Source organism: Arachis ipaensis, chromosome B3 (assembly GCF_059453495.1).
Source record: "Arachis ipaensis isolate K30076 ecotype BB chromosome B3, ASM5945349v1, whole genome shotgun sequence".
NCBI classification, from domain to species: Eukaryota; Viridiplantae; Streptophyta; class Magnoliopsida; order Fabales; family Fabaceae; genus Arachis; species Arachis ipaensis.
Window position 1 is genome coordinate 30,450,041 of NC_142438.1, and position 144,179 is coordinate 30,594,219.

Below are 144,179 nucleotides of genomic sequence, written 5' to 3' on the forward strand. Positions count from 1 at the left end.
TATGTTGGCCAAAGAAGAAATGAACGGCATCATCAAAATTCTGTTGACAAATTCATCTGGAAAGATTTACAGCCTAAGAATCAGAATCCAGGGGAACTTTTAATTCTCTCTATTTTCTTTCAGTCAATAAGTCAAACATTTAATTCAGACTTTGCTAAAATACAGGGAACACTGAAAGTACAAGACAAAATGAATTTATAAGAACATCAAGCTCTGCATTTCTTGTTTCACAAACAACCCACATGCCAAAAATATTTCCAGGTAGATAGCAAAAAGGACACATCACTTCAGCCACTGAATTATACACCCCGTCGATACTCCAGTTGCTTTGTGTTCTCTAATAGAATCTGCTAAGCAGGACAGAGATCAGGAATTAAGCTAAGAAATCAATAGGCCATGATTTGATTCCTTTGAAGGTGATCACAAAATTGAGGTACAGCACTTACTTCACGGATGTAATTTGCAACTGCTTTGCAGCCTTCAGTTGCCAGTTGCATAACATTTTCCAAAATGTCAATCGGTAGTTTAGAATCCATCTACAGCCAGCAACAAAAGAAAGAATGCATATTGGGGTAACAAAAAAAAAGGTCTAAAACTAACTTTACACTGTTGACTATAAGAAATCCGAAAAACAAAATGATGCAATGAAAATTAACCTGAAGAAGTGTCACTTTATTCAACTTTGGCAGAATTCCAACAGTTACATCAGGACCTCCAGCACTGTCTTCTACGTAGTTCAAATCTGTCCATATTCATACAACAAGTTTCAATAATTACAAAGTTGCAAAGCTAAAACAAAAGATGAGCAGTTTAAAAGAAAACACAAACTTGCATTTAGCCATTTGAAAAGTCAAGTAAAATAGGTGCATACCAAGCAAAGGGGTGCTATTAAGGTATCCAGCACTACATGAAGTTACAAGATCACACATGGGGATCCCAGCATCAGAAAGGGCCAAAGTTGCAGCATTGATACATGCAGATCTAGTTCCTACACAAGGAATATTGGGGAAAAGAGTTAGTTAATGGTCAATAATGAAGGGCTTCAAAGAAACTAAAGAATCATTTGTTAATACTAGAAAGATTTAACAGAAGATAAATTATTAGAAGAGCACAAGATAAACAAATATTTATCATGAGGAAAAATGGTGATAACAAGATCCCATTATAAGGTTTTAACTTACCACCATCTGCTTGGAGAACTTGGACATAAATATCTATCTGCAAATGACATATATGAATCATACAAACAATAAATATACAATTTACATTAATGAAAAAGAGATTCCAGAAGCTGTGTAAAATGGAACCTGGGAACGAGGCATTAAATGTGTCATTATGCATGCTTCCATAGTCTGTCGAATAACCATAGAAATTTCAGTTGATCTCCTGTAGCAAGAGAAAAATCCCGTCAGAAAAAGAAGAGCAAGAGGTCATTCTCCTAGTGTTAAAGAACCTGGCAATTTGGCCATAAGAACCAGTTTAACACAATCAAAAAGAAAAAGTTAAAGTGTCATAAGATGTATATTGGTGGGGAATGGTATGCCCTAAGTTTCTCCTTCCTTTCCAAATTCTCTTCTGTACTGTCAACTCTTCTCAGACCGAGATATCTTAAAGACCCTTCACTTGGACACATCAGTGATTAGTTGCTCATGTTGGCTACTTACATATCTCAGTGACTCCTTCGTTTGGTTGCTAAATTTAACTGTGGGACAAAGATTCTAGTGTTCTCCAAATTCATCATTGCACTGTTCTAATTGACACATTACATATTCTACTGCTACAGATTGAAATTAGAATGTTATGTACTGCTGACATATTGTTCAGTGTTCTGTTTCATAATATTAGCATTATTTGCATCATCCAATTCAGTCTTGAGCTACTATTTCAACATTATAAATAACTAAAAACAGTGCCCAAACAAAAAAGAACTAGGAATTAAATTTAAGCAAGAGCATATGAGAAAACCTGTCACCCTTTGGTTTCCTCTTGCGATCTCCAGTGCTAAAGTTAGCCATGCTGTACTCACATCGAATCTACAGAGATGATGAGAAGCATGTAGATAGAGAGACAGCAATTAGGTATCCAGCAAAATACACTACCTAGACACAAAATGCATAATAACTTGATAAGAAAAAAATTGTTTTTCACCAAAGCCTGGTCACTCATTTGCTGGCTCCTATTTTGGACCTGAAAGGCATACAAGTTAATACAGCAATCATATCAAATAATGCTGAAATGCAAATTGAAAAGTTATTTACCTCTCTGGGGCCATATACAGCAGCAACCACTTTGGTGTTACCCATCTCAAAAATAGCAGAACTGGTTCCAAAAACAAAAACCACGCATTAGCCAAACCCTAATTTGGAAATTAAGAGGTTTGAAAAGCACGAAAAGAATTACCCATCAGCTCTGGAAACAGCACCAATCTCGGCTCGAATTTGCCGCATCTCCATGGGGCGGCGACCGTCCAAGCGAAGTCCTTCAGGGCTCACATACTCCATCTTCCTTCAATTTCCTTAATCAGGAGAAGAACCAAGTGAGTAGCAAGAGGTGGTGGCGCGGGAAACTGAGCTGGTGCAGCGATTCTAAGCTGCTGGAGTAACACTGTCACAGGAATTAGAGAAGGGCAAATTAATCAAACCGGTCATCGAACTGGTTAAATGAACCGTTGTGTTTTTTTTTTTTTTTTTACCAAAGATAGGAGACTTTAATTGAGTATCGGGAGACTATGCCATTTGAGCTATTACTTATTGGCAATGAACCGTTGTGTTATCTATTTTTTAAAAATTTTTAATTATATTACGTATATATTAGAATTAGTTATCACTCTAAAATATATAATAAAATTAAATAAATATATAGTAATTAATTTTCGTATATAAATAATATTTTTATTTTTTTAATATAACTATTTAAGTTGGTTTTTTATGTATATGATAAATAATTTGATGATAGAAATTTACTAAAAATGTATCTTTTTAAAAAAAAAATCAATTAAGATAATAAAATATAATTTTTAATATTTTAATATTTTTTTATATTTTTTCTTGTTCTTATTAATAAAATATATGTTAAGAGATTACATTTTATTTTTTTAAATAAAAAAATTGAAAGGATCTAATTTTTAAAATTGACGTGTATTGTTTTTATTTAATTTAACATATTTAATTAAATTATTTAATATAATATATATCCATATTTTATTATTATTATTTTTCAAAATTTAGTTAAAGTATTTTTTAAAATAAAAAACTTTTATTATATGTACAATTTAATTTGGAGTTGTGGAACAAGTATGCATATAGTCTGGATGATGTAAAATGTATATGCATAATTACTTTGTTTGAAAAATAATAATAATAAAAAATAAATAGAATAAATAAAATGCACGTCAGAAATAAGTGGTTGGGGATTTGGATCCTCTAAAGTTTAAATTTCACTTTAGATAGTAAAGTGTGATTTCTCACCATTTATTTCATAGGTAAGACCAAGAATAAATATAAAAGAGAAACTATTCAAAGGTAGAAGATCACACCTTACTCTCTAAAATGAAATTTAAACTTTAGAGAATCTAAATCCATTGATTGGTCACTCCCCTACAGCAATAAATAAGCAGGTCAGATTTCTGTTGTGATAAGGTGATGATATGGATGCCCATTCATTATGTGCAGTTCACATTCTCTAAAGTGAATGACATTAAAGAAGTATTGAAAAAGCAAGTATGTTACCTCTATAAATAGTGGAATGTCACCCAAAAAAATATAGAGTAAAGTATCATTTTTGTTCCCAATGTTTGGGGTAAGTCCCAAAGTTATCCCTAACGTTTCAATCGTCCTATTTAAGTCTTTAACGTTTCAAAATTGACAATGTTGTCCTGCTGTTAGGATCCGTTAACAAAATTGACGGCAGGACAAAATTGAGACGATTATAAAACGTTAGGGACTTAAATAGGACGAAAACGTTAGGGACAAAAACGATATATAAAAATAAATTTTAATTCAATTTTATCTTTCAATAACATTAATTTTTTACTGTACATAATATTCAATTATTTTTTAATTACATCTAAATAAATTACACTTAATCACATTACTTTCATTTTAAATAAATTTATTTTTTTTATAATTTTAAAGAATTTTGATACATTAGAGACAAAAGGTATAATTTATATTTTATCGTATATATATTATTTTTTTCTGCAAGTTTATATACTAGTCATTCTACAAACATTTCATGATAACTAAAATTCTTTAAGAGTAAAATTATAAAAAAAATAATTTATTTAAAATAAAAGTAATATGATTAAGTATAATTTACTTAGATGTGATTAAAAAATAATTGAATACTATGTATAGTAAAAAATTCATTATTGAAGAATAAAATTAAAATTTATTTCTATGTATCATTTTTGTCCCCAACGTTTTTGTCTTATTTAAGTCTCTAACATTTCAAAATTGTCTCAATTTTGTCCCGCCGTCAATTCTGTTAACGGATCCCTAACGGCAGGACAACATTGAGTCAGTTTTGAAACGTTAGGGACTTAAATAGGACGATTGAAACGTTAAGAACAATTTTGGAATTTACCCTAAACGTTGGGGACAAAAATGATACTTTACTCAAAAATATAAATAGTGGAATGTAATTTCAGTTTGGTACACACAATCAATAACAAAATCTTCTCTCTTTTAGACTTTAATACTTAATACTCTCTTTTCTCTCTCTTTTATATACGATACTATATATATTAGTGATATATATATAAATCACTTCTATTAATATATTGAGATATTATATGGGTAAATATTAATATGGGTAAATATTAACACTATAGTATTTTATTTATACTTCTTATTTTATATTTATTATATCTTCCTTAATTATTTATTTTACAACACGTTATCAGCACGAGACTCTAATCAAATTTTAGGAAGACTCAGGTAATAAATTTTCATTATGTCAAAACTCTCTCATATTGAATTCAATGCTCTTGATATATTTGGAAACAATTATTTATCATGGATATTAGATGCTGAAATCCATCTTGATTCAATGGATCTTGGAGATACCATTAAGGCTGAAAATAATGCATCCCAAAAGGATAAAGCCAAAGCCATGATTTTCCTTCGTTGTCATCTTGACGAAGGATTGAAAAATGAATACCTCACATTAAAAGATCCTGCAGATATGTGGAAAGACCTTGAAGAAAGGTACAATCATCAAAAGACGGTGATACTTCCTCTAGTCCGATATGAATGGACGCACTTGCGTCTACAGGATTTTAAATCCATAAATGAATATAATTCTACAATGTTTCGAATCACCTCATGAATGAAATTATGTGGGGAAAAGATAACTGATAATGATATGTTAGAGAAAATTTTCTCAACCTTCTATGCCTCGAATGTGCTCCTGCAGCAGCAGTATCGAGAAAAAGGATTTAAAAAATATTCTGAGTTAATTTTTTGCCTTCTTGTTGCTGAACGCAACAATGAATTGCTTTTAAGAAATCATGAAGCATGCCCAGCTGGCGCCGTCCCATTTCCTGAAATAAATGCGGCAAATCATTACCCTAGAAGAGGTAAATTGCAAGGTTTTAGTAGCAAGAAAAATTATGGAAGGAAAAGGAATTATGTTCACAAAGGATCTCACCAGAAGTGGGATAAAGAAAGGAATAATGGACAAAATAAATCAACAGAGGATAAATGTTTCCGTTGTGGTGAAAAGGGTCATTGGTCACATACCTGTCGTACCCCAAGGCACCTAGTCGATCTTTATCAAGCATCTTTGAAAAATGATGATAAAGGAAAGGAAACAAATTTCGTTTCAAATGATGCTGAAAATTCTACTACTCATTATGATGTATCTGATTTCTTTGAGGATCCTAAAGGAAATATTGGCCATTTGATCAATGATGGAATAGTTTAATATGTGAAATTGTTAAGTATTCATGTAAATAAATAATGTAAAGAACTTCTTGTTAAGTTTTATTTTCTATGCATCTGAATAATATATATAAATAATGTTTAATAAAATATTTATGAATTTTAAAATTATTGAATGTGCTATACTTCTTAGAAAAATATTTTCAATCAAGAAAATAATTTTATGCGCATATACTTCTACTCATTTTATTATTATTTGTCTTTGAAGAGAATGGCAAGGACATACAGTGAAGATATTTGCCTTGCGGATAGTGCAAGTTCGCACACCATTCTCAAAAGTAATATATATTTTACCCATTTTGTGCCAAAAGAAGAATATATTAATATTATTATTGGCTCAGGCAATGTGATAAAAGGCTCTGGAAGAGCTATAATTTTGTTTCCTAGAGAAATAAAATTCATAATAAATAATGCACTATTATCTACCAAGTCTCTAAGAAACTTGTTGAGCTTTAAAGATATTAGCCGAAATGGATATCATATTGAGACTATGAATGAGAGAAATCATGAGTACTTATGTATCATAACTCATGATTTAAATAAAAAGGTTATATTAGAAAAGTTACCCTCACTTTCATTTGGGTTATATTATACCAAGATTAGTGCGATTGAATCACATGCCATTGTAAACCAGAAGTTTACTAGTCCAAATGAATTCATAACTTGGCACGACCGATTGGGTCATTTGGGAACAACCATGATGCGGAGAATTATTGAAAATTCTGATGGACATTCATTAAAGAACCAGAAGATTCTTAAATCTAGTGAATTTTGTTGTGCTGCATGTTCTCAGGGAAAGTTAATTTTAAGGCCATCACCAGTAAAGATTGGATTTGAGTCCCCTAAATTTCTATAAAGGATTCAAGATGATATATGTGGACCTATTCATCCACCATGTAGATCTTTTAGATATTTTATGATCCTGATAGATGCATCTTCAAGATGGTCACATGTGTGCTTATTGTCTTCTCGCAACCTGGCGTTTGCGAGATTACTGGCTCAAATTATTCGATTAAAAGCACAATTTTCAGGAAATCCAATCAAAGCAATTCGTCTTGATAATGCTGATGAATTTACTTCCCAAGCTTTTGATGCTTATTGTATGGCTAATGGAATAAGTGTTGAACATCCAGTAGCTTATGTTCACACGCAAAATGGGTTAGCAGAATCACTTATTAAACACCTCCAATTAATTGCTAGACCCTTACTTATGAGAACAAATCTTCCAACCTCGGTTTGGGGGCATGTTATTTTACATGCCGCAGCACTTATTCGTTTGAGGCCAACGAGTTACCACCAGTTCTTTCCTATGCAATTAGCTTTTGGCCAGCCAAATGTTTCCCATTTAAGAATATTCGGATGTGCGATATATGTTCCCATTGCACCACCTAATCGCACCAAAATGGAACATCAAAGAAAATTGGGGATATATGTTGGATATGATTTTCTCTCTATAGTGAGGTATCATGAGATACAAACTGGAGATGTATTTAAAGCCCGGTTTGTGAATTGTCATTTTGATGAATCAAAATTTCCAACATTAGGGAGAGAGAATAAGCTTCCTGAAAAGGAACTTAATTGGAATGTATCCTTGATGCATTTAGATCCTCAATCAGGGCAATGTGAACTAGAAGTTCAAAAGATTATACATTTGCAAAGAATAGCAAATGAATTGCCTGATGCATTTTTCGATACAAAGAGGATAACCAAATCTTATATACCAGCAAAAAATACCCCAATTCAAATTGAGGTCCTAGTCGGACAAATTACCACCGAAGCAAATACACACTAGAAACGTGGCAGACCTATCGATTCCAAAGACAAAAATCCTCGAAAGAGAAAAGATGTAAATACTATTCCTGTTGAAAAAGACATAGTAAAGACACCTGCAGTTGTTCAAAATTCTGATATAGTTTTAACGCCAGAAGACATTCAGGTACCTGAAAATTGTGAAAATAACGAGATCTCGATAAATTATGTCTTTACAGGAAAGAAATGGGACCGAAATAAGACAATTGTCAACGAAATATTTGCATATAATGTGGCATTAAATATCATGCATGAAAGTAAGGATCTTGAGCCAAGATTAGTTGAAGAATGTCGACAAAGAAATGATTGGCAAAAATGGGAAGAAGCCATGAAGGCTAAGTTAGACTCACTTACAAAACGTGAAGTCTTTGGACCTGTAGTCCGTACACCAAAAGATGTAAAACTTGTTGGATACCGCTAGGTATTTGTGAGAAAAATGAAGTTGTATGCTACAAAGCTCGACTTGTAGCACAAGATTTTTCACAAATGCCCGGTATAGATTATGAAAAAACATATTCCCCTATAGTGGATGCGATAATATTGTGTTGTTTGGTCAGTTTATCTGCATATCATAAATTACATATGCATTTAATGGATGTGGTAACAGCCTACTTATACGGCTCATTAGATCGTGATATCTATATGAAAGTCCCTGAAGGACTAAAGATATCTAAACCATCCAATGAATATTCACAGGGATTATACTCAGTCAAATTGCAAAGATCTTTATATGGTCTAAAAGCAATCTGGACGAATGTGGTATAATCGTCTTACTGAGTATCTGGCCAAAAACAGATTCAAGAATGATGATATCTGCCCATGTGTTTTCATAAAGAAATCTACATCTGGATTCATTATAATTGTTGTGTACGTTGATGATTTAAATATCATTGGAACTCCTGAAGAGATTCCAACAATTATAAAAATTATAAAAGAAAAGTTTGCTATGAAAGATCTTGGAAAGACTAAATTTTGTCTCGGCCTGCAGATTGAGCATACAAAAAATGGGATCTTTATTCATCAAACAACATACACAGAAAGGATCTTGAAGAGATTTTATATGGATAAGTCACATCCATTAAGTACCCTAATGATCGTAAGATCTTTGAATGTGGAAAATGATCAATTCCGTCCTAATGAAGAAATCCTTGGTCCTAAAGTACCATATCTCAGTGCCATTGGAGCGCTAATGTACCTTGCTAATAATACAAGACCCGATATATCATTTGCTGTGAATTTACTAGCAAGATTTAGTTCCTCTCCAATCAGAAGACATTGGAATGGAATCAAACAAATCTTTCGATATCATCATGGAACGGTTGATATGGGATTGTTTTATCCCTATAGATCCAAGTCACAACTAGTTGGCTATGCAGATGCTGGATACTTGTCTGATCCACATAAAGGGAGATCTCAAACAGGATACCTGTTTACATATGGTGGAACAGCTATATCATGGAGGTCCACGAAACAGACGATTGCTGCAACATCCTCTAATCATGCCAAAATACTAGCGATTCATGAAGCAAGTCGCGAGTGTTTTTGGCTCAGGAGTTTGATCCAATATATTCTGTCATCATGTGGACTGATTGATCATAAGATAACTCCAACTGTCCTGTTTGAAGATAATACAGCATGCATTGCTCAACTTAAAGGCGGATACATCAAAGGTGATAGAACAAAGTATATTTCTCCCAAATTCCTCTTCACTCATGATCTTCAAAATCAAGGGATAATTGATATCCAACAGATCCGCTCAAGTGATAATCTGGCAGATTTTTTTTTACAAAGTCACTCCCAAAATCCTCCTTTGAAAGATTAGTACATGAGATTGGGATACGCCGATTTCGAGACACTAAATGATGTCGACAAGAGGGGGAGACTGTGCTCTTTTTTTCTTGGTCAGGTTTTTTTTCATTGAGTTTTTCTTGACAAGATTTTTAATGAGGCAGTCCCTATCACAAAGGATATTGTACTCTTTTTCCTTCACTAAGATTTTTTCCCACTGGACTTTTCTTTAGTAAGGTTTTAAGGAGGCATAATCCTGAATGGTCATCCAAGGGGGAGTGTTGTGATAAGGTGATGATGTGGATGCCCATTCATTATGGGCAGTTCACATTCTCTAAAGTGAATGACAATAAAGAGGTATTGAAAAAGCAAGCATGTTACCTCTATAAATAGTGGAATGTAGTTTCACTTTCATACACACAATCAATAACAAAATCTTATCTCTTTTATACTGTTAATACTTAAACTCTCTTTTCTCTCTCTTTTATATACGATACTATATTCATATATATATATATATATATATATATATATATATATATATATATATATATATATATATATGAATCACTTCTATTAATATATTGAGATATTATCATATAGTGAAATTCACTTAAAGAAATTATTACGAGAACCAACCATTCTATAAAATTTAAACATAAGCACAATCAATACTAATATTATCTAATAACACCAAATAGTTAAATCACATACAAATAACACAAAATATTATGCATTAGAAAAAAACACATAAATTTCCAGCTTCAATTTCTATTGTTTTGTTCTTTTTGATGATTGGTGGAGAAACACAATTATCTCCTCCTCCCATTGTTCGTATCCTAAACAAACAACATCAAGAATAAATTCAGCAATAATCAGCAACACATCAAAAGTTCAGCAATAATTAGAACAAAACACTTAAACAGGAAAAACAAAGTTGCACCTAATCAGAAGTTTCAATAATCAAGAGTCAGAATAATAATTAAAATTCTGATTAGAACAATAAACACCTAATCAGAACAATAATCAAATACTGAAAAAGGAAGAATAATAAACACTTAATCAGAACAATAATCGAAATTCCTAATCACAAAATCCAATAATTAAATTCCTAATCAGACATTTTAATAATAAAAATCCCTAATAAAAAATTCCAATAATCAAAACCAATAATCAAAACCCTAATAAAAAATTCTAATAATCAAATTTCTAATCAGAAATTCCAATAATCAAATCCTTAATTAGAAATTCAAAACATTAATTATTTACCTGGGCTTGAGCAGGGGCAGAGAAGAGAAGAAGACACCAGCGGCAAAAGCAATCGTCGTCATCGTTCAGGTCTTGATGGTCAGAGAAGCTCCGTCGCCGTTTGCAGTCGTCGTCGTCATCGAGGGACGTTGTCACAGGGAGGCGAGAAGCAGTGCACCACCGTCGTGACTTCGAGGCTGTGGAGCAGTGATGGGCGATGTCATGGTGGCTGGTGAGAGACAGAGAGAGGGCTGAGAGGGAAAGAGTGCGACGGTTGGTGAGAGGCACAGAGGGGCTGCGACGGGAAGACTGGCGGTGGCGCCGTGAGGGCCTGAGGGGAAAGGCTGAGAGGGGACTGTGGCAGGGTGTGTGACTGCGTGGAAGAGGGCTTGTGAGGTGTGACTGCGTGAGGTTTAGGCATGACTCGTGGCTAAATGAAACTATGAATGTGGCGGCGTGCCCTAGTTCACTTGGATTTGGGAATTATGATTCTCTACCGGGCCAGGTCCAGGTGACCCGAGTTATGGCTCGGTTCCAATTTCATCCCTCTCTTTGGTTTCATTTCTTTTTTTTCGGGTTAGTCCCGGGCTACTTCAGGTCCGGACCATCATGCCCCAAAATTCTTCGGGCTCGGGTCGGGTCTTCGGGCAGGACCGGGTCATGTACACCCCTATGCCATACTATGATGGACACGTGAGTTGCAGCCGACGATGTCTATCGTATCATGAGGTGCTGCATGGCACAAGAAATGATACGTCCATGCAAGCACAGCGAACCCCCATGAAAGACCGTTGTACCTCCCAAAGTCCGCCAACAATGGCAACCACCTGATGTGCACCTGATTGTTGGACTTGTCGGTCATCAGGTATCCACCGATCAGCAGCATGATATAGCACCTGAGGGTGTCCGAATTGTCGGAGGCTGGCATCTGTTGGACTCGGTCCCTGAGCCATCTCATCTTAATGTGGAAAGTGTGGGTCTCCGGACGCCACCGCTCCACAAATGCAGTGATCAAGGAGTTGTCAAAGACAAAGTTCTTGAGCTGCACCGTGTTGCCAAACCCGGCTTCCCTCAGGTAAGGGACGATAGCATCCAGAGGTGCAAGTGTGTGACTAACCCGCCTAGGTAATAAAAGGCGAGGCCTCTGTTTAAAGGTAAAAAAGTTACAAATACAAGACTTCAAACTAATTTATCTAGCATGTTCATATCTATTCTTAAAAAAATATAATATGCAACTTAGATAACCATTAGATAAACATCAGAAAAAATAGTACTTATAATTCTTATTTGCCAACTAACATACTTATCAAATTTTCACTATGAATAAACTTAACTTCTGCTAATTAAGTTGTCAACAAGTCTTCCCTATCAATAAAAAGTTCACTATAAATTAACTTAACTATTTATAAATGTTTTGATCCATATTTTCCAACTAACATACTCTGTGTTACCTAAATATCATTCCATCTATCCGGTCTATTCACTAATTAAAAGACAATCAATTATTAATTTGAACCACAAAAGATAGCACCAACCTCGAAGTCGATGGTTCCCGCAATATGTCAGGTTGCGTTCATCCGATTTATGTCAGGGTTACGTGCCATAACATTTTGGGAACTCAAAACTCTCAATAAACTGGCCTAAGGATGGAGAGAAATGTGAGAAATGTGGGTCAGGAGTGGGGTCAGGCGGTCTGCAAACGAGTTGCTTTTATAGACACCAAGTAACCTTATCTCGTTTAGGGTTTATATCTCGTTTACACTGTGAACAAGATAAAGTTAAATACGAAAAATGATAAATACTCTGAAAACTACGTATATCAGTAATATTAATATTTATTTTATTTATTTAAAAAAATTCTAATGTTTAGTAGGACTGACTCAATGAAATATAAGGAGTAAAAACTAAAAAGTAAAAATCCTTCCAATTCCAACCTAAAGTTTGGCTTAAGGCACATGTTAAAAATGTAGTGACGATAACAAGAATTTTTTTTAACCAAAAAAAAATTTAACTAAATTGGATTGGTCTAATAGTTAGCTCACTAGCAAGGTTGCGAGAACCAGACCGGTCAATGAACTGGTGAGGCGACTGGTTCACTGGTTCAGTAGTTCGACCGGGGTTCAACCGAAGTTCAACCGGTTTAATTAAATATTAAATAAAATTATTAAAAATTTAATATATAATTTTATATATTTAAATTCATGAATTTTTAAGTAAAAAAATTTTAATAGAATTTAAGATATAAAAAAAATTGAAGATGAAAAGTTCATTGATAATATTCAGATTGAGTTAAATTTATTGATAACTTTAAAACAACTAACTGAGGCAGAATTTCCACTCAAGCTGCAAAAAATTAAAGATCTTGCAGGCGACATTGTCAAGTCAAGGCTAATTATTCAACATCAATTCTCTTATACAATTCAATTATCCCTTTTTGGGCTGCCAATATACAATTCAATTGAATAACACATTGATGAAATTTCTTATTGTGCAACAAGCCTCTTATAACTAACCAAACCCTAACTAGATTCAACAAATTCAATGCTTTTCAACAACAAAAACTCAGAATACAGAGTTACAGATAATTCAACCTCCAAATCCAGAAACAGAAAAATTAAGTGAAACAATTCAAATTAAATTCAGACTCACATTAAGGAACAACCCAACTCAGAACACAATCCCAATTCAGAATCTAGTACAAAAAATCAACTCAGAAGCCAGAATCTTAGAAATCAAAACTAAAGAAGCAGCGGCTTACTGGAGACACGGCGAGGGAGGAATGACGGTGGTGAAAGTGAGCTCAGAAGAGGATCATCAGTTTCTTTTTTTTATTTTAATTAAAGTTTCAAAACCAGATCAATTTCAGTACTGCACCATTCAAACAAAACAAATCAAATTCAAAACAACACAATTTACACAAAAATGTATACATATATACACAAAATTGAATCAGAGGAAACAGATCTAGAGAAAAAAATAAATTGTTCATAATATATGTAATTTGTTCATGCAGCTTGACAGTCACAGAAATCAACTGATTCAGGTAAAATAAAAATTTCAAACTATTTCCATTCAGAAGCAACAAAAATATTCATGAAGCAGCAAACCGAAGCAGCAAACAGAACAGGCAGCATAGAAAATCAAAAACAAAAATCAAGATCAGAACATATTCAGAAGCAACAAACAGATTGAAAGGGTAATAAAAGTGTTCGAGACTCAACACGACTTGAAAAACTGAACCTGAAGCATATTTAACTGGATTCATATGTTTTTTTTTTTTAAACTCAGATGCCCTGTTATTTTTTTTTTTTTTCAAACAGAACAGGCGGGCTCGACCGGTGGTGGTCGCGGTTGCTGTGGTTGGTTGTGGGTGGCAATGGTGGCCTTGGTGGGTGAAAGGAGGCTGGCGCCGAATGCTCAGATTAGGTTAGGGAAAAGGGGAAGAAAGGGGAAGAAAGGGTAGCTCAGATTAGGGTTAGTTAGTGGCATAGTGGGTTACAGCTTACAGGGTTAGGTTCGCGTACGCCTTTGTCTTTTTTTTTTTTTTTTTAAGCCAAAACGACGTCGTTTGGCATTGAAGTTGCAAACCACTAAACCGCCAAAAAACCGGACAGTTCTTCCGATTCGTCGGTTAACTGCCGGTTCGACCGATTTTTCTACCGGTTTTTTGCCAGGCGGTTTTCTACATTACCCGGATCGGTTAGGTAATCGGTTCCCGGTTTTCCGGTTAAACCGGCCGGTCCGATCCGATTTTCAAAACCATGCTCACTAGTCCGCTTAAGTAAGTGTCAAGAATTTGAATTTCGCGTAACTTGATCTGTGGATAAAAAACAAGAATTCCCGTAGTGTGTGGATAACATTTTGCTCATGACTCAGCCAACTTCTCTAATACTAACAGAAATCATTGGGTCATCTATGAAAATTTTTCCATAAGAATTACTGTTAGATTTAATAATAGTACCGAGAGATAAATTCATCTAGAATGTCTGCAAAATAATTATTAACGTGTATCTTTTCTCATCTTAAAATTTGTCAATAACTACTTGCTCAAATATATAACTTATCTAAAATAATATGCTGCCTAACGAGTCAACAAAAACATTACTCAGTTAAGTAGTTAACTAACTTGGATTGATTGAGGGTTTAAATCTCGCATTCTACATACAACAATTCATTAAATAACGACAAACCCTTAAATGCTTCTTTCTACAGCTTTTATAATTGATTGTTCCTGAGGTGAGGAAGAAGGGATCCACAACTTTATTCTGCTCCTTTCTAAAATAAGAGCATCATGTTATAAAATAGAGGCACAAATCTTATCATTATAAGAGCTATTGTTATTTATGCTGATAATTCAATATTGTGTTTCTCTTGTTCTGTGACATTTTCAAGTGAATATATGACACACAAAAGATCCTCATCCTAGAAAGAACTAACAAATTGAATAATCTCAAAATATAAGAATTAGACAAACAAAAGAAGAAAAAGGTCTGATTCCTACTAAAAATATAACTACATAAATAAAATCTCCTTCAAATTCAAAAAAGAAATATCACAACATTATAATTATGTAATGATGATGATGATAGCCAAACTGAAAGGAGGCACTAAATTGAAAGCGTATTTTCCTTGCTACAAAAATGGATGGACATGGTAGCAATGTTCATCAGAGGCATTTAAGTCTTGCAAATGTCAAAAAACCTGTGTGACCTCTAGCTTCGCCACAAGGTCTAGCCATAACCGAAGAAACAGTACTGTCTGGCGCATAGCTTCCGCCAGAACGTTGCCTCCTCTTGCAAGGCAGAGAAGAACCATTAGACCCATTGTTGTCTCCATTAAGGTTTTCCATTTTCCCTTCTCTAACTTCGTATGTGCGCAACAGCACCTCAAATGTTCTTATATCTTTAACATAAAAACAAAATTTATTTAGGAATTATAACTTGAAAGACATAGAAAAGGCACCAAAAGTTGTAAAATATAGAGAGAGTGAACCTGTGAAGCAGTTTTGAAGTGTTTCGCATGATCGCTGTACTTGCTCAACACATGGAGAGAATGAGCACAATGTACCATCTTGTTTTAACATTTTTGCGGCTGAGGGAATAGCAAGCCATGGTTGGGGTAGATCCAAGAATACGGCATCAGCCAAGCCAGCAAATTCATTCGGAAATCCCTCGCCCTGAATATCCCTAACTCGCACACTAATTATGCTGCTTAGACCTGTCCTCTCAAAATCATCCCTATGAAGAAGAAAATCAATCAAGTAAACATATCAAACCGGAATGGTGGAATGGTTTCTATATTCCGCATAACTCTATGTCAAGAAAATAGTAGTAACCTACATAGAATCTAACTATCAATAGCTTTCAAATCGACATTTTCAGCCCTTCAAGAATGCTAAATCCTGTTAAGTAGAGTCCTAACTAATCCAACTAAACATCAACTTATGCATACAAAATACGAAGAGATTGAACATTGGAATATTTTTTCACAAATATGTAACTTCAAATGCATTCGAATTAAGTTTCCCAGGCAATGGTCACAAAATTGCAATCATGAGGTAAGTGGAAATTAAGAATATCACTATCATCTTCCTTGTTCGTTACCTAGCCGATCCAGCTCGTTGCTCATGGAAGTCGAACGTATGGACATGTCCCGTAGGAGCAACAGCCCTTGCAAGCGAAGTAGTTAAAGATCCACTTCCAGTGCCAGATTCAAGAACCAAGCAACCAGGAACAACCTCCAAGTACATGATAACAAAGCTAATATCTGCAATATAGAGAATCTGAGTCCTGTGGCTTAACACTAGAGTCCATAACTCTGGTGTTGGAGCCAACAAATATACAAAACCACCCTTATTGCTGAATACTTTAGACCCAAATGGCTTTCCTATCCATTCGGAATGCTTAAAAACACCGAATCGATTCTGCAGTACCGAATTTTCAGCCACTGTTACTGCCTTCATGTTGTCATGCCTTTCATAAACTATAACCAAATCACCATTGCTAATCAATCTATTGAAAGATAATTTCTTTCCAGGATCAATTGCCAACATCTTAAAAGGTCCTCAAGAATCTTTCAGCAAAATCACAAGGAACAATTCCTGTCATTCATAAAAGGGAAAAACCAACAATGCAAATTGAATTATTTGAATGTACTAGTGTTTAATCTTACTGCATTTAACTCTCAGTCCCAAAATTCTGAGCATAAAACACTAATGAAAGTAGTTACCAACTTGAAATTAAATAAACTCGTGAACTTTTCTCTTTGATGAAAAACCAAGTAAAGTAACATAAAAATCAAAACATGGATTGAAACAAGAGAATCAAAGAAGAAAAGAGAAGGAATGACGAAACTAACCGGGGATTGAGCAAGCACTAATCTTTACTCGTCAAGTTGAAAACTTTATGGACCCAATTGATGGGTTCGCAAGTTGGGTATCAGAGTCTGAAGATGACTAACTTTTGCGAATGGGAATGAAGCATCAAACAACAGCGGCACTGGTTTAAGTTTAACATAAACAAAAACTGATTTAGGGGTTTAACTTAATCTAAGACTATGTTTGGATCGGTGATTTGGGAAGAGGAAAAACGAACTGAAGTCTAAAGAGATTAATAACAAAAACTTGAGTTAAATCCCAAAATGGTCCTTGTGCATTAAAATCATCCATGAGATTCTAACTACATCAATTACGTGAGATTGAAAAAAGTGTACCTTATCAGGGTTTAGGGTTTAGGGTTCATTAACGACATAATGACGTGTACTGTAAGTAACACGTGTCACTTCATGATTTGACCACGTATAATGGTATGATGATATGATGACCAGTGATACGTAGCATGCTGACGTGGATGGTTATACCACGTGTCACAATATTATTTGGCCACGTGTCCATTTGTGCCACGTATTGCAATTGTATTCGCCCACGTGTCATTCATTATGTTATCGTTGTAGATGCACCAAATTAGTCCCTCACTTTGCATTAAGTGACTCATTTTAGTTCTTGAAATTGAATGTCGTACACCAAATTAGTCCCTTCACAAGTTTTTCTCATTTTTTTTTGAAATTTAAAATTCTCAATATTTTTTAATGTATTAATTTCAATTCTATTTTTTCACATATTCTTCAAATAAAAGTGCTTTTATAAAATATTTTTTCTCTTGCGGAATACCCTAACTGCTAACTTGGAGTTGACGTGAAGGCATTTCAAGCACCTTCACTACCATCTCTGACCTCTTTCAGTGCTTTTATAAAATATTTTTTTTTCTTGCGTATACCCTCTAACCGCCATCTTGAAATTGACGTGAAGGCATTTCAAGCTTCTCACGTTACCATCTCCGACCTCTTTCGTCTATACTACAGAGGTCGGAGATGGTAGTGAGGGTGCTTGAAGCGCCTTCAATCTAGCTCATTTACACATAACGAAAATGTGTATTTCATAAGAAAAAAATGTTTATTTTAATTATTAATTTCTTGTTAAAAACACATATTTTTTTATGAGAAAAGATGTGTCTAATCAATCATATAATTATTTTTTTTTATAATAACATACTTATATATTACAAAATTTATTAATGTTAAATTATTAAAAAGAATTATATAATTAAAACTAAAATTTTAAAAAATTTTATGAAAGCACTTGTATTTAAATGATATATGAAAAAATAGAATTGGAATTAATGTATCCAAGATATTAAAAATTTTAAATTTAAAAAAAATAGAAAAAACTAGTGAAGGGACTAGTTTGGGGCACGATATTCAATTTCAAGGACTAAAATGAGTCACTTAATACAAAGTGAGGGACTAATTTGGTGCATCTACAACGATGACATAATGGATGACACGTGAACGAATACTGTTGCGACACGTGGTACAAACGGACACGTGGCCAAATAACACTGTGACACGTGGCACAACCATCTACGTCAGCATGCTATGTGTCACTGGTCACCACATCATCATACCATTACACATGGCCAAATCATGAAGTGACATGTGTTACTTACAATCCACGTCATCATGTCATGTCATCACGTCGTTAATGGAAAATGAGTCAGGGACGGATGTGGTGCACTTTTTTCAATCTTAGGGACGTAATTGGTGCAATTGGAATCTCAGGAACGATTTTAGTGCACGACGTCAATCTCAGGGACCATTTTGGAGTTTAACTCCAAAACCTTCATATCAAATGCAAATGACACCACTTTTGTGTGTGTTTGGATTACAGTTTGCAAAGAAGAATTTGCATAAAATTGATTTTGTAAACTTAATTTTAATGAAAAGTAAGTTTGTGTTAATATGATATATGTTTGGCAATATTTATATCAAAATGGATTATAATAAAATAAATATTATTTGAATTATATTACTCAAAATCATTTTTAGATAAAAAATTATTAGAAGAGACATTAATTTAAATAAATTTTTATATTGTCCTATCATTTTACTTTAGATATTTGAATAAATCTTATTAAGAGACATCATTTTATAATAAAATTAATATTTACTTACTAAATTCAAGTAACATATAAAAATTGAGAAAATATATTTTAATACATAAAAACACTAATAAATATTAAATTAAAAGATACAACACTAATAAAATACATAAAAAATATCACAAAAAAATTCACATGAACTAAAAAACAATAAGAAATAATAATATACATGAAAAGACAGAAAACTAAAAAAATAATATAAAAAATATTTATCATATAAATAAAATAAATATAATAAAAAATAAAAATATAAAAGAGAATATTATATATTTTATAATGTCAAATAAAAAGAAAATGTTCTATAATTTTTTTAATACTGTTAATATTTTTTAATTTAGTATTATTTTAGACTATAAATTTTTATTATTTATAACTTTTTTATTACTTATAATTAGTATATAATAAAAAAAATAAAGTACAGTGAAAAGTACAATAAAAAATAAAAAAAAAAGAAAAAATTTTCATACAAATATAATATATAATAACTACAATCAACAACATATATCATATGAACAAAAAATTACAATAAGAAGTAAATAAATTTATATGAATAAAACTAAATAAAAAAATAAAAAATTTTATACACAACATAAATATAGTACAATAAAAAATAAAAAAAATTATATAAATAAAAATTAATAAAAATATCATAAAAATTAATAAAAATAAAAATTTATATCTATAATAATTGTCATATAAATAAAAAAATAATAAAAATATAATATCAGAATACTAAAAAAAATATAAAAGTATTTATCATATAAATAAAAAAATATAATAAAAAACATATAAATCAAAATACAAAAAAAAATATTAAAAATAATAAAAAAAATTAAAATATTGAAACAAATTTGAGATGGAAAAAAAATTAGAACGAATACAAAAAATTATTGTAAAAATTATATGATTACTTATATATTTTTATGAAAGAAATGAAGGATAAAATTGATAGAAAAAAAAAATTTTTTACTTAATTTTTCAACGGTAATGAGTCTTTTCCAAGCGTGAACACAGAAATTAAAATTTTTTATTTCCCAAGTTTAGCATTGGCTGTGCCAACTGTAAGCTCCCTTTCCTTTTGGAAATCCGTTTTCTACTTCATACTTTGCCTACAATCTGTTTTGTCCAACATATAGTTACATGCTAATGCCCTTATATTTTCGTTGTCCAACAGGTTGGGATTTATATGCCTTGTTATGACATCTTTCGCAACTTCATGGAGGAGTTTACTACTCAGAATGCTCCAAACTTAACACCTTATGTTCCATTAGTTGCTGGATCAGTTGCACGTTCATTGGCTTGTGTTTCGTGTTATCCTGTAGAGCTTGCAAGGACACGCATGCAGGTAGTTGATTTGAAATCCTAAAATGTGGATTCATTGCATGATTTTGCTACAGATTTAAGACATTGATTGGAGCCATCAACCCAATCAGGGGTACAGAGAGACTTCAAAGTTGTAAGTGCTCTTCTGGCATTTTTCTCTCTTTTCATTCTGAGTTAATACGTTTTATGGTAGATCTCTTCAAAGTCGTAATAGTATGCTATTACTGTTGCACATGATTATATCTGTTATAATTTTTGTTACCTCGATTAATAATTATTGTGGTTTTGATTATGTTTTTCTAACAGTACATAGATACTGTTATTGGTGGACTGGCCTTGGTGCTCAACTTTCTCGCGATGTTCCTTACTCTGGAATTTGCTGGTTAACCCTTGAGCCAGTAGGATTTCTATATTCAATGAATAAAATGTATTGCTTATTTGATTTATTTTATTTTGACCATACAGCTTCTTTACAGATAAGGAAAAAACTTCTTGGCCTTAGGGGTGATGAAGCAACAGCAGCCACTATCCTTGGGGCAAATTTTACTGCTGGTTTTGTTGCAGGAACTGTCGCAGCTGCTGCCACATGTCCACTTGATGTGGCAAAAACTCCACGACAAATAGAGGTGGTTTCTTAAAACTAAGCTTTTAGATGATAACTAAGCCAGGACAGGACGCTGCCTGGGTCAGGCAGGGCCGACTGGCCCTACTGTTTTGCCGGCCAAGGCAGGCTTTTGGCTGAATAAGGTCAGGCAGACTGGCCCTAGTGTCTGGCTGGCCAGGAGACGCCCTTGGTCGGGTCTGACCAGGCAGAGTAGCCCTAGAGCCTGGGTGGCCAGGACAAGCCTCTAGCAAAGTCAGGCTGGGCAGACTGGCCCTAGTGTCTTGCCAGCCAGGACAGACCTCTAGTCAGGTCTGCCAGGCAGACTAGCACTAGTGTTTACCTGTTTGACCAGCCAAGACAGGCTCCTCACCGGGTTGGGTAGCTCATCAATAGAAGTAGCTAACTAGCTGAAATTAGATACAGCACAAATTGCTGGCTAAAATCAAACTTGCAGCATCATTATGCTGATTTGGCTATTAACTCCAGTTAGCTAAGCCGTAGACACAATTAGATATGCCATGTATACACGTAATATGGATTTATTCAATGATTATTTTTGGGTCTTTGGGGACACTTTTCAAATGTCCACCTTTATATGCATTATTATGTTCATTGGATTTATAAAATGATGAAAATTTGAATGCAAGTGCAATGCAGCTGGAATATTTATGCATTAGTAAGCTGTTGAGGTTTGGTTTGTCTGTGACAAACCTGTATAGTTGCATAATTGACCCTCTTTAATGCATGATGATTAAAAATTATTCTTTGCATTAACTTTTTGTAATGGTTTGTGTAATTCTTTTTCCCCGTCCCGATTACTAATTTTTATTTTAGAACGTATGCATTTAATTACTGCACATTAATAATGAACACATAGTTTGAGCCTTTGAGTATTCCATGTTGTCTAACATGATCCCTTTTGCATTTTCACAGAAGGATCGTGAAAGGGCATTAAAGATGACAGCAAGAACAACACTGAGAGAGATTTGGAGGTAGCTGCATTTTTATAAGCTGATGACTGGTCCCCCATATCATTACATTTAGCACATAAGCTTTGGACTGACGTTGGAACATTTCTTCTTGGGACAGGGATGGAGGGTTGAGAGGGCTATTCACAGGTGTTGGTCCCCGTGTAGGCCGCGCCGGTCCATCAGTTGGTATAGTTGTCTCCTTCTGTGAAGTTCTCAAGCATGCCTTGCATCGTAGACAGAAGACTCCATCGTAACATATACTTGCATTCATCATTGAGTCTTATTTGCTGGAGTGGTTCAAAACTTGGAATTCTATTTGAAGTTATAGCGTAATAGTGTAGAATACATCAAAGACACCAAACTAGATCCCAGAAGACCAAGGATGTTTCTGACATATCAATAAGTCAGGGTCAACTGGCAAAACAGAACATGCTGCAGTTGGCACCTCCTAATAAGTGACGATGGAATGATCCATTAATTGTCCTCCACATGCATAGGACTTTCTTTTGGATACACGGTTTTTACATTTTTTTTAGTTATTGCATCTGCAACGTTTTTTAAAGGAAAGTCAATAAGTGCCTTTGTACAATTTGAGACCATGAGTCGGCTTCTAACTGGAAAGTGAGAAGCTTACAGTGAAAAATAGTTGGTTCTCTTTTCTTTTTATAGAATAAATACTACGAATTCACAAAATTCTTGTGATAGTACATCTTTGTTACATTGTCATAAATCCAATTCATTTACTCGCCGAAAGTTTAAGATCTGTAAATCTGTTTGTGAATGTTGTAGAAGATACAATTTTTCATAGAATTTGTTCTTTTTTTTTTTGTTGGAAATTTCGGTGCAGTTGTCTTCATGTGAAGTTGATAGTTAAACATCATTAGATGATAATTTATTCGAACATGTTAAATTATCAAACAATTCTTAACTAAATTTCACATGAAATCAGTTGTATTTGAGTTTCCAACTTGTTTTTTGTCAATGAAAAAGTTCGTTCTAAATGAAGACACATATGAACGATTTTAAAGTGGCAACATATGCTTGAACTTGAAAGTAGTAACATTTAAAATTTGAAGCTGGTTATTTTTTAAATGTGAAATATTTCAAAGAGCAAAAAATGTACGGAAGGCCATAACTTTTTAACTATATTATTTTAGATTTTACTCTCTTAGATTATGCTGATGGATTTTTAATTATTTTAAATTATAAACATTGAAACGGTATGAACGGTATTAGCAACTAAAAAAGAATAAAATTGTATTAGCAACTAAAAAAGAGCATCAACAATTGAGCATAAGAGCATGGGAAATTAAAAACCATCGATCCCTACTATGTTCACTTTCTATGAGGGTAAAAATACAAGAGAGTAGGGAAACGGATAATTCACAAATTGTAGAAAGAGGTATTCAGAGGGTGGACGAGGTATGTGAGAACCAATGCCACAAGCATAAGCACGTAGGCAATTCCTTGGTCTATTGAAGTACCTGTTTAATAGCAAACGCATAAATTAATTAAAACATTTTTCTAACACAATTCCAAATGCAATGCCTTTGAAGGCAATCTTACACTCTATGATATGACTAAGTTGAGAAATCAAATGAAAAAGGAGATAAGAAAAGGGATAGTCACCATCGCTGGTGGGAGCAGGTGCAGGTGCAGGAGAAAGGGATTGGGCTTCAATAATAGCTGGTTGAAAGATGGCAAGAAGAAGAGTATATAAGGCCAAAACACCTGACGAAGAAGCAAGAGCTATGAGAAATGTCATTTTCTTTTCTTCTCTTCTTGGGTGCTTTCACAACCAATACTGTCAAGAGATGTGGAAACTTGAGAACCCCAAAACCAAGTATCAATTTGATACTATGTGATCAGCATACACTGATATGATATCACATTTATATAGAAACTCAATTGTAGTGAGTGAACTGATTTGGTAAATACTTGAGTGTCTTTCTTCCTTCTAATATGGGGACCAGTTACAACTACGGCCGCTAACAAGGGCCATGTGGTAGTTACCTCTTCTGTTTTCCCTATCAGTCAAATTTATATTAGAATATTCACCGAGTTTATTTATATTTCCTAAATTGACTGATTTTGATGTAGTCTTTATGTGCCTGTTTAAGAAATGCTTTGGATTTCCTGTTTCCTCCGCTTTCTAGCGTTTTGGCAGTTTTGACCCATTTTTCTCTTCTCTTAAATTGGTGGTCGGTTTATTAATCTTTAGGATGGATCAGGGTCGGCAATTAATGTTGGAGTGGTATCCCGAGAGATCTCTGTTCTTACGTGTTCTTCAGCATGTAAGCAAAAGGAAAGACTCTTTTATATTCTCCATTCTGGTTTATTGCAAAATATGTTTTTGAACTGAACAGTGAACATGCAAGGAGAAACATGCCATGTGCCCATAACTCACGATATGACTTTTCGGGAATGAATCACGCTACCCAATCCAAGCATTCAATATTCTTGCACTACATTTTGAGAACTATATTTTTGTACATATAATGGTTAGGTTTGTAAATAAAAATACATAAGGTATTATTGGTTCACCATAATAAAATGGACTTCTTTTTCCTTTTTTACCTGAAAGTTGGAATTGAAGTCCCTTTCGAAATTTAATTATTTAAGAGACAAACACCACCAATCACGGTGTTCATAATCGAGGAACTCAAGACCAGTTCAAGAGGACAGTATAACATGCAAATCTGAATCAAGTAAATCTATGCACCACATCAATTTAAATATTTCAACATTCATTCGAAAGTAGCACCGAGATTAGCTTACAAATACCTAAGATCCATATAATAAAATGTGATTCCTAATTTCCTAAGCATCAGTGATCAATCAATCATATAATACATTCCTAAAACGAATTAATACAGTGAGAATCTGTACTAATTCTCGCTTGGTTGGATGTCCAAATGATTATCAACAGACCGTACAAACCAAAATTATCACACTGCAAACCATAGAATCCCCAAAACAGTTGAAAATGCTCATCAGAAACCTCTCCCAGCTTACATAAAGTCTTCAGTTCCCTCCCTTATAGTAGTGCCTGCAATAATTTGGTTCAGGATTGTGACAAGTATCTTAGACATTTGTTGGTCTCTCATTTTGCACTACAAGGAAGTGTATGCGAGGGCACACGTGTTTATAAATTATCATTGACATTGTATTCTTCTCCCCAAGTGTAAATTGTTGAATGATTTTACGACGAGTCAAATCCTAAAAAATTAACTTACCTTGGATTGCGTGGAGTCTTCACACTAATAATATTGGATCTAGGGATCATGTAGCACTGCCTTCTGCTGTTAGCATATTGTTCATGTCCTATATAAGAAAAATAAATAAATAAATAAAACCATTTGCAATATGCTACATGAACTTAAAATTGGAAGTTCGCTAGTAGAGAATCTACCTCCATTCCCCATTTGACATAATCTGGGGACTCACAGGCCTTATATTCATCAACCAAAGCCTCAACTTCATCCCTTGATTCATCAAATTCTGAGAGGTCATTATCCTGTACATTTTTCACTGATATTAGATTTGAATAACAAGAATCTACAAGAAGGTGGTACAAACCAAAAGCATATTTAACAGTCGCAGCAGTGGAGTTCAAAAGACTGATCAGATTGTACACATGAAATTGGCACTTACAGCAAACATTGGGAACTTCCGGTAGTTATCTAGAAAGGCTTGTTTCTTTCTCAACTTCTCGTACTGGCTCAAACACCTACTGAAAAGATGTCGGATGCTAGTATGGTTTGCCAACATAAGACCACTGACCTATAAAATGGATGATATTATGTTATTTCCTAACTGATTTCTTGTTATCTAACTTCAGACTAATAAGCATTTTCAAAAGGTATGTTGGTTTTTCTCCAACATTGAAAGCAGATTTTGCAGAAACAACAACAATAACGAGAGAGAGAGACTTGAAATTAAAGAGGTCATACCCGGTGTGCAGTCTGAATATATGGTGACTTTCTAGATAGAGCAACCTATCAGATGTTCAGGAAACAACATGAGATCACGTGTAATATAAAGGAGACAAATTGATGCAGCTGCTAAAAGCCTAAAACTTCAATTTGCACTGCCACAACACAAGAGAGAGAGAGAGAGAGAGAGAGAGAGAGAGAGAGAGAGACCTGAATACTTGCAGGACCCCACTCAATAAAGTTCACTAGCTTTCTTTCACGAATCCTCTGTAAACTTTCATGAACCTAAATCCAGAGAAATAAACTGTTAAAATACTTGTATATTAGAACCATATTTTTAGCTATGAACAAGTCAATCAAAGCAGGCTGCACCTACAAATTTCATTTATCAGGGGAAAAAAATCAGAAAGAAATGTCATTTTAAGTTTCAAATAAGCTCATTTTAAATTCTCAAGGATAAGGATGTTTAGACAAAACTGACTTTCACAAAATCGCTCTCACTACTTTTTTAAGAAAATTTGATCTTGGAAAGCAAAATTTTATCACAAGGCCAAACAGCTAGATGACTAGCAATTCTTATTTTTGTTTTTCTATTGTTTTAATAACAATTTCACTTTGCAAACCGTACAACATCCAGGAAATGCTATTAATGCTGCTTATCATACCTGAGTTGGGTCAACTTCTCCTTGAATGATATTCAGAATTGATATATATTTTGCTTGGCTGGCATCTTTTGTCCGAGCATATGAAGACACCATAATATTCTTTGCCTGTCAATTGAATTGATGTTTCAGTAGGTAGAACACACAGGAATTTTGTTTGACGCTTTGTTCATGTAGCAATTATACCTGCAAAAGTCTTCTCATAACATCGAGTACAGTGGTTTTACGAATTACATTAGCCTGCAAGTAGATATCATCAAACTTTTAAATGTTTCATTGAAGTGTAATGGGAAATCACAATTAGGCAGCAACTTATCTATATCCTAATTAAATTACAAAAGGAGGGTAAAATGGGAGGAAAGAGGAGAGATAGAGTGTGTAAGATAGTGAGATTAGTTCAATGATTCTCTGTAAGATTCTTCAAGTCCAACAAGTTAACAACAGAAAAATTTAGAAGACATTAACTAGACTAATATTTTATTCTTCAAAGATAACTTATATAAGAAAAACAGATACAATGGTCTCACCTGACGCTCCACTGTCAAAGGGGTATATCCTGTCATTAGGAAATGGCATCTTGGCGTGGGAATCAATGAGGCAAGAAGACCAACCAAATCATTATTCATGTATCCTGGATACCGAAGAGTGGTTGTGCTGGCAGACATCACTGTAGAAACTAAGGAATTAGTTTGAGCAAATGTTGGGTTCGACAAATGAAGCCGTTCAACAGCAATCCTATTCAATGCAGTATTGTCAAGAACTACAACACAGTCTGCATTAAGCTTTAGTCGCTTGAGTGTTAACAGCGAATTGTATGGTTGCACCACCACATCACTTGTCTCCATTTGGTTAGGAAACACACTGTATGTCTGAACCAATTTTTTGCTGTAGCGATCATTCAGGGTCTCCAACAAGTATGAGCCCATACCTGCATTCAAGTAAGATAAGCAACTAGTACAAAAGCAAGGATATTTTAAGAAATAATAATTGAAAAAAAGGTACACCACTGAGAAGTACTTGAAAAATATCCAGTCTTCTCTGGTATGAAGTAAGTTCAAGGATCATCAGGGAACCCAAACATTATGTTGTACAGGCAATTTTTTCACAATAAGCTAAAAGGTGCAGACTTGTTCAATTTCTTTTCTTAAGGGTTAGATTAGTTTAACTTTTGTTTGAATGTAAACTATCATCAAGGGAAAAATTAAGTCAAACATTTCACAAATCTTTAGCTTTTCAGATGAACCAACTACACAAATGCTCAATAACAAAAAGGAATATAAGATGGATCCTATGGGATTTTTTAAGATAGAGAAGAGATGGAAAGAAACCTGAGCCTGTTCCTCCAGCAATTGAATGACACAGAACAAAACCCTCGAGACTGTCACTGCCATCTGCTTCTCTGTCAATCATGTCCATTATGTCCTCTTCAACATTCTTTCCCTGATCAAATGCAACAATAACAATAGCTAAGCATTCTTTCACCCCACAAAAGTAATACTTGCTATAAACTACTCATAAACAACGAAACGAAAACCAGTCGCAGGAAGCAATAATCCTCAGTTCTAGGATGATATGCGTGCAAATCATGATTGTGGGACAATATTATGACTAGTAGTGGCAAACCTGATGGTATCCACTAGCCCAATTGTTTCCCGCACCGCCTCCGTGGTCCGAGACAAAGATGTTCTCATGGTTGTAGAGATTACGGTAGTCACTATTTTGAATGCCATTAATAACTCGAGGCTCCAAGTCAATGAGCAGAGCTCGTGGTATGTAATGCTGATCATCAGCCTGATAGAAGAACACATCTTTCCTGTCACCACCCTGCAGCAATTTCACCAAAACAAGTCAACGTAGAACCACACTGCACCAATCACAATAACACACTCCACACTACACAAGTAAGTAGTACCATAACCTAACCTAAACTAAGTAACAGTTCAACACATAAAGCAATTATTAGTCACTGAGATGAGATTCTAGTGTGAATTGGAAGTTGTGTGCTATTGATAGTGAAACAAACAACCCGCAGTTCGAATTGATAAGAAAAAATGATAGCTTGATAGTAAGGTTTTGTAAGAGGGAAGTGAAAAGGGGAATTGGTATGAAGTGAGACCTGAGTGGCGAAGTCTTCGAGGATGCCATCTTTGCTGATGCCATGCTCGAGGCAGAGCTGCTTCCAGAACTCCATGCCGATCTGGTTGCCGCATTGCCCTACCTGAAGCGTTATGATCTCCCGAGGCATTTCTTCCTTTTCTTTTTTTCTCTCCAAAACGCAACCAACGCTAGAGTTTAGAATTTAGATCGCTCTGGTGGCTTAACGGAGCGGGTGACACCCTTTTTCAAAAAAGAATAGGGAGAAGAAGAAAAGAGTCAGTAAAATAAGAGTGGAAAAAATAGAAAATGGAAACGGATGAAGTATTACACAGACATAAGTAAAAGTCAAGGTTCTCAAAACCGAACCGGTCATCGAACCGCTCTAATTACTGATTTACTGATTCAACCGGTTTAACTAATTCAACCGTGGTTTAATAGAAAAAACCGTTTTATAATAAACACCTGATTCTATAAAAATCCAATGAATAAAGCAACTGGTTCTAAACACTCTTCTACCGCATTTTTTTACTTCAAAAGGGAATCATAAACAACTAGTTCTATGAATAAACAAACTACAATGATATGCAATGCCAAAAATAGGCCAATGATGAAATAATAAAGGGTTTCTCTCTTCAATTCTATGTTCAAGCTTGTAGCTGACCAGAATCAACAGAGTAATACCGTTGAAATAGTCTTCCTTCTTAATTCTTATATACCTCAAAGAATTTCCTACAAAATGAAAATTGAACACAATACACAGTCTTAAAACAAAAACAAAACAAGAGTCAGAAATCAATTACCTCTTCCAAACACAGCCTTAAAACAAAATAGAACAACATTCAGAGTATGAGCATTGATCACAAAAAATTGATTTCTAAAACAAAACAAAACAAAAACAGCAGAACAACATAATAAAACAGAATTTTTTTCCTTCAGAAGAAGAAAACAATGAAAACATGACGCATATAATAAATCAATGATCACCAATATCCAGCAATAATCTCAAAGACAACGATAAATACACAACAACAATTTAGCAAATAAACAAGAACAAGACCTAAATAGAAAATCCAACAAATTAAATCGCAGCAACTTAACAATTTAGCAAATTAAAACAACAGTAGCCCAACAATTTAGCAAATTATCAACTTAACAAGTTCAAGAACAGAAAATCACAACAAAAACAAAAAAAAAAATTAAAAATAACAGAACAACAACACAAGAACAATTGGCAAATTAACAAGTTCACAATAACAGTTAAAATTTACCAGAAGAACACTAATGCAAGTGGAATCATCACGCTAATATGTTTTCTGCAAAGATGCTATTTGTGCAGATAAAATTTCCTAATTACTAAGATCCAATTATTCTAATTTCACATGCAATCAACTTACTAAGTTTCTAAAAGCTAGAAATTATAAAACCAAACAGAAATATGGTTAAAGCATTTCATCAAACATGTTGAGTGCAGTAAAATCAAAACGAAATAAGAGAATTCAAAGCTTAATATCAATGTGATAGAGAAGAGAACATAACTATTGTATACTTTAATTCAGTTTATGAAAAAAATCCAAACCACTACCAAATCAAATAGTTACTTATTGTAATAGAAATCAGAAGTTGCAGAGTTTGAAGCAAAGTATTGGTGTTGTGAGTGTATTGTCTGGTGGCGGGTTTAGGGAACCCACGGCGGCGACAAAAGAGAGCAGTTAGACGGCTAGGTGGAGCGCACGGGGTTGGTCGCAGAGTTTGAAGCAGAGCAACGTGGCTTCCAGACGAACGCGAATGCGAACTCGAACGGTGAACGGCGAGTGAACGCGAACGGTGAACGAAGACGACGGCTGAACGAAGACGCGAACGTGAACGGCAAACAAACGCGGCGAAAGCGCAGCTGAGCAGACAAAGACGACGGACGCCGAGCTCGAGGAAGCAGCTGCGATCGGTGACAGCGAACAGGGGTTGAAGACTTGGAGCACGAGGGAAGCTAGATAGACGGACGGACGGCGAACTTTGAGTGCGACGGACGGCGGCAGTATGCCGCTCCTTGCGGCGGTGGTGTAGGCTTACAGTGCTAGGGTTTTTTGGCTGAGTTTCTGTGAAAGAAAGAGAGAAAGAAACGAAGGAGCTTCCGTTTTTGTCTAAACCGGCCGGGTCCCGGTTCCGTCCGAACGGCCGGTTTCTTCCGAGTTCAACGATTTTTCACCAGTTTTCTGATCAACGGTTTTACAAGCCTGATCGGACAATTTTCTGTACACGGTTGGACCGTCCAACCTGCCAGTCCAATTTTTAGATGAGCAATGCTAGGGGCCAGCAATATTTGTGATTGGTAGCCATCAATTAGCCATCAATGATGATTTGATGGTGTGAGATTGGCGTGAGATTTCATCCAATGGCTCACCTTTCTCTGCTGGTTACATGCTGGCCAAAATGCAATAAAATTGCTGGCCCCTAGACTTTTCCTTTTTAGAATTATGGTAAAAATAATTATTTTTATTCTTACTACTTAAATAATCATGATATTATAAGTATACTAAACTTGTTATTATAAGTATAATTATTTTTTATTAAACCATGATATTATAAGTATACTAAACTAGTTAATTTGAACAAAAATTTAATTTTATATAAAACTTAATTTAATTTTAAGTATTACACAGACATAAGTAAAAGTAATTATTTTTTAATATAATTTAATATATTGCCAGTAAAAAAAATTATATATGTATTTAATTATATAATGTCATGTTAACAATATTAATTATTTTTTATATTTACTATATGAATAATTATTAAAAAAAACCAAATATAATTCAACCACATTTGATTAAACAATTATATTATCAGTATACTAAAATTATTAATTTTTATAAAATAATTTTTTATAATAAAATATATTATAATGATATAAATATTTTACGTAATCATCTAATTAATCTTTAATAACAATTAAATAATTAGTATAAAAAATAATTATATTTATTAATATAATATATAAGTAGAAACTTAAATTTTTAGTTTTACTTTAGAAGGTAAAATATGATCTATTACCATTTATTTTATAAATGGAACCAAGAAAAAACATAAGAGAAAAAATATTTAATGATGAGAGATTTTACTTTATCCTCTAAAATAAAAATCTAAAATTTAAAAGATTCAAATTCTATAAGTTGATACTAACATAACTGTTAATTTATTTTGTTATATATGAAATAACAATAATAATTTTGAGATTAGTTAGGATAGTAAATATGTTACACTAAAACTAAAAAGTCATGAATTCAATTTTAAGAATCAACAAAATGAATTATTTTTTATAAATTATATATGATAAAGAATTTTTTAAAAAGGAAAATTTGTACACTGACTATCTATCTTATATTTTCATTATATATAAGTATAAATAACAATAATTGCTTTTCAATTATTTTTTAATCTATCAATGGCAACTTATCTATCGTGCCAAAAAAATAATGAATTGTGATATGCTACACTCTAAGGTAGGGGTGTACATGGGGCCGAGTGAAGTCAGGTTCGCCGTGACCTGAATCCGACCCTAAATAATGACCGGGTCTATTTATGAGACTCTTACCCGATCCTAGACCCGATGAAATTGTGTTACTTTCGGGCCACACTTAAGTCGGGTCTAGACCGGGTGAAGTCCGGGTCTTGATCAACTTTATCACGACATCACCAAAAATTAGATTCTACATCTTTTGAACCTCTAAATTTTGAAAAATAATTATTCCATAACAATACAATATTCGCATAATAATAATTTAGAATCTAATAATAATAATTTAAAGTTTCATAATAATAATTATATCAATTACACATTAAACATTCAAAATTCAAAAGACAATTAAAACAAAGTTAACAACCAACACAAGATTAACATAATAATAATAATTTATAGTGTCATATCAACCAATAACAATAAAATATTAAGTAGCAAACAACTACACGGGTCCAACGGGCCGGGGCCAGGTGACCCGAGGCTTGGTCCGAACCCGATTTAATAAATAATCGGGGCCATCTATTGAAATCTCGGATTTGACCGGACCATAACGAAGTCGGACAAAATTAGCCCCGAAGTCATCGGATCCGGTCCGAGTCTTCGGGTCGGACCGGGTCTTGTGCACTCCTACTCCAAGAAAGGGTAAAAAGAAAAAAAAAAGCCAAAAAACAAAGGTCACTAGACTATTTGATAACGTTTGAAAGAGAGAGAGACAGATATTAAATAATTGAGATAAATTTTAATATTGTGTTTGATGTAAAATGAAAGATAAAAATTAAAATAAAAATAATATTTTAATTTAATTTGTACAAAAAATAAAATTAAAACTAATTAATTAAAATAGAAGTATTTTAAATATAAAATATTATTAAAATTTTAATCTTTGTCTTAAAAAATTGTAGTCGCATGTATCCTCATTCAATACCTCAAAACAAACTGTGACTTTGTGCCTAGGAAGCAGTCCTTATAATCCTCATCCAATTAGTAATTAGAGTATTAGACTGTTGCCTAATGGTACCGAGTCTTCATCATCCTTACACAATCCCAGGTGTCTCTTCGATTGTGCCTTCAGCTCTTAAAATGTCCTTCGATTCATCCAATCATATCGATCAAATCAAATACCCCAATGACTCTGGTCAGGTTTGTCCAATGAACTATTGTTGATTAAACTCACATTTACTCTTATAACGTCTACAAAGTTCTCTTTAAAAAAAAACCACAAGCCATGCCACGATTACTTTAAAGTTTAACCCTTGAACCAATAATCTGATGACAATAAATTTTAAAAGAAAAAATGAAAAATTCCAACCTTCCCTCCCACCTACAACCTAGTCTATTTAGGGCAGCTTAGAGCACCTACAATGGTGAGTTCCTCTTTCACTTTTTTTTGACACATAGAAACTCTAACCATTGGAGGAGAGAAGGAATGAGTTCTCGCACGGGTCTCAAGGTGAGAGAATCCCTCTAAATAGGGATTCAAGTTAACCAATAATAACTTGCCATTTGGCAAGTTATTTTAAAAAAATAATAATATAAAATCTAAAATAATTAAATAATTATATTAAATAATAAAATAATAATTAAATTAGTAATAATTATAATAAAAATTATATTAAATAATTATATTTTTACTTAATTAATAATTTATACTAATTATTTAAAAAATAATTAATTAGCTTAAATAATTAAATTTTTATTTAATTAATAATTTATATTAATTATTTATATCATAATTAATATTGAATATTATTTATATTATTATATTAAATTATAATTAATTAAATTTACTTACATTAAAAAATAAATTTAATTTTTACACCTTACAAAATAATTCTTAGTTGAGTTAGTTATTTTTATTTTTAAAATTTAAAATGCTAACGATATTATTAAAATTAGCAATTGTAAACACAAAATTATAAATTAGTGTAATTCCAAATTATATATTGTGTATTATTATTATATATGAATTTATTTAATATTAATATCTTTTAATAGTAAATTATTTTTAAATTTATAAATTTAAATAATATTATTAAATCAATTATATAAATATTTTAATTAATTAATTAAGTGGGACCACAATAGGGACTAAAGTTAGTTCTTCCTAATGGAGAAGAGAGAGATGCTTTGAGTTCCTATTTACCGTTTATAACGCAAAAGCTGATGTGGAGTTACTTTTTATGACAGGTGGGCCATAAATAGAGATTGAAATGAGTTCCCTACTGGAGATGGTCTTAGAAGTTTGTCACACAATTCAGTTCCTAACCACCTCATCACTTCTTGAGAGAGAGACATAGAAAATCTCAATCAGACAGCATTTGACATTAACACTAAACTGTAAAGGTGACATTCATCCTCTGTAAACAACCATATTCAAATTGATTAATGATGATTAATTTGTTTTGTGATTACAGCAACCAGATAAAAATGTTGACCACATATGGTGGCCCGACTTGATGCACCATAGGTAGCATCTTACCACTTACAAAATCCAATGGCAAGATTCTATTGCCGTCTAAACCACATTCTATCTTCTTTTTCTTCTACATCCTCCTTTATATTTTTATACCCAGGCAATACGTGGGATCAATATAGAGTTCAATTAATCCCTTTTGAAGATGCCTATGCTCTTGGGAATCTCTGAATCAATGCAGGCCATATAACAAGTGACTTCAATAGGCCTTCTGGGAAAATCATAATAACAAACGAGGAGTTCAAAAACACCTGTATAACCAATAGGCAAGTATTGAAAACCAAAATTACCAATTGCTTGCTTACGAATGAATCAAGAGGAACAAAAAATTTAAGAACTGAAATATGATTAATGTATAGATATGCAGACAATAATTAATCAAATCACAAGGCAATTGTATTGAAGGCAGGAACAATTGGCATCAATGGCCGGTATTATATTTAGCCTAAATTACATCAAATTTCCCTAAGGTTATGTAGTATTACACTTAGACATTCCTTGATTTGTCATGTTTACACTAGCCTCCCTCAATGTTATGTTTATAGAGGAGGTTAGTGTTATATATCACAAAAGAGAGGCCACTGTCCAACTTTGCAAAATATGAAGGTATTGAATAAAGTATCTATTAAATTTCAACAGAGGCTGGTGTATGGTTTTAAAACTCGAAGTGCATCATAATATAACCTAGCTTTGGAGAAGGCTAGTTTGATTAACCCGTATATTTTTCATACAGCTACACTGACATCATACTTAGCAAAACACATTATGTAACTAGCAATGTCACATGTTAATATTTTGTATTTTAATGTGTTAAGTCAATAAGAGAAAACTAAGAATTCAAATAAATGTGTCGATACCAAAGCATTGAATGACATCATGATTGAATGACATCATGAATGTGCTCTTCGATCAACAGACACTTCAATAAGCTTCTCCCTCTCTTCATCCGGTTTAACTGTTACTGGCATATCTACTAGCATATTTGATGGGGCAAAATACATGTGTAGAGACATCATACAAATAATAATACCCAAGAAAAGCTGCAAAGAGAAACAGGATATTAGTATCCAGCGTCAGCCTGATAATAGAGCATAAATGGTTTAACAAACATATCAATATTCTTCAACCTCCACAAGAGACACAACTCAACGAGAATAACAAACAATGTAATTTGCTTATAAAGAATGGACAATGGTCTAAACAAAGAAACATCATCTGTTAATACGTATAATAAAGAGAAATTTGCCTATTGAAATACGTTATTTAGATAAGACTTATTACAAAAAGCACGTCAAAAGATTCAATAGAAACCAGACTATAAATGAAAGCACCAGATAAAAGGTTGCTTATCCTGTGAAGCAGCATCCTACAATTATATCTCCACGTGGTATATAAACTCCAAAATATTATGTGCAATAAATTAAACAAGCAATATCAAATGCAGGCCATGCTTAGTTCAGAAATTTTACCTGCAATGTAGGTTTGAAGTTGAATAGGAATATTGATATTATCATTGTCAGAAGCATTGCCATTGATGTAGAATATACCTAAGGAAGATAACACAACTATGAGTAAATGGAGAAAAATTGCATGAAGAAACCAACAAATACTGTGACACAATACTTAATTACTACTTTCAGTGGCTCAACAAAAATCCACAAAATGATATGCATCATATTCACAATGTGGAGATATACATGATAAAAAAGGGACTTGCAAGAGTCAAGAGCACTGAAGGATTTACCTTAACAATATTGTCAGCATGTTTCATCAACCAGGAAACCAAAAGGCCAGTAGACCCTAGATTTAATACCACCATCCAAGTAGTGATAGTGTATCCATTGAATATACGTTGCCACCAGGGTCCATTTTCAAATCCACCTCTAAAATCATCCAAAGCAAGTCGTGCCATATTGAAGATTGTACCAAACCTGGATACAGCTTAGGGAGTTCCTATAAGTGCAGTTCTAAAAGATATCTAACCAGTGTAATAAGTTGCATGGAAGAAAACAAGGACAGTAATAATCTTATAAGAGAAAACAGTGCAGAAATGCATTCCTCCTAATTCTAAAAGAAAGTTCAGAATCATTAAGTAAACGTAGTACAGAATGATGATGCACCGGATATTCCACCACTGATGGAAATCCAAATGCATTGTACAGAAAACAAGATTCACAATCAAAGTAAAAACAGAGCATTCAATACTTGTCACAATACAGTAGCAACAAGATAGCAATATTAATTTAATATTTTAAAGGAGAGAAAATAAGGAATAAATATCTTTGATATAACCAGGTTAACCAATAACCGAACACATTTGGCATGACATATTTAAGAAAAAAATACCTACGTGTACAACTGTATATTCTGCCAGTATAAGCTATCATTGTTTTTCTTCATCAAGAACTCAGTATAAATTCCAGCTAAAGCTGAGAGACAAGCTGACAGAACTCCTAACATGTAACCCTGTATTGGTGCTGAGAATAGTGAATCACATGAAGCCTCTCCACAGCCCCTAACCTAAATCAACAAGCAGTAAAAGTTCCACTCAGCAACACTAGCATGAAGTTTCCTTATATACTAACCATAAGTAATGATAAAAACGAAAACAAGTGAAATATACTTCAAGCATCTTCTGATAAAATAACTTAAAACGGTTAAACCAGAAAACTAGAGTTGCAAGACTGAGTTTCTGGCACCTGGCTTGTGGTTGTCCCAACAGCCAACAGCACGATGGCCATCCACTGCAAGTTCGAAAGCTTCCTCCCTAAGAACAACCTAGAAATATCTGCTTGACATCAACACTAATTGAGAAAACAAATCATACCATACATACACAAATTGACAGATAAAAACAGCTTAAAGCAGACACTGCTCCTAATTCTGAGAGAGAGAAAGCACCTGAATAGTATTCCAGTGGTCACAATCTTTAGATTGCCCATTATCTGGTAGGTGGAAGTGTCAACATATGTGAGGGTAGCAAACTGCACATTGTTGTGGATCAGATATATAATTGAAGGAATGGGGTAAAAAATCACTGTTCTCCACTCAGTTGTCATCTTTGGCAGAGGTGACTTTTTACATTCCCTCCATAGAAAGAAACTTGACACCGCAAGCTGTTACAAACACCAAACAATGTGAACAAAACTCAAAGCTTTGTTGCCATCAACTAAAATCGATAAAAAAATAAGAGGGGAACAGTGATTTTGACCTTGAAAACCTCAGCAAGAAATGGGACAGTGGCATAATCATACTTATACTTTCCGTTACTTTGCGAGAGGGTTGTCAATATTCCCTGCCATATAAAATAATCAAAATCAGTGAATTGAAGTTTTAAATTACTCTATTTTTTGTTATTATTTTTCTGCTTTGAGGGGAATACATGTAAGAGGCATGGGAAAGGGATGAGATTATGGTAGAAAATTTAGATTTGGGGAGAATGGAGGTAAACCTGAGAACTGGTCAGAACGGTGAGGAGCACAGCGACAAAGTACCACTGCATCTTCTTCTTCGAGCAAGCTGTGCAGTGCAGATCCACTCAGGAAAGGAAATGCGCTTCAACGAAGCGTTTTATCACGTGATCCCCAAACCTTGCATTCTCAATATTTGAAAAAGAGTAATAAAAATCAAGTTCAAACTCCAACTCTAGTTACTGGTTTATTAGTTTATTGGTTTAATCGTGATTCAACGAAAAAATTATTTTATAATAAACATTTTATTCTATAAAAATTCAATGAATAAAGCAACTGATTTTAAATACTCTTTTATTATATTTTTTTACTTCAAAAGGGGATCATAAACAACTAGTTATAAGAATAAACAAACTATAATGATGAAGAAAAGAAAGAAGAAGAGTTTTGAATTATGCAAAACTTATCAGAATAAAAATACATCTAAAAATTCTTAAAATACATCCAAATATTTTCGTGTTACACCTAAATATCGTGTTTCTTCTTCTTCTTTATTTGATTTTTTTGTTTTTATTCTTGTTAAGAGAGTAAAATAAGAAGAAATTTGAGAAGGTAAAATAAAAAAGAAAAAAAAGATGGTGATGATGATTAAAAAAAAAAGAAGTAGTAGAAGATGAGGAGGAGAAAGAGGAATAGTTTTGAATTATGCAGAACTTATCAGAATAAAAATACACTAAAAAATTCTTAAAATACACCCAAATATCTTCGTGTTACACCCAAATATTTTCGTGGTATACCCAAATTTGCTGCAGAAAAATGTTTCCTCTAATACTATATTTTTCTAATGCTATATTTTTCTTCTGAATTGAACTACACCTTAACCACTTGATTGGATTCAAAACAATAATCAATTTCGTCATGGTTTAATTGACACTCTGAACTTATATTATTTATTATCTTCAACAATGAGATAACTGATCATGGATAAGAAAGAAAAAGAAAAGAGGAGAAAAAATTCCAAGAAAGAGGAGGAGGAGAAAGAGGTGGTATAACTGGTATTGATGACGACGATAATGAGAGAGAAAAATTACGAAGAAGAGGCATGGAGAAAGAAGAAGAAGAGATACAGCGTGAAAGTGTGTGAATATAAATGACTTGTATGGGAAAATACTTATATGTGGAGAATAACTCTTTTTATTAATGTTGCAAATGTGATGAATGCTAAAGTTAGTCCCAAATCAAAGAAAATAAAAAAAAGTGAAAAGTTTATAAAATGAGAGATCTATTAATTTATTACTTTAAAATTTTGAATTGAATGTGATATCTTCTCATCTTATTTATCTCACTTGATTCTTTTCTAATGCTCAAAAACTCCCACAATTTTTATGATTAATCACTTAAAAAAAAAGTTTATCAAAAGTTAGACCTCCTATCCTTTTACTCTCACACTTCATATTTAAATTCGTCGTTTATCAAAAGTTTTTTCTTCCTCGTACTTTTAGTTATGCAAATGCTTATAACTTCAAATTAAAAGTCTAAGTTTCGTTACAATTGTATACGTAACAATCATCTCCTATCTCTTCAACAACAATATTAACATTAAATATGTAATTTCTTTTTACTACCACATCGAAACATGAATCGATTAGATTTTATAAAATCTACTTTAATATCATGGGCTCTGAACATAATATAACTCTATACGTTATACTATAAGAAAAATTTTAAGTGTACTGGAAAATAACAGTGTTCCAGTGGTTTTAACTGTTGATTTCAATTAATATATATTATATATATTTTTCATAATTAAGATCAACGGTTAAAACAACTGAAATACCGATATTCCCAGTACACCTGAAACTCTTCCCTTACTATATTTTGATCGAGTAGACATTTAACAAAACATATATACTTTATTCATGAATTTAAAGTGAAAATACATTTTAGTTAATCATACAAATGTTTTGGTAACCGTGGACTAGCAAAAGCAATCAAGGGCTCAACCTTAGGCATGGTCATTCCATAGACTTCCCTTGTATCAATATCTTGAGGATTTAAGCCACGTGGCGGAGCCCAATCGAAGCAATGAAAAAGTCGAGCCAAAGCCATTAAAACCAAGGTGACTCCAAGTGGTGCACCGGGACATTTCCTTTTTCCAGCACTAAAGGGTAGTATTTTGAAATCTACTCCATGGCTAATCTCAACCCTACTCCCGTCAACTAGCAAGTGCCTTTCGGGCCTAAACTCCTCCACAGTGTCCCAAATCTTAGTGTTACGCCCCAAACCATGGGTGTTGATGAAGACACGTGTCTTTGCAGGTATATCAAAGCCGTTGATGGTGGTGTCACGAAGAGATTCATGTGGAATGAGGAAAGGCCCTGCTGGGTGCATCCGAAATGTTTCACGTACAACGCATCGCAGGTAATTAAGGTGGACTAAATCAGATTCCATCACCATTCTATTGGGACCCACTACTATATCAAGCTCTTCTTGAATTTTACGAAGGACATGGGTATGTTTGATTACCTCAGCCATTGCCCATTCATTCGTCACCGCCGAAGTATCTGTTGCTGCAGCTATCATATCCTTAAAAATGACAATCATTATTTAAACAATAAATAAATTATAATAATAACGCAAACCTATAATTTTTTTTTTACCGAAAATAGGAACACTCGAATTTACTATTGGTGAGTATGAAGAGACTATACCATTTGAATTATAACTCATTAACAAATCTATAAATTTTTAGGATATTGACAAATATGTCTATGAATAAATGAAATTAATTTTATCTTTATCAAATTGAGTACCTTATTATGTTTATATATAAATATTTAAAATATTGACAAATTTACTTGTTGAAAATAATATTGAAATATTTTTTTTTATACAAAGACTATCTAAATTTGTTAGTGTTTTAAATTTTTATAGATAGAATGAGAGTTTATTTTTCAAATGAATATAATTAAAATATTGATAATGGAAATGTTAGTTTATGTTAGCTTTAAACAGCGATTTCATATTAAGTTATTTTTAAAAGATGTGACCTATAACTATTGAGTATTGACGATTGGGTCAGGTGAATATTTGTAAAACATGATAATCTATTTATTAGAAAAATGTCCGGATTTTTTTTTTCTATAATATACAAATAAATATAGTGGTTCCAATTTAACAGAGTAAATATTACTAATAAAAAATATATCTCAAATAACATAATCTTTTCATACTTATTTATAAATCACATATTTGAGTTTTACTCATAACTTTAGAAAAAAAAAAATACTAATGAAAAATTATTTGATTACCATTATTACATTATCCGTCTAGAGGTTAGAAAGAGTAAGAGTGTTTTTGTTTATTCAGCGCCTCATTGGAATTAAAAAAAAAATATTAAATGAATAAAATAAAACGTTAAGCAACAGAAATATCATTTAACGGCCTAATGAAATGCAAATACCTGAATCAAAGCTTTGATTTCTGTATCATCCAAACACGCTTTTCCATCTTCGCCTGGCAGTGATAGTAAAATATCCACAAAATCCATTTCTTCATCATCTTCTATTCCCATATTATTATTCTTCTTCTTCTTCTCAATTCTTGCTTTTCTATGTTCTTCAATAATTTTGGTGTGAAAATCATCCACTTTCTTTTCCACTTCCTTCATTTTCCTTTCACATTGATAAGGATCCACCCACCTCCAAATTGGCAAGTAGTCACCCAAGTATATGACACCCAATAACCAAAACAATTCATGGGTTATGTGCATGAAATCCATAGCCTCTTGTGGGCCTGCTGATTTAGATCCAAAATATTGCTTTCCTAGCAACATTCTAGTGACATTGTTCATTGAAAATGCACCCAACACTTCTCTCAAGTTAATGGGCTTTCCGGTTTGGGCTTTAGCCCAAACATCCTTAACAAGGTGGTTAGCTTCATCTTGACGATGTTTTGAGAAGGATTCAAGTCTCTTTGTGGTTAACAAATGTTCCATGCAAATTCTTCTCATTCGCTTCCAATGTGGGCCTAAAGGGGCCAATGCAACGTCCCCACACCCATAGGCTAAATGAACAGCGGCAAGAGTGTGTGGACGAGAGGCAAAAACATCATCTTGGCGAACAAGTATTTCGCGTATGATATCAGGATCATTAGTAGTAATTGCATCAATGTTACCCAATTTAAGATAAACTAAGGGTCCATATTTATCGCATAAAGATGCTAAATCTCTATGTGGAAGTTGCCCTAATTGGAGAAGATTGCCAACGATTGGCAACCTTGGTGGGCCAGGAGGGAGTTTGGGGTGCTTATTATGCAAAGATAAAATTTTTTGTATGAACCATTGCCAAATGAGTTTAGAGGCTAGTAGTCCTCCTATGAGTAAGGTTGAGAAAAATATGGGCAAAACCATTTTCTGATTTCAACAAATTGCACTCATCAAATTAAAGAAATTACATGTATATATATTGTGTGACCATTGTGTACTCAATGGATGAAGCTATTTCATGTTTACATTTACTCGCCTTGATAATTCACAATCTTTATGTGGTGTTCTATCTTTTCTTTTCTTCTATTTATCATTTTCTTGTTATAAACATTATTTTATGTGAACACACCAATAACGTGGAGTTGGAGGTCATGCATTTGATGATTCTTAACAAATTCATTTCTTCGTAAGCAGATGAATGTTGCATTCCTTCTAATTTGGTTTTGGACTTTTGGTATATAATTACGAGAAGCATGGCCTCTTAATTAGGTAGCGAATTTCATTGTTTGGATAATTTAGGTGGTCAAACCACAAATATAGGTGACATCAAAGTTTATGCGAGTCGTTATTAAATAACTAGAAAAAGTCAATCTTAATCCGCGTTGATGATGATAATGATGATAATAAGCAAATCAGAAATGATTGTTGTTAGTCAGTCAACACAATAAACTCAAGAGACAGAGAGAGGTGAATTGAGCATTAAAAATTTTAATAAACTTTTCATAAATAATAAGGAATACTACTGGAGTAATAGAATTACATTAAGTTCTATATTGTAAACTCTTCATAACCTTGGATTTGATTTTCTTATTTCCTTTTGTTGCTTTATTGTTGTTGCATGCTTCTCAAATTCCTATATGTATGTGTGTGTGTGTTTTTTTTTACACTTATAAATTTAAGTAATATTAAATATTAAAATTATTGAATCATCTTTTAACTTTTAAACTTTCAATTTTTTAATTTCTGTTGTCTTGATTTTGAAAATGAAAATTCGAGTTCATTCTTATTTAATTTTATATTCTTATGCATCCAAAGTATTAAGAAAAAATTACTTTTTCGATTATAGTTATATTGCTTTCAGTTTTACTCCAGATATTCGTCATAAACGAGTCTGAACAATAAAATTTTCTACTAGTATTAACATCCTAAAAGCATAACAGCGAAATCCATGTGAAAAATAATGAAGAGATAACATACTTTGAAACTCTATTGATTGACTACAAATTATATGATATGTTTCAGGGTTGGGAGTTGGAACTTGGAGGAAAAGAAAAGAAAAAGACAGGACTTTGAGCGTAAAATGGAGTCAAGTTAATTCTTCAAGACTTAGTCAATCCCAAGCCCTAAAAATATTCATAACACACAAAGCTCACCCTAAAATTCGTTAGCTGCAAGTGTTAGAAATGTGCCGTGACTACCAATGTACACTTTTGGCGATCATAGATTTCATAACCAAACAAATAAAACGAAGAGAACACATAAACCTATACAAAAATTTTAGCTATTGTAAAATAGTACGTAACTACGTATAGAGCTCAATGAAGGATGCGCTAATTTTAAAGACAGATCAACGTAAAGCACATAAGAATTCTGACTTCCAAGATACGGAAATTAAGAGGAAACTGGAGGCTATTTGGAATATAAACTCACAAGTTAGACAACAATTTGACCATATTTTCCATTTAAAACTGACAGTTCATATTATACACTTGAACGTTTGAAGCCGTAAGTTTGAACCCAATCATCAGGCACCGCTTGCATATAATCGAGTCCATTCCTTTGCTGCAGGTTAACAAACGACACATTCCAAAGAGAATATGAATATTGTATTGCATTGCTGGCGGATATCAATATCAACTAATTTCCAATATACAAATTATAAATGCAGATACGCCTACCTGTTTCAACAGCCTCGGCCTCATTTGATTTCCAGTGCTTTGCAATATTCTCAGAAAGTGGATCGTCCGGGTTTGGTGCACTCAAAAGAGCCTGAATACTAGTTGTGCCAATGAATTCATATTATCAGAATATATAATAGTCACTGTGAAAAGAGCATCTTAGTTAAATAGTTCCCTTTGACTTGCCCCAGGACATTTTCTTCATTATTTGGTGCTCTATAAATTAAATGGGGATGAAAGTATGATTCATACATATTCAGTAAGACATAAAATGAAGAAAAAGAACACAGATTACTCTTTCTGTAAGCGAAGTTTTTCCAAACAAAATGCAGAGTTCTTCAATACCAGCAGAGTAACTAAAAAAAAGGGGGAAAAAGAAAGTATTTTTCATAGATTTGCAAACTGGCATACATGGAAATCTGTATTCATCTTAATATGTATCATCAGAGTTTTTTTTTTGCAAACTCAACATCAAAGGCAAGACAGTAACCAGTTGCTTCATGAAATAAAAAGATATGCGAAGAGAATAAGGAAATCCAGAAGCCGAACATACATATACCTCAAAAGAACGGTGCGTATCTGAAGGGCAGGACTCCACTTATCTTTAAGAATATCAAGACATATCCTGCCAAGCTGATTTAAACGCGGGTTTTTTCAGGATAAAATAATTAAACATGCAGCAGTGTGAGAGAATTATCTATTGAAGAATTAATTAATAATGTAGGGCAAGAAAAATGCACCTTGTCAATGTTTGGGTGATATATTTTCGTCAGAAACCTAACCTGTAAAAAGCAATGCATAGGAACAATTGAAGAAACATCAAAATGCCATTTATCCTAGTAAAAACTAAAAAGTAGGATTTTAATATGGATTCATAAGAAAAAGAACTTTGAAAAGATTGAAGAGAGAAAAGGATTAAGACAGAAAGGATGGTAGACAAAGTCAGGAGAGCATTATTTAACAATTAAAAGAAAAAACCCAATCACTTGCACGGAAGAGCTGTAAGTGGCACACCGACTACACCCTTTCAGTAAACCGTGAAATTCGAGTATCCTGAAAATGCTAATCAGTACCCTAGTTCTATGTCCTAAAGAAATCTAGTGGTGACTTCAGACTCTGAACGACTTCAGACTCTGAAGCCACAGAAAACAAAATATCCTGTAATTTTGCTTTAAGATAGATTTGGTTTTTGAAAATAAGTATCCACAGTTCTCATCCAAAAATGAAGTTAATAATAGATTTCAAACCAATTTGTAGAGATGTATATAATGGTCAACCTGAAGGTAAAATCTTTCAGTGATATTACAAGTAAACTATACAATTTACCATTTGTCAATTGTAAACCACGCGTAATATTTGCAAAACAAACACTGCAAAATTTACTTCACTCAATGCAAGGGCATTTCAATTCCACTTGCTCTCTTTAGAACCAGTTATATAACATTCATAGAACTGTCTTCAGTTTGAAGATAACCCATGCTTTCTGACACTATGCATATTACTCAAAAGTCCACCATTCGCTCGATTTATATCAATTTTGTATCCTATATTCAATTTCTACATCAATTAGTTTCGTTCAATACCCAATCAACATATTAAGATAGTATATAAAATATTTTTTCTTTAGAAAAATTACAAGTATTTTCAGTTTTTTCATTGATGGAATCCTGGAATTGATAATAATCTAATATAAACAAAAATTTCACATCAATATTCAAGAAAAATAAAAGGTAAAATACACAACAGTGCAGGTTAACACAGATAAAATGTAAGGAGGATATTCTATTCAACAGTTTAAACAATGCAATTTCCAAGTTCTTAGTATGTGAGTTTCAGAAAGGGAAGGCATTAAGAAAAATAAGTGGACCAGAAGGATGTTCGATTGAGGACATGGGTATATCACCCAACCTAGAAAAGTAGAGTAAGAGTTAATGAAAATAACAGTGGTAATACTTTTGGTAGTGCAATAGAAGAGAATAAAAGTAAATTAACCTTTGGAGCAGCCATTGGATATTCTTCTGGCAAAAATAGCTCTAATTTGAAGACTCCACCTAGTAATACAAGCAAAAAGGCATGCATATTGGTAAAAAACAAGTCAGGTATCCACACATTTCAAGAGAAAATAGACAAGAGGAATTAAACCCATGAATGACATGAAAATTATATAACAAAAATATATATCGCATTCCACTTCCAAACATGATTCTATAAAGGAGGAATCAAAATATGATCTAAGAGAGCATTTGCATGTAACACTGACTACAGATTGAAGAGTTGACTCCAATGTTACGAATATGAATGAACATAAAAAGGATAAACCACAATTTTTTATACTGTTTTGGGAGGTAATTTCAAAATCTTATAAAAATAGTAAGCACAATATTATGAAATGAATGAGCAGAATACAAGTGATAGTACCCTAAAAGCTCGAGGTTAACTAGATAACCAGCAGAAGAAATCTAACAATAAAGATATGCAAGTATATAAAGGGAACTCCTTATTCTGTAATGGTTGTGCTTAAACCTCTGCTCACGAATTCAAAAGATAGACTTGTAAGGGTTCCACCCTAGCAAAATCACCACAAGTGTAGAATAGTAAGAATTTGCGACAGAGGAGAGCCCATCCCAAAAACACCAGGCTTGTAAATGCCAGAGAGATGGAAATGGTTCAGATTGAAGAAAGGTAACTATTGAATATCAGAGAGAAAGTGCTTATTTATTAATGGTTCATAGAGAACATAATCAAGAAACTTATCAACTCTACCAACCTTTTCTTACTCAATCCAGAGGATCCCCTTTTTCATTCCTATAGGTATTAACTTCCTAAGATATACTCCAACTACCTAACCAGTAATGTTCTACCAGAGAGTCTCTACTACAAATAGGAGTTCTTGGTCTCGCCTAGCCAATTAAGGACACATGCCCCTTTGCATTTGCCAACTCCATGTTGCAATTTTTCTTCATATTCATAAAACGTTAACTACTTCAGAAAAATAAAAAGGACTAAAACACAGCACCAAAAGACAAAGGAAAAGTCAAAACCTACCCCCAACTCTCTATAGAGGGACTGTGAACCAGCACAGAGTTTCAAACTTTCAATAAGTAGCAACAAAATGAGTCAATAACAGGCACATAAAAATATATAACAAAATCATTCCCACACATTAAAGCAAAGCGTAATTGCTTACAGCAACTCTCCATGTACTACCGAAAATACCAAACAAAGGAAAATGAGTGAGCTCATTGCTACCTTCGTACGGTGACTGGGTCGGCCCGAGGATCATGACATTGAAATATCGCATATTATCTTCCGAAGGGGAAGCACTAATTCCCGGTGCTGCATTAACATATCATAATATCAGGTAAAATCCGTGCATTATAATTATTATTATTATTGTTATTAGATCAGCGAGGTAACAACTTCCAAGGAACATGTTAAAAGATGCTAGTTTCTAGATATATACACTTAAGAAAACATAAACAAGCAACTAACTCAACTAAGAATATAAAATTAAATACATAAACAAAGAGTAACAAAGTATAAAAACCTAAAAACTACCTGGCTCACTGAGCAAACGCTGCGTTTCCTGCTCATATCAAACCAGTGAAAGAAAATAGCAGTGATCAGCACGTTGAACAAATGGAATTCTTTAAGAGAAAAATCCAAGATTTTGAAGATAAAGAAACGAATAAAAGCCTAACATCCTTCGGTTTCCCCTTTTATCGTAGTGGAAAAAGGGCAATTTTGGAATTGAGCCATATGGAAGAATGAGGTTTTCGAGTTTCTTTGGTTTGCTTTCTGAATCAGAGGAATTAAAATTGGGGTTAGGGAACAAGAAAATGGATACGAACCTTGATGATTCTTCGAGGGAGATTACTGTTGGCCATTGTCAGGGGTCGACTGCAATGCACGCAATAGGGTTTTCCCTCTTTTCAGAACACAGCGAGAGAGACAGTTCCTCAACTCCCCACTGTCACAATTCCAAATACGAACTAAGCTATTGGGCGTTGAACCTTTTTTTTTTTTTTTTGAGTAAACACCAATCCGGTCATATTGTCAATTCGGTCCTTGACTATTCTTTTTAAGGCCACCACGATTTTTGCCTTAAAAAATAATTCAATTTTGAATAAATTACTATTTATACTATGAAAGATATAGACGCTGACAAATATACCTATATAAGAATAAAACGACAATTGTAATTACGGAAGATGAATTTTGTGTGCCAAAAGTACCTTAACGGACAAATTGCATAACCAACATCGGGTACTTTTGATACACTTTTTATGGTTACAATTATCATTTACCTTAGCATTTGTATCTTTTATGAGTACAAAGAATAATTTATTCTATAATTTTTAATAAAATTATTTTAGAATAATACGATTTTTAAAAAATAAAAAATAAAAAATTTATGAAATAATAGGATTGCTAACCTCATCTGCTGCAGATAGGATTGAGCGCCGAGCAAATTAATGTGTGGGTTAGCGGATTGAGGTTTAATCCTACTCTATCAACTCGAGAGAGAACAAGGTTTTTTTTTTTTGAAAAATGTAAACAATAAGTAAAAAAAAAAAGTTAGTTTTAATTTTAAAAATTAAATTTTTAATTAATTAGATATAATTCTTTCAGTAATGCTAGGGAGTCAATGGCCTAATCGTATAATGTGTATAATTGGCTAAATCTTTGGTCTATGAATAAAATGAACATCTGGCCTAATCGTACAATGTGTACAATGGGTTAAATCTTTGGTCTATGAATAAAATGAACATCACCTATATTATCCAAAATAACCATCCGGATACCAGGATAATAAACATCTCATGTCCTAAAATCACTCATCCCAAAAGCTTAAGCTGATTTTGGAGTTCACCAAGGATCGAACTCTTGACCTTTCGGATCTAGAACTCTAATACCATGTCATGAAACCACTCATCCCAAAAGCATAACCTGACAGGACAATGTAACACTAATGATCATATCTCTAATATTTCCTAAACCTCCATTGTACACATTGTACGCTTAGGCCATTGGCTCCCTATACTTTCTCTAATTCTTTTAATGAACCTGAAATGCTACCCATTGTTTGAATTTTTTCAAATTACCCCACCTTTTATCTTTATCTTCTTTTTCAAATTCCAAACTTTCACAATCCTTCCACCACCAGTACTTTCCCCGATTATCACTGTCTTCCCTCTCCCTCTCTACTGCCACTACTCACCATCACCACCACCACCATCCTCACTCTCTCTCAATTGGTAATACGCAACACTCAAGAATCATGTTCTTCTCTTTCGTCTTAACAGTGAAAAATTATTGAGTTCCATTGTTGTGCACTCTTAATTCAATATTTTTTCTTAGAATAACGACATATCGGTACGCCATGGTGTGTTCATCGAACCAGAATAGGAGCATGGAAGCGCACTTCCTGCTAAAGAGACAGGGGTTCGACGTCTCTTCTTACTGCACAGGTGCGCACATTGAACTCTTTGATCCCTCTCTCAGAGAACCAATTGTCTACGATTTTGGTACCCCTTATTATAAGCAAATGTTTGATGACTTTCACAAAAAAGACCCTGAACTATATCCTCCTCTTTTAGGGAATCAATTTTTCATTTTCTCTATTTTTCAGAGATCATGAGTTGCTTCAAATGGGAAAAGAATAAAAAGAAAAAATCAAATTTTTAGGGAAGACTAAATGTGAGGGGAGAAATGTGGCTAGAGGTATGAATCGTCGAAAGTGAGCTGCTTGTAGAAGAAGATGGCGGACATGACTCGAGTCTCCTGGTGAGGGGAGGTGGAAAGGAGGTGTGTGAATTTTAAGGAAAGAATGTCAAGATCGGTCTATTTGCAAAGATTGAAGAGCAACTTGGCGTGAGAACGCTGCTCGGTGGAGGAAGACATCAGGTGCAAGATCAGGGTCTCGAATGGGAATGGGAATAGATCGGCGCCTAACACAGCGGCCAGTTTCAATTGTTGCAATTGAATTGACTTGGGATTCATTTTTTTATTTTTTATTTTTTATTTTTTTATTTTTTGCCTTTTGGTGGCTGATGGTGATCGAAGAAAAAGAAGAATGAAGGTTGTAAAAATTTAAAATTTTGGAAAGATGATAAAAAGGATAATTTAGGAATTTTATTAAAATGTCAATAAAAAATTATGATTTGAGTACTATTGTCACATAGAATTCATCTTTTATGTATACTATAATAATTTTTTTTGTTTAATGGATACTTTCATTAACATTTATAAAATTTATAGATATAAATGGTAGTTTATGTTTGTTTTTTATCTTAAAGAGTACTTGACTAAGCTAATGATCAGTTTTTTTTTTTTTTTTCCTTTTTATATTGATAGAACCAAAAGATTTGTTGCATAAAATATAATAAACAAAAATTGAAGGTTGACAAGTCTAATGGTTTTTTTTTAATATTATAGTTGAATCAAACAAAATATTGTATTCATAGTTTCATACCTATCCCTCTTTATTCGTTGCTTATTTGTAAAAATGAATAATTTGTTTATATTTGAGGACCTGACGATAAATAAAGAAAATCAGAGCTAATTGGATATGATATGAATTTAATGATTTGAAAGAAATGGCCAAAACCAACTAGATATGGATATTAGTAACCTAATAAAAAGTAAAAAATAAATATAAATAAATAAATAAAACCAACTAGATATGAGTTTCAAAATTTAAAAGAAGGGAGTCACGATAAAGATATCAAAAACGTTTTTTTTAAATATATTTTTATTAAAATTAGACCGGACAAATCAATTTAGTCAAAAAATTAATAAATTAAATTTTGAATTGATATAAATTAATATTTTTTTTATAAAAAATAATTACAATATTCTTATTATAAAAAATAACTAAAATTTTTCTATTATATATATTAATTTTAAAAATTCTAAATCCTAACCCTGACGACAGAGAAGAAAAGGATTAGAATTTAAAATTCTCAAAATTAATATATATAATAAGAGTATTTTAGTCATTTTCTATAATAGGGGTATTGCTGTTATTTTTTATAAAAAATAATATTAATTTAGACTGATTCAAAATTTATTTACCATTTTTCGGTCAAATTAATTTGTCTAATCTAATTTTGACAAAAATAACACAATCTAATCGATTATATGCGTTAAATTTTAATTATTAAAAAATATTTAAAAAAAACGTTTTAAACATCTTGATTGGAGTCCCTTAAAAGAAATAAATCATTCTATCTTAACTGCACCATTCATTTGTTGCTCATAAGGAGTTGAATTAAGACGTTAGATATTAAATTATTCCAAAAATCTATGAACTTCATTGTCATTGAGATTTGGAGTAGTATCAATAATGATCCTTTTTGGTATCTCATATCTACAAATGAGATCTTTTTCATGAACTTGATGAATACTTTCTGAGTGAAACTAGCAAATGTGTCGCTTCAATCCATTTGGTGAATTAATCAATTGCAAATAGGATAAATCAACCATTTGAAGCTTTAGGGTTGATTGGATAATATGGATGCCCCACATTTGAGAAAGACCATTTTGATATCATGTTATGCAATGGGAATGGAGGACCATTAATTCTATCAGCATGCATCTCACATTTGTGACATTTTCGAATAATGTAAGCAATGCAATCAGCTTCTATGGTGGACCAATAATAACCACTTATTAAAATCATTTGTGCCATTTAAGGATGTCAATGGGGTGGGGCGGGGCGGGGGATGCCTCCTTGTTCCCCGTTCCCGCCCCCAGAATTAATCTCCGTTCTTGCTTCATTTTTCGCCATGGGAGAATAATTGTCCCCATCCCCGTTTTTCGCATTCCCCGCATTTTTCGCGGGGCCCCATTCCCCATCTCCCTATATTTAATATTCATATGGAAATTATAATAAAAGATATCAAAAAAACCAAAAAACAAACTACAAAATATTATTACAAACACACAAACATATCTTATCCAAGATTATAAGTCCAGAAATATAACATAGCAAATCATAGTCCATAAAATAAAATATTGAACAATAGGGTTAGGATTTTTCAATGAGTGAAATTATTAAAAAAACCCCTATATTAGAAATAAAGTAAGGGTTATTAAGTAAATTCAAAAATTCGGAGAATTATCGGGGATGGGGTAGGGATCTCCGCTCAGGTCCCCACGCCTGTCTCGGGGGAATTTTGCTCCCATTCCCAACCCCACGGAAAAAATTCCCCACCATTGAGGCCCCATTCAGGGTGGTCCTCGTGGAATCCTCGCCTCCTGAAAATTTTTGACACCCTTGACTGCCATCATATGACGATTGGCATGGGTTTCACAACTACCTTCATGGACTTTAGTTATAATGATAATGACTTCGTCAGCATCTACACATCTGAAAAGTGTGTCATCAAAATTTCTCTTATAGAGAATTTTTCCACTAAAAAAAAAAAAAATCCATTGCCAGTCATCAAACGGTCTTTTTACTCGATTCATTTATCCTTGACAGGTATTTTCTTTCTTTGATGTATTGCTTGATATCACAGTACCATGGGTTACCATCTATTTCCTATTCGACATATTTTCATAGTGAAAGTTCTTGTGTTTTTATTTGGATTGGTATGACATTAGGATGGGCTTCTAATTTAGTCATCATAGCTAAGATTGTTAGAGCGTCTGCAAATTGATTCTTACCTCGAGATTGAAAGAGCCTAGCATCAGAAACAACACAAATATCCAACACAAGAATAATATGGAAGCACTCACAACACAATATGGCAGCAACTATGAACAAACAAATATAGCAAGTAAAGCAATAATAAGAACACATCGAGATTTTAACATGGAAAACCCCCTTAATGTGAGAGGTAAAAACCACGGGTCGTCCAAACCAATGAAATAGTTCCACTATAATCAAATGAGGTACAAGAGAGTCTCAAATAAAGCACAAAAACGTACATATAACCAGCCAAAATATCAAAGCACCAAAGCTCATAAATGAGAAGCAAGAAGATGAAATATACCCAAAAATAGAGCTGCTGTCGAAGCCAATTTCTTCCTCTAAAGACCTTCAATTAAAATCTCCACCGTTCAGAATAAAGAATAAGATGTGAAGAATCTACAGTTTAAATTTCACGTTGATTCAACGGTGAAACAATGAGAAACTGCTATTCAAAGATTAATGCTGTGTAAAAACGGGAAACGTAATTTCTCTCTTTGCGAAGCCAATTTCTCCCACTGAAAATGTTAAATCAACATCTCCACCGACCAGAATAAAGAACAAAATGATGGAAACATGAAGTTTAAATTTCAAGCTGATCCAACGGTGAACGAATGAGAAACTTTGATTTGAAATTTACTACTGTGCATAAAAACGGGAATTCTGTTTTTCCTCTTCTCTCTCACTTTGTGGCTACACTCTCTTACTCTCAAAAGAACCCAAAAAATCTGATTAGGATTGTGGCACAATGGGTGCAAAGTGACACCCTTAAAATATTGGGTTTGGGCCTCACAAATGAGAGAAAAATCCCAACAAATCCCCCCTTCTCGACTAGGTGGAGGCTCTCGCCATTTCGGCGATCAAACAACATGTTTCAAACTTATCTCTTGACAATGCTTTTGTCATCATATCAGCACCAACGTCATCAGTGTGAACTTTCTCAAGTTCCAACAACTTGAAATCTAACACATCCCGTATCCAGTGATACCTAACATCAATATGTTTAGATCTTGCATGAAAAGTAGAATTCTTGGCAAGATGAATAGCACTTTGACTATCACACAACAACACATAACGGTCTTGCTTGAAACCAAGTGTTGTAAGAAACTTCTTCATCCATAATAATTCTTTACATGCTTCAGTTGCTGCAATAAACTCTGCCTCTGTGGTAGAAAGTGCAACACACTTCTGTAGTCTTGACTACCATGAAATTGCTCTCCCTGCAAACTTGAGCAGATAACCTGAAGTAGACTTTCGAGAATCAATATCTTCTGTCATGTCTGCATCAGTAAAGCCAACTAGCAAATGTTTCTCACCACCAAAACTCAAACTCAAGTTAGTTGTACCTTTGAGATATCTCATAATCTATTTAACAACATTCCAATGTTCTTTATCTGGATTAGAGAGAAAATGACTCACAGTACCAACCGCATGAGCTATGTCTGGTCTAGTACACACCATAGCATACATCAAGCTTCAAACAGCTGAGGTATAAGGAATTTCATCCATTACTTGTTTCTCTTCATCAGTGGTTGGACACTGCTTGGTGCTCAACTTAAAATTAGGAGCAAAAGAACTAGTAACACATTTGGCATCATTCATGCCAAACTTTTAAAGCACTTTCTTTATGTACTTCTCCTGTGACAAATAAAGCTTCTTAGAATCTCTATAACGAGTAATAGTCATGCCCAAAATCTGTTTGGCAGGACCCAAGTCCTTCATAGCAAAGAAATTGCTCAACTGTTTCTTCAACTCATTAATCCTCAAAGCATTCTTGCTCACAATCAAAATATCATCCACATAAAGTAAAAGAATGATAAAATCATCATCAGAAAATTTTTGCACAAATACACAATGATCTGAAGTTGTCTTACGGTAACCATGCTCTCCCATAACAGATTCAAACTTCTTGTACCACTGTCTTGGAACTTGCTTCAACCCATAAAGACTCTTCTTAAGCTTGCACACAAAATCTTCCTTTCCTTTAACAACAAAGCCTTCTGGTTGCTCCATGTAGATCTCCTTATCTAAATCACCATGAAGAAAATCTGTTTTCACATCCATTTGTTCAATCTTCAAATCAAGAGAAGCTGCTAATCCAAGCACAGCACGAATGGATGACATCCTCACAACAGGAGAAAAGATCTCCTCATAATCAACACCTTTTCTCTGGCTAAAGCCTCTAACAACCAATCTAGCCTTATATCGAGGCTTAGAATTGTGTTCTTCATTCTTGATTCTAAATACCCATTTGTTCTTCAAAACTTGTATACCCTTCGGTAGGTTCACTAACTCATAGGTATCATTCTCAAGTAAGGACTTTATTTCTTCTTGCATAGCTTCAAACCATTGAGCTTTGCTTTTATCTTCAGCAGCCTCTCCAAAGCATTCAGGTTCTCCCTCATCAGTCAACAAAACAAACTCATGTGGAGAATACCTTGACGGAGGCTTCCTCTCTCTTGTAGACCTTTTGAGTGCATTTGCAAGAATTTTCAAAGCTGGTTCTTCATCTTGATCATCATCACCAACTTCATCAAGTATCGGATCAACTGTTCCATCTTCTCCTGCACTTGTATCATGCTCATTATTTTGAACTTCAACTCTACCATCTTCTACCATAGGCATAGAGGGAGTAATATCCAAGTCATAAAAATCATCACTAGGCTGAACCATTGGCTTCTCCGTATTATCAACATCCTTTAATGTTTGATCTTCAACAAAGACAAAATTTCTACTCCGAATCACCTTCTTGCTAACAGGATCATAAAACCTGTAACCAAACTCATCCATGTCTTAGCCAATAAAAATACACTGCCTAGTCTTTACATCAAGTTTGGATCTCTCATCTTTGGGAATATGAACAAAAGCTTTACATCCAAAGACTCTTAAATGATTATAAGAAGCATCTTTACCTGACTATACCTTCTCTGGCACTTCAAATTGCAAGGGAACACATGGTGTCTGATTCAAGACATGAACAACAGTGCTCAAAGCTTCACCCCAAAAGGATTTTGCCAATTCAGACTGTGACAATAAGCACCTAACTCTTTCAACCAATGTTCTATTCATCCTTTCAGCCAAGCCATTCAACTGAGGAGTCTTCGGAGGAGTCTTCTAATGTATTATACCATGCTCTTTACAATAAGCATAAAATGGACCTGAGTACTCACCACCATTGTCAGTACGAATGCATTTCAACTTCTTCCCATTTTCTCTTTCAACAGAAGCTTGAAATTGCTTGAACACATTCAAAACTTGATCTTTGGTCTTCAAAGTGTAAACCCATAATTTTCTAGAATAGTCATCAATAAATGTTACAAAATAGATAGACCCTCCAAGTGTTCTTGTCTTCATCGGCCCACATACATCAGAATGCACCAAGTCAAGTATCTTCGGCTTCCTTGAAGGTGGATGGCTTTTGAAAGAAACCCTGTTTTATTTCCCAGCAAAGCAATGGTTGCACTTTTGCAAAGAAACCTTACAACCAGATAAAAAATTCCTCTTGGATAACATATTCATGCCCTTCTCACTCATATGACATAATCTCTTATGCCATAAATCAGTTTCATCAACAAACTCAGCAGCATTAACAACATCTTTCACAATCTTTGCTTGAGTTAAATAAAAAGTAGAATGTCGAGTACCTCTAGCAACAACCATGGAACCCTTGGTGAGCTTCCAGCTATCATGAGAAAATGAGCTATCCAAGTCTTCATCACACAACTTACCAACCGAAAGTAAGTTCAACCGAATATCTGGAACATGCTTCACACGCTTCAAAGTCAACTTGGTATCGTTGGAGGTTTCTAAGCAAACCTGCCCAACACCAGCACATTTTGCAACACCTTGATGAGCCATTTTCACATCACTAAAATCACCAGGAGTATAAGATGTAAACAAATCCCTCTTAGATGTAACATGAATAGAAGCACCACTATCAATCACCTAACTAGTGCCATTATCAACAAGGTTAATAGATTCAAACTCCTCAACAAGAAGAAAATCATCATGAGTTACATTAACCTTGTCTTCATTGCTACCATCATCTTTATTTGTGCTCTTGTCTTTACTTGCCTTGGCTTTCTCCTTCTTTAGCTGCCAACAAAATTTCTTCACATGTCCCTTTTGACCACAATGATGACACTCAATATTCTTATACTTTTCTCGAGACTTGCTTCTGCTTTGATCTCTACTTTTAGAACATCGACTTTTGTTTCTCCCCCTAGACTCAGAAACAAGAACATCTGAATGTGTAGTTGATGTACCTTGTGACTTTCTTCTCATTTCTTCATTCAAAACACTGCTCTTGCCAATATCCATAGAGATTACACCATCAGGAGCAGAATTGGACAATGACATTCTGAGAATTTCTCACGAGTCTGGTAAGAAGCCAAGAAGTAACAATCCTTGAACCTCTTCATCAAACTTGATACCCATGGAAGATAACTGATTCATTATTTCTTGGAAGTTATTCAAGTGATTTATCATTGATGTCCCATCTGTATACTTCAAAGCCAACAACTGCTTGATAAAAAACATCTTGTTATTCCCAGTTTTTCGAGCATACAACTGTTCAAGCTTAATCCAAAGGGTCCTAGCATGTGTCTCTCTAATAATATGGTTCAACACATTATCGTCAACCCACTGCCTAATATATCCACAAACTTGTCTATACAACAAAGTCCAATCATCATCAGATTTATCATTAGGCTTCTCTATACCAAAAATTGGTTGATGAAAATCCTTAACATAAAGCAAATCTTCCATCTTTGACTTCCACAAATCATAATTAGGACCATTAAGAGTGATCATCCTACTAGTATTAGTATTAGCTTCCATTGTTTACAGAATCACAAGCCCAGAAAAATACCAACAAGCTCTAATACCAGTATGAAAGAGCCTAGCAGTGGAAACAACACAAATATCCAACACAAGAACAATATGAAAGCACTCACAACACAATATGGCAGCAACTATGAACAAGCAAATATAGCAAGTAAAGCAATAACAAGAACACACCGAGATTTTAACGTGAAAAATCCCCTCAATGTGAGAGGTAAAAACCACGGGTCGTCCAGACCAATGAAATAGTTCCACTATAATCAAATGAGGTACAAGAGAGTATCAAACAAAGCACAAAAATGTGCATTTAATCAACCAAAATATCAAAGCACCAAAGCTCATAAATGAGAAGTAAGAAGATGAAATATACCCAAAAACAGAGCTTCTATCGAAGCCAATTTCTCCCTATGAAGACCTTCAATTAAAATCTCCACCATTCAGAATGAAGAATAAGATGTGAAGAATCTATAGTTTAAATTTTGGGGGTTGCTAGTGTGTAGATGAAAAATTCGTTCTATATATATATGATACGTGTAGCAATATAATGTAAGTAACATGTAGTGCATTATGCTAGAAGGAAACAAATTCTACAACAATGGGCCCACTAAAAAGTTAGTTTACAGTGTGTCATATCACACTTATAATCATCATTAGGATTGAAGAAAAGATAATTAAGTGTATAATTTTTTTGTTATTTTGGGCCTTGGTTTCACATTGTTAACAATTGTAAGAAAAATATTAAATGAAAAGAAAAACTATTGGTTTACCAACAAAAACAAAAAGAAAAAACAATTATTGCAGTGAAAAAATTGAGAATGCGTCAATGTCCAACACTCCCTCCTCTCCCGCTGCACACCTAAAATGCCTTAATATTATATTGATTATTTCAAAAAATAATTAAATAATAATAATAAATAATTAAAAAATAAGTCAATAATTTAAATTTAAATTTAAATATCAAAAACGTCATTTTTTTTGTTCTCTATGATATTAATTCTCTTTAGTTGTTACTCCTTTTTTATTCTATATCTCCGAACTACGACTCCTTAACTTTATTTTTTAATTTTTTTAATTTAATTAAATATTTATTTTTATGTTTTTATATTTTTGAATTTCATTCAATTATTTTTTATTTTATTTTATAGTTATGTTATTGTGTATATTTTTATTACATACTTAATAGTTATTGAATAATAAGATTCATCGGTAATTTAAATCTTAAAATATAGTAATATTAAATAACAACAAACAACAATTAAAATGAAAAGTCAAATCTAAATACACAATAATATAATATAACTACAAAATAAAATGAAAAATAATTGAATGAATTCAAAAATATAAAAACATAAAAATAAATATTTAATTAAATAAAAAGAAATTGAAGAATGGAATTAAGGAGTTTTAGTTCGGAAATACAGAATAAAAGACGAGCAATAACTAAAAAAAATTAACATTATAGAGAGCAAAAAAAAATAATGCTTTTAGTATTTAGATTTAAATTATTGACTTATTTTTTAATTATTTATTATTATTATTATTATTATTATTATTATTATTATTATTATTATTTGAAATAATCAATGTAATATTAGGGCATTTTAGGTGTGCAGTGGGGGAAGAGGGGGTGTTGGACATTGACGTATTCTCAATTTTTTCACTGTTAGTTTTTCTTTTTCATTTAATTTTTTTTACAATTGTTAACAATGTGAAGCCAAAGCCCAAAACAAAAAAGTTATACACTTAATTATCTTTTCTTCAATCCTAATGATGATTATAAGTGTGATATGACACACTGTAAACTAGCTCTTTAGTGGGCCCATTGTTGCAGAATTTATTTCCTTCTAGCATAATGCACTACACGTTACTTGTGTTATATTGCTACACGTATCATCTATATATATATAGAACGACTTTCATCTACACACTAGTAACCCCCGTCACGTCGATCCAACGGTGAAAGAATGAGAAACTGTCATTCAAAGATTACTGCTCTGTGTAAAAATGGAAAACCTAATTTCTCTCTTGTGAAGTCAATTTCTTCCACTGCAAACGTCTAATCAACATCTCCACCGACTAGAATGAAGAACAAGATGATGGGAATACGCAGTTTAAATTTCAAGCCGATCCAACGGTTAACGAATGAGAAACTGGCATTTGAAATTTACTGCTGTGCATAAAAACGGGAATTCTGTTTTCCCTATTCTCTCTCACTTTGTGGCTACACTCTCTTACTCTTAAAAAACCCCAAAAAATCTGATTAAGATTATGGCACAATGGGTGCAAAGTGACACCCTCAAAATGTTAGGTTTGAGCCTCACAAAGGAGAGAAAAAGCCCAACAGAAACAGGTGTGAAAATATATTTCATCAAATTCCTCAATCATCTTTATCAATTACCTTTGGTATGGAACTAATTTTAGATCTTTTGTCCTCCATTTTCCTTTAACTTTATAAATGATAAGTGAAAAATCATCAAAAACTTCTAATTGTTTGATTCCCAAGTTGATGGCAAGACATAAACCATTCACGCATGCCACAAACTCAACTATATTGTTGGTGCTTTCAAAATCCAATTTTATAGCGATTCGATACTGCTTTCTAGTGGGTGAAACAATCACAACACCAATTTCACTACCATACATATTAATAGTTCCATTGAAGTATGTCTTACACATTGCATCTTTTACTTCATCAACTTGTACCACTACCATTTCATTATCAAGCAGTTCGGGAGAGGATGATCTTGATTCTCCAATGGCATTTTCAACCAAATGATCAGCAATTGTGCTCCCAATAATTAGTTGTTATAACTTATAAGGCGTGCAAAATCTTCATATGTTGCTCCCACCATGTCTCCAATGTATGGAGATTGCAACTTCCCCAAAAAGCGTGAACATGTTTCTAACACAGTAAGAGGAGGTTGTACCTATGTTGCCTGAGATCTCTATCTTTGGACATATAGTCTAAATGGCTCATCATTTTTTTTTTTTGCATCATAACTAGTTGATCATGAGTCGGTGCTGATTCTAAGTTAAAATGATATTAACTTACGAATTTTTCATTCAGATCTTTCTAACTAGATATCTTAGAGTGATTTAGCTGAATATATCATTCCAAAGCAAGTCCTGTTAAGCTTTCATGAAAGAAGCTAATAAGATTTTTTTTTCCTTTGGACCAAATTGCCATTTTGGTGCAATAGCTCCTCAAATAAAAAAGTGGATTGCCACTTCCGTCATATTTGGTGAACTTAGGTATTTTGAATCCTTTAATGATACTTAAATAAAAAAAAGAAAACGAAGGTGAGATGGAGGGGACGAAGGTTGAGTCAGCGGAGGTGGATGTGGTGAAGTGGGGGCGGGCGTAGATCTGGGAATGCAACGGTGGTGGGCAACACAACGAGGAAGAGAGGCGGAGGTGGATATGGCAAAGGGGAAGCGACGCAAATTAGGAAAACGCGACGGTCGGTGGGCTCAGGGAAGAGGAAGAGAAGCAAACATAGAGGAGGAAGAAAAAGTGGCGGATCTGAATGAAGGAGGAGCAGACACAGCAGATTTGGACAAGTGGTGGAGGACGAAGAGAGGAGGGTACAATGGCAGTGGTGGTGGATGGAGCAGTGAGGAGAGAAGAGCAATAATAGGGGTAGCGAGGAGGAAAGAAGGAGAAGGAAAAAACAAAATGGTAAAAATTTGTGTCTTATGAATTGTCTCCATGTCCCAACTTTAAAGAAGGACATTGAAGATATGTATTTTGTGTGTCACCCTGTCTAACAAAAATATATGTTTCAACAAACAAATAGTTGACGTGAATTACTGTCTCTGTTTGATGGATATAAACACTAACCAAACACCATCTTAGGGAGCTTAGGGGAAAATGCCACACATCAATGACATCACTAATTAAGTCAAGCTACCCCGAACAATGTAAAACATTATGGGTATGAGACATCAAAAGAAGTGCATATGATCAACGAAGGGAAAGGGAGAAAGAAGCAATGTTATTTGGAGAACCAATTCTCATGACCTTTTTTGGTTTATATTTTCGCTTTCAAATGTTGTGTTTCACAATTTGTGTTGCGAAAAAAGTGAAAACAAGTAAACACACTAACTATGCCTCCCTTCATTAAAGTCACTTCCAAACATGGTTTAGTTGGCTTTATTTTTACCTTCCATGCCATTCTCTATATTTACTCTTCCCAACATAGCCTAAAACCTAGGCAAAGCCTGTGGCTACCAACTAGTTAACCATTTACCATTACTTCATAACAAGGTTGACTAAGAATTAGGAAATATGGGAACATAGTATTCCACATTCTAAGATAAATCAAAATTGATAGCAACAACAGTACAGGAGGTATATGAGGATAAAGCTGATTAACTCAGTTACATATGAAGAATATTGTATTGAAAATTCAAACATTGCAGTTTGGAAGAAAAAGAGAAAGCTAGCTCAAATAAGTAAAGAATATTAGCATGTGAACATGGCAAAAATCTAAGGTATGTTAGAACTTAAATTCAATATTCATTGTAGAAAGTGGGACAAACTACATTCTATGTTTCTACAAACTTAAAGTCTCAACCAAAAAATGGTTATCCTGGTAACTCACTTTTTCACTTTGCTCTAATCTTATCCTAGATGGTTTCTCTTTAGATGTTACAATAAGTCAATACAAAATTGAATCCAGATATTCAAGGACTATTTAGTACTGCACGTCATTTGGGTATTCTTTTAAGCAGCTTATACATGCCAAAAACGTTCTTGTCTTGCCACAGGTAAGGGATGAAAAAGGACCTATACAAAGATGGTGAAAGCTCCCTGTCCAGATAAGGTATTGCAGCAATAGCCTGATATGCATAGAAAATGCAAACAATCAGGAGAAAGAAACAATAAATAAAAAATAACAAAAAAAAAGTATATGTTAGACAGAACGATAATGGAAAACTTTGAAATCGTATTGAAGACAAAAAATGATTTCCAGAATGACTTCTACCTCCCAAGTTGACATGTCACTTCCACGAGTCAGGTAAGGTCTCTTAAGCTGAAGCTCAACAAGGAAAGTACACGCATCAATATCATGGAGCTGTCAAATCAATGGTAATGATGGTTAGTTTACTTCTAGCAAAAATTGACAACAGAACAAACAACTGATCTGGTTCCTTTGTAGATTAACGAGGACATACATATTGCTCATTTGATGCCTTATTCTTGTTGTTAAAATATGACGGAGCCGATGCAGTTCCACCTAGTGTAGAATTAAATGGGAAGGGAAGAAGACCTCGGAACCCATCATCAATCCATCGAACTTCACTCACATAATTAGGAATGAAAAATGATGATGGGAAGCGATGCCATTCGCTTCCAACACAAAGCACAGAACCTGAAATTTAAGGGAACAAAACAATTAATAATTCTGATGTTTGTCCCAAAATGTTAAATGATTTTAGCCTTTGTCTGATACAGAAATTAAAAAGGAAACTAGCATATGAGGGCATAGATTCAACTTGAAGCACACTTTAAATATAACCAAATATAAAGATGCAAATTGAAGTAACACTTTGGGTCAATATTGCATGTGGTATTTAGTTTCTTGAGCATTATTTATCATCCAGTTTCTGTATATTTTTTCAATAGTGAAATCACCACCAATGAGCATGCAACTTTGTGAAACACAGAATCTTTTTCCCTTAAGCATCCATCAGTTCCATTCCCGAAATCTTTCTAAAGCTATAACAATCCTTGCAGATTGAATCGTTCATATATATGTTATAATGACCACTATAAAGAAAACAAAATCACCATACTATTTGACACTCACCAGTTCCTGCATCATCATGGTGCTCTAAAATCTTGTAAACCTCCATGGGAGCAGAGTAGCCATGAATTAGAGAAAATGTACGGGCATGAGAGGCACATAATATAAGGCTAAGAATAACTGGCCTCAGAATTTTGGCTGCCTGCATTAGGAAAGAAGGAAATCTATAATGCACTTACATTGACTTGATATTTAATGTAAAGAGAACTTTCTAAATCCTAAGTTAACTGATATCTCACCTTTACCATTATAGAATCACTACGTGGATTATATTTGTCACGGAAAAGATCAGGGAAGCTCTCAATGACAGCTGAAGCAGCAACACAAATAAGCGGATATATTGGATAAAGAAACCTTCATGAAAGGTATCAAGGGAAAATATGAACAAAGGTCAGTTATTGCTAGAATTGGTACCGTAAAGAAAGAAATGGAGTACAGAATGTTCTACTGAATTGGAAATTTTTGGTAATAGGCCAAGACGATCAACCACACCTAACCAATCCCTTCTTTGATTTATTTAGAGTAACTAACAACCCTAACTGATTCATGGGTCCTAATAGTTATTAATGTTGTGTATACATATTTATGATGATACAATCAAATAAGAATAAATAATTAGTTCATCTCAAAGGACACTAAAGGAACGAAAGATGAGTACCCTGCACCTACGAAAGATACCAAGGCTAGCTAAAACTTGCATATTGGGAGCATGTTTGTGGATCAGCATGTGCTTAACAGAATTATGAGTGGGCATAGAAAGAGAAAGCAGACATCTGCATGATTTGGTTAGGATGAGAAATATTATGTGCAGGGGTTAAATGAGAAATAAGGAATTATTTGGTGAAGATTTGGGAGACAGGAGTATCTCTAGGCACTCTTGGATTGGTTTTCTATCATTTTTCCTTCTCTTGTTCATATTTCTTTGTTCTGGAGATATCACACTGATCATACCTGCACTCGTAATTCACTGTTTTTCGTTCCACCACTGGTTACCAATGGCTATCAACCTATCACCACCATTTATTAACCATGGCCAGAAACTGTTATAAAGAACTATACCAATGCACAGGATAGTGAAAATCATAAAAACCAAATCATTGTCTGCTTGGATTAACAGGAGAACAAGGTGTGTGAACCAATTAGTAAACAATGCCACTCTTTCTAAACACCCATCTAGACTTCCACTTACAGAACATTTAACGGTTTAATATTTGCTAACACAGTGGAACCATGATTTATATCCATTCTATCCATAAAAATTAAGGCATTAACTACAATAATCTTCTTGGTGTGTAGTGTCTAGTGCAATAGTATACAAAATTTCGGCTCAACTGACAAAGTATTATTAACTATTAATTTTTTAACGCCAGGTCAAGTGGAACTATTACTATACCTTTCTTCTTTATGTGGTTGCAAAGACATAAACCCCAGCCAAATATATATAGGAGATACCACAATCAACAGGTCTGGTGCATATTTCTTCCTTGCAATGGGAAGAATTCCCAAGAACAGCAGAGCGAGAAGAAAACAAAAGTTGAAATTGTTAAATCCATTCCGCAGGTAATAAAAGGGTCCTTCAGTCCCATAAAGATGGCTTTCACCACCACCAGCTACATTGTATATTAAAATATTCAAAACGGATGACGTCCATCTTCCATAATAGTGAAAGTCAATAACTGTTGACAATGCCTGTAAAATGATGCAATCATTGCAATAGAGACAAATTTGAATAAATAATAATGTGAAATCCATATCTATATATTATGTTCAATATTAGATGACATAAGCATATGAATTACAGGCCAGGAAAGTGACTGGTAGGTACAATTCTATGTGTTGAGTAGACTTACAAGAAGAATAATCGATGTAACCGCCCCGGCAATGAATGCTCGATTAAATTTCCTAGATAATGAATAAAGTGTGACCGGAAGGAAAGCCAAGATTGAGAATGGCCAGCCGAGTATCACGCCAGTAGCAGCAACAGCAACTGATGCTGCAGGTTTGTCAAGAAGAAATAAACCTGATGCAAGAGACATCGCATACATAGAAAACGAACTTGGCAAGAAACCTACAAACAGATAAAGTGAAGAAAGTTAGCAAAACTTAATCCCACATTTCAACCCAGGTCATTGATTTCAAAAAGCTTAATAGTTGACTGACAATTCAGTTAGTTTGTTTCAAAAAGGGTACTTGGTCTTTGCATGAAGGTAAGAACCATCATCGAATGCATAAAGACAGAGAATAAAGATGTTAAGATATCGAAGCTTGGAATAAAGGAAGATCTCACTTACTTGTGCTAGCAAAGAAACAGCCACTGGTTAAGCACAGCATTGCAAGCGCATACGAAGCAAGCCGTTTTCCATACTTTCTTGAAAGAGCTACAACAAGAACAGTTTCTGTGATAACTGAAAGAAGACCGAGAAAGAGTCTTACAGCAACGAATACTCGCACCTTCAACAGAAAAAAGACACATCAATAACCAGAATGGACAAGAGTTAAATACTCAATGCATCAATAAATCGCCACCAAGCACTGTCAAGTCCATATAACAAATCAACTAGCCCGGTTTGAGACTTACTTTTTCCTCGGCAAATAACCAAGAAGCCGGTCGACCCACCAACTCATGAAACAAAAGGTACAAATAAGATCGAAGAGCAAACTGTGAACTGCAATTTGCACACAGCATTTGTCAATATCATGGAGACACAAAAGCAAGGTGAAGAGACTAGAGTGAAGTTTCAATCCTCAAGTGATTTTTTCATTTATTAAAAAGAAAACCAAGTAAACTACAATTTTAGACTTGGTAAGATCATGATGCTAACATTTTAATTCTTGAAAGAAAGAAATAAACAATCGTTTTTTTCCTTTAACGGCTAAGCAATCACCAATTTTAAAGTGATCGTTTACCCAAAAAAAAAAAAAAAACACCCAATCATTTCCTGCAAGCTGCAGAGAAAAACCCAACCTATGCACATCCAAATGTACATGTTTTTTTTTTTTTTCTCTTCTCAAATGCAAATTGATTTTTCTATCAGCGAGTCAAAACCTTTTAATTTCTCTCCGAATTGAATCCAGAGGCAGCTTATCACATAAATAGAACGTTCTTCAATGACAAAAATAAGAAAAATAGAAGCTATTAGTACACTAATTTAAATAAAGTGGACCTGTATTCCCAAGTTTGGAAGCCAGTTTTATAAAGAAGGAAATGGAGGGGCTCCCAGTAGTTGAAGACTTCGTCACAGTCATGGATGATATTGGAGGAGGCACTCATGTACCTCAGCATTCCAAGAGCCACAAAAGGGAGGAACCACCCTAACCCTTTTTCATCCTCAGCACCTCCGCCGTCCGATTTGTTCGCCTTGTCCAGCTTCGTGTACGTTGACGGCGACGGATCCGACGGTTGGGAACGCCTCTGACGCGTGACCATGGCCATCGATGAATTCTGAAGTTTTGAAATGAAGTGTTTGCTGCTGCTTGTTTTTGAAAGGGAAACGCAACCTCGAAGAGTTTGCTTTTGGATGCCTTCTCCAACGGGGCAGGTATTTTCTACTACACCGTGAAGTATCACTTGCTCTCAATGTGGTTTTGCCACTTGGCTTTAGTTAAATTGTTATATTTTATAACAAATAAAAACCTAATTATTTTAGTAAAAATTCAGCTACCGTAAACTTTACATAAAATTGATAGTTAAAAATAATTAAATAATTTAATTAATTTGACTAAATTTTATCTAATCGCTCTTAATTATCAACTTCGCGTGAAATTAATTGCATATAAGTTTCCACCGATTATTTTTAAATCCAACAAATTTTTATTTTTATAAATTCTCAATAATTCTTTTCGCGGAATGAATGTCATTTTGAAATTAGACTAATTTCTTTTATAATAATATTGTTGTAATCTAATTGTCTTATAATAATTTTTTTTCTAATATTTATATTAAAAATTTGATTAAAAATAACAAAATAATCAATTTATTTGACGTGAGTAATTTTAAAAAAATCTAAAAGTAAAAATTTGATAAGAAATAAAGTGTTTAATTAAAAAATTTTGGAGACTAATTTAAATATTTATGTTTTTATAATTATTTTTGAAATTATGTCAACCTTTTTTCTCTTTATTTTAGTATTAAACTTAATTAAAATTTAATATCTATATAGACTAAGAGGATGTTAGTTTTACTATATCTCAAAAAGTATTTTGATGATTAATATACTCAAATATAATTTAATAATTTTATTAATGTACCAACTAACGTTTATTTAAGTGTATCAAGGACTTAAATAATTTTTTGTAATTATTAAAATCAAATTAGTTATCATCTAAATCTAAATAATTCAAATTTAAATTAAAAACGATTTCAAAAGATAAGTTGAACAACATGATTATTTCAAAATTATATTTCAGAAGCTAGTAGTTACTTTATAATTAGTTTTACGCAAATCTGATTACATTAGAAGCCCAGTAAATACTTCAGAAATGATATTACAAATCTTAAAATTTTGCATATTCTACTTCCATTTGCGAAATGACTGAAAGTGAAAAATTGCTAACCTCAAAAAAGTTGTTCTGCTTCTAATATTCAAACATAAAATACATACTAAAATAGGTAAGTCGTTTGGAGAAGCTCTCTTTCATCTTAAACAAGATACAATACAAAGTTTATATTCTTGACAAATGGCGTTGACACAAACTAAAAGCGATTCGACTTTCTACACTACTTTAAGAAATGTGGAGGCACAGTAGAAAAAGAATTTTCAATAGATTTTCAATACTCCTTGTCTACATAAGACAGATTTGGACCTTTGAAGACAAAGAGAAGAACAATTTTGAAAACAAGGTGCTGTTATTTTCATATCTCTCTTGTTCTTAGATTATTTTCTTCTTTATTCTTCTGTCTTATAAGAAAATTCAGTTATTCGAATTGTAATCTAAGTAGTTCTTTGATTTACATCTTTAGAACAAATGACATTTTTGTAATTATGAGACCAGTCTTTGATTCACTTGTATTATCACTACAAGAAATGCGTCGAGTACCGTCGGATTTAATATCACGCATTACCGACGGATTTAAGGACGGTTTTGATATAGAATTCGTTTACTCAAATTGTTACCAGTGGATTTATGATTTCGATGATAAATTCACCGGTAATACTTAGAGGCAAAACAAGGGAAATAGGCATGAACTTTAACGTGGGTTTTACCGTCAGATTTATCTGACGGTAAGCCATTTTAGTAAAACGATGCGTTTTGGTGACCTATTATGAGTTGCCGATGGTAAATTCGATGGTAATAAGTCCTAAAATTGAAAGTGCGAACCCTGTCCCCCTTCATTTCGAAAAATCCTTTCTCTCTCTAACATCTCTTCACCCTTTCTTTCTCTAGCCCTTTCCCCTTTCCGCTGCTCCAGTCCCTCCGCTGCTGGCCCCGATCTCTTGCCGCCGCCTCTCCCCTCTCAGAGAAACCAGCCAGTTCGTCCTCTCCCCTGGTACTAGCCGCAACTCTATCTCTCTCTGTCTCCGTTTCTCTGCTAGCATCGCCGCCGTTGCCATCCAGCACTGACGCCATCGCCCTGCAGTATCGACGCGACTCTCCCTTTGTCTCTGTTCTTCTTTCCCTTTTTACCCTTCAAGGTCCATAGTCCCTCTTTCTTCTTGTTTAAGTTATTTTAGAATTTATTTATTATTAATTTAGGATTTAAAACTTGATTATTATATGCTAATTTAGAATTTATGATTAAATTAATTTAGGATTTAAAATTTGATTGATTATATACTAATTTAGAATTTAAAATATCAAATGACAATAAATAATAAATTTTGTGAAATTTAGGCCAAGTTACTTTAAGGATGATTAGAGATAGATAAATGTTATCCTAATAGGTTATATACAATAAATTGTCCAAAGTGGCTAAACTATTTGTAGTGGCTTGGCTTCCACATATATATAAAATGAATATAGTAAATTGCCAAGCTAAAAAGCTCTTGTTGGTTAATATAAGTGGAAGAGGTTTAGATTAATGTTGATACTAATAAGGTGACTTGAATTTTTATTTATTATTTCTCTTTTATCCTGTTGACATAAATAATACTATTATTAGCAGCCTTAGCCTTTAGGTTTACTAGTGTGCATATCGTCATCATCATGTAGTTCAGTAGGAATTTGGTAACTGTATCAAAGTTTATTAAATAACTTTAATAATAATAGGCATAATATATGTACTCAGTGCGGCTCATTTTTTTGCAAATGTAGAAGCTCATGGTGTAACACCATGAAATGGAGCCACACAAAAAATGTTCACTGCTATGGATGTCAGGAGAAAAACGTAGTTTCCGTTTTTCATTCTCTTTAACATTTTTTTTTTTTGTTTCAGATTAAACAAAACGTAATTTCCGTTTTGTATTTGAATTTTTTTTTGTTTTATGAGAAAAACAAAAACGCAACTTGCGTTTGTTAGAAAAGTTTTATTAATTTTTTTTTAGAAAAGTAAAAGTAGGCTACGATTTGTCAGATGGACTATTCAAATTTTTTTAAAAGAAGAGAAAACGCAGGTTGCGTTTTATTTGAGCCTAATTTTTTTTTTTGAAATGTACAAAACGCAGCTTACGTTTTGTATGCGAAATAATATTTTAATAAAGAACCTTACATATAAATAGCTAACACAGCTAATTCCAACTCGCACCTCACTTCTCTTCTTCACTTCTACTCCCATTCTCTTTTCTTGTATCTGATGCTTGTGATATTTTTTGGTTATTAGAAGGGTAAAAAAAGTGAGAATATGGAGGATATTGCAAATATACGAGTGTATTATAACGGTGAGATTATACCGAATACACACGAAGGAGTGAGTTTTGTTTGTGAATGTCCATTTTCATTTGCTATTCCATACAGCACGAGTTTTATAGAGTTGCAAAATGGTCTTTGTGTGAACATACAAAGTCACATTTCGAAAAGGGTGAGCAACATTTTGTATAGGAATCCTATGCAAGTATTTGGTGGACTGATACAGTTTCAAATAATGTCCATCACTGACGATGCAAGCATGCAGCAGATGTTCTATATTTATCGACAAATCCGATTTCACGTGCCGGTGATAGAGCTGTACGTTGAGTTTGAACAGCAGTCGGGGATGGGTACGGTCGGCGACGAGGTCAATGTTGATGAGCTCGGGGATATAGATTGGGAAGAAGAAAATAATGACAGCGAAGAGGAATTCGAAGCTAACTATGAAGTCGATGACGAAAATGATGACGGAGACTTGGCAGGCAATCCGGCGGTGCAGAATGAGGCGGATGCCATTGTAAGCCAACACCCGTTTGGTGTGCCGTCTTTTATGCGGACTCTAGATCTCGAAGCCATGCATGCCCCGGAATTTCCTGAGTATGCGAATACGGGTATGTTATGATTATTAACTCAAGTGTCCTATAGTGCTTAATTTATTTACCTTGTTTGACTGATGGTGGTGCGCATGTCGTAGGTGAAGGCAACGTTGCGGCGGAAGATGGCGAGTTTAGTGTCGGAATGGAATTTGGTTCGAGAGAGTCGGTGATATCTGCAATCAAAAGCTACACCATCTCTAGAGGAGTTGATTACACTGTGTATGAGTCTGAGCTGCAGACATTCTATGCGAAATGCAAGGGGTATGGTGCAGGGTGCGACTGGCTTATCCGAGCTAGCTTGATTCGAAAAAAAACTTTTTGGGAGATTAGGAGATACAATGGCAAGCACACGTGCACCGTGGGCACGATTTCCCAAGATCATGCCAAGTTGGACTCAGACACAATTGCAGATGCCATTAGGCCGTTGGTCGAAGCAGACCCCTCGATAAAGGTGAAGTCTGTTATTGCAGAAGTTCAAGGCAGGTTCAACTACACTGTGACTTACCGCAAGGCTTGGTTGGCAAAGCAGAAAGCTGTCGCAAAAGTTTTCGGTGATTGGGAAGTTTCTTACCAGACTCTGCCAGTATGGTTGAAAGCAATGACAGTGAAGATGCCAAGGTCTCGTGTTCAAATTAAAACGTTACTCGTTTACCGTGAGAGTCAGGAGGTTCAAGGTGTAAGAGTTCTTCACCGCGTGTTTTGGAGCTTCTATCCGTGTATTGTAGCATTCAGACACTGCAAGCCACTGGTGCAGGTTGATGGCACGCACCTGTACGGAAAATATAAAGGTGCACTTCTGGTAGCGGTTGCACAAGATGGGAATCAGAACATTGTGCCTATTGCATTTGCGATTGTCGAAGGCGAGACGGCAGACGCATGGGAGTTTTTTCTAACTAATTTGCGGAGATATGTTGTTACCATTGATGGTGTGGGTATTATTTCTGACCGCCATACCTCCATCGACGCTGCAATAGCTCGCAGTAACGGTGCATGGTCACCACCAAAGGCGTGGCACATGTACTGCATCAGGTACATCGGGTCCAACTTCTTAAGGAGGTTCAAGGCTCCATATTTGCATAAACTCGTGGTGAACACAGGTATTTCAACTCGCTGTTCTAGTTCTATTCATAGTAAATTGTGGCATCTGCTTATGATTAAATGGTTTGTTCAACAGGCTATTCTAGGACAGAGCAGGAGTACAACAAAAACTACCAAAGACTTAAAGAGCGGGGTGAAGCATATACTCAATGGTGCGATGAGATCGGTGTTGAGAGATGGGTGTTGGCATTCGATGGTGGTCATCGTTGGGGTCATATGACGACAAACTTGGTAGAGTGCATAAATTTTGTCCTGAAGGGTGCACGCAACCTTCCTGTGACTGCACTTGTCCGGTCAACTTTCTATCGGTTGAATGAGTTGTTCACTCAGAAGAGTACTGAAGCTCATGAGCGTCTTCGCAACGGATTCACGTATTCAGAATTCGCAACGAAGAGAGTTGAAGAAAGCTTCCGACGTCTTGATTGGCAAGTGTACGTGCACAATGTGTACAAGATGTCTGAAATTTGCAAGGTGTACAGAGGCGAGTTTGTTCCAATGGGTGACCCATCTACGTGGGATAGATACGAAGGAGCGAAGGTGATCGCCAATTGGACATTGAGGCGTGCGACGAAAGGAAGACCGAAGTCAACCCGCTACTTGAATGAGATGGACTCGCGTGATATGCGTGGTCCTCGCTGGTGCACTATATGTGGACGCGAGGGACATAGCCGCAGCCGATGTCCTCAGCGTGCAGGTCCAAGCTCCGCTGGAGGTCATTAGTGGTTTAGCTTTTCAATATAACTTTGTTATTACCTACTTCAAAATTATATGCTACCTTTTTTTGTAACCTCGTCATTTACTTTAACCTAGTTAACAATTTATAATAAATAAAACTTTTAACCTCGTTATTTAATTTTTTAGTGAATAAACATTTCGAGCCAAACAGAGTTATACGAGAACAAAGCTAAATATGTCAGAATAATAATACTGAACAGAAGTTTCTAAATATAAGATACGACACTAAATACAAATCTGAATACAACACTGAATACAAGATCAACTGCAACAGACTACTTCCTCGGCGCCTTCTTCGAATACAAGGATGGGATGTATTTGTCCGGAGGCGCAGTCTGTGTCCGTAGGTTATACGGATGACCCTGAGACACACCGGCATCCAGCCCACTACCAACGTCAGGACCACCGAAATCTGTCACGCTCGCACCACCAATGTCATACAAACCGGAGCCACTCATCCCCGGAGCACTCGCTCCACCAACATCATACCAGTGCTGCAAGTCGTATCCCAAGTCTCCCTTTTCTTCTTGCGGGTACTCATTCAAATCAAACAACTGGTCGCGTGGTGGAACGGAAGGACCAGGCGGATCTACATATCCTGTCGATTGATCAAAGTCGAAGTCACTGGCATGACCTGATGTGGCTCGACGACCAGCAGACTGCTGAGATGTAGCAGGCCCTTCCTGCGGTGGCGTCGGAAATAGATAATCTGTATCTCTCAGGACCTGATCGAAGCTGATGGTGTCAGATCCACCCAACGGACTAAAGTGACCCTCGGCTGGAATTACCAGCTGTGGTATGTAGGGCTCAGGTGCCTGAGGAGGCTGTGGTTCCGGTATATATGGTGCCTGCTGCTGATTTGCTGGCCACTGCTGCGCATATGCCGGTACCTGAAACTGCTGCACATATGCCGGATCCTGAAGCTACTGGGCATGTGTCGGATCCTGAAACTGATGCGCATATACCGGATCCTGAAACTGTTGGGCATATGCCGGCATCTGATACTGGTGCTCGTATGCCGGGACCTGATAGTGGTGCTCATATGCCGGAACCTAATTAACAATTAATTACAATTAATAGTAATTAATGATAAAAGATAAACCTAAACAATAATACTTACTTATTATTTAAAACGGTAAAAATTCATAATAATAACACTAGTAATTAATAATAATACCTGAAACTGTTGCTCATGAGGCGGGACTTGCTGCTGAGGACCAGCTGCGTCTTCCTGTTGCTGCTGTGATTCATCGGCGCCAGCCTCTTCACCTGCAACTCTATCTGACAGTCGCAGGTGAATCCCATACTGCTGTGTGTACCACTCATAGTACACTGGGAGAGGATGAAAGTCAATAATCTCCTCGCCTAACTGCAATGTGTTATAGCGGTCAGATCTCCACCTGTTAACCCATTGACTGTAAATCTCTCTCCAGTCTTGGTTCTGTGCTCCTGTCAACCGCTTGCAATGATCACGACCAAGGTCGAACGCCGGGCCTGGTGGAAGCTGTTGCATCCCGAACTGTCGCCTAACTCGGTCTGTCGGGTGCCATTCTATGCACTCGAAGGACACTAGCGGCGACTGCGTGGAGCACATAACCAACTAAGCAACGAGGACATTCGGAACCCACACTCCCATATACGGCCGCCATATAAACTGCACATTAGTTACCAAGAGGCCTATTAGAAAAATTAACTGAATAAAAACATTGGACATTAATGGTTACAACTTACATCGTCAACTCCCATGTCGTCGAGTCCTCGCCTAAAATGCGCAGTAGGCCTCCAGATATATCGTGTATGTCGGCACCAATGGCTCCACCTAACATAAAAAAATAATAACAATATTAATAAGAATAACAAATTAATAATAATAATAATAACATAATAATAACAACAACAACAATAACAATAAAAAACAATACCTTCGCGCAAGTGGAATACCGACGTCGCCAAGCTGATCGCGGGGTATAGGTGCCAGGAGCGGCATACGCTCCCACGCCCAAACAAAAAGCAGTATCAGTGGGTCGTCCATCTCTTTACAGTTGTATCGTGAAGCACGACACAACGATCTGTATAAGTGCGCCAAACTGGCTGCCCCCAACTGTATTCTGAAATCCGGTGGAAATCTCGAAGTAGCGGTAGAAACTTCGAATTCAATAAAGTGGTCGACTTATCCGGAAACACTACTGTTCCGAGCACGCAGAAAATGTGCGCCCGGACGTACCGCTCAACAGACTCCTGAGTGTCACAAGGCTCAGTGTCTCTGCACCTTCGGACCCATGCGAGATTAACCTTCCCTAACACGTGATCTTCTGGACCGGGCTCCCGACCAAAACAGGCAATGCAGTTCTCCACCAAAAACTGGTGACTGCTATCTGATCTACCGGTAACAGCCTCCCCATTAATCGGGAGACCAAGAATATAGCTCACATCTTCCAACGTCACTGTCACTTCACCGACTGGAAGATGAAACGTGTGAGTCTCCGGCCTCCAGCGTTCCACCAAGGCACTCAGTAGTGCAGCATGACCTCTCATTTCGCCTACTCGCGAAACATGTTGAAACCCAGTTAATGCTAGTGCCTCTGCCGCTACCTTGTTAAAAGTATCTGGCGGATCGAGTTTTCTGGGTAACAAATTCCTGATAGCCTGCAATAAATAAAATGATAATTATTAAATTCTAAATAATAATCATAAATTATTAAAAAATGATAATAAATTATTAAAAAATAATAAATATTTATTTACTATTAGAAAATAATAATAATTATTATACAATATTCTATCATGGGTAACATTCATAATAATAATAATAATAATAATAATAATAATAATAATAATAATAATAATAATAATAATAATAATAATAATAATAATAATAATAATAATAATAATAATAATACGGTAATTAAATAGTATTGTTACTACTATTATTATCTTAAAAAATAATTATTATAATAACAGTAACAACAACAACAACAACATAATAATAATAATAATAATAATAATAATAATAATAATAATAATAATAATAATAATAATAATAATAATAATAACTATTTCATGACTATCGTATGATAAAACACAACTATTTTTCATATAATAGACATGATAATAATAATAATGTCGGTATGATAAAACACAACTACTATTCATATCATAGACATAATAATAATAATAATAATAATAATAATAATAATAAATTTATAAGTTAAATATATCACTACAGAATATAAAAATAAAAATATTTATTTATCATAAACTTAAATAAAAAATTACTCACCAATTGAGGATGATTCAAATATTCAATAATGTGTTCTTCTGGTAAAGTAAAATTACGAACCATTTTTCTTTTTTTACTAAATAAAATCCCAAACCTTCACTAATTTTTCCTCTTCACAAACTCACTCCCTTTCACCCTTAACCCCACCCTTTTACTCTCAAAACTCACTCACAGCATGTAATATGAAAGGGAAGCATGTAACATGAAAGGGAAGCATGTAACACAAAAGGGAAGCAGCCTGCGTTTTGATTTTTATAGGCAGGCTCTACCACCACTCTCCTTCACACGTGTCACACATGCAGCTGAGGAGACTGCCAAACGCAGGTTGCGTTTTGCTGTGCACCTGCCAAACGCATCTTACGTTTTGGAGGTTCGAGGTGTTGGCATGCAAAGAGCACAGAGACACGTTTCGAAATTGGGTTCTCCTCCCATGCCAAACGCAAGCTGCGTTTTGCAGAGCATGAAGCTTTTTTAAAATCATCTCAGTCAAAACGTAACCTGCGTTTTGCAGGTTACTGAATTCACCAGTTCCACATATGTGGATTACTCACCATGATACAATATTGCTGCACATCACGTTTTTCACTTCCATAAATAAATTAATTTTTGACTCAGTGCTTAATGTTCATAGACGGAATTATTTCTAGATTTCTATAGTGGTAAACACTACTTAATGGGTGCATATTTGGTGGCGTCATGTCATTAATTTTTAACTTTAATTGAATTGAATAAATTGTTTGTGTTTGACATTGTAATATTATATGCACAACATTATATATATAGTATGAATTTTAGTATGAAAATAAGTTAATATACTCTGTTAGAAATGTGGTGAATTTAATTGTATTTTAACTGATGCTATAGATTGAGATTGTTTGAATTTGTAGAAACTGTTAAAATAGATAGATATCCAATTTTAGGGGAGATTATATCAAATTTTTTTAGATAATCTAAATGTTGAATGATTCATATAGTTTATATGTTGATTAGTGTTACATTTTTTTTGTAGACATGACGACATGTAGCAGAGGTAGAGGGAGGTTTCCACTTAATCCCTTACGGCTGTTTAGTCATCTCCCTCTATCCCAACTACCCCGACTATCCCGTCGACCCCTATAACGTCACAGGCGTGTCCAATGGACCAACAGTTCATCATCGTCCCAAAGTCGACATTTTTTGTTTGTTTGTCTACTTCGTTGGATTCTACTTCTCTGATATTTTATTATATTCAGACCATTTATTTTTAATAAAATAATTTGTTGATTTCTGATCATTTTAGATTTTCGCTAACAATTTTGTTAACAAGAGTTTTAATTTGACTACTAAATGTGACTTAACTGTGCCCAAAAAATAAAAAATACTACCTATAATTTACCGATGGATTAATCTGATGGTAACTTAGCGCCTAAACACGTGAAATGACACCACCGTCGAATTAATCCGACAGTAATCATCAACTCAGTCTCGACAAATCCATTGAAAATACCGACAAAAAGTCTGCCGATAATTAGGGTCGGACGAAAAAATCTGCCGATAAACAGTTTTTGGTGCCGTATATACCGTCAACTCTAAGACAACGGTCAATCCAACGGTAAATTGATTACCAGCAGATTTATTTGATGAATCCGACAGTATTCAATATTTTTCTTGTAATGTATCTTACCCCATTCTTATAGAACTTAAAAGTATTCGTTGACAGAGTTGTAGAAGTTGTGAACGTCTTTCTACTGGTTCATCTTATAAGTCTCTAAACTTCACATTCTAGATTATTCTATGATCCCTATTCTTGAGAAGGTTTAAAGAAAGAATATTTAATGTTCTTAGGTCAAGATGCGGTTTGATCTGAGTCTTGCTTGAGAACCTCAAGAGAATAACTGAGATTCTTATACGGTAAGGTATCCAATTGAGTCACCTCCTAACCTGAAAATGTTTGAGGCAATAATACCTAACGTTCTTAGGTTGGTGAGGTATCTAATTAAGTCACCTTATAGTCTTGAGAAGGTTTAAGGAAATAATATCCAACGTTCTTAGGTTGCGTTGCAATGCAATCTGAGTCAAAGTTGTAGTTTGAAAAGGCTCTGAAAAATAATATCTGTGTACACTTATTCAAATACTAAAACTCTCAAGTTGCCTAGGGACAAGACATAGGAATTTTAAGCCTAACAGTATATATTGTCATACTTTCTCCCTATACTATTATCTCTTACCTTTACAATTCATATATTGTTTAGTAGTTTATTTAGAGTTCAGAAGTAACTTTTTATTGAAAGGATTTGAGATATTTTAGAAACTACTTTAAAAGTTTGTTTTTGAGTTTTGACAAACTTAAAACAAGATTACAATATGAATATGCTAACGTATATTTCAGCTGCAAACAAGTCAAAGAATTAAGAACCCTTTTGAATATATTTTTAAATAAAAAGATTTAAAACACAATTCAACCCACTTTAGCTTTGCACTCTTTTTTAACATAGAAGAACCTTAAGAGTGTGTTTGGTTTGTATCTAAGAGGTTGGAAACAAAAATAGGGGAGGACAACTTGAATTCTGTGTCCCTCCTATTATATAAGGCTTTGTTTGGTTAGTGGGTAGAGACAAATAAGACATAGACACAAAGACACAAAATGATATAGACACAATGAGACATGAAATTTGAGAACTTGTTTGGTACTCAAGGACATAACACTACTTGCAATTTACCATTCTAACAAAATGACAATGTTATCCCTGCCACAAACCATCAACACCACCTCTTTACCATTATTTCAGTTTAAGTTACCACCATTAAAACCATCATAATCACCTCTCTACTACCATTTCAATACAAATTACAACTATTAATAATAGCAAACAGAGAATAAATTAAAAAAAATTCAGATCCAATCTAATTTAATATATAAACACAATTTTCAATCAGCATCTAAATAAAAAATAAATAAATAATATATGAATTAAAAAATAAAACAGAAAACTAGATGGATCTGGCAACAAGGAAGAGATGTAGAGAAATTTTAGAAGAGAAGCGAAGGCGAATCTAGAAGAGGCGGAGAGATGAACGTAGGGTGAGGGAGGCGTGACAGAGGCGGTGACGATGAATTTGGCAAAGATAGATGCAAAGTAGAGGCAGCAACAAATCTAAACGGAGGGTGGCTCAAAGATGAGGGAGCCAGGGAAGAAGAGAAGAGTTGAGGCAGTGGAGATAAGGAAGATGATGAGTGGCAGTGAAGGAGGTAGTGGGGAAGGAGGAGGAGGAGGAGAGGCAGCAAAAAAGGACAAAGGAATGGAGGTGGTCAAGAGGGACAGAGAAGGTGAGGCGGCGGTTGGGGTAGGAGGCATGGAGGAAGAAAGGAGGTAGTGAGGAAGAAGGTAGAAAAGAAGAGAAAAAGAAGTGTATTAGGATTTAAAGGAGAATGGTATAAATGGAAATAAAAAAAGATAATAAGGATAAAGGTGGAAATAAAAAATCGTGTCTGTGTCTCAAATGTGTGTCACAGGTTAAAGCTGAGACACTAAAAATATGTATTTTGTGTCTATGTGTGTCACCGTGTCTATGATAATTTTACGTCTCATTAAACAAACAATATACATGTGTCATCATGTCCATGTCTCTGATGGACATGGACACCAACCAAACGGGCCGTAAGGGTCTGGAATTTGGAAATTGAGACACAACTTATTATGAAATTTTTCTTGACTGTGTCATCATGTTATATTCTTTATTCTTCATAACTTATTGATTGATAGCGCATCATTAATTGTTTAGTATATTAATTGAGTTTTGATTAAAAATTTTTTATAATTACTAAATAGATATAGCATTGAGTTTTAGGAGTTGCATTTTAATGTTCTAAATATTTAATGTTGATAAGACAGTTGGTGATATCTAAAGCTCTATAAAAAGAGAAAGATGTACACTATCATTATAAGAAAAACGCTGAATATCGTCGAATTTAGAATCGTAAGTTAGCAGTGAATTTGGCAATAAATTCGTCAGGCAAAACATTTACTGGCGGATTCGATTTTCCTACAATAAATTCGTCGGCAATAGTTGGAAGAAAAAAAAGAAAAATTGGCAAATACCGTCGGATTTAGGATTGGATTTTTCCGACGGTAAACTTAATTAGTTGAACGCTGCATCTTGCCCTAAATTCTAACTTGGAACCCTCTCTCCCTCATCTCAAATTACAGTCTCTCTCTCCTTACCCTCTTGTCTCTCACTCTCTCTCTCTAACTCTCTCGTCTATTCCATCTTTGGCAGCCACCTCTCCCTCTTATTTCGAATTAGACTCTCTCTCCTCACCCTTTCATCTTTCACTCTCTCTCTAACCCTCTTGTCTCTCCCATCTTTGGCAGCAGCCCCCTCTCAGGCGAGCTTCAATGCAACTCCGGCGGTAAGCTTTCTACATCAACAACACCAAAAGGAATAGCCGTGGTGAGTGTCCTGCATCCACATCCTACATCCGCCTCCTACATTACCAAGAACGGCATCGATGTCATGCTTGTCAAGAGCACTCTTCCTCATTTTAGGTATTCATTTTTCATTTCTGTTTTTTTGTTTTTAGATTTTATTGTTTCCTCTTTATATTGTCTATTATTTTCTGCTGTTAAGCTGTTTCTGTTGACATGATTTTAACTAATAGGTTGGTTAAGGTTAAGGATCTTTGAACTTGGTTTTCTCCTGATTCTTATTATTCTTGTCGAGGTTCTTTATAACTTAGATTAATAAACCATCAAAACATGAACATAGCTCCTACCTCTTTGATAAAGGTTTAGTGACTCATGTTGGGTGCAAAATCAAAAGAGAAAGTATTGCGGAGGAACTACGTTTCGGCTGTGAATACAGTTCACTTATTTATACCTAGGTTCTCTATAATTCAAATCTTAAAAACCTAATCTTCTCTCAATTAGAATAATCAAGATAAGTTCTACTTAATTCAAATCCTCGAATTTAAAACATAATCAAATCAAATTCAAAACTAATTAACTATAGAATCTTCTTCAATATTCAATTTGAAGTCAAATCTTTGAAGTTGGGCCTTAAGAATTCAGCACTGGAAGCAAAATTAAGCTAAGTATCTTGGACAGGTGTGGCACGCCCCTTGTCTAGCGTAGCACGCCCTCTTTGTCTGGTCTGGGGCATGGCACGCCCTCTTGGGCTAGGCTAGGGCGTGGCACGCCCTGTACCTCACGTGGCACACCTTATTCGAGTTGCTCTCAGGGGTCTTGCTTGCCTTCATGCATGACACGCCCTTCATGTCCCGTGGCACGCCTTGCTTGTCTTGGATAGGGTGTGGCATGCCTGTGCTTAATGGTTCAGGGTGTGGCACGCCCCTGTTTGGCTCTCCAGGGTGTGTCATGCCTCATCCTCTCTTGCCTCTTGCATGGCTTGATCTTGGGTGCATGGCTCCTAATTCTTCATGTAATGTCTTGCCTCCTGATTAACCTTCATTTGCTACTTGATTTGCCTTTCTTTTAACTATATTTTCTTAAAAACACTTAGCAAATACCTTAGTAGTAAAAGGTAACTAAAAGTAATGAAATCAGAAGCTGAAACTATAATTAAACCTAAGGAAAAAATTCAAAAGCAAGAAAAAAGACAAAAGATGCGAATGCATCAAAATGTCAATGAATAATAATCTATGTGTTCTTTTTATAGTCAAAAGTGTCCCTATCTTTCATTATATGTTGATTAGCTTTTGTTGCATAAGAGCTAAGCAATCCCAACAGGTCTATATTAAATTGGATTTGAGATTGAAATTATTGAAATTTATAGTGAATGACAAATGCTCATGGTTTTGGATGTTTATTGCAATTTGTTTTCTTTTATAAACTCAGCTAACAAACATTTATAATTTGTTAAGTGTACCAAGAATTTATACTTTGTGCTATGTAAGTTTGTTTTAAAATCAAATAAGATGAATATTGGGTTTCTTTAATACTATCGATGTAGGAACACCATGAGAATGTGATATACTTGGTAATGCTTGTTCATATTGATTATTACTTTGATTATCAAGTTTGTGCACTTTGCTTTGATATACTTCTTTGTTTGTCATTCATCGTTCCAATTCACAAACACTCGATTATCATGCCTGAATGTCATTATGCTTCTTGTTAACTTCTTTGTTTGTTTTAACTTGCGAATATTCTTTGTTTGCCTTTATATTATTTTTGTGACATATGTGTTTGTTTTTTAGCTCTTTGCAAACATGATGACAGGCAGATGTGTCATGAATTGGCCTCAAAGTTGGGGTAGAGGAAAGGTGTCCACTGGTACCCCTAAGACTTCTCGGTCATCGCCCTTTATTCCGACTACCCCTAGGATGCCACAGGCAATGTAGTTAGTTTACTTTAGTTAGATTCAATTTTTTGGTTTTAGTGAATTTAGGTTGTTAAGATAGGTTCAATTTGGGTTAGTAGGTTTGAACTGCTGAAAGTGTTTGAGGATTTCATAATTTTTAATGGATATTGCTACTAATTTTGTGTTGTATATTGCTATAATGGTTTATTTGTGAATTGCTTAAGCGAATTGTTGATGGATAGAGTTTTAGGCGCCTTCTAATTATAGCCAAAACTCTGCCAAAATTTTTAAAAATTATAAATATAATTTAAGTTTTTTATTGATAGGTTTGCGCCAAATAACAATGCATATACACAGAAGTGTACCCCATGTCATTAAGTTGATGTACGACCACCCATGGATAGGCTACAAGAAGATTTCTACTGAGACTAGGAGAAATTTATATGGGACAAGATTCACGATGCAATGATAAGGAAGATCTTCGACCATCGGATGGCTAGGCGGCTTCAGTAGATGATGGAGGACATACATGAAAGGTTCGACCACTTCACTATTTGTCTATGCCCGGACATTAAGAAGGAGTTGTACGTCCATTGGGAGACTAATGAGGGGTTTAGGCATCGCCATCTCTCAAACAGAGATAATAGGGCATCGACCAGGTCGTCGAAGTATACTGATGGGTCAGCGACTTTCATGAAGACAAAGGCAGGTTGGTATGTAACTTGTTTTATTTTGTTATTAAGTTCGTTTTGTCCTTGAAATATAACGTCATTATTACTTGATTTAACATATTTTTTCAACATGTGTAGTCTAAGTCGTTGGATCGTGATGCGATGATGGCAGAGACCTTTAGTTATACTCACACCTTGAAGGAGAAAAAGGGGAGATTTGCTTATCAGTGATTTACGGATCATTATGTGAGTAAACATCATGTGATACAAAGTTTTCAATTAATTGCAGTCATAATCATAACATATATCACACAGGAGTCCTACACGCAGAGATTGGAGGCCGCAACCCAGCAATCTTAGCATACTGGAGAGGACGGCAACAACTCCACTGCATCAGTCGTCGATCTTGACATGGTTTGGTGCGAGACTGCATCTAAGTTGTACAAGAATCGCGTCTACGGGATGGGATTGTTCTTTGCCGACAACCTTTACACCTCCTCATTAAGACCTTCATCTGCCTTTGCCACCAGCTGGCCCATCAAACCTGAGGATGGTGTCGATTTGAGCGAGCAAGTGCTGGAGCTCACCCGGAGACTTCATCAATAGGCTTAGCAATTGCAACAGTCTGAGAAGAGGTATCAGGAGAACCCCACATGCGTGTCAGACACAGATTCCCTCAGGCTAGAGTGGAGGCGGGAGCTGGAGCAACTTCAGCAAATGGAGCAACAGATGGCGGTGTACAAGATTAGATGCGTGCCAATAGCAGTGGCACTGCTAGTGGCAATGACTCTCAGGATCTTTAGTGATTAGAGTTTATTTCTAGACTCCTTCATCGTATTTTATTTATTTGACTTTTCATTTTAGCTTTACACTTGATATTTAATTTACCACATTTGATTTTTATTATTTAGAATTTGACTACTAATTGTGCAAAAAATAAATTTAAATAAAAAATGACCACTAATTGTATTAAATTTTTTTTTAAAAAATTGAATTTACCATCGGATTATTTGAAAAAAAAATCCGACGGTAATTAGGCGGGAAAGAAAATAGTGGAGTATCAAAATTACCGGCAAAAATTTTTTTCGTAATTAAATAGTTATTAGGTAAAGAATCCGTCACAGAATCCGCTGGTAGTTACCGTCAGATTAAAAAATTCGACGATAATTAATTACTTGCGAGAGTTATTACCGACAGATTATTTTCGTTATTCTGCCGATGAATCCGACGATACTAAGCAATTTTCTTATAGAGCATGTGCTTAGTAATGTGTGTGACGGATTAAGCTTGACCCTAAGAACCATTGGGCTAATTTTCTTTTCTATTTATTTGCTTCATAGGGGTTTACTTGTCTTACTTTATTGCTGCGTATTGTCCCTTGGAATGATTTCTTAACATGACATGAGGCGTTTTGTCTCTTGCAATGATTTTTTGACACGTAATTAGTGAACATTATATGAAGACAAAATCTGTTAACTCTGAACAAAGAGTTTAACAGAAGGACCAGAAAGTCTGACGAAGTTAGTCGTTAGAAACTATATTATCATTTTTCAATTGATGAGGGACGGGTTGATATTTTAAACAATGGTTAGGAATTGGGTGGGATTTTACTCTAAACTTATAAATTACTCATTGGGGACAAATACCCTAAAACTCTATTATATCAATTTGTCTTCTACAGTCTTTAACACCAATTATTATAAAATTGACTCTTAATAAGTCAAAAACACCCTTTAAAATTGTTGCAAAAATTGCTCTCATTTCAGATTTGCATTTGTTTACTTGCATAAATGTGTTTGAACCTAGTTGCAAGAATTTGCTAGTTGTTACAAGAGTTATATTAGAAAGTTATAAAAATGATCAATACATGTACACAAATTTAATCATACAAGAAATTAAACTAGCTACGAACCCGAATTAATATTTTTCACAAATTTGCACAACCTTAATTAAATTACAAAGTTGTAAAATCTAGATCTGATAAACTAATTCAACTGAAAAATCAATAAACTGGATCCCAACTAGTTCAATTCAAAGCCAGGACCGTTTAGGCATAAGAACCGGATGAGAACCGATAAATCTGCAAAAATGGATCAAAAGTCGATATAAACGGGTCCAATCAAATCACATCAAAAACCAACTCAAATTCATAGTATACCACGCTATAGTTGAACACAATCTAAACGCCTCCACCAACACTCTCTCTCCACTCACGTGAATCATCTTTCTTTTCCTAACAATATAAAGTCACTTTGCTAGCTTATAGTAGGCAATGTGAGACTTCGAAAAGCATTTGGAACTTCAAAAAATTAAATAAACACTGCAACATTCATGATAGGAACCAAGGATATATAACAATGACTTAATTCACTTTTTCACTACGCTAACCTTATCATAGATTATATGTATATGATTATAAAATATAGTGTCAAGTGGTATTGGCAAATATCATTTTTATGAACACTATACGAGTTTTGGCAGTTTCAAGATTGTTAAAGCTTAAATGGCTAATTATCCTTACTAACAACTAAAACAACTTTTTAATTTTATGACTACAAATGTGTTATATAGGAACATTTACAAGTTACAACACCACAACCACTTTTTTGGGTTTTAAATTTAGAAAATTCTATGGTACTAATGAAAAGAATCTTCCTTACATGCTAATGTCGTGTGTCATGTTCAGGAAGGTAATGTGTGTCTTTGGAAGTTATTTTTTCTTTGTATTCGTTGTAGATAAGGTTAGAAATTTGTAGAATTGACTCCCATACTTTAGATAATTTGTCTTGCGAATGAACCTGACAAGATATTATTAAATGATTATTAAAAGTTGGTGAAAAACTGAATATAAATATTAGTTAAGATAGGGATATATTATTTTAATTTAAAGTTAATGGACCATCAATAATTCTAAGATGGGCCTAGGAGCACGGTAGTAAGGTGGGTTATGTGAAATTGGTGAAAGTGGTAATGGACTCAGGCTGTTGGTAGTTTTGTAGGATGAAATAACAAAATTTTTATAATATAAAAAAAGGGGTTTGGGTAATAGCTTTTTGTTTTTGGCTTGTTAGGTCCCGTTGTATTAGTCTAAAAAATTGAATTCAGAAAATATCAAGATTTGTATCCTTATTAGCCAATATCTAATAATACATATTTCACAGTACTTACGTTGACAATATGTAAAAAAAAATTATGAAATAATTAGCTCATGACAAATATAACAATTCAAGCAATTCACCATATCATCCACTTTTTAATTCTTGCTTTCTGCAACCACTTAAAGCTACTCTAATCACCACAACTACATAACCTAACCTCTCTAGAATATACAATCATTTCTCAAAAATTAAACTTCCATAAAATCTTGATTAAAATTTACTCTTGGTTAACCACAAAAGCAACATAACTAAAAGAACCTATGATAAAATTATTAAAACCACGTTAAAAATATAGTAAGATTTTTTCCATTATCTAGCCCATCGAATTGGCTTCGATTGTTATTTGCATAAATTTCATAAACCAACCAACATTCTCACAAGTGTATTACACATTCACATAATAGCCCACATAAAATCCACCTTCCAAAGCCCATTGTACAAGTAACATAGATCTAGCAATAATATAATAAAATGATACTTTTTAAAATAATTTAATATTCCAAATTCATTTAATTAATATTCCATTAGTATTTTATCATGATCCACTTAACACGTATTACAATGTTTGTTTAGAGACAAATCCTAAAAAGGTATTGGACCCACAACAGCAAATACTGTCACCAACAATAGCAACTATGTACAGAAAATAAAATCGAAGGGATACAAGTTTCAGGTTTAACTATGACACGCACCAACCAACAGAAGAAGATAAATCTTGCTTCAGCATCATAGAATTGTCTTTTAAATTTATGTATAGCAAAATAGAAAATAGCAATCACGGATATATAGCAATGACTTAATCCACTTTTTCATTATGTTAACCTTGTTATATATTATAGGAAGGTGTTCACGTATGGCACTGTATTTGTGCGGTACGTGATGTTCCGCATTCTTGAATCGTTTAAATATAATATAAAATAGTGGCATGGTGAAGATTGGGGGCACGTGGTGTTTGGTGGAAGAGAGTGTGCAGTACTCATGGTGGGGTCTCAACGGGCTGGAAAGTTATCCATTCAGTAAGCAAGGAGTTGGCGTGTATGCCCAAAGGTGAGTTGTCGCTTGGAAGTTGTAGTGGCGTGCTATGCCGAAGCCGAGCGGAGTGGAGTTGGCTTGGGGCTGTAAATTTTTTTTTGTTCCTTTTCCGCTGCGATTGGGCCATGTTGCGTGGTTTATTTGGGTCAGTTGAATTTTATAAAAGAGAAATATTGTGTTGCATGGTTCTGAATTGGTGCTTCCCAAAAATTATAATGTGAACATGGTTTTGTTGTTGGTGATATTTAGGAAAAGAGTACATAAAAATGGTTTAGCTAGTAAGTGTTTTTGTGCTGTTATTGTTTACTATCTTGTAATTAGTGCTTAAATAATTAGGAATATTTAGAGTAGAGAGTGATTAGTACACAGTGAGAAGTTATTTCGTTGAGTTACTATCAAATTTTGAAAGAGATGGGTGGTAAGTATGATGTATATTGAATAGCATGAGCCAATGATAAAAATAGTTTGTAAATTTATGTTAAAGCCAATTTTTTGTAATGCAATTGTATTATGATAAAATTTGTGAGTGACTTATGTATCTAATATGCTTATATCCATATTAAAAATTTGATTAAAAGCATGAGAGATTATTTTTTCTGACCAAAATAATGTTTCAAGAATTGTATGAAAAAATTAATTCAAAACCCAAGTTCTGACTGCAAGTTGTGTTGATGATTAAGTTGGATGGTTTTTCATGAATTTATCTCTTGGTATCCCCATGAAAAAAAACACCAATATTACTACTTACTACGTTTAATTTACACATTGGGGCATGTTAGACGTGTTGGAGGTGCAGACAGATAAGAAAAACCTTAACGTCTGTGGGCTGTAATTTTTAAGCCAAGCCCACTCTTAGAATATCAATAAAGTATAGACTCAGACATTGAAACTACAGCATACTTTATAGACGTTTTACTGTACAAAGAGACACGAGGGAACTAGTAAAGGTGATGATAGGAAAAAAGGCAACCAACAAATAAGAACCACATGTGAGAAACAGTAAGTAGGTAAGGGTGAGTAACAGGAGAGAGGCTTCAAGGTTTGGGATGGTATTTTACGTGTGGAGCGGAGATGCAATTGCAGTAGGCAGTGTTAAAAAGGATCAGTCCATTTCGGGTGTGACGGTCGAGGTGGATGCACCCAGGCTGCGATAGGTGATTGCGTCGAGATCAAAAACCTGTTCTTATGCCTCGTCGGTGGAGTCTAAGACCGTTAAATTCATCTTTCCCTTTTGCAGGATGTTGCGGTAGTGGTTGGCGAGGTTGGCATAGTTGCTTGTCAAAGTTTGGACAATGTCGTAGTTGTAGTCATAGACAACGACATCTAGGGTGGCACAGAGTGTGCGTAGGGTCATTCTTGTTGCGTCTTCAACGCTTGTTTCCTCATCGAAGGTAAATCAGCCAGACTCGACCAAAGCATCTTGAGACGTTAGAGGGACAAGGGAGGCGAGGTGGCGATAACATGTCTGACCGTCGCGGGAGGTCTTTGTGATAGCTCGATACAGCGGCTTTGGAATGTCAAGCTTGTCACAAACATCAGTGAGTAATTTTTGCATGCTGAGGCTGAGGAGGAGAGCGTTGGCGGGTTTTTTGGAGGCAAGGTCTTCACCTAGGAAAACAATGTAACAGTGGTTAGGACCTGGAAGGAAATAAGATGTTTTTACAGTATGCATGTAAAGCGAGTTACGTGCAAGAGGAACTTACAACACAGGTAGCATGGAAGGGGGAGCTGGTCCTCGTGGCGGAACCTTTCATGCAGGGATCGCAAAGCAAGACGCTGTTTGTCACGGTGATGATCCTGGAAAACTGGTTCCGGTGCGTAGCCGTTGCTTATCAGGTTGATACCACGATCGTGGTCCCCTTCGCCAAAGAAGAGGACCCAGGCTTTGTCGGCGTTTTCGAGAGTTGCAAACCTTGCCCAAGATGGACCGTGGAAGTCACGGATCTACTCTTGAACCTCCTCGAAGGAGTTGTAGATCCCGGAGACCCATCCGGCGAAGACACAATAATAGTCTGGGGTTGCCGGTGTAGTCTCCATTGGAATAATATTATTTTTTTGTTTTGTGTTTGCCGCTATGGGAATTGGGTGCATTTATATACGTAGGACTTACATGAATGTGAAGGATGACGGTCAGTATTGGGTGGGGCACGATAAAATTTATAATTTGAAAAGGGTTTTGATGTACATGGCAATGGCAGAGAATCAGAATCTAATTTTCACTTGTTGGAAAAGCAAGCATAGTTTGACTGATAGGGTAAGGTTTCAGAAAAAAGGAAAAAAATGTATACATTTGGAAATTTGCAGACAGGACTGGGATAAGGGTTTGGTTAGGATTAGTTGTGTTTTTTTAAAGATATGATAGGATCGAGGTTTTTCATAGATTAAAGGCAATGTATTTACTGCTTTACAATTTATTGCGTATGTTATGAAAACCGGATAATAATTGCATGGTTTAAAGATTTTTGTTTACCATTTTACTATATATATTTTTTTGTTAATGAAAGAATGAAAATAGTTAGTCATATATATGTAATTCATTGGAAAATATTACTGTAAAAAGAAAATATAGTAATCCAATCTAAAAATAGAGATAGATAAAGATCATATACGTCGACATCCTATTTTAAAAATAAATTGATAAAATATTAATTGATATGCCATTTCTTTATCTAATTTGGTCTTTCTAATGGAATTAATAATTAGAATTATATAAAAATAATTGAGAATTATACAAAGTCGAATTAAAAAAAATGACAAAAAAAAATCTATGAAATACATGCATAAATATAAAATGATTAAGAAAACTATATAAGGGAGGAACACTAAAAATTGCAAAAAAAAATTTAAATTTTTGTTACTCAAAAAGACATAAATTTACATTACGCAAAATTTTAATTTTTTAAAGACCGTTTTGATTATTTTTTTTTAAAAAAAAAACTTAAATTTGTGTATTTGAGTTTAGCATTCTTTCGATTATAGTTTGTTAGTACTATTTTTATTTAATTTGGTCTTCCTAATGGAATCAGAAATTGAAATTATGAAAAGGTATATTTGTGTTTTTTAACTTGAAAATTAAATTGATATAATTTAAATTAAAATTTAATTAAGTTTGATAATAATAAGCGTACTCGTAATATGGTACTCATATAATTGATTATGTTTATTCAATTTCAAAAAAGTTAACTGTTTAGAAATATTTTTTTCAAGTTAAACAATTAATTTTGACCTAATAAAATTAAATTAAAAAAATTATGAAAGTGAAGCTGTAATTAGAATTCCATTTATATTTGTTAAATGCCTTTATTTTTTTGCCTTCATGCTTTCTTTAACTTTATAATTGAATAAAGAAAATAATTTTTTAGATCCATAATCAGGTACGAAGGTTGGGACAATAGAAATTAATCGCATTTTTTAAAGTGTGAGAAATCGAAAAATAAAATTTGTTTTGTATATTAAAAAATGGGTAAGAAGAATAGAGAATATTTTGGCAAATATATGGCCCCTTAGTTTGTTGTAGGTGACTAATGCACAATTTTGTCTTCATTAAATTATTTCATTTGAAACTAAAATATGTTTATCTTAAATAAATACATGTAGTTATGACCTAATCATAATGGGGATGTGGTGCTTACCTTTGCATTATATCTATAGTTTAAAGTAGGGGATTAGTTGTACTGACCCTTGTTAATAACCCATGGTACTAATTTTAGCAGGCTTCCTATGGATGTGGTTTCTGAAAATTAAAATGACTTTCGAAAAGGGACCCACAAACCATTGATGCAGAGGTAGCGTGTGGTTCCCGAAGAGATACAATGGAATTGATGGTCTAATCCTTATGACAGATGATAATCATTTGCCTATGGTAGGCGATGCAGAAGACCATTGGAAGACGTTTCGTTGCTCATTTTCTCGAAGGAAGAACGATGCAAAGGTGGTTGGAACAAAACAACAAGATGATCATTGTGAAAATTGAACCTGAACCCACTCGGTGTTCAACTGCTTCCCTTTTCTTCACTGCAAATGGGCTTGAAGTTATGGGCCACTTTGCCCATAGTGGGCCCCTGAGTATGATTTTTATTGTTATGACTGTTTAATTCTATGAAAGGGAATCCATGTAATTTGTCTTTGCTGTCCTTTTATTCTCTACATACCTGAAGCCCAGTAAGAGATGCGAAAATTGGGCGCAAAACATGTATCGAAAAGGTTGGTAGAACAATAGCCCTGTTTCATCCTTTTATTCCATGATCATGGAATCACATTTCGTGATGTGGATAGATAGACCCACTGGATGCCGTAGGATCAATTTTCGTGATGATGATTGTGTACACGGTAAATGAATAGTAGCAGAAAGTATTAAAGCCCATGGGTGTTTTGACGGATAAAAAACGCACCGCATGAAGCAAAAAGTGGAGTGGTTACCTTTCTTTTTACCCATTTCATGACATTGATTGGTGTAAATCACATCATTTCCTTTTTACACTCAAATCACAGTGAGCTTTATACAAATAAGACTCTGTTCATCTTTGCTTACCCAAGGCGGAACCCCCATTCAGCACCGCCAAAACAACAGTGGGCCAATGGAAAACTTGGATTCCTTCTTTATCGATTCTCAGGATCCCTCGAATGATCACGGGTAAGCAACATAAATGGACGTTATGGTCTTCATGTGTTGTTGTTGTTACCCCATTCATAGAAAATGAATTTCATGTTGCATCTTGTCTTTTTTTGGATGGGCTGTAGGTTTGACGGGGGACTCAACGCTCTTACCAATCCTCCGCTTGACACCATTTTGGAGAACGGCATGAACCTGGAGCTCAATATTGAAATGGTAGGTGTTAAACCTGTGATATTTTTCATTCTGTTTCTATTTTTGCTGGCTTGAATGTAGTTGACTATCAGAATGTCGTAGCAGTAGCCATCATATTTTTTTGTGAGTTAAGATCGCTTCGAAGGTTTTACGTCCTAATGAAAATGATATTCCGTGGATAGCCACCACCACAGCACTTGTCCCAGATTGCTCATGGCGGTTTGGACGTTGCGGAGAATGACGAGAAAGCCCTAGTTACTCGACTACTGAATTTGGCTGAGGTATGCATTGAGGCCCTTCTTTGTAGGTTGTGTGGATTTATGTATCAAGTGTAGGGATATTGAATGAACACTAAGTACCGGCTATCATGCTAAGCCCATGAAGTGTTCCGTTGTGTTGACTTTACTTTTATTTGTTGGTGTACCCCTGTTGAGAACCATGTTTGGCCACCTTTTTTCCTCAAAAAACCCTAGCCACAAATCTCACATAGGTTTTCTCACATGCCACTTGGTATTACACAGTATGATAAAATCAGTCGGGTTGACATCAGCGTACCTTGTAATGGTCAAAAGTTGCTATTCCCTTTTCGATTGAATAACACGACGTAAGTGGCTACTATACGATGTCGTCCACAGTCAATGGTTATGTGACTTATTCTGCAGGACATTGAGCATAAGGTTGCTGACGTGGACGATTGCATTGCAAAGTTGGAGACAAAATCATAGATGTCCGAGGGCATGCTCCTAAGGATCCTTGAAATGACTCAAAGACACTATAAAGACCACCATAAGATTGTAATATTTCCCCGGCCAAACGGGAAAATTGCTAGGGGAAAAGTTGTGGATGTCGAAAGCTATTGTGGCTATGCAAATGTGCCAGACCAAAACACATAGCTGCCTGGCCATGCTGGGAAGCTTCTACAACAGGGCATCTCAGCTACTGTCAAATCCACAGTGAAAAAAGGGAAGGCCGTCCTGAAAGAATCATCGTATGACAACTCCCTATTGGATATTTTTGTTCCCAATTCCTCCTCTAAAGATGATGTCGTTGTCATCAAAAAGTTACATTCTAACCAGAGGAAGACTAGTGGAATCTCCATTATTGCATCTGCAGAGAAGTCATCCTCCCCGCATTGGTCTGTTGGCATTCCGAAGACATCCTCCGACAATACTGTAGTCAAAAGACCAGTACCTGGAGGTCTGTAGGAAAAGGTAAAAGTGTTTAGCATGTTCCTAAGATCGTAAGTCCTGCTACTCTACCTAATATTGACCAAGGAACTTTTTGCAGAAGGAGTTAAGTCTTCCTTTATGGAGCCAGTTTGAAACAATGACACAGGTAGCTAGTCTATATGGATCCGCACCATCGACTCCAAAGGCGCAGAAGCTTCCGGGGCTTGAGCATGTGGAAATCACGCCAATGCATAGCAGGCCTCTTTTGAACCTTAGCCGCCTTCTGCCGACACCCCACACAACTGGGGTCTAACGGCGCCCAATGATCCGTAGAGTTGCCAGTAGCAAGAACCGCCGGTCATCCATCAATGTTGATCCAAGCCTCCTAGCTGTTCCACTAGTAAGAGGCATGATAATGCTTTACCCAATGCATAAAAGGTGATTTACGTGGAACACATGTAACTACCTTCACCTCCATGGACGTTTATTTGCAGAGCTTTAACATGTACTTTCGACCGACACTTGGGATGGGATTATCCAGGGACGACCTCAAGGTGTCAGCCTATATTTTCCAACTCAAAGACACAGATCCCGTTCGAAACCTTGGGTAAGCGCCGTTGCCACTACCTGCATCATTAATATGAACAATGGCACACACACTCACGTTGGTTAATCGATGGGCGAAAAGGTATGCTATCACCAATAGCACACTGGTAGTGTTTGTGTATAAGCTACTTCCGCCTCTCTAAAAGCTCATTTTCCTCTTCGTTGAGCCGCACCCACTGGGCCACGATGAGAATGTCTCCCGCAAAACCAACAAAATTTCAAGCTTACTATTACTGTTGCTGAAATTATTATTATTATTAAAATATAAATAAATAAATTTTAAATTATTAAATTTTTAAAATTTAAAAAATAATATCAAATATGCTATATGAGTACACTATATTACTAAGTATTGTCCCTTTAAATTTATTTTTAGATAAATAAACTTTAAATTATCAAAACCAAATTTGTTATATGAGTAAAATAAGTGGATATTGTCTATTTATATTTAATTTTTAAATTAAAAAAATAAATGATAAAACTTACCGTATGAGTACATATGCAAATTATTTATTCAAATTATTATTATTATTATTGTTGTTGTTAATGTTAATGGTTATATTATCATTAAGTTTAATTATTATTGGCATCCCTATAATTGTTCTCAACTTTTATTATTATTATTATTATTATTATTATTATTATTATTATTAGCGTTATTACTTATTAGATTTCATTGTTCCGATGATTGCTATAGAATCTAATAAAATATTTAGACTCTCTTGTGATTATTACTATTATTGTTATTGTGATCATTATTATTAGAGAGGTATTTGTTAATATATTACCGTCATTATCTTGTAACCATTATTAGAGAGCTTTTTCTTACTGTACGATTGGAATTGTATGGATTCACATGAGGAGTGCTGTTATTTGTGAATGATTAGGAGTTTGTGACACAAATGACTTTGTCCATGAAAATGTAAATATGTTGAAGAATTATTCATCGCTGGGTTACACATTCATTGCCTAAGAAATAAGAATAATAGGATTATAAGTACAAGTAACTAACAGAGCTAGCTAAAAGGCCTTTTTCCTTAAATAGAACGTGTTGTAAGGCCTGCTTCAACAAGCCCACAAAAGTGCCCAACTTTTTTCACATGAATCATACATTAAAAAAAAAAAGAAAATTGCCAACCCCGTTCATACACTTGCTCACTGCATTTAAAAAAGAACCTGTTCACTATCTAGACCGCCCATCATCTAATCCTCTAATGAAAGCCAATCTCCAGCTCACCGTGTGTCCCCCATTCCCTTGTCCCTTGAGAGCTCAGAACATGAGAGAGTCTCCCCCTCCTTTTGTCATTCACCCCCACGCCGGAACTGATGTGCCACAATGTAAGCCACCCCCACTCTCTTAGGAAATACTTTTCATTTTCCAGCCTTCGGGGTGTGTTCCACTGCTCCTCCTCCCCAACACCTTGCCTTCTGTTAGGAAATAGCTTTCATTTTCCACCTTTGATTTCTCGAAATTTGTGGTGTTGCTGGAGTCAATTTTTATGTTGATTGGTTTATGACCGGGTAAGGAACAAATTCGTTAGGTATTAACTGAAATGTTAAGTTAGTGTTAAGTGGCTGCATGTGTTGAATTGGTTTGCTTTGTGTCTTGAATAAAAAATGTCCAATTTCTACTGAGCTTCTAATTTTCATGAGTGGCCATAATTTTATGTGCTGTTTGGGTGAATTCAAAAGTTGATAGGCGGAGGAGGTGGTTAGATAAACATGGGAGTGGTTAATTTGGTTTATTGAGTTGCTTTTGAATTTTTGCATTGTTTTGTAATACCAGTAGCTTCCGTTAATTTCGTTGATCCGGTTTGATGTGGTCTGTTAAATTGCTATGGAATTCTTGAATCGATTGGTAATACATGTAGCATGTGTGTTGTTATCGTGTTTGGGTATAACCAAAGTATGAAGTGGTTGATTCAACAGTAGGTTACGTCCGTTTTTTCATTGTGTTGGTAATTAAGCATTCAGTTCATGTTTACGTAGCGGATCCTGATATTTAAATTTTCGTTTCTAACATTACTAACGTCCATTGCAGGGAGGTGTTGTTCGAGCTAGGAGGCTTTGAGATTGTTAGGGGGGTATTCATCTCTTTGGCCCCCCATACACACCCCACCCAGATGTGAGTTCCACTACTTGCTGCACACATCTTCGCGCACACACACGTCTAACGTAGCCAAATAACACGCAATTTTATTCTGGGAAAAGTAACGAGGTTATCAATTCTGATATCTCTTCATTTTGTATAGCTCATCAATACCTCGTCCATGATTGCATCACTGAGAGCTGTAGGAAACAAGGCCCCTAGGAGTTGGTATTTTCCATATGACTTTGCCGCTGCTGTGTGATAAACCCCAATTTTGTGGTTTATCTTGTGCTTAATTTGGGGGATTTTATCAACTTTTCTCACATTTATTCAATGAAATAGCATGGTTTTGTAATTCTCCTTAAATTTGTGCTTAAGTGTGAAAACATGCTTTTTAGGCCTTTAATTTGCTACTTTTAATTCACCTTTGATTTCACTAGATACCTTGATGTGTTTGTTAGTGAATTCAGGTTGAAAAGAGCTAGGAATGGATCAAAGGAGTGAAGAGAAAAGTATGCAAAGTGGAGAATTCATGAAAAAACAAGGATTTGGAGTGCATATACATCGACGCGCACGTATGACAGACGCGCACGCGTGGGACGTAAATTGCCAAGTGACGCGTATGCGTGATCCATGCGTACGCATCGCAGTTTGCACGTGACCTCATTAAAGTGAAGTCGCTGGGGGCGATTTCTGAGCTTTCCAGGCCCAAATCCAACTGATTCTAGAGACTATTTCATGTAGAATTCAAGCTTGGGCAAGGGGGAGCACTTAGTTGTAGGATAGCATCATGTAGTTTAGTTTTCTAGAGAGAAGCTCCCTCTTCTCTCTAGAATTAGGGTTCTTAGGTCAATTGCATCTTAGATCTAGGTTTAATTTCTTGTTCTTATCTTGTTTTCTTTACAATTTCTTGTTTCTACATCATTGCTTCCTTAGTTTTACTTGTTATTCCCTTTATTTTGTTGCCTATTTTGATGTTGATGAATTCTTGTTGGATTTGGTTTTCATTTACTTCAATTTTATGTTTTCATGTCTCTTCCATGTTTATCTTCATTGTTATTGTTAATTTCTTGCTTATGTTAGTTATGGATTTCTTTAATTCTTGCATTTGGTGATGTTTACTTTTATTTCACTCTAGGTGTTTGATAGAATGTTTCCTCTAGTTTTTGAGTAATTTTCTTTACTCTTGGCCTAGGCTAAGGAAATTGAGTGACCTTGAGTCATTGGGTCTCATTGAATTGGTGATTTGAGAACCCTATGTGGTCAATTTGATAACCATTAACACTAGCCTACTACTAAGTCAATTAGTAGCTAGGTTAGGACTTATGGATTGATGTTGATCAAGCCATTTGATATACTTCAAGCATAGAAGTAAAATAAATGAGCTCGGTTCCTCATAATTGTCAATATATGGTTTGTAGACAAGGATGGTGATCTCAATTCCTATGTCTAGCCAAGAGTCGTTTTCCTTTGTTTTATTAGTTCTTATCATTTACTTTCTTATTGTTTACTTTTCTTGCTAATTATAAAAATCAAACCCCCTTGTTCTTCATAGCCAATAATTGATCACTTCATTGCAATTCCTTGTGAGACGACCTGAGGTTTAAATAATTCGGTTAATTCTTATTGGGGTTTGTACTTGTGACAACCAACAATTAAAATTTGATTGAGAGCTATTAGTTGGTTTAGAACTATGCTTACAGCGAAGTTCTTATTTCTATTGAGAAAATTCTAGACCGACAATAATTCTCTTATCACTGTGCTTTGCGATGCTCCAATCTCAGAAATACAACAGAAGTACGAAGGGCGCTGGATACCCAAGACCAACGACTTGGAACATGTAAGCGTGTTGTTTATTATAACAGTCTTCTCATCACCACTTGAGAGCAGAAACGTGTTTATTAGTGGCTAACCGATGCTGCCTGTTGTTTCGCTGCCTTTCACACCTATTTGTTGCAGGTATTTGTGCCAATTTGGGAACCCGTAGACGCTTGGTACGTGATGTTGTTGGATGTTAAGGCCTCAAAAATATATGCTTTAGACGTCAGTAGGTCTCCAAAATCCATTGTGCGAAGGGAATCAAACATGAACAAAATTGTGAGAAATGTTTAACCTACTCGTGTTTTAGTTGTCACAATTTTCATTTCATCCAGCAGCGTTGATGACTTAACATTTTTTTCTCAAGCGGCATGCTTTATAGAACATGTTCATCCACAGTAGGAACATCGTTAACTTCTGCCACACATCCCCTGACCCCTCAAATTGGGGGAACTACATCTACCCGGAGGGTCTGCCGAAAGACCTGCAGAGGTTCTTCCTTTTCAACTTCTTTAAAAAACTGAATATTTTTTAACCTGAATTTACATAGTTTCATCAAAATCCATGATGCTAACCAGAATTATATAGTGCAGAGTCCGGCCTATGGTGCTTATCATGGCTACAACACAAAGGGGGCTTCTCTACAAAAATATTCTGCCACATCGTATGCTAACCAGGATCCTCTTCTACTTCCTTATTTACTTAGTCCATGTTGTAACATGACTGCCTTCATAATACCTTTGCCAGTACATTCTAGCCAATACTTGTTCCCTGCTATTGTATTCGTAACCAACATCTTTTATGGAACTGTTACAGGGGAACTCTGATGAAGTGCAAATGAGAGTTGCGTTACACATTGTGTAGTCTGACATCAACCGGTACCGTGCTTTCGTTGAGAGCAAGGTAGAAGTTGTTTGGCAAGGAATCACATCTTCCCATGACAAGGAGTCCGTCAACAATGAAGGCATCTGATGGATTCATATTGTTGTAAATACTTTTGAACCAAATGGCGTGCTCTGCTTTTGTGATTCAGTGATTTGTCATTGTGTAGGTTATTGGGAGAAGTGGTTGTATTTTTTTGGGTTACATATGTAGTAGTAAGTAAGCATGCATGCAATGAACTCAATGTGGTGCATTTTAAATTGTCATGACAACTTTAATATGCCTTTTTGGAGCAACTAAACCATGGCCACCCATGTTCCCAGTGAGTGGCCTAATTTTAGTTGCCTTAGCTAGGGAGCACAGACAACCTCTCCCCTTTGCTGAATGTTTCTGTTTAATATATATAAGGCTACATCTAGTTACACCTTTTGGAGGTACAATGCTGAAGATTTCTTCACGTTTTACTGATCTGTGTATCCAATCTTCCTATGTAGTACTTTGCCATGAATTCTTTTTTATAATAGTACTTTTAACTACAGGAAGAGGGGCTCAAACCCCCAACCCTCATCTAAATTGTTACACATCTATTGCCTAAATGTCTCTTTATAACTGCAAAGTGAATCACCTTTCTAGTAAATTCAATGTTGAACACTTACAACAGATTCAGAACAAAACATTCTTTTAAAGGTCTTAAAACTACACATGCGTATATAGTAAAGACCCTGGAAAATTGATTGTTGTGTTTTATTTACTACCCCTCTAATCGTTGGGTCAAAATTCTTTAAGCAATATAGGCTGTCTCTAAACAAAATTGAAATGTGGGACAAGTTTCATCCATACGACATTAATCATGATGGATTTCAAGTAGTTTAGGTGTTACAAATAGTCCACAATATCAGTTCATCCCATAGTCCCTCACTTTACTCATCATGCTACTTACAATAACTACAAACAAAATGACAAATACCGATCCCGACTCAACTAATTGCTGGCCACACAGACTATAATAGCCTAAACCGCAACCACATGCACTTGTCATGTTACACATCACGGATCGTGCAAAGGGGTTGAACTTACATGCACAGTCTTCCTACCACTCTTGCTTTGGTTGTCGTTGCCGGACACCTAACAAAGACATGCAAATCAAAGACACTTCATTAATAAATCTCAACATTAGGACATGCATGTCATACGTGTAAATATGGTTTTATATAAAGATAATATCTAAATTTTATTATGCAAAGTGATATATTTGACTAAATTATTCAAAATTATACAGTGTTAGTATCTTCACTAACATGTTTGTGTGAGGAGTCAGAAATCTATCACAATTCATTGAAACTAATAATTTTTCAGCAGGTTGCTTGGTGAATGTATCTGACATGAAAAATCTTAAGTTGACTACAAAATTTTTCATTCCCAGACAATTTCATCTACTACAAGTCAAATTTAGAATATCTTCTTTTGTTATTAAAAAAAGGCATTTCACCTTTTAAACAAGATTTCTAGATTTTGACTTGTATAGATTTTTGTGACGACCATTCATTGGAGTCAATTGCTGACTTTTGTTTATGGTTTTAAGCTTGAAATCCAAAACCTGCACTAGTTCCAGTTCAAACTAACTCTCAACTTGGATAAAGTGATACACTAAAAATTGATGTATTCCAACAATTCATTTCCTTGACTGAATTTTTTTATGTAACAAAGAAGGTACAAAATAATTTCATTATAGGACACTTTGAAGGATGAAAAAGTACACAAAATATGTTATTACCTCTATTTCAATCAATTCTTAATTAATCTAAAGAATACAATGCTAGGAAGAAGCATAACTCAAACTTTTTGAATCATATTGATTGAATGCATACAATGCACACTATGTGGAACAAAAAGGTTTAGGCTTGGAGACCCTAACATGTTCGTGCATAATCTGTTAGAGAACATGTTTATTCTAAAGGCTATCTCATATCACCTACGTGGATTTTGCAAACATTTTGCAAACTTCATCAATAAATCTCAACATTAGTACAAGCATGTCAAACGAGTCAATCTCATTTAGTTATTTGACAAACCCCCTGATTAATTCATCAAGAAAGTCAGATTTGCCAGGTGAACACAAACCTTTTCAACTGATTTTGTAATTTAATCGCACAAAAAACTCAACTAAGTTTTTTGCAACTAATTATTAAATCAGAGGCTATACAACATTAGCACCCATGTAAATTTCCTATTACACCCCAACATGTGACAACCCGCATCATAGAGGCAAAAGCCCTTTCACTTGCATACATCACAACTTAACACACAAACTTTTGCAGGTAGAAAATTCATTTATTCATATGTACTGTGCCACGACTCTGTGAATCATCCCGGGGTACAGCGGCTTCAGCGAGGTCCTGGGTACACAACGGCTGGCTGCACGGACCACTCGGGCAACGGGTTCGACGATGGCCTACTACTCCACAGTTGCTGCACTTGCACCTCTTTATTCCCCTACAACCAAAAGACTCTTGTGCATGCCCAGTTCCCTTAGTCTGAACCGCAACAGGATCACCTACTCCATCTTGGGCACCAGCGGCAGTCCATTGGCAGCGGTCCCAACACCATTCTTCATTTCCAACACATTAGTTTCCTCAACTATCCTATCCAAGCAACTCTTGAAATTATTCTCTCGCATACACGCAACTCTTGCCAACCGCTTAAAATGTTGTAGGAAAGCACCCATGCAGCTCCTATATACCTCATTCGCTTCACCCTCTTCATTCATGATGGAAGGGCCCTCGAGCTCAACTTTGGCCATCTTCGACCAGCGTTACAACACCAGGCTTTCTGGAAGAGAACCTATGTCTAACTGAACCAACACTGCAAGTATGTGGACGCAAGGTAGTCTGAACGACTCCATCCTCATACAACTGCAAAAAAAGGAATCTGTCCCAAAGTGGTGGCCAACAGTCCACCTGAATAGCGGCCTGCGATACTTTTGTGTCACATAAACTCTCCGATCCTCCAATTTGTTGCACTCCACGATACTAACCCGAACATTTCTTTTTAGCGCCTCTCTAAAACGCAAAAATATTTCCCTCGTGTAGTTCAATGCACCAGACTTCTCTAGCCCCGGGAACTGAGTTTGAAGAATCGGGCTCCCATACAATGACCTGAAGTCAAGCTCTTCCTCATTATCTATCAAGAAATCAACACACCGTTGGAAGTTCGTCACGAAATCCAATATTCTGTATCGCCTCTCCACAAACCTCCCCATCTTTGCATGCAGTGACTCACATTGTGATGTCGTCCTCAGGCCAGCATAAAAGAACCTGCGTATGTAAGCGGTAGCCCATGCCATCTTCTTCGTGTATAAATCCTTTACCCACTCTACTTCCCTGACAAGACACTCATCCATCATTGCCTCCCATTGCCTCACAAACTCCTCCACCTCCACGTCGGCAAGCATGTAATTTCTAAGCAGAGTTATGAATCGAGGCTTGCACACATTCATAGTTGCATTTTTTAATAGGTGCCACGCACATAGCCTGTGATGAGCTTCTGGAAACACTTCCTGAATGGCAAACCGCATTGACCTATCCCCATCAGTGATGACTGCCTTAGGTGCTTTCCCCCCATGCACTCTAAAAACTTGCTCAACACCACACATACGACGCTTGTGTTTCCAAAGACACCATGGCTGTGCCAAAGACACAGGTTTGGTTATGGTGGTTCACCCCGAAGAACACTATCACCGGCAGATTGTACTTGTTTCACCCGTAAGTTGCATCAAATGCCAAAACATCACCAAATATCTTGTAATCATCCTGACTACGCCCGTCGCTCCAAAACAGATCACACATATTTTGCTCAGTCCCAACCTGGTACCGCTAATACATATTACCATCTCTCCTGGCACAAACATTGAAATACCGTAACACGGCATTCACATCGCTGCTTTGCATTGCACGTTGCCGCCTAACCACATTATACATATCTCTCTTTGTGAACGTAACTAGGTTAAAACCCCCAGCCTGAGCAGTAATAGACTCGTAAATTTTGGGAATTGAAATTCCAACCTGCCTTAAACTGTCCATGTGGGCTCTATCAACATCTGATAATTTCCTATATGCTGGCAGGTATGACACAAACTTTGCCGGGAGAAGGTCGTGGTTATGCTCATCAACAAAACGACACACATACCAATTGTTGCTTTCGGCTTTTCGCTTTATCCTCATCTCTGCTTGACATCCACAGCGGGTAACAACCTTGTGCTCCCTCTTCCGATCCTTCACTTCAAGCCATTTTCTATCTCTAAATCCTTCTCTGTTGCACAAATACGTGTATCGCACGATTTCACCATTTCTATTCTTCAGTTTCTTCCCTTGTCGCATGCCAAAACCCTTTGCTCGACTATATTGCTCATAAAAACGACACACTTCATCCGGGTTAGCGAACTCCATCTCCAATATATGTGCACGACCAAACACTACATGTTCAGCATTGCTGTTCTGCTCACAGTGCTCTTCATTGGGTGATTCTTCCCCCAACTCTTCTTCCTCTGTTTTCATCCCAATGTCCAGCAGTGATTCCTGCACAGACAAAGGCTCATTAGTTACGGTTGCCGCTCACAATGTTAAATTACAACTCAAGGAAAACCCAGTAAAATATACACCAATCCCATTCGTACCGTTGCATCGATATCTCCGGTATCCCTGAAGCCATCAAAATTCTCTTCCCCACAAGCATCCAATCCAGGGATCGTTCTGCTACAAGAAGACATTGCAACATAAAACCGCTCTGCCTCTGCTAATACAACTTCTCCAAGAAATCTATTACTCATAAAACGCTTCACCAAAACTGCAGCAAACCCACAAAGCATATTGTCAGTATCCGACCGCAAAGAAGAACATCGACATACCACGTAAGTAACACCACTGCCGAGACTCCCAACTTAAAGGTGCCAAACATAAACTAAAAAAATCACCCTCTTCCACACTCACACTACAAAGAACCTTACATAAGCAACTTCAATCCCAACTCAATAATCCATAAACAAAAACTATCCTCAAGTACCGCCACCTAAGGCTACGCAACACAGTTACTAAGAAACATCATATGCTGCCATTATCATTATGACGAAATTACAGTGTCAAACAATCAACTTCATCTTTATTTTTAGATAAAGACTTCATGCTTCCAAAGATAAACCCACCAACCAAAACACCAAACCCAAACCATTCACACTACTCACACTCATGCGCCCATCCCTGATGCACAGAAACTTGTCTCTCAACAAAATTTCCTTCGGCAAGTATACCGAATTGTCGTCAAGTAAAAACTCACAATAGAGTGAGGTCGAATCCCACAGGGATTGATTGGTCAAGAAACTTTAATTAGAGGAATGTTCTAGTTGAGCGAAGCAGAAATTTGAGTTGAGTAATTACAGAAAATTAAATGGCGGGAAAGTAAATAGCAGAAAATGTAAATACTGGAAATAAATGACAGAATGTAAAGGGCAGAAGGTAAACTGCAGAATCTTAAATGGGGATTTGGGAATATGAGCATAAAAGTAAATGGCAGATAATAAAGAGAATGGGTAAGATCAGAAATGGGGAATTCATTGGGCTTAGGAGATGTTGTATTCTCCGGATCAAGTTCATTCTCATCTCTTCCTCAATCAATGCATTCATTGATCTCCTTGGCAATCTTAAGTGATTGGATTCCAATTCCTTGGCAACCCAATCTCTCTAAACTTGAACAATTGCCCAATTCCTTGATTTAATTGCTCATGAGAAGAGATGAAGTATGGTCACTGATTATACCACATGCATTTCCAAATCAAAGTATTGGTAGGATTATATGTCACTATCCATCCAAACCCCAATTTGGTCCAACATGAGAAAGCATTTCTAGCATGATCTCTTCATTCCTCTTCCAAGGTTCCGAAGAGATCCAAGTATGAATAGCTTCTTTTCCAAGACAACTACCCAATTGGATGAAGATTGAAAGCTTTCTAGTAAAATCAAGAGAAAAGAAAGAAGAAGAATAATGAAAACTATTATTGATCCATCAAATTACAACAGAGCTCCCTAACCCAATGAAAAGGGGTTTAGTTGTTCATAGCTCTAGAAATGGAAGACGAAAATGAAAAGTACATTCTGAAATTAAATCTAGAAGTTGCAGAGAAAGTAAAATATACAGAATGTAGTTCTCCACAAATGCCAAGCTTTTTTACTAGTTCAAAACTACTCCTATATATACTACTCTTCTGATCTTCTAGTTGGCTCTTCAAGTCTTGGATATGGGCCTTTGGATCTTTAGTTGAAGCAGTTACAGTCTTCAATGGGCTTAGCTTTGCTTGCAGAGAGAAAGTGAGTCAGGCATGGTAGCAAGTTAGTTAGGACGTTAGTGGTGTTAACGTTAAGTGAAAATGTGAGTTCGAGAACGTTAGTGACGATCACCTTTTTCACTAACGTTCCAAACCAAAAATGATCCACGTTAACTTCAACGTTAGTGGCACTAACGTGACCACTAACGTTGCCTCTTGGTCCTTCGCAAACGTTATTAGCATTCACCTTTTCCAGTAACGTTGCTCTTTGCCTCTTTTCCCCACGTTAGTGGTCCACGTTAGTGTAACTAACGTGGCCCTTAACGTGGGCATGCCTAAGCTTCGAGAGCGTTAGTGACACTTACCTTTGTCACTAACGCTTCAAATGCCCCTTCTTCCCACGTTAGTGCCTCACGTTAATTGCATTAACGTGACCACTAACGTGGAGGTGATTGCCATTTCCAACGTTAGTGACAAAGGTGAGTGTCACTAACATTGGCCTATCATGCTTAGCTCCACGTTACTCTTCACGTTAGTGGTCTTAACGTGACCACTAACGTGGGCACTATTGGCTTAGTCCAACGTTAGTGACAAAGGTGAGTGTCACTAACGTTGGCGATTGCTTTCTCCTCCCACGTTAGAGTTCACGTTAATTGGATTAATGTGACTCTTAACGTGGCTAAATGTGCCTTTTTGGAACGTTAGTGGCATTCACTTTTACCACTAACGTTGGAGCTCTCCTTCTCCTTTACGTTAGCTACCACGTTAATATAATTAACGTGGCAACTAACGTGGGCTATGATGGCTTCGAAGGCGTTATTGGCGATCACTTTTTCCATTAACGCTACAAGCTTCTTCCCATTCCACGTTAGTGGTCACGTTAATTAGACTAACGTGGTTGCTAACGTGGCTCTTCCTTACTTCCTTTGTCCTAAAATCAAGCAGATAAAGTGCATCAAAGCTCTGTTCAAGTCATGAGATCATGCACTATCCATTTTATCATTCAATTCATGCATAATTCTCATGAAATCATTCAGAATTCACAATATTTGCTTGAATCAAGATGTAAGTGTACTTTCATCCGAAACTTGCTTATTTACTAAGAAAATGCATGAAACTACCCTAAAACAGTAAGAAAAGGTCAGTGAAACTGGCCAAAATGCCCTGGCATCAATCCCCCCACACATTTGCCCAACAAGTCCCGCCATATACTACGCAAATTCTCAAACTTGGTGAACAGAATCTAGGCAAAAGATTACTTACCTCCACTTTAACCAGCAACCTAATGTCGCCTTCCCTCAAATCTGTCATTCCCTCTTCAACACATGTTCCTCGTTGTTCCAATTTCTCCAACTTTAGCCTGCACACCACTGCCCGCAGACACGCACCGTATGGAGTCCTTCACGTATTAGCAACCCACTGCTGGACCACCATGACCCCTCTCACTCTATTCACCATGTCTGACTTTAGTGCTACACAAGTATTACAACAATTATGTTATTGGGCACACAAACGGTTAGGGCCCAAGCCTCCAAAGTTGCTATACCAATACCCTTTAAGAAGCCACACACCTTTTGTGTATTTACAACCGGTCATTAACGTTATTCTATATTCATTTCAAGGTTATATTCGACTTTTCGCCCTTCACTAACAAACAAAATTCAAGAGCTACTTGATCGTACGATGAATTTCATGTTCCGCACTTTTCGACTGGCACATGGGATAACTTTCCTATATTTATATGTATGCATTGCTAAAATTATAATTTATATATAATTTAATTATCATTTAACAATAATATTGTACTATATTAAATTATAAAATTATTTGTCTATTTTTATTATAATTTTATATATTTATTTAATTATTATCGGATCAAATGGTTCAACCAATAACTCTCCAGTTGATCCATTAATCTAAAAATCTAGTAGCTAGACTAGGTCTAGTGTTGATCCGATTTTGATAACCATGGAAAAAAACGTATAATCCCTTTTCCAAATCAATCATACATACAACCATGAAATTTTTTTTTTTTTTAGTTTTTCACGGTATTATCCCCCAACCCGACAGGCTAATGACTAATCCGGTGCGGTACTGAGCTCCATTTAAAAGTTTGTCACTGGACAATGAGTTGTTGCATGCATAAGGCGGGATTCGAACCCCCGACACTTAAGCGGACTAGTGAGCTAACAACTAGACCAACCCAACTTGGTTATACGATCATGAAATTTGCCAAAGTGGATTATGCTTTCAATTCTACATGTGATACATGGGTCATGTATCTAATAAAACCATTAAAATGGATTAAATCTATCAAGTTAGTATGTTTATCCACCTTAAATAGAAAAGTTTTTATCTCTAAAATTAGATCCGGAAATACAAGACGCTAAACAAACACAATCCTATTAACTAAAAAAAAAAATAGCGGGTTAAATGCATGGTACATTTTTTTTCACTTTTTCAAAAAACCCACTTTTTTTTTCCTTCAATTTTTCCTCCTAATCCGACTTGAATACCTAATCCACCTGGTAAAAGAAATTCTATGTTGTTTACGCTTTTTGACCCACAAGTGGTTTTCATTAGTCAAATATTTATTTTTGGGTTCTAAACAAGATTTTTCTATCTATTTTTTTAAGTAAAAACTAGATGGGTCAATCTATATAATTCTTAATCTATATAATTCGTCAGGGTGTCCATAAATGGCCTAAGTTTAAAAAGTAAAGGCCAGTTTGAATACACAATTTAATTTAATTTTTTTAAAAATAAAATTTAAATCTTAAGGACTTATATTAAAAATAATTTTTAAATAAATTATTTTGTATTTGATATTTTAGTCACAAAAGTATTTATTTTAAAATAAAAATAAAAAAAATTTAATTGTGAAAAAATTATTTTTTTAAATTTTTTCATAAATACTTTAAATAATTTTTTAGATAGTTATAAATTAGTTTTAGAAATTATACTAAATATTAATGTTGTAATTTTTTATAAATTAAAAAAAATTATTTATAGACCAATCCAGATTAAGTCCCATTAATAAACAAAAAATAAATGAATTGACTCATATAAGCCAAGCCCTTAAGCAAACTAGGCCTAAACGGGTTGGTCTAGCTCATTTAATAGTCACAGAACCAATACTGCAATACATGGGGGCTATATACTTTCCAAAACTAAAAACCAAAATTTCTAAAATCCAAATCCAACTTTTGTTAGCACAATGAAACTCTAATAGTCGTTGTTGCCTTCAATCTTCAATGTGGCCTATGAATGCCCTCTGTCACTATACAGGCCCATGGATGCGTCACACACCTTCCTCACATGACCCATTATAACAACACTCTCCCTCATTGGGCTGTTCTCCCCTCATTATATTCGTTGAAGAGTAAAGTTACAATTAAGTTCTTGAAAATTTTGTGTTCGCACAAGTTAGACTCTAAAAAAATAAAAAAATAATTAGGTTTCTTAAGAAATGAAACGTGGACACATTACATCCTTCTATTAGTAAGATTAACGGTGCTTTTAACGTGGATGGTTAATGTAAGTGAGATGTTCATTAAATACCACATTGGAATTACTTTAAATGATAAAGACAAATTAGTCCTTGAATGTTGTTTGATTTTAACATATCCTAAACTCTAATTATTCAGAATCTCCAATTATTCACCCTAAAACAAAACAAAACCCTAGCACAATGCAGAATGAATAGTACCGGAAGCTCCCAAGTGTAACTGCCAATTGTATGTAACAATATACAAGTCTAGAATAATAGAGAATTCTGATCGGTTGTTTTTGAGATGTCCAAATTTTAGGGTAATTGCTATCTCCTTCTTACAGTTGCTTTGATTTGTTCTGCGCAAAAAAAAAAATTCAGTTCTTGAATATTTTTTTACAGGAAAATTTGTCATATTGCAAATTCTTTAAATGGCTGGATGAAGCTGTTAGGAATGAGAAAGTTATAGAAAGTGAAAAGCATGGTTGGGAGCAGAGATTGATTGATTTGGAAGAAAGAATTTTAGCGTTGGAGAAACATAAGTCTCCTAGAATTGTTGTTAGTCGATTTAGGGATGTTTGCTTTTTCTTTTATTGGGTTTATGTTTGGAGTAGTTGTGTCTGTCTTGTGTAATGGTACTAGGTGAACTAGAATTATTACTGTAAATGTAAATGTAATGTCGTTTGTTTACCATGAATGAAGTTAGTTGTGAAGTGTGAACAATTATTGTAAGTATGTAGTTTGTTTACAATGAATGATATTATCTGGTTGTTTTAAATGTTTGCAAAATCTAATAAACAACCACATCAATGATAAAAGCACAATATGTAATCCGAAGTGAAACATAATTAACATAGATAATAAATATTACTCAAAGTGAGTTAAGTACATCAGTAGACTTATAAAATTGCATCACTTGAATCTAAAATATGACCAAATTCACCCTAAAAATTTAAAGCATAACACTACTGTGCTAAATCCAAAAGAAATCATCACCCCCAAAATAACATCATATCTACCAAAAAAAATATCATCTCCAAAATAACATTATATCCACCAAAATAGCATGTCCAAATCAAAGTTTTTAAACCCAAAAAAAATTAAGTCATGATCTATTTAACCTAAGGAGATCAATATTTTAATGCCAAGGCTTAGGCCTAAAAATTTTAACATTCTTTAGGCTAGTTGTGTTTATTGTTGCTCTTGTTCCTGCATAGAGAAGATCAGTTGGTCCTTGAGCTATTTGTGATTGTGAGGCAAATTGTGGGTGAGGAGCTTGTGCAGGCCTAACAATAGCTTCTTTCTTTCTAAAGAGAACTGGATTTAATGGCTTGCTTGATGAAGGCCTTGATTGGACTTTTCCTTTCCTTGATTGCCTTGGATAATTGTTCCTACACAATGCTAAACCAATATCAATAGTTGATATATTCCATAAATAGTAGACATAATAACAGGTTGACATTGTTAGCAATAGCAGTAGCACTGACTATAGTTGTGCTTGTGAATTGTGAGATATTCATTGCTAGGACTTGATTAGGCTAAAACATAGAATAACAGTTACATGAAACATGCACAATTTCACCTTTTGGTGTACAATTAAATCCTTATAAAAATTATAAAAAGGGACAATTAAACTCTTATAAAAGTTATGAAAAGTACAATTAAATCCTCATAAAATATATTGCATGGACAACTAAATCCTCACATTTGAAAGAATTAAAGACTAACCTCAGGATCAACAGTAGTCTCTTGTTGTCAATGTTGGGGGACTCTGAGACAGTGCACACTCCTCTTGAGGGGCAGACTCACGCTGAACTTTGGTCTTTTTTTTGGTGCCTTTGTTTATTGTTGGAACTAACTTGCAAGTCTTGTAGTTGTGGCTAGGGTTGCCACACTTGTTGTAAATGACCATAAGACTCCTCCTAACCTTATTTTCATTCATCAGTGGCTCTATATAATCTTTCTTCTTTATAGACAATATTAATTCACTACCAAGCGAAGCAACTAAAAATTCACAGTTTTTTAATGGTTTATGCATGATTTTCAGCAAAAAACAAAAAACTCTAAACCCAAAAAGAGTAGACATTCATATTATTTTAATAGTTCATGCAAGATTTTTACTAATAAAAAATTATAGGTGAATTATAGGGTACAGATCCAAATATACAGATATTTCATTTGAGTCACAAAATTATTGACGCGTGTTGTGTCTGCTAGAGGAATGACATAAGAAAGAGAAAATGTTAATTAGCTTTTTTGCAATATATATAACGGGTTTGTTATTTTATTAAGGTAGAAATAAGAGACAATTACACTAGATAAATAATAGAATTGTACTACCACCGTTTGTTGACCTTTCTTTAGTTTATACTTTATATTTTTTTTTCAAGTTGAATTTGAATTTTAATATCATACCCATAGGCAATAGCTATTGTTTTTAGTAAGAAAATTTATAACTAATCTAAACTATGATGTAAAATACACTAAGGCACTCAATTTTTATAATATTAATGGAAAATATTTATTTTGAATATTCAATATTACAGATAAAAAAATATAAACAACAAAAATAGTCAACTATTAAAATACTACAATTAAGATATAGTTTAAAAGTTCGTATATAAATTGAGTGCATTGTACCTGAAATATAATTATAACAAAATTTCTAGCACTATATCTAGGATATATATAATTTATAAAAAATATTTTTTTAAATAATAGTTATCTATCTTTTATTTTTATATTTTTTTAATTTTTTAAAAAATTTAATAGGATTACTTCATAAAACAAGAATATATTATAAGTGAGATATAAATTTAATTATAAAAACAAAAAAATAATTTATTTGAATTAGATTAAATAAATTTTAAAAGTTAAATCTAAAATTTAATTTAAGTCCAATACAAATTGTTTTTAATTTTGATATATTTTATAATTAAATTTAAATTAGATCATATTGAATTAAATTGGATTATAAGTTTTTAACATCCTAATTAACCAACTAGCCTATTACATTAGCTAGTCTTTAAAAAAAGATTCTGAAAATCAGATCAATTATCAAACCGTTTTAATTATTGATTTATTAGTTCATTAGTCTAATTGGTTCAACTATGATTAAGCTGAAATAACTGTTTTATAATTATATAATTTAATAAAATATAAATAAATATACTAAAATATAATTATAGTTTAATATAAATCTTAAAATGTCATTTAAATTTAAAATACTACATCAACAAAAATCTTACGATCTTATTAAAGTACAAACTCAAAAGTTATTAGTTAAATAATAAGTGTTTTTTTATTGATACTATCATTCATAACTGAAATTATAAATCATAAAATATATAAATAACTTTTGATCTCATTAATTATTAACAATCTAATACTCTTTATATGAAGCAGTAACAATTGATGCACAATTTTAATAAAGTTGTGAGGATAAAAATTAATTTTATTTTTAAAAATTATTTTATTAAAGATAATTAAATTAAATTTTAAAAAATCTAGATTTAAATTAATTAAGATTTTTAAATAAATTTTATAATAATTAAATATTTTTTATATTTAAATTTAATAATAGTTTTATAGATATGTACAAAATTTAAATTGTAACGACAATCACTTATAGAATACACGCATTGGAACGAGAATGTTTTTTTAAATTTTATTTTATTGAATTAAATCTGAAATTACATATACATACATAGTATAGAAAAAATTTAAAATTTTCAGTAAATATAATAATTTTTTATTTTGTTGGTTTTATCCGTTCTTCCTAAAAAATATCGTAGTTGTCATAATAATTCTTTAATATAATGCAAAATATATCTTATACAATATCTTATATCATATGTACAACTTAAATTAAAAACTTATGATTATAATTTTTGTGTTACTTAAATTATATTTTTGTATTATTCAACTAATTTTTTTATATTTTTTAATTAATTATTTTGTATTTTTATTAAAATTTATGGATTTTTTTTGGTATTATTCAACTAAACAATCTGCATAATTAAAAATAATTTATGTATTATGGAATGAACTAAATATTTTTTTTGTGCCTTTTAACAAAATTTTTGTGTTTTTAACTAAAAAATTATACAATTTAAAATTACTTTACTTTAAAAAATATTTTTCACATAATAATAAATAAAAAATATTTTTATATTATTGTATTTAAATATAATTAATAAATAAAAATATTTTTTATATAAAATATTTAAACATAAAATTATTTTTATTTTTTAAAATAATTTTTTGAATAAAAATAATTAATTTTTTTTTATAAACTCACCCAAATAAATTCTAAATCTACGAATATTCTAAGTCTACTATAATAGATAAATCTTGTAATAATCACAAATTTATCCACAAATAATATAATCAACATTCCAAAATTACTATTTAAATTATCTTTCCATTTTCTAAACAACATACTAACTAAATGAAAAAATAATTGGTTTACTAAAACAAAACATTTTGTAATGAGAATATATATATATTTATATATATTATTTTACCGCCATATAGCTATAGATTGTTTTATCTACTAGTATATTACATTAGAAAAAGAAAAAAAAAAAAAAAAACTTGATATTGTGATAAGTGTGAAGTGGATGACCATTGACCACCTATGATTTGGATAGGCTTAACTTTTTTATTACTAAGAAAAGTATATTTAATGAAAGAGGAAAAAGAGGACTCTTGTACATGTATAAATAGGAGGTTAAGCCTCCCTTGATTACACACACAAGCAATAAGAATTCTCTCTCTCTTTATATTGTCTATATACAAAATTCTTCCTCTCTTTCTTTCTTTCATACATTAATACATATATATAAATATATAAGTATCATATCTTTTATACTGAGATAGTAATTGTGGTTAATATTGTTATCTAATCATATTTCTTTACTATGTTTGTTACTTCTTCCTTATTTATTTATTTAGTTATTTTATAACACGTTATCAGCATGAGACTCTGATCAAATTTTTAGGAAGATATCATTAATGCTGAAAATAATGCATCCCAGAAGGATAAAGCCAAAGCCATTATTTTTCTTCGTCGTCATGTTGACGTATGATTGAAAAATGAATATCCCACATTAAAAGATCCTGCAGATTTGTGGAAAGACCTTGAAGAAAGGTACAATCATCAAAAGACGGTGATACCTCTTCAAGCCCGATTTGTTAGAAAAAACTTTATCGACCTTCCATGCCTCGAATGTGCTCCTGCAGTAGCAATCGAGAAAAATAATTTAAAAATATTTTGAGCTAATTTCTTACTTTCTTGTTGCTGAACGCAACAATGAGTTGCTCTTAAGAAATCATGAAGCGCGCCCAGATGGCGCCGCCCCATTTCCTGAAGCAAATGCGGCAAACTATAACCCCAGAAGAGGTAAATGGCAAGATTTTGATAACAAGAAAAAATATGGAAGGAAAAGAAATTATGCTCACAAGAAAAGATCTCACCAGAAGTGGGATAAAGAAAGAAATAATGGGCAAAGTATATTAATTGAGGATAAATGCTTCCGTTGTGGTGGAAAGGGCCATTGGTCACGTACCTGTCGTACCCCAAGGCACCTAGTTGATCTTTATCAAACATCCTTAAAAAAGGATGACAAAGAAAAGGAAACAAATTTTGTTTCAAACTATGAAAATTCCACCACTCATTATGATGTATCTAATTTCTTTGAGGATTTTGAAGGAAATATTGGCTATTTGATCAATGATGGAATAATTTGATATGTGTATGTATTTGTTAAGTATTTCATGTGAATAATTTTACTGTGCATGTACTTCTACTCATTTTATTATTATTATCATTTGTTTTTTAAGAAAAATGGCAAGGACATATCCTGAAAATATTTGCCTTGTGGATAGTGCAAGTTCGCACACTATTCTTAAAAGTAATATATATTTTACCCATCTTGTGCCAAAAGAGGAATATGTTAATATTATTGTTGGCTCTGGCAATGTGATAGAAAGCTCCGGAAGAGCTATAATTTTGTTTCCTGGAGGAACAAAATTTATAATAAATAATGCACTATTATCTATTAAGTCTCTGAGGAACTTGTTGAGTTTCAAAGATATTCGCCGAAATGGATATCATATTGAAACGATGAATGAGGGAAATCATGAGTATTTTTGTATCACAACTCATGATTTTAATAAAAAGGTTATATTAGAAAAATTACCCTCATTTTCATCTGGATTGTATTATACCAAGATTAGTGCAATTGAATCACATGTCATTATAAACCAGAAGTTTACTAGCCCAAATGAATTCATAACTTGGCATGATAGATTGGATCATCCGGGAACAACCATGATGAGGAGAATTATTGAAAACTCTCATGGACATTCACTAAAGAACCAGAAGATTCTTAAATCTAGTGAATTTTGTTGTGCTGCATGTTCTCAAGGGAAGTTAATTTTAAGGCCATCACCAGTAAAGATTGGATTTGAGTCCCCTGAATTCCTAGAAAGGATTCAAGGTGATATATGTGGACCTATTCATCCACCATGTGGATCTTTTAGATATTTTATGGTCCTAATAGACGCATCTTCGAGATGGTCACATATGTGCTTATTATTTTCTCGCAACCTGGCGTTTGCGAGATTACTGGCTCAAATTATTCGATTAAAAGCACAATTTCCAGAAAATCCAATCAAAGCAATTCGTCTTGATAATGCTGGTGAATTTACTTCCCAAGCATTTGATGCTTATTGTATGGCTAATGGGATAAGTGTTGAACATCCAGTAGCTTATGTTCACACACAAAATGGGTTAGCAGAATCACTTATTAAACGCCTCCAATTGATTGCTAGACCCTTGCTTATGAGAACAAATCTCCCAACCTTGGTTTGGGGGCATGCTATTTTACATGCCGCAGCACTTATTCATTTGAGGCCAACGAGTTACCATCGGTTCTCTCCTATGCAATTAGCTTTTGGCCAGCAGCCAAATGTCTCCCATTTAAGAATATTTGAGTGTGCGATATATGTTCCCATTGCACCACCTAATCGCACCAAAATGGGACCCCAAAGAAAATTGGGGATATATGTTGGATATGATTCTCTCTCTATAGTGAGGTATCTTGAGATACAAACGGGAGATGTATTTAAAGCCCGGTTTGCAGATTGTCATTTTGATGAATCAAAATTTCCAACATTAGGGGGAGAGAATAAGCTTCCTGAAAAGGAACTTAATTGGAATGCATCATCGTTGATGCATTTAGATCCTCGACCAGGGCAATGTGAATTAGAAGTTCAAAAGATTATACATTTACAAAGAATAGCAAATGAATTGCCTGATGCATTTTCCGATACAAAGAGGATAACTAAATCTCATATACCAGCGGAAAATGCCCCAATTCGAATTGATGTCCCAGTAGGACAAGTAGCCACTGAAGCAAATTCACGCCAGAAGCGTGGCAGGGCGGAAAATGCCCCAATTCGAATTGGTGTCCCAGTAGGACAAATAGCCACTGAAGCAAATTCACGCCAGAAGCGTGGCAGGCCTGTCGGTTCCAAAGATAAAAATCCTCGAAAGAGAAAAGAGGTAAATATTCCTGTTGAAAAAGACATTATAAAGACACCTGCAGTTGTCCAAAATTCTGATATAACGCCAGAAGACGTTTAGGTACCTGAAAATTATGAAAATAACGAGATCTCGATAAATTATGTCTTTACAGGAGAGAAATGGGACCGAAATAAGACAATTGTCAATGAAATATTTGCTATAATGTGGCATTAAATATGAAAGTAAGGATCTTGAGCCAAGATCAGTCAAAGAATGTCGACAAAGGAATGATTGGCCAAAATGGAAAGAAGCCATGAAGGCTGAGTTAGACTCACTTGCAAAACGTGAAGTCTTTGGACCTGTAGTCCGTACACCAGAAGATGTAAAACCTATTGGATACCAGTGGGTATTTGTGAGAAAACGAAATGAGAAAAATGAAGTTGTGCGCTATAAAGCCCGACTTGTGGCACAAGTTTTTTCACAAAGGCCCGGTATAGATTATGAAGAAACGTATTCCCCTGTAGTGGATGCGATAACATTGCGTTATTTGGTCAGTGCATATCATAAATTGCATATGCATTTAATGGATGTGGTAACAGCCTATTTATACGGCTCATTAGATCGGGATATCTATATGAAAGTCCCTGAAGGACTAAAGATATCTAAACCATCCAATGAATATTCACAGGGGTTATACTCAGTTAAATTGCAAAGATCTTTATACGGTCTAAAGCAATCTGGACGAATGTGGTATAATCGTCTTACTAAGTATCTGGCCAAAAATGGATTAAAAAATGATGATATTTGTCCATGTGTTTTCATAAAGAAATCCGCATCTGGATTCATTATAATTGCTGTGTACGTTGATGATTTAAATATCGTTGGGACTCCTGAAGAGATTCCAACAATTATAAAAACTCTAAAAGAAGAGTTTGAGATGAAAGATCTTAGAAGAACTAAATTTTGTCTCGACCTGCAGATCGAGCATATAAAAAATGGGATCTTTATTCATCAAACAACATACACAGAGAAAATCTTGAAAAGATTTTATATGGATAAGTCACATCCATTAAGTACCCCAATGATCGTAAGATCTTTGGATGTGGAAAATGATCAATTCCGTCCTAAAGAAGAGAATGAAGATATCCTTGGTCCTGAAGTACCATATCTTAGTGCCATTGGAGCGCTAATGTATCTTGCTAATAATACGCGACCTGACATATCATTCGCGGTGAATTTACTAGCAAGATATAGTTCCTCTCCAACCAGAAGATATTGGAGTGGAATCAAACAAATTTTTCGATATCTTCATGGAACGGTTAATATGGGATTGTTTTATCCCTATGGATCCAAGTCACAACTAGTTGGCTATGCAGATGCCGGATACTTGTCTGATCCACATAAAGGGAGATCTCAAACAGGATACCTGTTTACATATGGTGGAACAACTATATCATGGAGGTCCACGAAACAGACGATTGCAGCAACATCCTCTAATCATGCTGAAATACTAGCGATACATGAAGCTAGTCGCGAGTGTTTTTGGCTGAGGAGTGTGATCCAATATATTCTGTCATCATGTGGACTAATTGATCAGAAGATAGCTCCAACTGTCCTGTTTGAAGATAATACAGCATGTATTGCTCAACTTAAAGGCGGATATATCAAAGGTGATAGAACAAAGCGTATTTCTCCCAAATTCTTCTTCACTCATGATCTTCAAAATCAAGGGACAATTGATGTCCAACAGATCCGCTCAAGTGATAATCTGGTAGATTTATTCACAAAGTCACTCCTAAAATCTTCTTTTGAAAGATTGGTACATCAGATTGGGATGCGCCGATTTCGAGATATAAAATGATGTCGGCAAGAGGGGGAGACTGTACTCTTTTTCCCTTGGTCAGGTTTTTTTCCATTGGGTTTTTCTTGACAAGGTTTTTAATGAGGCAGTCCCATCACAAAGGATATTGTACTATTTTTCCTTCACTAAGGTTTTTTCCCACAGGGTTTTTCTTTAGTAAGGTTTTAACAAGGCATTATTCTAAATGGTCATTCAAGGGGGAGTATTGTGATAAGTGTGAAGTGGATGACCATTGACCACCTATGACTTGGATAGGCTTAACTTTTCTATTACTAAGAAAAGTACATTTAATGAAAGAGGAAAAAGAGGACTCTTGTACATGTATAAATAGAATGTTAAGCCTCCGTTGATTACACACACAAGCAATAAGAATTTTCTCTCTCTATATTGTCTATATACAAAATTCTTCCTCTCTTTCTTTCTTTCATACATTAATACATATATATAAATATATAAGTATCATATCTTTTATATTGAGATAGTAATTATGGTTAATATTGTTATCTAATCATATTTCTTTATTTGATGTTTGTTACTTCTTCCTTATTTATTTATTTAGTTATTTTATAACACTTGAGCCGATAGTCCAAACAAAGAAAGTCATAATCGTTGTATTGCTTGAAAAATTTGGTGCGTCCAGCTATTAAGAAAAAGAAAGTGTAATTAGTAACAATTTTAATGGAGTCAACTATTTTTAAAAGGAGTTAGGAATTAACATTTAACAATCTGCAAATATTTGTACTGTACTATAATTACAGCCTTCGCATTTGCATTAGAATTTAGTTTAATAGAAGAAAAAAGGACACGTATCACTAATTTTAATTATAAAATATATCTGTAAAATATCTGTATATAATGAATCTTTACACTAGTGCAACCCAAAATTATAACCACTTGCTTTACACACTTTCAAACATAAACCACAAATTCTTTACATCATTGGAACCACACAAAAAGAAACCACAACTTTGGAAACACAAAAATGACTGAAAAATCTTTTACCTAAAGGTTGAATGTCATGATTAAAAAGGTGGGAACGTATCTGTCTTCTCAAAACGATGTTTTAGCCACGTGTTCAGAAATTAATGTGTCTTGACTGTAATGCGTATTACTTTACTTAACACGTCACACCTACAACCTCCACGTAGGAGAGAGTGTTGTGTTAACCGATTCAACCTAATTTGGGAACCTATATGGCATATATCTAATAATCTTAGAGACTCGGAACCTAGTTAATTTTTCTAAGAGACAAATTTGTTGGACTGCCAAATTTTTTGGAGCCTATTTGAAATATTACTCTTAATTAATTAAAAAAAAGAGTACTTTAAATTTAGATTTTTATATTTGTTTCAAATTAAATGAAATTAAAAAAATAAATAAATTTAATAACATTTATAAATGACTATTTTATGAATAATATTTGTAAATTTTTATATTAATTTTATATTTTTGTTATACATAATAATATAATAACTTTTTTTATCATGCCTTATTTAATTTAATTTTATTTATTTTATATATTCTAAATGTTAAATAATTTCTAAAATTTTTATTTTATTTTAAATTATTAATATCAAATTTAAAATTTTAAAAATAAATATATAAAATTTAATTTCTTAAAAATAATAGGTTGAACGTTGAACCACTAGAATAGATAAAAGATTGTAATATTTCACCGTCAAAATACACACATCAGACACAAGTGTTGAATGCAGGAAGATAGTTTCCTCTTAGAAGTTAGAACATAACAATTCGTTGCGTTCATGGAGTAAGTCAATTTTATTGACGGCTATCGTTGGAATTCTACCGCAGCCAAATTATATTGTACGTCAAAGGAAGGAACATACATATTTCATAACTTATCGATGGAATGATGGATACAAGGCAGGGAAAAAGGAAATAACACACACCAAACTTTGGTTCGGGCAACTAAATTATGATTTCTGGAAAAACAATATAAGAAATATGCAAATACAAAGGCAGACAGAAACTCCATTAACCAGTGTTCTGCATGCCAGCAGCAATACCCTTCATGGTGAGGATGAGGGTGTCTTCCAAACCAGGAGCATATTCACTTGTTGGGTTCAGTGTTATAAGTTCATCAGCAGGTTTACTTATCTCTATATACTCTTTTGAGATGTGCGGTCGCAAATTCACATTGTAGTTCGGATCACGGATACGTTTCAATGTGTAAGCTTGGCAAACGTTCAGGGTGGTAATGTAAGAATCACGCAAGCGGAGCCTTTGTTTTAAGTATGGATCCCCTTCAAGAAGATCTCTGTGTCCACACACCTGATAGTAAAGCAAAAGTGAAAATGAGCTTTGAGTATCAGTCCATTGATAGATTCAACTGGAATGATGCTTGTAGCACATTTTAGAAAGGGATTAGCGTTTACCTGAAGCAGGAGTTTCTTGGTTTCGTCAAACTTGGTCCTCAACTGCTCCCCAAACGACCATAGATCTTGTGAAACAAGGAGCTTATCATACAGGGCAGCTATGCCAGGGTCTCCCTTGGCAAACACCATTTCCACTAAATCAAGAGTGACCCTGAAGAAAGGCCACTGATTGTACATTTCTTGCAGCATATGAAGATTCTTAATATCCTTCCCAATAACATGTCTAAATGCTTCCCCGAAGCCTAGCCACACCGGAAGATGAAACCTTGTTTGTGTCCAGGCAAATATCCAAGGTATTGCACGGAGAGTCTCAATGCCTCCACTTGGCTTTCGCTTTGCTGGTCGACTTCCTATGTTCATGCGGCCATACTCCAACTCTGGTGTAGCCTACATTTTAGAGAGTTGAGTTATGATGATTAAATTTAAATACAAAACTGGTTAATAGAGAGAAAATGAAAAATACAAATTGATGTTTGCAGTTTATATCTTACCAGACGGAAGTACTCAACAAATCGAGGTTCTTTGAATACAATAGAGCGGTATTCCTCTGTAGCAATGACAGCCATCTGATCCATCAAAGCCCGCCACTCTGGTTTGGGTGAGATTGGAGGATGCATTCCGTGTTCTAGAGTTGCAGCAGTGTAACGTTGAAGTGTTCGGAAACATAAGTGCTGCTCTCCAAATGATTGTTCAATAACTTCACCTTGGACAGTTACACGAAGTGACCCATGGATTGTATCCGGAGGTTGGGATAAGATAGCAAGGTGGGTTGGACCACCTCCTCTCCCAACAGTTCCACCGCGACCATGGAACATTGTTAGCTTAACACCATACTCTTTAGCTACCTTGATAAGTTCCTCTTGGGCCTTATATAGCTGCCATGCTGCAGAGAACCTTCCAGCATCTTTACCTGAATCAGAATAACCAATCATAACTTCTTGCTTTCCGTTGATTCGGTTTCTGTACCAGTCTATGGAGAACAACCGAGCCAAAGCAGCAGGAGCTGCCTCCAGATCTGCAAGTTTCTCAAACAATGGGACAACTCTTAGTGGATGCTTGACATGGCATTCACGTTGCAGAAGTTCAACTGCAAGCACATCAGATGGTGCAGTTGCCATTGATATGATATATGCTCCAAAGTTATCTGCTGGCAGTTCAGCAATAACATGAAATGTGTCCAAAACATCTTTAATTTCTTCAGTTTTGGGAAGGTCGCGCCCAAACAGTGGCCGTTTGCCACTCAATTCAGACAAAAGCCATTGCTGCCGTTTCTCTTCTGACCATTCCTGGTAGGAACCAATTTCCAGATGCTTGGTAATGGCATCCAACACATCAGTATGACGGTCTGACTCTTGCCTGATATCAAGCCTCACTAGTGACAATCCAAAAGTAGAGACTTGCCGAAGGAAATCTAGAAGGCTTCCATCGGCAATTGCCCGATCACCACAAGCACAGAGTGATCTATAGCAAAGTTCCAGGGGTTCCAAGAACTGTACAAGATTTGAACTTTCGTTAGTATCTGAAATATAAGTTATCTGCTGCAGAATGATATTTATGGGTATTAGGTTTCAGGTACTACGCAAATTTTCACCAAGTATCTTCAGACATCAAAGGACAAGGCAGTAATGGATCTAAATGTTTGATACATCAAAATGAACTTTTATCTTTTTTCTTTTGATGAGTAAGCAACAGCAACAAAAACAAAGCCTTATCCCAATAAGTGAGGTCTACTACATAGATCAAAAGATACCATTGTATCCTATCACGTGTCATATCTATAGTGAGAATGTTTAGATAGAGATCTCGCTTGACCATTTCATGTGTAGGTTTTCCTCTACCTCTAAAGACAGAGGATACTCATGCATGATAATTGTAGTACACAATCAAACTCAAACACCTCTAGCGACCTGAGCACCCGAAATCTATTAACAACCAACGCCTAGAAAACCTCGATTCTACCCAAATCTATCCCTGCAAACATTGGTTGCTTTTGACCTAAAATAATCCTAAAAACAAAAAGGTACAAAAAGTTTGAACAACAATATACCACCCAAGATTAAGGTTCCTATCCTAATGAATAGCTCCTTTGAAGCACCAAAAGATCCACTCAATAGCATCACCAAAATAGCCCAAGTGCACAATAACCTCCACCCTGATCTTTAAAAATAATAGCAGCAAGCCAAAAGCATAACAAACCAAATAAGAAAAGCATACACCACACCCCTTACAAAGAAAATCCAATTCCAATCTCACCACAGGCGTCGTAATTTATCCTTCTAGGCAATGAGCTAGTTTGGTTGTACGGTTGGGGAAGTATTTCTTTAAAAGCAAAAGTTAAAGTAGAAGCAAAATATTATTTTGCATTTAGATGTAATTAAAGTATTTGAATTTAACAAATATAGTTCTTATTTTCAAAAACATGACAACATTATGTTTGGATTAAAAAAAGAATACTATATACTTATGTTTAAATAAGTAATTATTTGATATTATTTATATTTTAATATTACACAATGCTCATAAACCAGAGCTCAACATATTATAAAACCACACATGCCCAAATCCCACATGGAAAATCCAAGATACATGAACTTTTTTCTCTCAATTACATCCTTCTTCAGGGCCAAAATTTTAAGGACCAAATTAACTCATAACAAGGTAAGTATTGATGAAAATCCAAAAACAAAAGGTGGATAAATGCACAAGGCTCCCACATGGAGAGATCCATGAAAGTATATAAAAAGCTTCCCACAAGTGCAAAAGCTGTTTCCATGTTAAAAAAAAGTTTACATTTGTTTTTTACTTTTTATTTTTTAATGCACTGAATTTAATAAAGGAGGCCAGGGAGGTGCTTACAAACTTAATAAACAACCAGTGGAGATGTCAAATGGTTGAGTAAACACATGAATTGCAAGAGTTGGGAATATTACATTATCAAAAAAAGATAGAGAATGGATTACACCTGATGGTAGAAGTTATAGGGAAAGTTGGTAAGAGCCAATTTATTACTTGCTGTAAAGAAAGTTAAAATGGACATATATACCTCCTCAACATTGGTAAAAGTTTCTTCCTCTGGAATTTCAGAGTGCCCGTGTGCTAGCAAATGGCGAGATCGCTCACGAGTCTGATAAAGCCTATCCCTTACTTCGCCCAGTAACACACGGTATGGTTCATTTGGGGGAATGATTTTCCAAAACTCTGTCATTAAGAAGAGTATTAGTAAGTGAACTAAACAAACCTATTAAAAAATTTACAGCATTTTCTGCAATATTTCAATAACTAACATTACATAATAACAGCTGACATTGTAATATGGATGTTCTTATTAAATAAACTAATAAACTATATCTTGAACTACAGGAAGGAATTTAGTGAACACCTATATAGTGCTTAGCAACTGCATCTTTCCTGGAAGATCTGTTAAGTTCATCTGCACGTACACGCAGCTCATCATTGCAACGCCACATTGACAGCTACAGATACAAGGTTGCAATTAAGCAAACTGCCAAAATGGTGCAAGAGTAATAAACCACCCACAATGATTATTTTAAAGAGCTGATAATTACTTCAAACATAAGATCTTCTATCTGGGAATAATATAAATTAGCAGCCATCATTCTAGCCAATAAACAAACATCCCTTGTCACTTCAGGAGTTACTCTTGGATTGCCTGCATCATATTGAACATAGTCAGAGGCATTTTAACTTCATTCTTAGAGAAGATTAAGAGAAATGTGAAACATGTCACAAAGACATAAAATTAACTGAAAGTACCTAGCTAAGATCCACATTTGGTATGATAAATTTGAAGAATTTATAATTTCTAAACATGGTGGCAGCTCCCCTCCCCTCATTTTTTCATTAAAGATTTTTTTTTTTTTTGAATCGGATAGGATTTTGTTGTATTTTAAAGATAATTATGCAGATCTTTCCATTTCTCCCTACAGTAAGAAATATACTTTTGGTCAAACATTAGAACCATACCATCACGATCACCACCCATCCAAGAAGAAAATTGAATAAGAGGAGCATTATAAGGGACACGTTCATTTATCCCTATATTCTTCAAAGCTGTATCCAGCCGACGTAGAAATTTGGGTACACCAGTCCAAATTGTCTCATGGAAGTAGCTCATCCCTGCTCTCATCTCATCTTGCGGGGTTGGAGGAGTCCTCCTAATTTCATCAGTACGGAAGGCAGCTTGGATCTACATGAACAGAATTAACAAATGAAATTGATTAATAAAATACAATTTACTTGAGCATCCTCTCTTCTATCATTTGAACTTCTGCATGTTAACTTCAAACAAAGGCATTGACGTGATTTTAAAGGAAATCACATGGAGAACAGGTCCCAACATAAGATTGCAAGTAAAACATGTCAATCCATGTCCCATCCAGGAGTTAGGAGTTATTCGTACCAATGAAGATTCCCATTGCAATGTAATAAATGTTTACTTGCATAGAGGAAGCCAACTGAAAACACTACACAAAAGTCACTTTTGGGTTTCATTGCTGGCTGTAATGCCCAAAAACTAAGCTACTGATGGCTTGTTTTAAAAGCAAGGAAAGAGAAAATTCAGACACAGATAGCACAGATATAAACAATTCCTGAATTGCAACTCCAACAATCATATTATGGACCAAATAATTTCCTCATTGTTCAGGGTTATCTAAATAAAATAACATAAATTTTCATTCGAACGAAATTTCCATTTCTGTATTTTTTAGTTTAACAGAGAAGTATAAACCATGGATACCAAGAAAAAGAATGATCTGCTTTGGAAAAATCAAATTGGAAGGATTTGATATTCACCTCCCTCTGTAGAGCCTCATCAAGTTCCTGCTTGTCATCAGGAGTTACATCTTTGGCATATAATTGAGTTAAACAGTTTCGTATCCTGTATAGATGAAGAATAGATTAATAGCTAAATTTCTTTATTTTGCAAAATAAATTAGAAAAGAAAACCAAAACAACATGGCAGAGAAAGAGAGAGAGAAACCAAAGCATAAAATTTAAAAGCAAACCTTCCATGCTTCTGAAGCAAAGATCTACGAACAGATTGAGTAGGGTGAGCTGTAAGAACCAAATCAACGGTCTGGTTTTTCAGTGCTTCAAAAACTTCCTGAGGAGACTTTTTTAATTCCACTACAAGCTTCTTGAGTGTTTCTTCAATGTCTGATTCAGTAGTTGCATTGTTCTCATCAGCAAAATCTCCCTTTTTCAACTTGATCCTTCGCCGATGAGCAATCTGGACCTCTTCTGCTAAGTTGGCCAAGTTAAGCATATGAGAAAAGGATTTGGCGACGACAATTGAATCACCAGCATCCAAACTAGTTATCAGATTTCCAAGTTCGTCCAGTTTCTTAGAGTCGTGTTTCCCTTCATATTCAGCAGAAAGCTCGTATACTTCTTGAACCTGCAGAATAACAAATAACTCATCAATCTAAAACAGTTTGTAAAATATCTGAATTCAATAAATAATTAGAGGTAAGCATATAATCTAGTATACATAAGAATAGAAAAGGAGTAAACATCAAATTTGATCCTCCGCAAATTTCAGATCCTTCAGATCGGATACTTTGGTGCTCAACAAATTTTTATTCGTTAGAAGTTCTCGAGAATTATTCCACCAAACAAATTGGTCCCTTTGTAGCTTTTAGTCAAATTTTTAATATATGCATTAGACAAATAAGTTTTTGACAAATTTTATTATAAGAAAACTAGATTTAAGACAAATTAGTTTCCTTTAGAACAACAAAGGGACCAATATGGGAGTAATTATTGAGGACTTCTACATAATAAAAATTTGTTGGGGAATAAAATGTCTGATTTGAAATTCTTTGTTGACCAACTTAAGTGTTTACTCATAGAAAAGATATGAGATAAATCCACATAAAGATTGATATCTCAAACCTTGATTCTTGCTTCTATTTCACTTCTTATTACCTCATGCAGAACCTCCAAACACCGTGAGAAATTTTGTCTCCATGAAAAACGAAAGCAAAGTGCCACTTCGTAAAGGCCAAAATGTTAACCAAAGGCCTCAAACCAAAAGTTTGCAGTCTCATCTTTATCCATTAAAAGTTTAAAACAGCTAAATTTTCAATATCAGAAAATGACTCAGCCATACACACACACACACACACATACACATAAACATACACATACAGATACACATACACATGAACATGAAGTAAAGTTTGCCTTTCACTGACAAAAGCATCGTAAAGTTCTTTCTCATTAGCACTTTTCAAAATCAGTATCCAGATTCCAGAATTCTTTGGTATCTTTGATTCCACACTTTTCTAAAGCCAAGCCAAACGGATCAACTTGTACTTTTGTTTCAAAAGTTGAGACATTTGGGATCACAGCTCCAGTAAACACATACAAGTTTATTAAATGAAAAATGATCCAAAACAAATTCCAAGGAGTTGAAATCAGAAAAAAGAAACTCACCGTTTCTTTCAGATCCTCTCCGTGTAAGTCCTGAAGAATATCAAGGAAGCGATCCAATAGCAGAGCATCATACTCAATCAGTTTGTCATCTTCGCTCACTTTTGCCGGAACCAGCTGCCTAAGTTGGGCATCAATGGATGCCATCTTTTCCAACTTCTTTGCCATTGCAGCAACCTTTCACTTCCTCCCCTTACCTGCCAGCATAATCAAAACTCAAAAACCAAAATTCACGAGAAGAAAAGGAACTACGGAACATGGAATCGTGAAACAAATTAAGAACCATCTTAGTCAAACTATGAAGAGAGCCAAAACAGTTGATGGAGAAGAAAACAAACGGAGATATTGAGACCAAAATTCAAATGGATCGTGCTATTTGATAGTACTTCGGCGTACAGAAAAAATGCACATGGAACAGTAACAAGAGTGAAAATGAAAAAGTGAAAACTGAAAGTTGTAACTTTCGGAGTCATTAGACGTGTGATGAAACAGCGATTGGAGTGTAATAGTGTAGTACCTGTGTAAAGGGCCAATAAAGTTGTCAGAAGAGGGAGAAATAAGAAGAAAACGATGATGAGAATTTAGAATGGGTCAGAAGGAGAGAGAAATGGAGCAAGTAGAAGTGAAAGAGTGCCAGATCCAGACTCCAGAGTGGTGGTGACTGGTGAGTCGTTATATGGAAATCAGCTGCTGAACAGTGAAAAGTCTGCTAACTTGCTCACTCTAAGTGAGTGTAGTAGTGGGCCAGTACAGAAATGCACCTAAAAGTGGGCTGATCGGATAATATTCGCGGTAATTATTCGCATCCAATCTAAATTTTTTGGATATTATCCGATCCACAGAACCATCGAATCGGATTAGATCCGATCCGCATTTTGGTAGGATAAGATTGCGGATTTAGTAGTGATATCCGTAGATCAGATTCGCAAATTCGCATATCTGCACGTCTCATATAAATAGCATAGTTTAAGAAAGTAAATCCTAATTTGATATGAATTTTAGTGTGTTGTTTTATAAATTTTATGATATCTTGTTTTTAATTTTTTATGTTATACTTCAATTTAAAATAATTAAACTTAAATCTTGTATTATTATTATTTTTTTTTGTTATTCAAGAGAACTTTTATCGATAATATTTTAGGAGTGAATAGGCTTAAACAGGTGAAAAATAAATTTTATGGATATTTTTTTATAAAAATAACCAAATAAAATTTTAAAATAGTTCTTTTTTAAATTCTGCGGATATACCCGATATCTGATCCGATCCGAATCGGATCGGATCTGGCCTGAAAAAATGTGAATATCGTATCTGATCCGATTCGATTTGTGTATAGCCTTACCTAAAAAAATGGCTTTTTTCTTAATAAATAAAAAATTTATATTTACTCTTTTAATTAATTTTTCAGTTTTTTTTTTACCGATTTAATTATTTGATTCTATAACTATATCCGAAATAAGGTAAGAAATTATAATACAGTTGCGGCCAGCGATCGTGGTAGCTTAATAGTATGAGAATGAGTTTTTTTTGTGTGTGACTATGAATCTATGATAATGAGTTTAATATTAATGTATTTGAGATATGTATATTATTGTAATAATTTAACTACAATATTATATATGCTGTGATTAGATTAAATTAAATGCCCATTAATATGGGCGGTTGATTTTTATTTTCAATATCGAATAAGTTGAAAAGCAAACTTCATATGCCTATATATAGAGAAGTAATCTTAGAAATGTTACGACACAGCAATAAAAACATTCCATTCTCTCTTTTTTACTATAATATTCTTCTTTTTATACACTACTAATAAATTCTTTCTCTCTTTATCTTTTGTGGTTTTAAACTATAATATTTATAATAATTAATAAATAGATAAACTACTTATATTATAGTGATATAAGAGCATATTTATATTTCTGTATTGTATATTCTTTATTTATTTTCACAACACGTTATTAGCACGAGACTCTGATCAAATTTTTAGGAAGACTCAGGTAACAAATTTTCATTATGTCGAAGCTCTCTCATCTTGAATTCAATGCTCTTGATATATCTGGAAACAATTATTTATCATGGATACTAGATGCTGAAATTCATCTTGATTCAATGGATCTTGGAGATACCATTAAGGCTGAAAATAATGCATCCCAGAAGGATAAAGCCAAAGCCATAATTTTTCTTCGTCGTCATCTTGACGAAGGATTGAAAAATGAATATCTCACGTTAAAAGATCCTGCAGATCTTTGGAAAGACCTTGAAGAAAGGTATAATTATCAAAAAACAGTTATACTTCCTCAAGCCCGATATGAGTGGACGCACTTGTGTCTGCAGGATTTTAAATCCATAAATGAATATAATTCTGCAATGTTTCGAATCACCTCACGAATGAAATTATGTGGGGAAGAGATAACCAACCATGATATGTTGGAGAAAACTTTCTCGACTTTTCATGCCTCGAATGTGCTCCTGCAGCAGCAGTATCGAGAAAAAGGGTTTAAAAAATATTCTGAGTTAATTTCTTGCCTTCTTGTTGCTGAACGCAACAATGAGTTGCTCTTGAAAAATCATGAAGCGCGCCCAGCTGGCGCTGCCCCATTTCCTGAAGTAAATGCGGCAAATCATTACCCCAGAAGAGGTAAATGGCAAGATTTTAATAACAAAAAAAATTATGGAAGGAAAATGAATTATATTCAAAAGAGAGGATCTCACCAAAAGTAGGATAAAGAAAGAAATATCGGGCAGAATAAATCAATAGAGGATAAGTGTTTCCGTTGTGGTGGAAAGTGCCATTGGTCACGTACCTGTCGTACCCGAAGGCACCTAGTCAATATTTACCAAGCATCTTTGAAAAAGGATGACAAAGGAAAGAAAACAAATTTTGTTTCAAATGATGCTGAAAATTCCACCACTCATTATGATGTATCTGATTTTTTTGAGGACCTTGAAAGAAATATTGGTCATTTGATTAATGATGGAATAATTTAAAATGTGAGATTATTATGTATTCATGTAAATAAATAATGTAAAGAATTTATTGTTAAGTTTTATTTTCTATGTATTTAAGTTTCAAATGTGATGTATATAAATAATGAAATATTAATGTTCATGAATTTTGAAATCATTAAATGTGTCAAGTTTTAAAATAAAATTTCAGTATATGACATTATTTTATGTACAGTGTTTCTTAAAAAAATAATTCCGATCAAGTATTCAATTTAACTGTGCATACTACTCATTCTATTATTATTATTTGTCTTTGAAGAAAATGGCAAGGATATATAATAAAGATGTATGCCTTGCGGATAGTGCAAATTCGCACACCATTCTCAAAAGTGATATATATTTTACCCATCTTGTGCCAAAAGAGGAATATGTTAATACTATTATTGGCTCAGGCAATGTGATAGAAGGCTTCAGAAGAGCTATAATTTTGTTTCCTGGAGGAACAAAATTTATAATAAATAATGCACTATTACCTACCAAGTCCCTGAGAAACTTGTTGAGTTTCAAAGATATTCGCCGAAATGGATATCATGTTGAGACAATGAATGAGGGAAATCATGAATATTTATGTATCACAACTCATGATTCAAATAAGAAAGTTATATTAGAAAAATTACCCTCACTTTCATCTGGGTTATATTACACCAAGATTAGTGCAATTGAATCACACGCCATTGTAAACCAGAAGTTTATAAGCCCAAATGAATTCATAACTTGGCATGATAGATTGGGTCATCCGGGAACAACCATGATGAGGAGAATTATTGAAAACTCCCATGGACATTCACTAAAGAACCAGAAGATTCTTAAAATTAGTGAATTTTGTTGTGCTGCATGTTCTCAAGGGAAGTTAATTTTAAGGTCATCACTGGTAAAGATTGGATTTGAGTCCCCTGAATTCCTAGAAAAGATTCAAGGTGATATATGTGGACCTATTCATCCACCATGTGGATCTTTTAGATATTTTATGGTCCTGATAGACGCATCTTCGAGATGGTCACATGTGTGCTTATTATCTTCTCGCAACCTGGCGTTTGCGAGATTACTGGCTCAAATTATTCGATTAAAAGCACAATTTCTAGAAAATCCAATCAAAGCAATTCGTCTTGATAATGCTGGTGAATTTACTTCCCAAGCTTTTGATGCTTATTGTATGGCTAATGGAATAAGTGTTGAACATCCAGTAGCTTATGTTCACACACAAAATGGGTTAGCAGAATCACTTATTAAACGCCTCCAGTTAATTGCTAGACCTTTACTTATGAGAACAAATCTCCCAACCTCGGTTTGGGGCATGCTATTTTACATGCCGCAGCACTTATTCGTTTGAGGCCAACGAGTTACCATCAATTCTCTCCTATGCAATTAGCTTTTGGCCAGCAGCCAAATGTTTCCCATTTAAGAATATTTGGTGTGCGATATATGTTCCCATTGCACCACCTAATCGCACCAAAATGGGACTCCAAAGAAAATTGGGGATATATGTTGGATATGATTCTCCCTTTATAGTGAGGTATCTTGATATACAAACCAGAGATGTATTTAAAGTCCGGTTTACGGATTGTTATTTTGATGAATCAAAGTTTCCAAGATTAGGGGGAGAGAATAAGCTTCCTGAAAAGGAACTTAATTGGAATGCATCATCATTGATGCATTTAGATCCTCGATCAGGGCAATGTGAACTAGAAGTTCAAAAGATTATACATTTGCAAAGAATAGCAAATGAATTGCCTGATGCATTTTTCGATACAAAGAGGATAACCAAGTCGTATATACCAGCGAAAAATGCTCCAATTCAAATTGATGTCCCAGTTGGACAAATTGCCACCGAAGCAAATACACGCTAGAAGCGTGGCAGGCCTGTCGGTTCCAAAGACAAAAATCATCGAAAGTGAAAAGAGGTAAATAATATTCCTGTTGAAAGAGACATAGTAGAGACACCTGCAGTTGTTCAAAATTTTGATATAGTTTTAACGCCAGAAGACGTTCAGGTACCTGAAAATTGTGAAAATGACGAGATCTCGATAAATTATGTATTTACAGGAGAGAAATGGGACCGAAATAAGACAATTGTCAATGAAATATTTGCATATAATGTGGCATTAAATATCATGCATGAAAGTATGGATCTTGAGCCAAGATCAGTCGAAGAGTGTCGACAAAGAAATGATTGGCCAAAATAGAAAGAAGCCATGAAAGCTGAATTAGAGTCACTTGCAAAACGTGAAGTTTTTGGACCTGTGGTCCGTACACCTGCAGATGTAAAACCTGTTGGATACCGATGGGTATTTGTGAGAAAACGAAATGAGAAAAATGAAGTTGTGCGCTATAAAGCCCGACTTGTAGCACAAGGTTTTTTACAAAGGCCTGGTATAAATTATGAAGAAACGTATTCCCCTGTAGTGGATGCAATAACATTGCGTTATTTGGTCAATTTATCTGCATATCATAAACTGCATATGCATTTAATGGATGTGGTAACAGCATACTCATATGGCTCATTAGATCGGGATATCTATATGATAGTCCCTGAAGGACTAAAGATATCTAAACCATCCAATGAATATTCGCAAGGGTTATACTCAGTCAAATTGCAAAGATCTCTATATGGTCTAAAGCAATCTGGATGAATGTGGTATAATCATCTTACTGAGTATCTGGCCAAAAACGGATTCAAGAATGATGATATCTGCCCGTGTTTTCATAAAGAAATCTGCATCTGGGTTCATTATAATTGCTGTGTACGTTGATGATTTAAATATTATTGGAACTCCTGAAGAGATTCCAACAATTATAAAAACTCTAAAAGAAGAGTTTGAGATGAAAGATCTTAGAAAGACTAAATTTTGTCTCAGCCTGCAGATCGAACATACAAAAAATGGGATCTTTATTCATCGAACAACATACACAGAAAAGATCTTGAAGAGATTTTATATGGATAAGTCACATTCATTAAGTACCCCAATGATCGTAAAGTCTTTGGATATGGAAAATGATCAATTCCGTCCTAAAGAAGAAAATGAAGATATCGTTGGTACTGAAGTACCATATCTTAGTGCCATTGGAGCGCTAATGTATCTTGCTAATAATACGCGACCTGACATATCATTCGCGGTGAATTTACTAGCAAGGTATAGTTTCTCTCCAACCAGAAGACATTGGAGTGGAATCAAGCAAATTTTTCGATATCTTCATGGAACGGTTGATATGGGATTGTTTTATCCCTATGGATCCAAGTCACAACTAGTTGACTATGCAGATGCCGGATACTTGTCTGATCCACATAAAGGGAGATCTCAAACAGGATACCTGTTCACATATGGTGGTATAGCTATATTATGGAGGTCCACGAAACAGACGATAGTAGCAACCTCCTCTAATCATGCTGAAATACTGGCGATTTATGAAGCTAGTCGCGAGTGTTTTTGGCTGAAGAGTCTGATTCAATATATTTTGTCATCATGTGGACTGATTGATCATAAGATAGCTCCAACTGTCCTGTTTGAAGATAATACAGCATGTATTGCTCAACTTAAGGGTGGATACATCAAAGGTGATAAAACAAAGCATATTTCTCCCAAATTCTTCTTCACTCATGATCTTCAAAATCAAGGGACAATTGATGTCCAACAGATCCGTTCAAGTGATAATCTGGCCGATTTATTCGCAAATTCACTCCCAAAATCCTCTTTTGAAAGATTGGTACATGAGATTGGGATGCGCCGATTTTGAGACATCAACTGATGTTGACAAGAGGGGGAGACTGTACTCTTTTTTTCTTGGTTAGGTTTTTTTCCCATTGGATTTTTCTTGACAAGATTTTTAATGAGGCAGTCCCCATCACAAAGGATATTGTACTCTTTTTCCTTCACTAAAGTTTTTTCCCATTGGGTTTTTCTTTAGTAAGGTTTTAATGAAGAATAATCCTAAATGGGTATTCAAGGGGAAGTATTGTGATAAGATTAAATTGAATGCCCATTAATATGGGCGGTTGATTTTTATTTTCAATACTGAATGAAGTTGAAAAGCAAACTTCATATGCCTATATATAGAAAAGCAATCTTAGGAATGTTACGACACAGCAATAAAAACATTTCATTCTCTCTCTTTTACTATAATATTCTTCTCTTTATACACTGTTAATAAATTCTCTCTCTCTTTATCTTTTGTGGTTTTAAACTATAATATTTATAATATTAATAAATAGATAAACTACTTATATTATAGTGATATAAGAGCATATTTATATTTCTCTATTGTATATTCTTTATTTATTTTCACAACAATATATTTAAATTATTCTACTCATAAAATTTATCACACTGCATGCCATTAAACTAATTATATTGGCTAAAGTATTTTTTGTCTCTGATATTAGAACTAAGTTGTAATTTAGTTTTTAACGGATTAAATATCATATTTTAATTTTAAAAAATTTTAAATATTTTATTTTAGTCTCAAAAAATTTTAAATGAATTTAATGTTGTCTCATTATTAAAACTAACATAAACAATTAATATATTTAAGAACTAATAATATTTTATTTCAATACATAACACTAACATAGAAGCTTTTCTTTTGATTCTAAATCATTGATAATTGATTAAAAATATTTGTAAAGTTTTTTACAAGAAGATCGAGAAAATGAAGTGTTATAATAAGGTTTTGGTTATGTTTGTATAACATTAGGAAGAATATTGACTTAACAATAATATTGTTAACATCTATGTTACTCATTCTGTTAACTATTTATTTAAATTTAATGGTAGGACAATATTAAAACTATTTGAAATTTTTTAGAACAGAAATAAGACGTTTGAAATGTTAGGGACCAAATTAAGATTTGACCGAAATATTAGGGATCAAAATAGACAAATAGCACTTTATCACTACAAGAAAAATGCTGAGTACCGTCGGATTTACCGTCAGAAACAATCAGACGGTATAAACCTCGCCGGTAAATGTTTACCGTCGGATTTATTCCGTCTGACGGTAATTACCGTCGAATTCTCCGGCGGATTACTTGCTCGCAAAACCAATTGGTTAGTAGCAGATTTTTCTGACAGTAGTGTTGGCGCCAAAAATATTGTTCTGCGCCATATTACCGTCGAATTATTCTAACGGTAATTCTGACGATAATTTAAAATAAATTGTCAATTTTGATTTTAAATTTAAATTTTTTTCATATAATTAGGGACTTTCATAATTAGTGGTCAATTCATAAATAATGAAGAATTTCTATTTAAAATAAAAAATACAATGTTCAAATAAATTTAAAGTCAAGTACATCAAATAAATACAATAAAATAAAAAACTAATATCTACAGATCCAAGTAGTAGTCGTCGTCAGTCCCGTAACCCTGAGTCGGCAGCACAGAAGGCGGTGACGATGTCCATGTGCCACCAGTAGGACCGCTGCCACCAGCAAGGTTGATGCCAGCGGTGCACATCTAGGCCTGCATCTACTCCAGCGACTCCCTAAACCCCAGCCTGAGCTCATCTATAGATGTCACGCAGGTGAGGATCTCTTGATACCTCTCCCGATAATCGTTAAGCTCCTGAGCCTGCTAGTGAAGGCTGCGCTGGAGCTCCTGTACTTACAGCCTCAAATCCACGCCTTCCTCAGGTTGGATGGCTTGACTAGTGGCGGAGCCTGACGACGACCTCAATGTCAAGGTGGGAGACTGCTGGCGAAGAATGACTTTATCCCATATACATGGTTTTTGTATGGGGCTGAGGCGGTCTTGCGCCAAACCGCATCAGGGTTGACGACTAAAGCCGCAGAGCCATAAGCTTTGCTGAGACTATTGAGTCACGGCCTCTAGTCTCTGTGTGTAGGACTTCTGTGCAATTAACATAAGTTACTGTGACTAGTAAGACAGATATTGTTAATCTCTAATAATTTTATAGCATAAGATAATCAGATGTATGTTTACTCACATAATGGTCATGAGATCGTTGATTAACAAATCTCGCTTTGTTATCCTTCAGCGTGTGGGTGTACTTGAATGTCTCCGCCAATGTGGCCTTGCGGTCCAATGACTTTGACTACACAAGTTGCATTGAAATACAAAATTATTATAATGCCTAATAATGATATGCAAAACAAATAAAATAACAAAGTTATTAACAAAGTTAAAAGAACTACATACCAGCTTGACCTTGATCTTCATGAAGGTCGCCGAGCCGCCGATGTACTTGGACGACCTGGTTGATACCCTATTAGCTCTGTTGGTGAGACGCTGATGCCTGAACGCTGCATTGATCTCCCAATGAGCTAACATGCCCTTCTTTATCTCTGGTCAGAGCCATCCTGTTCGTTGGTCCCGCCCATGACGAACATCATCTAACATCTGCTGGAGCTGCTGACCCATTCTATGGTCGAATATCTTTCAGATGGCCAAGTCGTGCTCAGTATCCTAAATGAAGTGTAGTTGCAACAAAGAAGCTTTAAAATTAGTTAAGCAAGATAGAGGATATAAACTAACTAAAAGGTTTGAAACAGAAAAATGAAAGTAATTACTGCCTATTTCTCAAACCAGGGCTTCCCCGTCTCAGCGGGTCTTCGTGTAGCTGGGCCAAGGCTGGTCGTATATCAGCTTCATGACATTCGTCATCTCCTAAATACATGTGTTTGGGTTCAGCAAAAATCTAACAACAACCCACAAATAAGAATTAACCCTAATCATTAAATCTAGAAAACAGGAATCATAATCATTAAAACTAGAAAACAAAAACTAGTAATCCAAATCAACCTAAATCTACTAAACAGAAATCAATTTTCAGAAACTTTTAGCAATAACAGGAATCATAATCAATAAAACTAGAAAACAATAACCAACAATCCAAATCAACCTAAATCCACTAAACATGAATCAATTTTCAGGAACTTTCAACAATAATAGGAATTATAATCATTAAAACTAGAAAACAGTAACCAGCAATTAACACTTAAATAAGCTAAACTAGAAACAATTCAGGCACTTTCAGCGATAACCATAAACTGGAAATACATGAGCATTGAACGTGTTATTTACCTCGTGCCACCATCAGGCCAAATGCGCAACCGTGTGGTGGGAGCTAGGTGGTGGAGGGGCATCATCTACTGCCTCACTTCCGTGGCTGGACTTTGAGTCGTGGCATCCGTTGCTAGAGTCAGCGTCGCCGTGGATGTGGGCTGCTGAGCGGTTGGAGGCGGTGTCGTCGCTGTGGACAGAGGCACGCAGTTGGGGTTGGGTACCGTGATGAACGGCTTGTCTACTAAACCCGCAACGTGTGGCATGACCGGGTTAGTCGGAGTAGATGGAGAGGATCCAGTAATCTCGGGAGTACCGGAAGAAACCCTTTCTCTATCCTGACCACAGCTACGACCACAACCAGTAGCCTGATCAGCAGTACCTCTTCCTGTCGTCATGTCTACATATATCTATCAAATAATCTCAGTAACAATTTCTCAATAAAACATTCATCAACGCAGTAATTAACAATAATTAACACAATTAGGCAGTTCCAAACACTTCAAGCATTCAAAATCTAATATATTGAAGCAAACAAAACTTAATCAACCTAAATCCACTAAAATTAGAAAACTAAATTGAACTAACTTCGAAACTGATTCAAAATTAAAATTCTAATATTCAAACCTAAACTATATTGAACTAAAATTAAAAAATTATCAAACAATCTTAACAAAACAGTCATCAACGCAACAATTAACACAATTAGACAATTTCAAACACTTCGAGCATTCAAAATCTAATGTATTGAATCAAACATAACTTAATCAACCTAAATACACTAAGATTAGAAAACTAAACTGAACTAACTTTGAAACTAATCAAAATTAAAATTCTAATTCTACTCAAACTTAAACTAAATTAAACTAAAATTAAACAATTATCAAATAATATCAGCAATAATTTCTCAACAAAACAGTTATCAATGCAGCAATTAACACAATTAGACAAATCCAACCACTTCTAACTTAATTAATCTAAATACACTAAGATTAGAAAACTAAACTGAACTAACTTTAAAACCGATTCAAAATTAAAATTGAAAGTCTACTTAAACCTAAACTACATTAAACTAAAATTAAATAAATTGGAAAAGAATTGTTCATTGAACCTATAATGAAGAACAACAAAAATAAGAGAAGACGTGGATGTTGCAGTAGTGGTCATCAAAGTTGTTGTAGCGGCAGATGGTGGTGACGGCAGACGGTGGTTACGACGAAAGAGAGAGAGAGGTAGGGGAAGAAGGAGAAGAAGAGGGGGTGGCGACGACGGATAGGAGGTGGCGAGGACGGTGCTCTCGACGGCGATGGGAGGGGACAACGAATGGAGGTGATGACGGTGATGAAAGAGGGAGGGGGGAGATGGAGAGAGAGTGTGTGAAATTCGAAATGGGGGAGACGACGTTCACGCTTTCATTTAGGACATTGTTACCGTCGGATTAATCTGACGGTAATATTTTTCGTGTGCCCAAAATGCATTGTTTCACTTTGTTATTGCTGGTAAATTCGACAGTAGTCGGTGTGCCAAAAATTTCTTCTTTTTTTCTCTAAATATTACCGTTGACGTTACTTTTAGAAATATTTTTCTGATAGTAATATTTTAGGGTTACGAATTTATTACCTAATCCGGTAGTAAATTCAACAGAAATCTCGTCGTTAACGTTCAACGTTAAATTTGACAATAAATTTGATAGTATTCTGTATTTTTCTTGTAAAGTACACAATTATATTTTATGAAATAGAGTGTTAGAGCAAACGATGAATATAATGATAAATTTAGTGTAAAAGAGATAAAAATATTTAAATGAATGAACAACTAAACATATATGGATATAATAAAAAATGCATATATAAGAGAAAAAATTGAAATAAAAGCTATTGTTAAAAATATGATGAAATTTCATCTTAGAAAGTTTAAATATATATAAAGAGAGGATAGATAAAATATTCGACCAGGAGAATAAATTAGATAAAAAAAAAAAGTAGTAAAATATTGAAAGATAGAAAAAAAAAACTAAAAAATTATATAATAAAATAACACAATGATATTATTTAATTTATGTATCTGATTTCGTTTAATAGGATAAAATTTAGTTATTATTGTTATAATAAGAGATTAATATTAAAATAAAAAATATATGTTTAAAGTAATGATTAAATATTTCTGAACTGTCCCAATTAAAAAGATATTAATGAATTATAAATGGTCATACAACTATACAGCTAAAATAGTACTTTTTAAAAAATATTATAATGGTGATTGTAGAAATTCTTTTATAGCTGTTAACTGAATTTTGTAATCATTGAATTAGATATTTAGGTTTATGAGATATTTTTAATATTATAAATAGCAGAATCAAGTACCTTTTTTTGTTTACATGGTAGTAATGTGTGACACATAAATCCTATTCTTACATGGAATATGCTTTCTGTTTTCAAATATTCTCTCCTTTAGGGTAGTTGACTTGGTAGTTTGTTCACTGTGTCTAAGCTGCATTGCCATGCCCTTAAGACATGCCCATGTGGCCATGTGGGGCACAAAGGTTCAGGTGAAGTGTAACTCCTAATCTCTCAAACCTCAAATAAATGAATAATTATCTATCCATTTCTAAAAAGATTTCTCTCAGGATCGTTAATAAACATGATAAGATAGGATTTTTTTATTTAAAAAATAAAATAAATACAAAATTACATAATTCATGGGAAGCAAATTACGGATTTGGTACAGAAAATTTGAATAAAATTGTGGATAAGAACTACGATTTTACTGAATTTTTAATTTTAGTGTTCTGATTTCAGCAGTATTTTTGGGGCAAAATACATATATAAATTAACTCGAGATAAATATTATACAAATTTACCAAAAAGAAAAATATTACAAGAATTTATCAAAAAAATATTTTTATATAAATTAATAGAGTTTCATTCGAATTAAACAATCTAAAAATAATTCAAATCAGTCAAATTTAAATTACATGTGATCCACATAAATTGAATTTGACCAACTCAAATTATGCATGCATGTAGTTTTAGGATAAATCAAATCACGTTGATTCGAATTACACATTCACATGACTAACACTAATTCGACCCAACCAAATTCGAATTAGCCCACGGTTTACTACACATGGTAATTCGAAACAGGATGTTTCGACTTACACACGGTTTAGGCAGCTCAAGGTAATTCGAATTGCACTTATTCGAATTAACAAAACTTTCCCTATAAATAAAGTTCGAATGGAGCTCATTCAAACTACAATTTCAAACCCCTGCCCCACCAAATCTCAGAAAAAACTCTTTCCTTATGACTCCAACAAAGTGTTCAACATCATATTTCGTTGATGGGATAACCCAGACCGACTATATCATTTGGATGGAGTCGCCTATATAGCTGGTGTCATTAATGAAGAGGTTAGTGCGCACTTTTTCTTTTAAAAATAGGATTTAATGTGTTACTTTTGTATTTTTACTTTTTGTTTCTTATAATGGTAGTCATTATTTACCGTTGTTAAGTTTGATAGAGTGGTTATATTAGTGGTTTATTAGTTTGTAGACGTTTGACGAATGAATTTCTAATTTGGATAGTGATTACAAATAAGTAGAAGAGTATGAGTAGTAAAGATAACGAGGGATGAAACTTATTTAGAGTAAATTTTTTTATTAACATGAATAGTAATAATTGAAGTAAATTCTTGTGTTAATGTTATACTATTTTTAAGAAAATATTTTTTTATTAGGCCCAGTTTGATGTATATATGATGTTATTTTCCATTTTAATGTGTAACATTATTTGGTAGCGTACAAGTTGTATTACTTGGATTAAGATATGCAATAGTTGATGATGCTGTATAAATATGTTCCGAGTTGAGAGACAATCTGATACGTTCTTTATGCACCTCCACCGATGTAACACGAGCATGCGACGGCAGCAGGGTATGCGCCTGGACGAGAGGATTGTTCCGTACTTGCAGATGGCTACTTTATACCATCTTGCGAGGTTGAACAAGAGTTGGTTTAGGTTGGATGAGCCGCTGGTTAGTGCATTCATGGAGCGATGGAGTCCGGAGATGCATACTTTCATATGCCATTCAGGGAGTGCACAATTACACTGCAGGACGTGACGTACCAGTTAGGGCTGCCGATCGATGGACATTATGTCAGTGGTTGCCTGACAAATTTTCAGATGTACATCGAGGGTGGTCGCCCAGCTTGGTCAACCAAACCCTCCTAAAAGTCAGTCTAAACCCGAAATGCGCCTCTGTCGCATTTAGCAGTACCTTGATACATACGGTTGCATCCGCTCTAACCATCAGCAGTATAAAGGCCGAGATCACATGATAATCAAGACTCCTGTGATCGTTTGAGATCGACGTGGCCAAACAAGTGTGAGGTCCATTGTACGGTTTTACCTCCCAAATATCTCTACGCTGGCAGAGACTGATCCTAATAAACCATGTGCACCCGTTGCCAAATTCCTTACACTTTCCAAAGTACTTGTGATAATCGGACTCCACCACTTTGTATTGTACCCTGCGTCGGATGCTATAGGTCTTCACGCTTAACAAGGCCTCTTCTTTGTCCTGAAACTGCTGACCAACTTGAAACTCTGACAGACCTCCAGTGCCCTGTGTGTCTCTGGCACCAAATCCAACAGGATCGCCAGGAATCCCTCCTGTCTCATGGCATCCAAGTCTAACGATGAAAAGTGCGGGGGGTACTGCTGAATTTCTGAGATGGACGCTCCGCTAGCCCCAGCTGGAATACTCGCTGCTATGTCATCACCGCTATCATCGGCAATGATGTCCGGCTCCACATCATTAGCGTCATCATCATCCAGCAATACATCATCGATACCATCCGGTGTCCCACCATGTAATGAAACTAGCGCCGTATCAATAATACCAACTTCTCCGTCACCACTGCGGTTGAGATCAGCTGCGAAGGACGGGGAGGCAACCACCATTGCTTGAGGTGCAATCACAGGCACGGATGAAGAGCCACCAACAGGCCTCGAACTAGAACAGGCTGCCGTTGCTGGAGTTTGGAAATTCCAATTCGAACCACCTGAAATCGGAATGTGATAGAATAACTTCTCAACCCGTTTCATGCCTTACAACCCTAGTTTATGTATTAAAGAATTCAGGAATTCAGCGAAACTCGTTGTAGGTTTCAGAAAAATATTGAGGGGATCCTTATCAGTAAACTTAATACCAGAGCGTATTTTTTTCTTAATCAACCATCTATAGTGCACCAACACTAAAAAACTCTCCTCACTAGCCATTGTGTTTCACTCTAATAGGAGGAATTCACGTTTACATCATATTTATATACGTCGGAGGATTGATAATTCGAATCAGTCAAATTCGAATTATATATATGTAAATCGAAATAGGCTCATTCGAATTACTAGGGACGTCCTTGCATGCATAATTCGAATTGGCCAAATTCGATTTATATGCATCACTACTAATTCGAATTGGCCAGATTTGAATTAGTGTTGGTTTGTCTAATTCGAATGGGGCTCATTCGAATTACATAAGAATGTGCTTTTGGGAGATCCAGGTAACGTTTTTTGTTTTTGGTTGATTTATGTAATTTTGGCATCTATTTGGTTTAATTGTGTATTTTGCCCTATTTTTTAGTAATGTAAAAATTTAATATATTATTTTTTTATGGATACCACAAATCTAAGAGTTAGATTTGTAGTTTTTAATTTTTTTAAACATAAAAATATGAGGGGTTAGATTTGATTTTTTTTATTTAAAAATTTTTAAATATATAAATCTGACTCTCAAATTTGTGTTTTAGCATTGAAAAATTTTTTAAACATGCAAATCAAACTCTCCAATTTACTTTACAATTAAAAAAATTTATTTTCGTCCACAAATTTGAGGCTCCATTTTCTTCTTGATCATAAATTGGACCCTAGGTTTTGTATTTCAAACAAATCTGAACTCCTAATTTGCAAATTTTAATTTAAAAAAAATTTATCTTCATATTCATAAAAAACACATTATTGTTTCATAATTGGATATAACACATCCTGGATATCCATAATTAAAAAATTAGCCAGATTTTATCATCTTCTAAGTTTGATACGAAACAGAAAATAAACAAAGAGACAAGGATTGAAATTGAAATAGGAAATAAAAAGATAAGTTAAAATTGAACGCAAAGAGAATTATTCTATTTTTTGATACAACAAAAAAGAGATTTATTCAACCTAACTTGTCAATACCATAATTTAAAAATTGAATCGAAGAGACTCATTCGATCTTCTATCCAATTTCATAATACAACAAAAACAGAATTTACTTAACCTCATTTGTCTATATTATGATTTCATCACGAAACTAAAAAAAAAAGAGGGTTTTACACCTCTAATTATTTTTAACGGCTACAATAGTTTATAAAATATTTATAATTTTTTATTATAAAAACTCCTAAATTTATAAATATAAAGTTTAATCTAATGATTAAATAAATAAAACTAAAATATATAAAATTAAATTAAACATTATAATATTAAAAAATATAAACTAATAACTACTACAAAAAGGAAAAGGTAAAAAGGGAAGAAGAATGAAAATCTAATTGAAGAACGAAAATTTGGTTAGAATGTCTATTGAAAAAAGTTAGTATTGTTTTGATTGGTATTACTCACAAAGCCATCTTGAATGCTTCTCCAGTGCTTCATCTCTCAATCGTGAGTGGTGCTTCTTCTTCTCCTCTATCTATTCCCCACCGCATACAATTGCCGAGGTTCAATGCTCATTTTTCACATTCAGGTAGGTTGTTCTTGAATAAGAAGCTCCAATTGCAGATCTGAAATTGTTGTTGTGATTTGAATTAGTCGTGGTTTTGCTGCTGAACTTGAAATTTGGAATTTGTATAATCATTGTTGATTCTGGATCAGGAATTATTGATTGTAATTTTGTTGATGACTTTTTTAATATGAATATGTTGTTGCCGACGAGTTGCTCCCCTCCCATTCATTATTAGCGTCTGTTGCTCGCCGTTTTAGATTCGGGTTCCGTTCTACTTCGTTTTGCTTTTGTTTCTGCTTCAGTCTATTTTTGCTTCATTTTGCTTCTACTTTATTCTGCTTCTACTTTTACTTTTGAATTGGTTTTACTTATGTTCTCTGGTTATGTCAAAAAAAAAATTTATTTGTGCTAAAAAATTATGATTATAAGTTTTGATTGTGTTTTACTTGTAATTAACTGATTATGTTATGACAAAAATTCTGCTTTGGTCATGCTAGTTCTAAATTTGTGTTGATTATGGCAAAAATTCTGTT

General features: G+C 34.5%; 11 protein-coding genes and 3 pseudogenes across 17 annotated transcripts; 4 read left to right on the forward strand and 10 right to left on the reverse strand.

The window, feature by feature from the left end:
- Positions 1-18: 18 nt before the first annotated feature.
- Positions 19-2,638, reverse strand: LOC107630067 (exosome complex component RRP41 homolog). The gene is made up of 10 exons (XM_016333093.3): positions 2,401-2,638; positions 2,259-2,319; positions 2,149-2,187; positions 1,966-2,033; positions 1,308-1,386; positions 1,182-1,218; positions 872-988; positions 657-742; positions 447-536; positions 19-347 (listed from the first exon to the last, which is right to left on the reverse strand). The coding sequence occupies exons 1-10, from the start codon at positions 2,499-2,501 to the stop codon at positions 300-302; spliced, it is 726 nt and encodes a 241-aa protein (XP_016188579.1). The 5' UTR covers positions 2,502-2,638; the 3' UTR covers positions 19-299.
- A 2,315-nt stretch (positions 2,639-4,953) lies between these two features.
- LOC148570182 (uncharacterized) lies at positions 4,954-5,925 on the forward strand (annotated as a pseudogene).
- A 9,178-nt stretch (positions 5,926-15,103) lies between these two features.
- On the reverse strand, positions 15,104-17,388 carry LOC107630065 (uncharacterized). Its single transcript, XM_016333091.3, has 4 exons — positions 17,145-17,388; positions 16,391-16,887; positions 15,780-16,024; positions 15,104-15,689 (listed from the first exon to the last, which is right to left on the reverse strand). The coding sequence occupies exons 2-4, from the start codon at positions 16,837-16,839 to the stop codon at positions 15,454-15,456; spliced, it is 930 nt and encodes a 309-aa protein (XP_016188577.1). The 5' UTR covers positions 16,840-16,887; positions 17,145-17,388; the 3' UTR covers positions 15,104-15,453.
- Positions 17,389-20,367: 2,979 nt separating this feature from the next.
- On the forward strand, positions 20,368-22,873 carry LOC107632774 (mitochondrial carrier protein MTM1-like; annotated as a pseudogene). The gene is made up of 5 exons (XR_015907759.1): positions 20,368-20,738; positions 20,912-21,003; positions 21,082-21,231; positions 22,143-22,201; positions 22,299-22,873. The product of XR_015907759.1 is annotated as a mitochondrial carrier protein MTM1-like (transcript).
- A 589-nt stretch (positions 22,874-23,462) lies between these two features.
- Positions 23,463-24,154, reverse strand: LOC148570183 (arabinogalactan protein 41-like). Its single transcript, XM_088509754.1, has 2 exons — positions 23,810-24,154; positions 23,463-23,664 (listed from the first exon to the last, which is right to left on the reverse strand). The coding sequence occupies exons 1-2, from the start codon at positions 23,943-23,945 to the stop codon at positions 23,564-23,566; spliced, it is 237 nt and encodes a 78-aa protein (XP_088365880.1). The 5' UTR covers positions 23,946-24,154; the 3' UTR covers positions 23,463-23,563.
- A 726-nt stretch (positions 24,155-24,880) lies between these two features.
- Positions 24,881-31,093, reverse strand: LOC107630064 (tubulin gamma-1 chain). Of its 5 annotated transcripts, none has more exons than XM_016333089.3 (14): positions 30,473-31,093; positions 29,556-29,603; positions 28,894-29,114; positions 28,401-28,601; positions 28,106-28,217; positions 27,305-27,705; positions 26,964-27,017; positions 26,781-26,885; positions 26,326-26,400; positions 26,134-26,178; positions 25,835-25,963; positions 25,593-25,697; positions 25,417-25,504; positions 24,881-25,229 (listed from the first exon to the last, which is right to left on the reverse strand). In XM_016333089.3, the coding sequence occupies exons 3-13, from the start codon at positions 29,020-29,022 to the stop codon at positions 25,463-25,465; spliced, it is 1,398 nt and encodes a 465-aa protein (XP_016188575.1). In that variant the 5' UTR covers positions 29,023-29,114; positions 29,556-29,603; positions 30,473-31,093; the 3' UTR covers positions 24,881-25,229; positions 25,417-25,462. The 5 variants fall into 5 exon arrangements, with proteins under 5 accessions (XP_016188575.1, XP_088364279.1, XP_088364280.1 ...); XM_088508153.1 differs by having other exon boundaries at positions 30,457-31,067; XM_088508154.1 differs by having other exon boundaries at positions 30,563-30,982.
- Positions 31,094-34,746: 3,653 nt separating this feature from the next.
- LOC107630063 (CMP-sialic acid transporter 1) lies at positions 34,747-38,459 on the reverse strand. 2 transcript variants are annotated; one of them, XM_016333088.3, is made up of 9 exons: positions 38,313-38,459; positions 38,073-38,156; positions 37,763-37,977; positions 37,561-37,639; positions 37,212-37,381; positions 36,606-36,792; positions 36,331-36,408; positions 35,719-35,901; positions 34,747-35,072 (listed from the first exon to the last, which is right to left on the reverse strand). In XM_016333088.3, exons 1-8 carry the CDS (start codon positions 38,361-38,363, stop codon positions 35,752-35,754), a joined length of 1,014 nt encoding a protein of 337 aa, XP_016188574.1. In that variant the 5' UTR covers positions 38,364-38,459; the 3' UTR covers positions 34,747-35,072; positions 35,719-35,751. The 2 variants fall into 2 exon arrangements, with proteins under 2 accessions (XP_016188574.1, XP_016188573.1); XM_016333087.3 differs by having other exon boundaries at positions 34,747-35,112.
- Positions 38,460-40,164: 1,705 nt separating this feature from the next.
- Positions 40,165-42,682, reverse strand: CYP703A2 (cytochrome P450, family 703, subfamily A, polypeptide 2). Its single transcript, XM_016337853.3, has 2 exons — positions 41,735-42,682; positions 40,165-40,857 (listed from the first exon to the last, which is right to left on the reverse strand). The coding sequence occupies exons 1-2, from the start codon at positions 42,680-42,682 to the stop codon at positions 40,219-40,221; spliced, it is 1,587 nt and encodes a 528-aa protein (XP_016193339.1). The 3' UTR covers positions 40,165-40,218.
- Positions 42,683-43,987: 1,305 nt separating this feature from the next.
- Positions 43,988-48,488, reverse strand: LOC107630062 (ubiquitin-conjugating enzyme E2 35). The gene is made up of 8 exons (XM_016333086.3): positions 48,288-48,488; positions 47,995-48,022; positions 47,686-47,772; positions 46,429-46,487; positions 45,177-45,218; positions 44,996-45,069; positions 44,437-44,534; positions 43,988-44,320 (listed from the first exon to the last, which is right to left on the reverse strand). The coding sequence occupies exons 1-8, from the start codon at positions 48,321-48,323 to the stop codon at positions 44,283-44,285; spliced, it is 462 nt and encodes a 153-aa protein (XP_016188572.1). The 5' UTR covers positions 48,324-48,488; the 3' UTR covers positions 43,988-44,282.
- A 13,985-nt stretch (positions 48,489-62,473) lies between these two features.
- EBS3 (Alg9-like mannosyltransferase family) lies at positions 62,474-67,376 on the reverse strand. Its single transcript, XM_016333085.3, has 10 exons — positions 66,951-67,376; positions 66,365-66,452; positions 66,078-66,237; positions 65,637-65,854; positions 65,180-65,475; positions 64,026-64,140; positions 63,790-63,928; positions 63,155-63,351; positions 62,965-63,054; positions 62,474-62,818 (listed from the first exon to the last, which is right to left on the reverse strand). The coding sequence occupies exons 1-10, from the start codon at positions 67,217-67,219 to the stop codon at positions 62,687-62,689; spliced, it is 1,704 nt and encodes a 567-aa protein (XP_016188571.1). The 5' UTR covers positions 67,220-67,376; the 3' UTR covers positions 62,474-62,686.
- Positions 67,377-70,564: 3,188 nt separating this feature from the next.
- Positions 70,565-71,758, forward strand: LOC107632773 (uncharacterized). Its single transcript, XM_088506883.1, has 3 exons — positions 70,565-71,180; positions 71,264-71,648; positions 71,695-71,758. The coding sequence occupies exons 1-3, from the start codon at positions 70,565-70,567 to the stop codon at positions 71,756-71,758; spliced, it is 1,065 nt and encodes a 354-aa protein (XP_088363009.1).
- Positions 71,759-71,763: 5 nt separating this feature from the next.
- On the forward strand, positions 71,764-72,983 carry LOC148570184 (uncharacterized). Its single transcript, XM_088506884.1, has 2 exons — positions 71,764-72,262; positions 72,340-72,983. The coding sequence occupies exons 1-2, from the start codon at positions 71,764-71,766 to the stop codon at positions 72,981-72,983; spliced, it is 1,143 nt and encodes a 380-aa protein (XP_088363010.1).
- Positions 72,984-98,367: 25,384 nt separating this feature from the next.
- LOC148570185 (protein FAR1-RELATED SEQUENCE 5-like) lies at positions 98,368-103,674 on the reverse strand (annotated as a pseudogene).
- Positions 103,675-119,760: 16,086 nt separating this feature from the next.
- On the reverse strand, positions 119,761-127,618 carry LOC107630060 (phosphoenolpyruvate carboxylase, housekeeping isozyme). The gene is made up of 11 exons (XM_016333084.3): positions 127,375-127,618; positions 126,861-127,054; positions 125,429-125,820; positions 125,217-125,301; positions 124,386-124,608; positions 123,968-124,071; positions 123,781-123,874; positions 123,445-123,599; positions 120,893-121,891; positions 120,402-120,788; positions 119,761-120,297 (listed from the first exon to the last, which is right to left on the reverse strand). The coding sequence occupies exons 2-11, from the start codon at positions 127,023-127,025 to the stop codon at positions 120,001-120,003; spliced, it is 2,901 nt and encodes a 966-aa protein (XP_016188570.1). The 5' UTR covers positions 127,026-127,054; positions 127,375-127,618; the 3' UTR covers positions 119,761-120,000.
- Positions 127,619-144,179: the final 16,561 nt, after the last annotated feature.

Bases quoted from the DNA above. Each gene is read 5' to 3' on its own strand.
- LOC107630067 (XM_016333093.3), bottom strand. From the start codon at position 2,501: ATGGAGTATGTGAGCCCTGAAGGACTTCGCTTGGACGGTCGCCGCCCC. The intron at 2,188-2,258 runs GTAAATAACTTT...TATGCCTTTCAG, and splicing joins CTGTATATGGCCCCAGAGAG to GTCCAAAATAGGAGCCAGCA. The intron at 348-446 runs GTAAGTGCTGTA...CCTGCTTAGCAG, and splicing joins TTGCAAATTACATCCGTGAA to ATTCTATTAGAGAACACAAA.
- LOC107630065 (XM_016333091.3), bottom strand. From the start codon at position 16,839: ATGTTGGCAATTGATCCTGGAAAGAAATTATCTTTCAATAGATTGATT. The intron at 16,025-16,390 runs GTAACGAACAAG...TCTTCTTCATAG, and splicing joins CAACGAGCTGGATCGGCTAG to GGATGATTTTGAGAGGACAG. The intron at 15,690-15,779 runs GTTCACTCTCTC...TTTATGTTAAAG, and splicing joins ACTTCAAAACTGCTTCACAG to ATATAAGAACATTTGAGGTG.
- LOC148570183 (XM_088509754.1), bottom strand. From the start codon at position 23,945: ATGACATTTCTCATAGCTCTTGCTTCTTCGTCAGGTGTTTTGGCCTTA. The intron at 23,665-23,809 runs GTGACTATCCCT...GCTATTAAACAG, and splicing joins ACCTGCTCCCACCAGCGATG to GTACTTCAATAGACCAAGGA.
- LOC107630064 (XM_016333089.3), bottom strand. From the start codon at position 29,022: ATGCCTCGGGAGATCATAACGCTTCAGGTAGGGCAATGCGGCAACCAG. The intron at 28,602-28,893 runs GTCTCACTTCAT...AAATTGCTGCAG, and splicing joins TCGAAGACTTCGCCACTCAG to GGTGGTGACAGGAAAGATGT. The intron at 25,698-25,834 runs GTAAGTGCCAAT...AAAAATGTACAG, and splicing joins GGAAGTTCCCAATGTTTGCT to GATAATGACCTCTCAGAATT.
- LOC107630063 (XM_016333088.3), bottom strand. From the start codon at position 38,363: ATGCAGTGGTACTTTGTCGCTGTGCTCCTCACCGTTCTGACCAGTTCT. The intron at 36,793-37,211 runs GTAGGTATTTTT...AGCTGTATCCAG, and splicing joins CAGAATATACAGTTGTACAC to GTTTGGTACAATCTTCAATA. The intron at 35,902-36,330 runs GTAAAATTTCTG...TTCTCTTTGCAG, and splicing joins ACTTCAAACCTACATTGCAG to CTTTTCTTGGGTATTATTAT.
- CYP703A2 (XM_016337853.3), bottom strand. From the start codon at position 42,682: ATGGTTTTGCCCATATTTTTCTCAACCTTACTCATAGGAGGACTACTA. The intron at 40,858-41,734 runs GTATTTGCATTT...GTCATTTTTAAG, and splicing joins AAATCAAAGCTTTGATTCAG to GATATGATAGCTGCAGCAAC.
- LOC107630062 (XM_016333086.3), bottom strand. From the start codon at position 48,323: ATGGCCAACAGTAATCTCCCTCGAAGAATCATCAAG. The intron at 48,023-48,287 runs GTTCGTATCCAT...TGATATGAGCAG, and splicing joins TCCCTCGAAGAATCATCAAG to GAAACGCAGCGTTTGCTCAG. The intron at 44,535-44,995 runs GTATATGTATGT...TGGCACAACTAG, and splicing joins ATACGCACCGTTCTTTTGAG to TATTCAGGCTCTTTTGAGTG.
- EBS3 (XM_016333085.3), bottom strand. From the start codon at position 67,219: ATGGCCATGGTCACGCGTCAGAGGCGTTCCCAACCGTCGGATCCGTCG. The intron at 65,855-66,077 runs GTAAGTGAGATC...ATCTGTTTGTAG, and splicing joins CTGTTTCTTTGCTAGCACAA to GTTTCTTGCCAAGTTCGTTT. The intron at 64,141-65,179 runs GTATAGTAATAG...CCTTTCATGAAG, and splicing joins CAACCACATAAAGAAGAAAG to GTTTCTTTATCCAATATATC.
- LOC107632773 (XM_088506883.1), top strand. From the start codon at position 70,565: ATGGAGGATATTGCAAATATACGAGTGTATTATAACGGTGAGATTATA. The intron at 71,181-71,263 runs GTATGTTATGAT...CGCATGTCGTAG, and splicing joins TCCTGAGTATGCGAATACGG to GTGAAGGCAACGTTGCGGCG. The intron at 71,649-71,694 runs GTTCAACTACAC...TTGGCAAAGCAG, and splicing joins ATTGCAGAAGTTCAAGGCAG to AAAGCTGTCGCAAAAGTTTT.
- LOC148570184 (XM_088506884.1), top strand. From the start codon at position 71,764: ATGACAGTGAAGATGCCAAGGTCTCGTGTTCAAATTAAAACGTTACTC. The intron at 72,263-72,339 runs GTATTTCAACTC...TTTGTTCAACAG, and splicing joins TAAACTCGTGGTGAACACAG to GCTATTCTAGGACAGAGCAG.
- LOC107630060 (XM_016333084.3), bottom strand. From the start codon at position 127,025: ATGGCAAAGAAGTTGGAAAAGATGGCATCCATTGATGCCCAACTTAGG. The intron at 123,600-123,780 runs GTGTTCACTAAA...TCTTAATGACAG, and splicing joins AGTTGCTAAGCACTATATAG to AGTTTTGGAAAATCATTCCC. The intron at 121,892-123,444 runs GTATATATGTCC...AATCTTGTACAG, and splicing joins CTTTTACCAATGTTGAGGAG to TTCTTGGAACCCCTGGAACT.